The following is a 137287-nucleotide window of genomic DNA, read 5'->3' on the forward strand; positions in this document are numbered from 1 at the left end:
AGAACGGGCGATATGCAGTTTTCTAAACAATATAGGATATAGTCGAGTACTTTTTTAAACCCAGCAGTTTTCTTAAAATAACTCAGTTTGTGAACAACGTGGTTCTACCACAGGTTCTACTCACTAGGTTCTAGGTAAACTCTCAGTAGCACTAAGTTCAGAATATGATTCTTTTAATGCTTTCTTGACGCTAAGTAATATATAATTATAATTTCGTGCAAAGCAAAGTCCAGTCGGGCATAGGAGCCCTTATCGGCGGCAGATCATTAATCGGCCTCAACTATCCCTTAGCGGCGGATTAAATACTTCGGATTGTTCCCGTCCTTCGGCGGACGCGCGTTCCTTTTTCGTTTTTTCTTCGATCGGACAAAAAATGTAGAGGTATGTTCCGGTAATATGCTGGCTCTCTCCTTACTGGCGTGGTTTATTCATTACATTTGGTCAGTGGTGTGTTGTGATTAGGAAGACTCGAAACAGTTTTACATCTATAGAACAAAAATAGCATGTTTCTGAGATCACGTAGGAATCTAAGCTGTTGTTTATCACTGATGCGGATGCGCTTACCTGCGTAATCTCTGGGCTAGATAGGCAGTGGCTACAGCAGCACTCGCCAGTCTGGCGTGCATCAGGAGGAAAGAGTTATCGGCAATAACTCGTGGGTGTTTATTTGGCAATATTGTGAAATATTTTGCTCTAGTGATACACTTGAACAAAACAAAAGTCGCATGTTGGCATTTACTCGTATGTGTATCTACTATGAAATGGAGTCTTAGTTATCTCTGTATTCATATCTCACCATAAATATATTGACGTAAAATATTGCCAAGACGAGACTATAATAATATACTCGTAGTTGTGCGCGTCGCTCGGAACCGGTCCGCGAGCAGCACCAATTTCTAGTTCCACGCTCGAGCTCTTGGTAATTGACAATTGACAATAACATCGAGTCGACTTAAGCAACTTGCTTAATTGTTATCGGCCCGCACCTCTTAACTACTTCGCAGCTCGGAATGCCGTTTTATAGGTATGCTATAATAGATGTGATACGAAATAGCATCGGATTTCAACGGATTCGTGGGCCGTATTCTGGAACTAGTCATTGATGGAAATTCTTATACCTGCGTCAGCGCTGATTTCACATTGCAGATTGGTGATGAAAGACTGTGTAATTAAGTAATAACTAGTAGACATTTAAAATGCGTATGTTGGAAATGTAGTACTTACCTACAAAAGCAAAGCATTTTTAGGGTTCCGTAGCCAAAATGGCAAAAACGGAACCCTTATAGTTTCGTCATGTCCGTCTGTCCGTCTGTCCGTCTGTCCGTCTGTCCGTCTGTCCGTCTGTCACAGCCGATTTACTCGGAAACTATAAGTACTACAGTGATGAAATTTGATGGGAATATGTGTTGTATGAACCGCTACAAAATTATGACACTAAATAGTAAAAAAAAGAATTGGGGGTGGGGCCCCCCATACATGTAACTGAGGGATGAAAATTTTTTTTTCGATGTACATACCCGTGTGGGGTATCAATGGAAAGGTCTTTTAAAATGATATAAAGTTTTCTAAAAAACATTTTTCTTAAAGTGAACGGTTTTTGAGATATCAGCTCTCAAAGTCGTAAAAAGTATGTCCCCCCCCCTCTATTTTTATAACTACGGGGTATAAAATTCTAAAAAAAATAGAGGTGATGCATGCTAATTAACTCTTTCAACGATTTTTGGTTTGATCAAAGTATCTCTTATAGTTTTTGAGATAGGTTGATTTAACTGTAATTTTGGTTAAGTTATTGTGCTTACACTGAAAACGATGGCTGAACCTTATAAGATAGATCAAAAAATATACTACAGTATTGTACACCTTTTAAAATCCGCGATGATATAAAATCTTTATAATGTAGGTACTTTTTACGAGAAATATTAGCTTATTCAAGCAATACGCCATTAATCCTTATCCAGTAATGTACCTTAAATACATTGTGCATTTGATAAAGTTTAATATTACAAATGTGATTGTTGAGTAATAATAGGTTAAACATATCCATCGAACCAATATTTTTAAAACGCGTTAATCCTATAGATTATTATTACATCGATTCAAGAAGATCGGTCGCTCGCTGCGCTGCAGCGCGTGAGTTGCGGGGCGTGGTCTCGCGCGGGAGCGGGGATAAGATAGCTAACCGCGTCGACCCGAACGGGCAGACACGTGAGGGCAGACGTCGTTGTCACTTGTGCGCGCTAAGAGAATTTCATCGTTCCCATTTACTTCTTTCGCAAGTCGAATTTGGCGTTGAGACTTTTTAATATTGAATTGTACCTATTATAAAAAATAAGTAAGTAGGTATACTGGTTTAATAGGTGCTATTAAACCGGTCACGTACTAATAAATCCCCCAATAATATAAATTCCTTTGTTTTTGGTGCAAATTTTAGTGTTTCGTAGCAGGTTTTTAAAATTTCTAAAGCTTATTGTATATCATCTAACAATGGATACTTTAGATAATACGTTTTCCTACATTCTGAATTATAATAACTATATCGAAGATGATGTGGTTCGCGCATTTCATGAAAAGTTACTTCGGTGCACATCATTTAGACCGCGTGAGCTAGAATTATTTCAACACCCTGAACTGATTGAACCTGTACCTAAAAATGAGACGCACCTTCAAGTAATTTATGACGGTGACGTGGGATTAGTGGGGCACTGGAGTTGTATTTATTACATTAATGGAATACTGCGTGTGTACGATAGTCTTGTTGGTGTTCTAGGAAAATCGCAAAAAATATATGTAAAAGCCTTGTTTCCGTATCTATCGGAGTCATGTATTCAGTTTCCAAGTGTTCAGCGACAACCGAATACTATTGATTGTGGTTTGTTTGCCATTGCTTTTGCCACCTCTTTAGCTCGGAATATTTATAAATACATATATAAAATTAATATTCATACATAAAAGTACAAGGCAAAATATCGGGAGAGTTTAGGCTCCATTCACCAGGTGTATAAATTGACATAATAAGTTTATTATATTTGCTGCTACGGAACCCTTTGTGCGCGAGCCCGACTCGCACTTGGCCGGTTTTTATTAGGTAAAATATCAGCATGAGTGTGCGTCAACAATAATATGAATATTCGCATAGTCTGTTCAAGTTAAAGTAAGGCATGTACTTAAGTTGATGTAAGTTGAGCGCCCAACCACGGATCGAGCAGATCCGTACGTTGAGGGATATTTGTTCGCCTCTCAGCGACCCATGAACTGGCGCGGCCCAACGAGAACAGGCTTCATCATGGTAAAAAAGAGATCCTTCGCTAGTAGTTCTTAATTAACTTTAAAAAAAGGAGGTGGCTCTACATTCGGTTTCAAAAATTTTTTTAGTCATCTATTGGGGGACATTAATCCAGAATTTATTGTCACGTTGTTATGTTGCAACTATACGTAATGTGTGTGTGTTAAAATTATTTGCAAACAAACGATTTATCTATCTAATCAAAGACACCTTCCATCCATTTGATCGTTCCAACTTTAATGCGTCTATTTAGTTTTAGTTTCTGAATTGAGATTTTAAGCGTGCTCATTCTCTATGTCATGTAACTGTGAATTTTTCACAATATGATATGAATAAGCACGCTTAAAATAAGCTAAAGATTTTAATTCGGGTATATCTTTAAGAGCTGTAGGTATGTAAAACTGTTACTGTTTATTATAATTCTGAAAAATATCGAGCAAAATCCTGACTTTTGATGTTACTAGCTGGAAAATAATAATGTCATCCAGGTAAACGAAATATCTAGTAGTACTTACCGAAAGTAGAAATACCGAAGTATGTAGGTACCTACTTACTTTTTACTTGATTGATTGTTCCATTATACTTTAGGTTGATTGTTCCAGCACTGTGCTCCCTGTGCTTGGCGCGCTGCAGCAGCGGATGCTGGCCGACCTGGCGCGGCTGCGGCAGGCGCGGGATCAGACCGGCAATAACCGTAATGGCGGCTCTTCGACGCGCCTTAAGTAAATACTTGCGTGGAATTCTGCCTTCACGCCGGGATTTATTTAATAGGGTCTGCTAGTGGCGAAAAAGTTCGCGCGTTTCACTTGTTTCACGCTTTGTCTTTGTTTAGGTTTGACACAAATTGTCTGATCGTCTGAAATCATACGATACGAATAGGCTAAGCACTTGCATTTAAAATGCATTTTTTTATATACCACACATAAACACCTTATGTGTATAGTCCTGGCACTGCCCTGGGCCAGATATAGCCGCGCTAGATGCCTGCATTGTGCGCGGGCGGCGCCGCGACTCGCGCGTCTCTCACAGACCTCCCTAATTGCATTCCCGCGGACAATGGGTCCGTCCACCCTACTTTTATGTTTAGCTTCATTTTTGCTAAACCCTTGCTAGTTGGAAAAATGTTTTACTTCACTTATTGCTTTCCCATGTTTAAAAGTCAAAAAGTCAAATAGGTATATCACTATTTAACATCTTATGGTCTTAAAGAATTGTGCGCTGTATCTCAACGCCGAGTCAAAAGAAATAGCTTCACGTCTGGCCTTTCAGACACTGTTAAATAAAACATGATCGAGTAATTTTAACAAATCCTTCAGCTATAAATAAACGTAGTATTCGGCAGGTCGCGCCGATGCCGCTCGTTAACTATTCAGGCGATGTGTCGCGCTAAAAGGTTTCGTCGTTAAATCGCGAGACCAAAATAGGTACGCCTCCGAATTTAATCCATTCCAGAATGCTCTTTCTAAAGCCTATTAAATTTTTGGAATCCTTTTGTTTGTGAGCTTTTTACTCAACTGCCACACAATAATTAACAAGTCTTTGATGTTCTCTGTAACAAAATCTTTTACTGTCGACATCACAATTTGTTATTCGCTGTTGTGTCGAAATGTAATAACATTTGTGCTGATCCATCCCGCGCTGCGCATGGACGCGTGACGCGGATTGAGGTTAGGCGAGGGAATGCGCGCTGAGGGCAGCACATTTCGCGCTTGGGCAACATCGCGCCACCGCAGCACTCGTGTGTCGTGGCTAAACCTACGTAAATAGTATGTTACGGATAAGTCCAATGTGATAAATAAAATGGTAATTAAACCTCAGCCATAAAGTAAGTTGCAAAGATGTTTATCACGCAGGCTCTGATTTCTATTTCAATCATCAACAACCATTACAACCTGTCAACGACACTGAAATTTTTGTCATTTTGTGGTCATTTCAATGTGAATGACGACATTTTGCTTCCTTAAAATGGTCGATTGTGGCTAAAAAAAGAATGAGATAGGTAGTCCGAGTGTCACCTGAGGTAGTCACATGCCACATAGCCACATACGGCATACTAAAAAAGGTATTTGCGATAACTGGTTTTTTGTATTAAGAATGATCATACATAACATATTGACATGGAAATAACTAAAATAAGCAACATGTTAATCATACCCTTCAAACCGGAGAAATGCGTTTAGTGTGTATGTGTTGGAAAGCACTTGAGCTGGAGAGTTCACACGTCGGGCGCGGCGGCCGCCACATGGCGCGAGGAGCCCGCCATACACGCCTCACTTATGATAACCCAGGGTTCGTTATTTGTCTTTCATTATAAATGGTATACCTACAATAAAATAACTTACAAAATTACAAACTTTTAGTTTATATTAAAAGCTGTTGAAGTTCTGGAAAGTAAACAGATTTCATTGTGACTTCTCGTGTCAAAGGCACTGAGAATCGGAAAATCAAATCCGAAAAGTTAAAAACGTAGGTAATAGTATACATAAAGTACAAGAAGAAACATTTTGTGCGGTGTAACAGACTGTCGACACCAGTATTGTGCCACTAGCCATTCGCACACTGACATTTATAGAGCTGTAAAACGCAATTCTCCTACAGATTTTTTCAAAGAAGACTTGGTAACATTTAACTTTTTCACAATCTCAATTGACTAACCATTTAATTTTACTTACATGATACGACTTACGAGAACCAATTGAATTTTCAGGAATTTCAGGGCTGTCTTTGAGGTAGGTAAATGATTAACTTATTGTTGTGTTTCTCGATATGTAAGAAGACGAAATAATGTTTTTGTTTTGAAAAAAAAAAAAAAAAAACAAATCTGAATGTACGCGAACCTGCGCGAAAACATAGGCTGGGTTTATTAGAATCTAGAGCTTTATGTCGGCGCGTGCGCCGGTCAACGGCCGCGGCGCGTGCTTGTTATTTGCGAAACAGTGATTAAAGGTTTAGTTTAGGACATCATACATTTTGTATACTTTCGGTGGCATTGATTTAGAGTAGATAATTGATTTACCTTAAAAATGTAGTCGGTAATCATATTTTGTGTCATTAGTGGTCAATGAGCTTTGAAGCGGAGGCTGCATTCCAGCAAGCTCGGCATGGGATGTCCTCCAGCAAGTTGAAGCGATGATAGATAATATTGCTGCTTTACCCAAGAAAGTTAGGCTTATTATGTCCGGCAGTGTCAGCAGGCTATCCGTTAGTGATCATAGGTTTCTATAGCTACAAAGAAATTGGTGGCCATCCAAGCATCCACACAAACTTTCGCATTTATAATACTGGTAATCTTATCAATACTTCCCAATAGGAAAGGATACCTACTAAGTAAAGGTGGCTATTTATTTTGTAGATTGTCTATTCCATAAATATGAGGAAAAATGATTGTTACATTCTTTTATAATATTAATTCGTGACTAATAAGTATTATTGTAAGCACTTACGACGGCAGTAAAGGACATGGATGTTTGTGTATAACTGTGAACCGCTAAAAATAGCAAACAATAGCAAACAATAAATAGCCGTGGGCGCAGGTGGATGCTCCCGCGCCGGCGCATGCGGTTATGCAACTCGATACGCAGCTGCTCTATAAAATATATAACACTCCTAGACATTTAGAACGAAGGTACATACTAGAGTTAAAACTGAGAACAACGGTTATCAAACACGAAGAAGACCAAAAGGTACTGAAAATGCGTCTCTTGCAATAAAATTGTAATACTCCTATGTTCCTATTCCTATCCTACCTACTGCTACGAATTTATGGCATTTAGGTTGCATGCCGGTCGCATTAAAGAATAAAACACCTCGAGAAATGAAAAGCTTTATTGCTTTAAGTTCTAAGTTTAAGACAGCAAATAGGAAGACATTTAAAGTAAACCTTTTTTTTCATGAATGGGATGTAAAAATCTCGTTGTCTAATCACGTTTAAAGAAAAGAATTCATAATTATTTGAAATATTATGAAGTTGATTGAAGTGATTTTAATTCGTCAGCAATATAATTTTCCTGTTGACGTGTTGGTTGGGCGTTGCGTAAACACACCCAAGCCGGCGGCCGCTTGCGCGAGCAGATATTAACACGCACTGATACCAATATAAACATGATTTTCCGGAGAAAACTGTTCGCAGTGAACAAGCAGCTGACCTTATTTAACAAAAACTTCCGCGGCCTTATTTAAAAAATACAACTATTTTCCTTGTCCGTAATGTAGTCGTATTATAAAAGCAATCATATTTATACTAAATGTGAGTATATGCAACGTCCATAATATCTGAATCCTTAACAAATTGTCCAGAGTTGAACAATAAATGAATAATGACGTTGTTCTAACAAAGACGATCAATCAGCATAGCCTGTATTTAAGTTTCAGAAATTCAGGGAAGCGTGAACTTCGGCCCTTGATTCTGTCTATAATTTGTAAGTGGTGCGCAGTGTAGTGTGCTATTAATCCCTAATTGGGTATCCGGTGATCAAGCGCGGAGCAATTTATTCGCCACCTCTGTAGTTAAACTTCGCCTTATAAGGAATCAAGAAGTTACGCGTATAATGTAGTCCTTCAATATCACGTTTCGAATCCAGTTGGTATTAGAATTAGAATACATGTTAATGTACCGCGTTAATAGTGTTTAGCTCTTGTAAATCTTAACACTAATAAGTACTAAAAAAAAACATAAAAATTCACTGACTCTTTCAACAACTAGCCTAAATCCTTTGACCTAGAAAGCTGTATTTTACAGGTGTTGTTTTATGACGTCATTCGACGAGGAATAACAAAGGATTTTTTTAAAATTCAACCGAAAAAGAAGTCCGTCCTTTTTGAAGATAGAAGCATAATATTGTGAGTAAGTCCTAGGTAAGGCAAATGTGATTAAACGCTCATTCGTACAATAACACACACAGTCCCTAACTTGTGTTACTTATGATCGAAAGTTTAAAATTCACGATGAGTTAATGCCATTAGAGTTTAAGCAGAACGTTTCAATGTTCATGATAGCAAATTCAGTAAGAGTTTTCGCAGGCAAGAGGCAGCTGCGTTGCGCGAGTGCGATCCTGCGCGTGAGTTGATTTTATGAGCGCTCCGCACGTCCACTTTAAGTGCGTAAGCACACTCTCGCAATGTTTGTGGTTAGCACAGAATTTATGGCAACACTCTTCTTTTCAATGGAAACCCCCGATCAAAGCAACATTCTTCGAAAGCGTGTTTTGTTAGGTACTCGTAATACCTATGTACGTAAACCTCGGACGGACAGACAGATAGACGGACATGACGAAACTACGGAACCCTAAAAAACAATAATAGGATTTATAAATCGTAAAAAATATAAAGATATAAGCAACTTCTCGGTCTCGGTCTCACTCGTACCTATTACCTTAAATAGCCGCTACAATACCTCAGGTACATTATTATGTCAAAGCTCTGGTCAAATTTTAATGAAGCAATTTGCATGTTAGAGGTAAAGATGATTTATTTAGCCGCGCACGACTACCCTGGGAGGCGACCCTTCGCGCAGAAGTTTGTCTTGTCTGAGTTTATTTGGTAAAACGGGTAATATAATGTATATTTCATATTTATGGTCATACAACCAAAAATATTGTATTATTTAGTTGTATTAATTTCGTTTTTTCGTTCGCTTTACGAGAAACCTTAAATCAACCTCTAACCACATAACAATCTCTTAAATAATATGGACCAAAACAGTTTCACATGGAGTCCCTGGGACCTACCATGCAAATTGAGGGTTAAAATAAATTTGCCTATCTTCTGTTATATTGTTATGGAAGAGCGGTGCTTCCTAGCACAAGTAACATTCCAACAACTTGTAACTGAACCAGGCTAAGTTAAAGAAGTAAACGAATTTGAATCTTTAGGAAAATATTAACAAAAGTATTTAGAATGTGAAATATTGCAGTATTTTTTGTTTTTGGGAAGCAGATCTATTAAATAATTTTATATTAATAATATTGAAAACACTTTAAAATTTGAAAAGCATTGAATATTGACGCGGCCGCAGCTCAGTTCCATGACGGTAGGCGCCGCGAGCCCCGCGAGAGCGCTGCAATTTAACTTTGCGCAAAAACACTGAGTGCGCGCGCTCTGCCATAACAGCTGTTTTAGGTTGTTTGTCCCTTTGGGGGACGGTTTTTATGCGAATGAGGAAAAAGCCAATGTTGTTGTGTTCATTATTACCGTTAGTTGGATTCAGAGTTAAAGCAGTCGATGTGAAGATAGCATTAGATAAATTTAAACTGTATAAAGTGACTCCACCTACGAGTACCTACTTCTTATTTATAAGTTTGTATTTTTATACCGCGGTTGTTGTTGCTGAGAATGGGCATTTGCGCGACGGCTGTTGAGGACGATTGCACCCATATATCGAACATGACTCAAGCGATTATGGATATATTTCTTTATACATATTTTTAGCTTTTCCTTTTCGTCTTAGCAAACAGATGCTACTTTGACGTGCGCGTCGTCCGTCGCTGATAAGCGCGACACTTGTCTTGTTATTTATGAGGAGACAACGTTATTTATTTGCCTTATCAATTTGCTTTGAGTTATGTCCAACAACAGTTAATTCTATTGTATCTGACAGTCGGACATGCCACCACTATAACCGGCACTGTTGGCACTTTGCTGGTTAGTAATGATCTGTGTTAAATTTAGTAAGTACCAAACTTTCCATTTAGTATTATTAGGTTCCCGGTTGGTTGGGACAATAATAAGATATGTAATAAGTATTAGCGATTCGTACAAGATGAAAGGAACTGTTTAACAATGCAATTAATTTAAAATCTTGATCTCAATGATAGTGTTCATTTGTTACACTGAAGTTAAAGCACACTCAGGTACTGTGCAGGAGTCAACTCAATACTTTTAATGGAAAAGGCACAAGTCGTACTCAGCGCCCCGCTGCGTCTTTGTGGTCAGAGGTGAAACTGCGTGCCCGGAAAAAATAAACCTCAAAGGGTCTGTTGAAAATCAACAAGAGTTTTTATACTTTTTATTTTTCTTCTGTCATAAACAAAATAAATCTATTTTAAATAGATTGAAAAAAGTCGTTTTATTTTATACATTAACCATATTATTTTTAATTAAATTAAATTCATACATAATTTAATAATTAATTTATATTGTACGTAAGGTCTACCCCGAAGTTTTTCTTTCATACTTATTTGCAATCAAAAACGCCATACTTACCATTGCATCGGAGTTAACGCTTGAGATACTTGAATTACTTGATCATAAAGTTCACGCAAGGGTTCGTAGGAATATAAGATGAGTTTTTAGCAACCCCAAAGTTGTATGTTCTTGTGATATTAAAATGTTTTAATACTTTCCTGATCATAAGTTATTCAAAGCACGTCATAAATTAGCGAGTCTGCGTTGGCACTCGCAGTCGCTGAGATGTTTGAAATAAAATGTCAAAACAACAACGATTGAGGGAGCGCTCTGAAGTGCGGCCGCACACTAATGCTATGCTACTAGTATTAGCAGTCGTCCCATATTCGAGCCAATTTGTAGCCGACCATTGGGATTACTATTAACTTCTGGGATTTTGATAAAAATAATATAAGTGTTAAGAGCACATTTTAGGCGCCGCATTTTTTTTAATATGTAAATATTATGTGGTTTTAGTCACAGACTGGCCAAAACTAGAATATTAATCTATATCTATCCCTTTAAATTTTTATTGAATGAATTTTTATTTTTATTGTTTGTAGTTATCATTATAAAAATGGCATTATGAAGATGTGAATTTGTAGCCTCCACTAGAGCTAGTGTGCGGCCGCACTGTATTCTAAAGTTCACTGGCCGACATTATCTGTTCACAAATAAACAATCTCATTCTGTTAACACAGGCTGATAACACATTCATTTAGAGGGTGGTCTGAGTGGGATTGACATATTATGCAATTAACAGATTAATACACATTATTTAGTAAAAAATGCAAGCACATGCACACATAGCATGCAACTGATGCAACGCTACTACTACTGTAGTAGCGTTATTATATTACCTATTGGCTATGTTGCCCCCAAACCCGTTAATAACGAGAAATGGACGACTATTAGAAATAAGTAAAACCTATCTATTCGTCAAGAGCGACACTGTTTTAGATGATAACATTCACTGCTAATTAAGGTGCTAGGAATATTATATGGAATGCGATCCTGTCATGTTACACTGAGTTGCGCGCAGGCACGCGTTGCGGCGGCGCGTGCGGTGCGGAGCGGACGATGCTCACGTTGTTGCGGTTAAAATGGACCGTCCTCATGCGGTTCACATGTCACCTAGTCCACCTGGTCAATGTATAGAGTACTCGTATAAATGTAATGTAGCAAATACCTTTTTATACTAGCTTATTGTTGTTGAAAATAAGGCCTACATATTACTTACTTTCTGTAGAGACGTAATAGTAAAAATGAATGAATTGCGTTAGATATGTTTTTATTTAAAAAAATGTTCACAAAATGCCTGGAAGCAATAAAATCCCCTGTGCCGGCTTTCAGTGCCGGTAGATGAAAGATAAATCTCTGCGCCGACACGAGGAGGTGTCTCGTAGCGGCCATTACCGGCAGTACGCGGCCTGAAGCGCCTCGCAGGCACCATAGAGCAACTTGGCAGGCACCGCGCCCGCGCGCAGCACGAGGGCGGGCGGCCAAGACTACGACGGAAAGTTCACGCGCCTCGATCTCATGATCGGATGGTCAGTGTTGATAGAGCAACTGATTTAAATTGAATGGACCTTATATGGACTGGACTAAAAATTTACTTAAAATTACATATCATTTTGTTAGAGATAATCCCGCCTGGTGACATTTTTTAACCTCTGCCAATGTCGTTGATGTCTATTTTTGACTCTATAACTGCAGCAGTTATGTCGTCATTACTATTTTTATTTATTTTTATTTTATTTTTTTATTTATTTAATAGGACAACCAACAAGACATACACTGGAAGACAATCAATATTTACAACGTATTTAACTTAATCTAAGTGCTGCCTTAATTATAGGTTGCCACGGCATGCAAAAGTGGACTTATACATAAACAGTGTCTACACTTAAAGAAAAGAGTTTCTTCAGCGAGTATTATTTAGCTGGAATAACATTTCGCCAGCGACTCGATGCGAAGCTGTTTAGGATTTTGCGCTTAAATGAAGATAGCTTGTCCCGAAAGATATCTAGATCAAGATCGAGGTTCCTTGATATACTGTTAAACTGTCTTTGGAGTCTGTTCATGGTGGCGTAGTGACCTAAATTGCTTTTGCAGCCTTTAATATAAAACGGAACATACCTAGCGCGACGTGCCAATTTAAAGGGAACATTGAGATTTATTAATTCTAACAAAAATGGGCAGTCCGCAATACTATTAATGATTTTATAAAGGAATACCAGGTCAAGCAAAAGCCTGCGGTCCTTTAGACTATCTAGTTTAAAGTGGGCTAGTCTCTCCTCATATGAAGGAAGCTGTTTCACTTTATGTGTTTGGAACGAGAGGTGCCACAGGAATCTCTTTTGAATACGTTCAATGCGTTTAATATGCACATCGTAGTGGGGAGACCAAACCTGAGTGCAATATTCAAGATTTGAACGAACCAATGATCGAAACAACAGAATCTTTGTGTTAGGCCTCTTAAACTCCTTGGTGTTTCTGAGGACAAATCCTAGCATTTGGAAACCTTTGGCGACAATATGGTCTATGTGCTTATGGTAACGTAATTTCTTGTCCAGGATAACTCCCAAATCACGGATAGTGTCCACTTCCTCCAGAATATGACCATCAATATTGTACTTTGGCATTGAGACATCTTTGCACCTGGAAAACCGGATATGCTTGCATTTTTCAGAATTTAAAAATAATTGGTTTTTTACGCACCACTGAGCGAGTCGATCTAAATCGTCTTGAAGTAAGAGTACGTCTCTATGCTCTTTAATTTCCATAGATAATTTCATATCGTCGGCGTATAGAAAACATTTAGCATGTCTGAAAATTGACACAATGTCATTAATAAAAATATTAAAAAGAACCGGCCCAAGATGAGAACCCTGAGGAACCCCTGATGTAGCCAGAAAAGCCTCCGACGANTATTGCATATTGTATTGATTTATCACATTACATTCACTACTCTAGGGCTAATTAATTTAGATCAGTCATCATTTTGATAATATTATTTCTACTAAATTAATTATTTGTTCAGATTTAAAAAAAAACAAGTTGTCATTCATTTAATTATTTGCAGCTATATTATCTATCCCAGAGAGGAATGTTTGTGTCGTTGGAGAAATGAAGAAATTGTTATGTAAAGTGAAGATAAAGCGGCTGACCGCTGCAGGAGCGGCACAAATCGCATTGTGCGCGGGGCGCGGCTTGGAACGTGCCGACGAACACAACCATAACAATGCGTCGGAGCTGCAGCAACTAATATAAATGCTTCTTGCATTGTGCAAGTGAACTTAATGGTTGTTATCAGTTAAACAGGCATTTCGCAGTTCTGCGGAATTTTTGAACAGACAAATCATTTTAAAATTAAATAATGGACAACACGCATCAGTTGTAATATTAAGTTAAATTATGACTTAATTTAAAGTTTAGATCACACACATTACACTAGTTTTTATTTCACCTCAATCCATCCAGTATTACCGAAGATAGAGCCTCGAGAAGTTTACGGACTTTTTAAAATTTTCAAAAATTTCCAATATTCGCGCGTGACGTCACAACATGATTTTGCAGCCCCCGCACGTTAACCCATTTACCACTTTTTGTCTTTTTCCAACTAAAATAAAATTTTACCTAACTGACAACTGTTGTTAGTTGTCATCGTTCAATCACATTTCAAACTAAGCGCTAAAAAGTAACCATTATTATGCCACCTAGTGCCAATTTTTGTGCACTACGAAGCCATTTTTACATTTATGCACTTAAATATAAATTTTCTGGAAAAATAACCAAGTTTGTGTCTCTGTGCTCAATAACGAGTAAATAGTCCAGTTATTTGTTACTTTTACTTGGAAAGTTTTCCGGAATTTTTGAAAATTGGTGAATAAATAGATTTCGCTATGTTCTTTCCGAATTTTGTGACCTCGTTTATAGCCGCGCGCGCGCCCGCTTTATTGAAAAAAATCCGCCTTAGAAAAGGTTTTTGACAACTACTTTTTATAATTTTTGGGACATAGACAAGCTAAGAAGCTTTGATAAATGTGATAAATTTCATGTTATACCTACGGGGAACATATGGTCCTTCGAGCCGGATCGTATGTTTCCCGTAGGTGCTCCCTCTGTTGTCATCACTACACTTATGGTCCACATACCATGGGTAGGGCTCGCAGTAGGCTTAACTTAGACCTACGGGGAACATATGGTCCTTCGAGCCGGATCATATGTTCCCGTAAGTGCGCTGTTGTTACCCTTATGGTGCACATACCATGGTGTACCGCACGTCGGCCAGCCGCTGGTGTGCCAGATGGTTGTGCGGCTGGTGCAGCAGGATCTCCTCGCAGCAGAAGGCGGCGCGCGAGTACTCTTGAGCTTGCAGGTACAGCTCTGATAGCTCCTGCCACGCCTCCACGTCTGACATGAACCTGGAGTGGAAAAACTCCTTTTAAACTAGTGACAAGACTAATTGTCTNAGAAAAGGTTTTTGACAACTACTTTTTATAATTTTTGGGACATAGACAAGCTAAGAAGCTTTGATAAATGTGATAAATTTCATGTTATATAAGTTGTGAAACAGTAAAATTAATGTACCTGCTAAATTGCGAGTTCTTTTTTCTTTGATCATGGCAGGACACGCTGCCGGGAAGCCACTGCCACTAGGAAGATTCCTGTGTCTCAGGTTTGTTACTCTTTCACGCAAAAAGTACTCAACGGATTTTGTTGAAACTGTACAATATTATTGTTTGTAACCCAGATTAACATATAGGCTATAATTTATGCCGATCTGTGACACTAAATTTCATGCGGGTGAAGCCGCAGGCAAAAGCTAGTCGTGAAATAAATAGGAGAGTTTAAGGTTCTTAAACGTGGTCGCTTACTATGGGCCTCATAAGAAGGCTCAAGGTCACCCAAAGGGTAATGGAGCAGGCTATGATCGGGGTTTCCCTGCGTGATCGAATCAGAAATGAGGAGATCCGCAGGAGAACCAAAGTGACCGACATAGCACGCAGAATTGCTAAAATCAAGTGGCAGTGGGCGGGACACATAGCTCGTAGAAAAGTTACTTGAAAATGAAATACAAAATGATAAGGTATGGTAAATGATAAGTATTTATCAATGAAGAAGCAGAAGTTCAATTTCATATGTCCTCCATCTAGGCTAGTTTCCGTCGTCACTCAAGGTTTAACTGCATGTCTCAAATTTTGGCTTAATTGAGGTATTTTTTGGGTAAGAGGCATAAGAACTAATGCCGTTTTATATCAAAAATTCATACTTAGAGGTACCTACTCAACCAGGTACAAAGTATTTCCTTGTATGTTAGTCTGCCAAGTCCCGAAATCCCCGCTTCGGCTCCCCTACTAACCATTCTAACCATTGTACACAGATAATATCTTGCATGCTGCTTTTCATATTACTACGTCACATTTTCAAAATCCGCGCGGAAAATCGCTCCGAGCGGAAGAGCGCACTTTGAGCTTGAATATTTCAGTCATTTTTAAAGATATCAAAAAAGTAAAAATACAGTATTCATTCTAATTTTTTGTAGTTTTTTTTTGCATCTTCAACAAAAATTGTGCGCCATGTCCATTGTAGTAGTCTATGTAATTTTTTTAAAAATAAAATAAGTATAATTTTATTACATTCGTTTGAAATATTATATAATTCTATGGTCTAATTATGAAAATATTGTAATGTCAAGCTCTATTTATAAAAATGAAATTTATTATTAGGTGCAATGAGTAAGTAGTCTTCTTATGACAACGAATTGTTTTGAAGTCGCGGTCGACGTAGCAAGAATAAAGCAGCAGGTTAGAATATTTTTACGCGCGACATTGGGCGGCTGTCGCTGCGGAATGCGCGCCCGCGGGGTCACGCGCGTCCACGCTAATAGACGAAAATGGCTGCAAAACCACTAGGCAAATGCTTTCAATACGTGAGAACACAATTTTAATACTATTAGCAACTTTGATTCATTAGCGACAGGTGACATGTTCAGAGGAATCCGGTTGTTTACAGGTGTAATAAATAAATCTTTATAAATACAATTCCTTGATTTCATCCCTTATAAAACATTTTCTAAATTAACAAAGCATAGTCACAGCAGCTAGCACAGTTCCTCGGAGCGGAGTGAGGTCACGGGCACGCATAGCAGGTGTCGCGCCGGGAGCGGTCACGCGCCGCCGGACACAAATCGCCCGTAAAATGTTACGACTGTATGTGACCACCTCAATAATTTGTCGCTAACGGTTCTTTCCGACATTCGTGTCGTATTTTACAGCTCTTTCATCTTTACGAGATAATTAACAATATTGACCTTAAGACCCGTAATCATGACACGAATGAATCGCCGTATTTTGCTTTTACCTTGGTGCGTGTGCAGGATACGTAATGATTATGAAACACAGCACAGTGTTCCGCAATAATACTGATTTTTCGTTAAGGTCCGCAAAAAATTGCCATCTTTATCCGATACTACACTCGTTTCACTATGTAGAGTCACTTTCTAAATTACCCATTAGAGATCATGATCATCAATTTGTACATGACAACTTGTAAAACCCTGAACCGATGAACCTGACTGGAGCCAAAAAAATATTCATAAATGTTCCATATTTTCATTTGAGTGGTAGTTTTCCTGTTGTGGACAGTTATGTCTCTAATGGTGATGATGATGATGACGATGTTTGGGCGAGTGCCCACTCGTGACCATGGTTAGTAAATGCAAACCATATAATACTTTCCGAGTAGAGTCCGTCACAGAAAATATTATTAAGTTTGCCATCGATACTTTATGAACTTATGAAACGTATTAAATTTAACTTTGAGGAAATTGAGTGATGCTGGCGAGCAGCGGCGAATAAAGTTACCGCCCGGGCGCCCCCGCTGCATGGGGGGGGCTCGCTTTGTCGAGGAAGTGGTTAAAAGCCACTTTCCTACGACCTGCAAAGGAAAGGTGGGAATTATAGTTATTCCCGGATGTTGCAAGGTATCTAAGAGTGTTAATAAATCTTCATTTGAGCACAGACTTTGAGTAAAACTGGTATTGGTGTTTTATTAGTAGGTAAGCTAGGTAGTTTCAGCATTGTTATCAGCTGTTGCTTTGTGAGATAATCAGTTACGTGCGCCGCGGGCGCGTCGCCGTCCTAGCGCGTCGCGTCGCGTGCCGCACGACGCACCGCAAATAACGCTCGCTGACATTGTTCCGCCATGTTAATAGTCACAAAAATAAACGCGCTACATTAAAAATAAACCGTCACGAACTTGTATCCGGCTATAACGCATGTCCTCGCGTTGTATTTTATTAATAAAAGTACAATAAATCACAGTCCTGACAAGTGGCGCGCAATACTGAAATTATTGGAGTAATGTTAGGTCCACCCGCTGAATGGCGATGGCTCATTCAATTTGAAGTGATAATTATGTCGTGGGCGGACTACAAAGTCGTTGGTCGTTGCCGTGGAATGCGACAAATTAGTCGGTCGCCGTGTGCTGTGCCGGTGGGCGATGCGACGTCCACTACCTACGGATATGTTTAAATGACTCGTATTCAACGTCTAGACACGCCAGCGTGTACGGTTGACGCGTTAAAAAATACCTCATTCGTTTCTTAAGTAATGAAATCGAAAGTTTTGACGTGTATGTATGATGCAACCCATGTGGAGTAATTTGAAAATAGATGACCTGCTTTCTTCGTTTGGTCGTTTCGCGAGAGAGGAGCGTGCGCTGGCGTCGCCACGTAGGGCGACCCGACGTCAGGAAAAAATCGTGAGTCGTGACGATTACATTGAAGTGCTCTTCAAGTGAATTCATATTTTAAACTCCAATTTCAGACTTTAAAATACTACTTGAATTATATTCCCAGCCTGTGGCAACTGGCAATGCTGTGATCTACTGCGCCGCTCGAAGGCAATACCAATCACCAATACTCCAACTACGCACATCAAACATAACAGATGCCATATTTTCGCAACGCATGGAGATTTCATTTTAAAAATACATGCGCTAGTTACACAAGTGTTTGCTGTAAAACGTTCAAACTGGGACAATGACGGCTTTGATCATGATATGGAACAGAAAATGAAAAATAAACGGTGGTTGCTATTCTAAGTAATAGATTAATAACATTAGTGAAACCAAGGCAAAGTTAAGGATTTGGAAGAATAGTGTACTATTTGATAGAATCACTTCTATCAAAAAAGGTAAAGAAAGATGTGGTTTAAGATCTCAGACAGGTCATACCGTAAATGGTCACTAGGGCGCTGAATTTGCTTTTCTTTCAACATGTTCTAAGTAGATATGTAATATGTTTCTGGGATAATATGGTACGTTTTACAGGGAGATCGGCAATGAAGACCAGACGGGATGCTGTTGGGGTAATCTCTCGCGGCACTTAGTGTCGCCAGATCACTGCGGCGTGGGGTCCAGTCCAAGTGCCAAGCGCCACGAGCGAGAACTGATTTATTGATTAGAGAACGGCGTTAGAAGGAGAAATGCCTTTTTAACCCACAGCTAAGAAATGGTGTACGTAGGTAAATGCATTCACAATTATTAGATAAGTATTTTTCTCATCAAGTGGAATGTTTGACTAATAAAGAGATGAGCACTCATTTGTGACGAATATGGCAAACACCGTAACATTTGTACGGTTATACCCGCTCGTCACCCCTAGCTTTGTCCCCTGCGGTGACAAGTGGGAAATTTTCTGAAAAAAAAAATCTTAGTTTTCGCGAAAGCTGTCGCTTGATCTCCTGGCTGAAGCCGGGCACTCGCGGCCGCTCGTAAAGTTTAACGGCGCGGGCGCTGCACTCCGCGCGCATCGCTCGTCTCATGCGGGAGACGCTCGCCGTGGCATTATTGAAAACATACTCCAACCAGACAACCTAGTTTGCTTGTTTATAATTGTGTTAATGGTAACGCTGTTGTAACTTCTGGAGTGCTATGGGTTATTTTTATTTCACTAGATACTGTAACCGGCACGAGAAATAATATTCTGGTAGAGCTAATATAGCCGCAAAAAATCTCTCTCTCTCTCTCGAAATAACAAACCTAGCAAGCCCAATATGTATTTTACTTATGTTTTATGTGCCTAAGAGCAGGAAATTTAATTTAAGGTGTCCGCTTTGATGGGCCCCCTTCCTCTCTATAAAATTGTCAACAAAGCAACGGGCAACGATTGGATGGTACAGAATAATATCTGCGTTTAAATTCTATAAAACTAAATTCGATCTTTTTAGCTGCTTTTCACATTTTTTTTGCATTTTATCCGAATGGAAGAATCGAGCGATTATCGAATAAGCACTCCGTCCGAGTTTACGGTGCTCGATAGGGAAACGATTTGATCGATCCAATAAACCTTGGTGGTTTATTCCGCGCTCGTTCTCGTAAAGCTGCTGAAGTACGCGCTCCCGTCCGCCTCGCCTTGACTGCAGCGTGACCGTACCATTCATAATAAATACTTGAAATGAAATTCTGTAGTGTTCTCTCGCATTTAATTTAAAAAGTGCTTTTTAAAAACTATTTGCAGAAATAAATGAGTTTTATGAATTTTTAATTTTATACCAATTTGGCGAGTTCGAACTTCGAAGTCGTTACTATCATCAACCCATATTAACTTTTTAGTTCTACCTCCCTACTTTAGGTACTTGAGTATATTAATCATAAAGTTTATAATTTTGTACATGGCTTGACAAAATATAAATTATAATGATGTAAAATTGTATTAAATATAAAATAAGTAATATAATAAAACCGTTGGTGGTCTGGCCGCTCGGACTGCTCGGAAGTGCAGAAAGCACTTGCGCCAGCGCACAAGGAGCGCAATTTATTCATTACATACATTAATAGCTGTTTGTTTATACGCTTTGCTTGTGTTGTGACCTATCAATATTTACTTTCGGGTTCCAGAAAACAGAAGTTCTTTTGTCCTTGTAAACTGAGTCACACTAAACTTGTCAACAAATCGAAATGGGAGCTTAAACACTGTATAATCTTATAACAATTACAGTTTTTGTATTTGAAAGAAAGAAATTATTTATTTGAAAACTACTAAAACAGTAGATCTTCTAATATTATTTAGATTTTAGACAATAACTTTGAAGATAGAATCTTTTATTAGCGTGGCCGATTCTAAGACTATTTTACCTTCCAACATATAGCCTATCATAAAATTTGTGAAATGAATGTTTGTTTTTGTGTTCACATTCAATTTCCGGTCAATTTACTTCCATTGTGTTCGTGAAATTAACGTTGCATACTTTCTGCTACCTCTGCCATTAACGTTAAGTGCACAAAAGATTTTACGATAATGTTCTATCAACTCGCAGTTGGTTTTTACGCTTATTGAATGCAGCATGAACTGACTGAATCTAGGAAAGATTCAGTCAGTTATGTAGAGACGTACTTAGTCTGACCTGTTTTAACATATTTTTTCTTCACGATGCAAATTTTACATTTCTAACAGAGATAGAGAATAGGACCTATTTCGTAATCATTTCTTGTGTCACTTTAATCATCGGCAAGTAAGTAGGTAACTCAAAAAGAATCGTCTACAAAAATACCACGTTCTGATATTGACAGGGCGCATTTATCAGGTCCGACCCGGAGCCGCCATTATACCTGCATAATGGACCGGAGCTTTGTTGTGGATTGTGAATAAGCTCATAGTGGAAACAGTGCTGAGGATGTACAAAACCTATTCGCAAAAGGATTTCTATTGGCATACCTAATAGTAAATATTTTATCTTGAAAAGATTTTATTAATCGATTTCATCATTAAAGATAAACCTATAAAAAGTGCCTCTCACAACTCAGTTTTAAAATGTCTGTCGTTTACGTGTATGTAACATAATGACTCTATTGCTTTTATCTCTCCTTTAGCGTATAACGTAACACTATACGCGAGTAATAAAATACGACACGGCTTTATCATTTAAAAGCTTCACGGTACAAGTTTTATTAAGTTTGTACGACTTATTTTACACGCCATAAACCGTGGTGGGTGAGAAAGCGCCCACATGATCGCCGCGCGGTGAGTCACCGATGATGCCCGTGCAGAGCGGTGGGCTGACTTGTATTGTGCACAACGAATAATAATCCGTTAATTGCTTGCTTGTGTAATGACATTTTGTACTATCACTTTTTTAGGGCTATCAAAAATTACAAATCCTCATATGTAGGTAATTGGTCATCCCACATCTCTACATTATTTTTTGTTATCTTTTGGATTCGAATCAAAGAACCAAGTAGCAATTTTATTTACTGTCATAATATTTTGTGATGGATTATCTTTAAGAGTATTGTTTGTTCAGTTTGATCTCCCCAGTAGGTACGTTCACTCAAATGATGGTCTCAATAAAACATTGAATATACTCATTGTAAACTCGCTCGAAACTTTGTGAATTCTGCTGACAAACCTCTTATAGGTTAAGTGAAAAGTAAAATAAATAAAATACAAGCAACCCTGACAGGCTTATCTAAAATGCCGCCGCGGGATGCGCGGGCGTCGCGCGCTGCCTACGCCCGGCTTGACTGATCCACGCACTACAAGGCCTAGTCGATGCTTTGATCCATCAAATGTGTGTTAAAGCTCCAGCTTAAACACATGTGTTTAGACTTTTAAGTTTCTTTTCTAGATTTGTAATACATTCATAGAAAGACATTTATATCAAATCGACTTAATAGGTAACTAACGAAATTAATATTTCATTTCTTCAAATACATATTTAGCATTATACGAGTAAATAAGAGATCAGCCAGAAGATATTTTGTGCCTTTATTACCCGCATTCGTTCACAGGTACTTTTACCTCTATACTGTAATCGATTACATGAAATTGGAATTCCAAGGTGGGTGTGAAAAGCTCTAAGTGGTGGGTCGTAATAGACGTGCCTATACAGGCAAGTTATCAGACAGGGAGAGATAGTGGAATTCCTGCGGCGGGCGGGGGTTCGGAGAAAGCGCCGATTTCTCGCGGCCCTGAGCAGCCAGCTGCGGGGAAAGTGGGCCAGAGCCGCCAGGTGGTAGCACTTAGGGATGCCAGAATCAATCTAGTAAGGGAAACTTCTTAATTGAAGTGATGTAATGATTATGACTTTGATTTATAAACATACGCTGCTGTTTAAGATTCAGTGCGAATTAAGTCTAGCACTGAGAGACAAGAAGATACGACTAATTAATAAATTACTTGGGTCATGCAGATGCTTGGAGTCCATAGTGAGTGAGGTGAGTTTTATAAGTAATGAATTACATGAAATTACAAACTGAAAAATACACTGACTCTAGAATATACTGGGATTGTTAATTAAATCATGTCCCTAATTGGAAAGAAAGTGTAATGCTTGTGCTTTCCCTGGCGTGTAAAGCTTTAATTATAAAATATTGTCTGGCGTTGGCTGCCATAATTTTACTGGTGGTTCCTGGTTCGCCGACAGCTGGGCCCGGACTGCCCGCGGCCGCCAGTCCGCGCGCGCCAGCTGTCCGCAGTCTCCGCGCCTCTGTACCAGCATTACTTTGTGTATCACCTTTATAATCCAGTAGAGCTGTAAATTTATAACTTGAGACAGTTTATTCACTCGAGTATTACGTTGGTTTAGGACGGTTAAGACCCTTTGTATATTTGAATATTGTTGTCGTAAAGTTTCCAATAAAACTAATATTGTTGTTGCAGAATTACAGAATATAAACAGTAAAGTAGGTTTATACCTCAAATTACAAAATTAATGCGTGCGCATGTATGGGTAGTGTAATGTCCTATTTAGTTTCAGAGGCAACCTAAATTAAATCAATTAAGGTAGGAACTTTATGATTAATTTTGCTTTGAACTTGTATATTATTATGGCTTCAGTCCGAAACTTGTTTAGCTGACTGTAGAAAACAGGTTACTATTCGATAATTTCACCTTCCGACTCTGCGTCGGGACTCTGGAGATAAGGGATATCTAGATCACTGAACTCGAGGGCATTTTCCACGTTAGTAAATCTAATTACAGTAACTAAAGCTATTAATGAGATTCATGCTAAAATATTTCATAATAATACGGCGCCTTTAGAACCTGGTACTGTTGACAATTCATTACGGGAACAAAATCGGCAATAACAATATTATGTGGCCCACCCTTGCGCTCCCGCGCGGCAACTGCAATGTGAATCAATTAATAATTCAAGAGCCGGCAGCGGGACACCCAATAAGCGACCCCTAACATCGAGTCGAGGGTCCTAAATCTTAAATCATGCCTCTCCACTTTATATGCAGATGTTGCATTGTTCCTGCTGAGCGCATTGACCTTAAGCCGGTGCCGTTTTGCACTTTTATTCAACCCTATCTGAAATTATTAATTAAAGTTAATCGGGAGCTTAGTATTATTAGCTTCTCAGTATTATTAGAAGTGTTATACTACGATCCTACGACGTGCCATAAACTACAGGCATTTAATTGTAACAGTAACAGAGTTGCAGCTTGCAAGTCACGATCTCGTGAGGCAAGTAATAGTACGAGAGCCCACGACCAAAATTTTTGTCTCATAGCAATACGGCCAAAACCGCATCAAATCGATAGATACGATTATCCTGAACTCGAAAATACCAATATCAGACATTTTCCGCGTAGCGTTTGATCTGACCGAATTTTCAAAATTGTCAAAGAATTTTACCGAACTGCATCATAGCAATATGTCTGATTTGCAGACTGTAGTTGAATGATAGTTCTGAGATACCGGAAACATTATTTTCAGACGTTAGTGGTGTAGCGCAAACCCGTAAAATCACTTAAAAAAATTAAAAATGAGACAAAAAAAATGTCTCATAGCAATACGTCTGAAAATTTTTTTTATTAGTAAATTTTGGTTATTTGATGCGAACAAAACAATTTTCAGACGGAAATGTGAACGCATTAAATTTTGAGACCGTTTTGAAAATGTTAACAAATTTTACCGATCGGTATCATAGCAATATGTCTGAAAATTGTTGGACATGATAAAATAAGTTGTCCACATGTGCAAAAAATTTATATCAGACAAATTAAGTGTAGCACCTTCTCTATCATACAACTTTTTGATACACTTAAAGTGTCTGAAAACAGGTTTTTGGTAATCATGGCAGCAATACGAAAAGTTAAAAAAAATAATTATCCGTATTGCTATGATACAGGTCGGCTAAATTTGTTGACATTTTCAAAAATGCGCACAGGCTATATGCTACGCGCAAAATGTCTGAAAACAAACTTTTTCGTAATACAATTATAAAATCTATGTACATTTTCACTATCAGACGTATTGCTATAATACCGACTGTCTTTTTTTTTTTGACACAGCAGAAATGGCCTCCCACTCAGTTGCTACACTTTCGACCGTTACTACACACCTAGTCGGGTTCAGAATCATACAATCTAACGATTTTATAGGGTTTTTGCCGTATTGCTATGACACATGGTTTTGGTCGTGGGCTCTCGTACTATAAGACATTGGAGCAAGTTTACTGTACATACTTGTAATCGATTGTTATGAACCGTTACTTACAATCACATGTGTTCAATAAAATCGATACCGATTATTGTCAAACTGTCTGAGCTCATGCGATGATTGATAGTTGATAGTAGTAATTACAACTTCAATTACTACACCGCGAGAAGCGTTGTAAGTAGATACACGCACGCAATATCTATAGTATTAATACTTTTTAAAGCTACCTAAATAATAATATAAATAAACGCTATTGCTGCTAGTGCTGGAGGTTTACTGTTAATCAACCATGCTTTACAATCTAATCCAAATGAAAACTAAATTAGAAATGCTGTTTCATGTTTGCTTGGAAATTTCAGCACACATTTATGCAAAGAAACAAAAAGAGCAGCAGAGCTTTTAAAGAAGGTGCTTTATTCGTCATTAAGCTTTTTATTAGCTTCATTAGCTTTTAACAAAAACTAAAACTAGTGCAAATCATAGATAGTAGTGGCATCGTGCGGCCGCGCTGGGGTGCACACGCGTCCCCGGCACGTCCCCGTCGCGTCCCCGTTGCTTCCCCGTCGCGTCGCCGCGGTGAGCTCGCGGATTAGTTTAATCGGGCGCGGACACGTGCCGGCTCCGCGGCGTGCGCGCAGGGGAGATGCGATTTAATTAAACCATTTCGATGCCTATGTCACCCTCGCTTTAAGCCGACCCGTCTGGTCATAAAGGAAATTTATAATCACTGTCGAGTATGTGAGAACTAAAAACTCTACTAGAATAGAAAAGCGTACCTATCTGACTGACACTAAAGCTGAGTTGCACCACATAACTTTAACCCTAACTATAACGATAACCAGTGATTTTTGTATGGAGTTTGTTAAAGCTAAAGTAAGATGGTGCAACCCAGCCTAAGAAAGATAGTTTAACCACAGTAGATAAATCAAACAGTACGGAAGCTTCATACAAACGCTCGAAATCAGACTCACGCACACAGACGCACGCTTTACACGAGCTCTAAGCGAACCTCGCAGTCCATCCGTCGCGAGTGTCGCGCGCGTTGTGTTTTTAATAATAATTTTATTGCATGCACTGTCCGCTGTATTTTTAAAAACATGCCACGAGTGAATTGCGTAGTATACGGCTGCTTAAACTCGGCATCTTCAAAACCAGAACTTTCATTTTTTTAACTTCGTAATAATTTTGAATTGTAAAAATTATTAAATATTACTTTTTAAATAAAGTGCTTACATCTGATTTTGTAATAGTCTTTTTAAATTACGTAATTACGCTTTTTAACAATGTATGTGTTCTATTTGATAAAGTAATTTGCTCCGCACGCTTTTGTACTAAGTGATGAACTGTATTTAAAATGAGGCAATAGGTATGTGAAAGTAAGTATCCGGTATTTTATGTATGAGAATAGATCTTCTACCGGCCTCTAATAGTACTTAATCGATTTATTCGATTATGTATTCGATCATTATAGAACCTAATTAACGTTTTATTTTTTTGTTAACTACTTAGTCAATTAATTTATTTCATTATGTATTTGATAATTAAAAAACCTAAGTAAACGTTTTAATAAATAAGTAAGTCAGAACCTTATTAATTTTATAAAGATTAAGAGTGCCAACCCTAACACTCAGTTGAAGTGTAGGTATTTAACTCGCCGAAAGGGCTAAGTTTCCGTACTGCTTTAGCTCATATATCTACTGTGGTTTAACTGTACTTTCGATGCATTTTATCCAACCTCAGTTAAGTAATTGATTTTTTTTTCTAACAGATACGAACTGGGATACCAATGATAACAATCCATACATTCATAATACAGAGTAATTTGTAAGTAGGTAGTATCTATACCTACGCCTAATATCAAGTGCTAAAATAACGAATATAAAATGTAACATCTATCATGATAGCGGTTATGATTTGCGCGCATCTACGGTTCCCATCAATTACCATCAAACCTTTCTCACCTAAGAGCTGTACAGCTGCCAGCATGGTATATCTTTACTGAAGTCCTGCCGTAACATTAGCTTTATGTTCATTGTTCTAAGGCGTAATTTAGAACGCCGACGTGAACTACCGCCATATCTCTTAGATATCGGATAAAGGTATACTCGTGCGTGGCTGAGATCTATTTTCTTGATTTACGAGGGACAATTACCTACGCTAATATGTGGTGGTTGAGTTACGGCACAATACTGATATTTTGTAACAGCTAACGGTGAGGATTGATATAAAGGTTAAAGGTTTAAAGCTGTGTTAGGCTAGACCGAATTTGAGGACTATAATTTCAACAGGATAGGTGTTTTTTTACAATTAAATGCTGTGAAGTAAAATTACAAGAGATGTTAACAAGCAAATAATAATCTACGATAAGGTAAGTAAGGAAAATTTGTCTTCTAATTTAAGAAAGTTGAGATGAAAAGTCAATATTTTCATAAATACCTAGACTACCCACTTACAGAGTAATTTTAAAACAACCTGTAACCAAAGACAGAAAAATAATTTATCATTAGGCTAGCTCTCCGTCATCAAACAGGTGAAAAAAAATGCCAAATCCCCTCAATGCACTCACAACAACCACAAACCATTAAATTAAAAACACAAGACGGTATAGGTAATACATACAGTGTGAGTCACGTTAAAGTGTACATATGAAAATAGATGAAACTAGACCTATTTTTATCGACAAAAAAGAGGTTCAAAAAATTTTTGAGATTTTTTTTATTTTTTTATAGAATTTTTTTTCTTCAAATTACTTATTGTAAAGAAAACGTAATAACTTTTAAACTAAGCTGTATATCCTGATAAAATAAAAACAGTAATAATGCTAAATAACAGGCGATACTAAAAAAATACATAAAATACACAAAAAATGCCAACAAATAACAAAAAATGATACTTTTTGAAAAAAATCTGCCTAAAAATTCGTGTTTTTTTGGTTATTTTATAAATTTCTCCAAAAAATGCCCCTATAACCGGTAGTTTTTATTACTTTGTATTATTTTCTATCGTATTATCTTTGTAAAACCAAAAATGGCATGTCTCTATCCCTATCACAACATTTGCTATGATCGTTTGAACTAAGCCTCTCCGGGCGCGCCATTCAACGCTTCGTTAACAACAAAACTGAAAATGGCTCTAGATTTGTAATTTTGATAAAGACAAGTTAGATTTCAAATAAAAACAAAAGATTTCGAAGTAAAATAAGCATTTTAGTTAAAATTAAAATTGTCTCTACCTGTAGCGGAGAATAATGTTGTGGCAGGCCTTTGTTCAAACGATCATAGCAAATGTTGTGATAGGGATAGAGACATGCGATTTTTGGTTTTAAAAAGATAATACGATAGAAAATAATACAAAGTAATAAAAACCACCGGTTATAGGGGCATTTTTTGGAGATATTTATAAAATAACCAAAAAAACACGAATTTTTAGGCAGATTTTTTTCAAAAAGTATCATTTTTTGTTATTTGTTGGCATTTTTTGTGTATTTTATGTATTTTTTTAGTATCGCCTGTTATTTAGCATTATTACTGTTTTTATTTTATCAGGATATACAGCTTAGTTTAAAAGTTATTACGTTTTCTTTACAATAAGTAATTTGAAGAAAAAAAAATCTATAAAAAAATAAAAAAAAATCTCAAAAATTTTTTGACCTCTTTTTTGTCGATAAAAATAGGTCTAGTTTCATCTATTTTCATATGTACACTTTAACGTGACTCACACTGTATATTATGTATTTTAAACAGATGATAGTGGCAAGATAAAAGATTGTATTGATTTATCAACAGTCGTGTGTTCAGATCCATAATCCACTGTTAAAAATCATTAGTACTACGAAAATATAATTTTCACAATATGATGTTTTCAATTTTCTATTTTCAATTAAAGATGACGTCAAGTCTTAAAATACACGAACCAAATTAGCTTTCCAGGTAGACTCGGTAAATTAGCTGTCTGTTAAACGCATTTATTCAAGTTTCTAGATTTTGTTTGTTTAGTCTTGTCTAGCCGGAGCTAGCGGCGAGAGAAACGCTTTGCTAACGATAGCGTCTGCTTAGCGTCAGGCGGGAAGCCCGACAGGCGGGAGTCACTCAACAAAACACGATTTATGTAGCACGAGTATTTACATAGAGGTGTGAGAGGATGGTAAACAATTAATAACAAAAAACAATATAAATGTTTGAGTCAATAAGACTATGAAGCTTTTATAGCTTAATTAATCCCAAAAAATAAGTTTACGGAAGATAAAGCATAAATCCTACAGTTCGGGGAATAAGAAGGTAATCCCATAAATACTCTAAACATTAGTAGACCAGTTAGGTTGAATGATTTGACTAACTTAATTCGCATGCCTTACCAAATTAAGTGAGTCATAAGGAGAGCAAAGCTCCTAACTCTTATCATAGCGTTCTGCGTGAGTCCTAGTCTTAAGTTCCCTACAAACTTAGTTTGAGACTAGGTAGAGTTGCGTAAAATGTCCAAAAGTATTTATTTGTTTGTGTTAATAGTATCGCTACGTCTAAATCTTCTGCATGTTTATTGCCAATCGACTCTACCGTTCCGCTTGGAGCTTAAATTGTCGCTGTCGCTCCGCATGCGAATGGTCGCGATTGAGTCCGCACTCCGCACTCCAAGGCCGCGGGGACAATCTTCAACCAGTAAAACTAACTTTGGGACGCTCAGATAAAACAAAACGAATTTATACGTGAACTTTATGATGATTTGATTTTTATACCATTGATATTATCATTAAATACATTATATTCTCTTTATAAGGATAAACTCATTACTTATTCATTTAAACATCTATAAAATATTACATTACTGTTTTATTATTTCATTTCATGTTTCTACGTAGATAAATTGCCAAGTAATACTAGCGAGTATAATCAGGAAATAAATAATAATAATAGGCTTTCCCTCGCCGGTGAGCTAGCTTGACTAGAGCCATGCTGTGATAAAGATTAAGTTATTTTCTTCATGACAGTAACCACGTTTTCTCGTCAAGGTCCGTTTGACCGTAAAAATTGTTCTTAGAACTCCACTCACCAAATTATCACTGCACTAATAGGCGAGATAGAGCCACCTAAGTATCTGTTTTTGAATTGGGTGATTTTTATAACTGAGCTGTGTAAGGTAATGTATAGAGTTCTTCGACTCACAGTACAGCATACAACTTGATACTCGGTAAATTAATTAATCCTGTTAGGATTGCCACCTTAATCAACGAATGCCAAATGACTGATGGATTCTCGTGCATGCGCTATTTCAGCCAATGACGCTCCTCGGCAGACATGACTCAACTGCTATCGAACCATTACCCGCACCTTTGAAATGCGCGGGATCCGATTAGGAAGTGATCGTATGACCAAACGGATCAGTAATGATCATGACTGGCAATGCTCATTTGCTTTTGATCTTCTATTTAAGCTGTTTGGCTGAGATTGCCCAATGTAATCCTTTAAAGGTAGTTATAATCTAACTTGTTTAACGTAGGTACTATGTAAATTAGTTTTTTTCATTAACCAAATATTTCCACTCTTTATTTAAACTATAGCAGGCTAATAGGTAATGATGATATAACTTACCATCAGGTGATCCGTCTGCTCGTTTGCCTCCTATCACATAAAAAAAAACTCTAATCCAGGATTAGAGCCTATGAACGTACGACTATTAAAGCTACGGCTATAAAAATACGAAGGCCAAAAAAATCCATTCACTAAATTACAAGATTGTCAATTGTCAGATGTAATAAAGTTAATCTATGGATAGTTTTTGTTTTAGTTTTTTACAGCAGAGTAGATTAAGCCGAAAGGTCACTCGGACAATTCTGTAAAGTTAAATTAATATGAATAGAAATAACTTTAATGTTACGCAGTCACGAAATGCTAGTAGCGCTTGGCAAAGGTGACATGAAAATAATACGTCGTCGCCCTTTGAATATACAACTTTTTTTCACGCAGGGTGAGAGACGTGGCTGTAAGTGACTAGAAAATTACAATCGTTTGTTGTCACGTTTCGCCTTTCACATTTTTATAAATAAATACCCAATTTAGACAAAAATATACCTATATTTTTTGATTTTAACAAAATAAATGGTTACAACAAAATATTAGGGCTCGGTAAAATTTAAGTATTTAGGGAATGTAAAGTAGTTATTATTCAAGTTTTTAACTACTCTACTATTATTACTCACTTGTAATAGACAAAGATGAGCCTATTTATACCAAGGTACTAGTACTTATTCTGTGATAGTACTAAGTTGTCAGACTTTTCATAAAATCATAAAAATAATAATGAATGGTGCAGAATTTATTTGAGGACCAGCGAGCAGAAAGCTGCAATATTTGCGATACAAAATTAAATGTTATGCAATGCACTGAGCTTCTCGGTTCATTACAGACTGCGGTTTCGCTTTCACCGAGAAAGGGGCTGGTTATTGCCGCGACTAAGCATTCACTGTACATCCGCCTACTCTACAATCTGAGAGGAATAAAAGCTCTGCAGAACTACTCTACTTATTTCAGAGTATGACGTTATTGGTTTATTTATTTTGTAATTATTTTACTTACCGTTTATTCTTGGCAATTTAGACCAGCCTCTACCTACTTTGAAAATAGGAAATCTACTTAGTCATACGACTTGCAGAAGTTGCAGTGCAATGCGTGCAATTACTGACATGACACACTCAGTATGTGCAAAGCTCTAACTAGTCTACAACACTCAATTAGTGACGTAGAGACTTTGCAAGTCGCGACTCAGCCTACTGCTGGCGCCAGCAGTTCAGGTGGCCCCTGCGTGGGCCATCCATCACCGACGCTAATAGCTACGCCTGCGGTGCAATCAACTTCACAGAGCAAGGACTTCCGGTTAATAGAAGCTAAAAATTGCTCAGATAGACGATAAGAGAACCAATTAAATACGATTCACAACCCTATTGGCATTCTGTCAATCGTTGGATCAAGAAAATATTAATTAAACCTTTTTTAAAGTGTAGACTAGTGGCAGGAAGCTACATCGCTATTGAACTCTCTCTACTGTCTCCGGTTTGGTTTGGATTCCCTAGGCGATATAGCTACACTTAGCACGTGTGACCTTAGTAATTATAATTCAATAGCGTCACCATGGGACTTCACGGAGTGGTTTGGGACGTTTTCCATATTTGTTAGGTTCATGAAAAAAATTCAGTTAAATGTAAGTAGCTACCAATATTGTTGTAATGAATAACCGACATGTGTTTCCTCGAAAGAATATTTTTGTATTACAGTAATATGAAATGGCAAATTAAACATAACAGCCGCGTAAACGTATCTGAAGGGATCGGCTTTAGCATCGCGCGCGCCATATGCCGCCGCGAGGAGCCGCCGGAGCCGCCTGGAACCCCGCGCCGCGCATACTGATGGCGGCTCCGGCGGCCAGTCCAGGCTAGCTTGAGACAGATAAGCATCTTTGGCTCTTCATCGACAAACATTAAGAATTAATTAAAAACGTGCAGAGGTTGCAGCTGATCATTTTCAACAGGCAATTATAATTATTTTTATGTGACAGGAGGCAAACGAGCAGACGGATCACCTGATGGTAAGTGATTACCGTCGCCCATAGACACCCGTAGTCCCAGGGGCGTTACAGGTGACCTTTACCCCTTACCTATTAGTTTATCTATTTGAACTCAAATTCATATCGAACAATTGAAACGCATCACAAAGGCAATAGGTACACGCCTGCTCTAATGATAAATCTAAAACGTCTGATTCTGAACTAAAACAATATGTTTTGCTCTATTGTCTTAGAAAACCGACGAAGCGGATAAAAGATAATGAAAGTGATAGAGTCATGAATAGATTGTGTCGGGTCATGGTTTCGTGTTTCAAGCTCAACCCTATTGTTTAAAGCTCGCTCGTCGTTGGTCCCCGCGTCACGGCGCCGTCACGGCCGCGGCGGCGGCTGCTGCAAGGCCGAAGGAGCCTATAGCCCTCGCTAATCAACAAACAATCCTTGCTCTAATTGAGACTAACTAAAGTCTTGGAGGATAGTCCAAGACTGTATTATGTAGTAAAAATACAATGTGATGTTTGTTTGTTGTTTAATTGTTTTAATTCATCAAACGAGTTTAATTAATCAAGAATAATCTAAAAATAATGGCCAGAGCAAAGCAAATATCCAGGAAGAGGCAGATTAGAGTATCCAAAGTGAATAATAGCTGGATAATAGGTAATTTCGAGATAAGGAAAACAATAGGCAGTTTGCTTTTATGGCGTCCATTTACGATTCCCAGCCGAGTGAATCATGTATCGAAAGTATAGCAAGGATGAACTAACGTTGCTGCGAGCGTTAACGAATGAATCAAATGGCGCGGCGAGGATGCGTGCGGAATGCGCCGATTGGCGTGAACTGCGCGATGGCAAAATTGCGCAATTGGGAATGAAACTCAAACCGTCATGGACCTGAGTGATGTAGGAATCGCTCGCGATATCTCTATTAACTCGATGAAAAGTGGGAGTGGGCGGATTCATGATAAATTAAAACCAAAAAAGATGGCGCCAAGATGGAGCACATCAGAGCAATTAATTTTTATTTTAAGTGAATGATTGTCGGCAATTTTAATCAAACCAATAAAACGTTAAGTAGGATAAGCACGGTTACCATAAAACTTTCATGACGTTGAAGTTGTCTTGATTCTTTAGACACTAAAATCATCATAGTTGAAATTACTGATCTAAGATTTTAAGCTTTCGCATTCCACCATTACAATTAATTAATGTAGCAACATAGCATAAAAGTCCAACTGTAAGTACTGTACCTACTCATGTAGAGTCTCGAACTCTCGACGATTATTTATATCATGATGGATCATCGGTCCATTTAGACAATTTGCGTACTTTTGTACTAGCCTTTTTTCAACACTTTTCTAGTCGGATTTAATGTTATTTTCAAATAGGCGGGCGGTTAACGCGTGCGAGTTATAATAGCGGCTGCGCGTGCGCCCTTAATGACTTAGTAACGGGTTAGTTTATTTACCGCGAGTTGTGAATGTACTGCTACTCTGTGTCTAAATTATGATCTGTAAAATTGTGTTTAATGTAGCATAAATCGCGTAAAAGTACGAGCAAGTATATTGAGCGCTATTGCTATTATTTAAAAGAAAAAATTGCATAATTTTATTTGGCATAGCTGAAGCAATTTGATATAAATTTTAACAATTTCACCCAGTAGCTAGACATTAACAGGCCATTAGGTTTATCGCTACATCTCTGGTCGGCACCACGACAGCAGCCACCGGCGAGTCGGCAATCATACGAACACGAACTAGTTTAAATTCTTCACCTCGCTAGCGAAAGTTGTGGAATGGCGAGTCGCTAATGAAATAATAAGGAAGTTCTTACAAGTTTTTAAGTAAGTATAATATTTACGAGTATTTGTCCTTCCGTAAATTAAACAAGGCGAACGTGTGACCAGCGCATCATACGACACAAAAACTAACATTATTTTTATAAAATAGTTAAAATTAAAATTTGACGTCGTCTTATTTGACAATTTGTATGAAAGACGAAATGATTTATACTGATACTACATACCTACACTTGATTGACTCCATGAGGGTATCCAGGAGGTAGCTATACAGTCTGGATTACTAATAAATCCCACGTCCGTTTCTCTCTCTTAATCGAGTACATCCTAATTTCATAATCTCTGTTGTTAAATTAACTACATCTGCGAGGACGACCAAGACCATTCATTACTACAGTCTTGTAGAATATCAACAAATGTTAACTGCATTCTGATTCATATGTCAACGTGAACCACTTCAGTTTCAAAACGTATTTAATTATTAAAAGCGTGGCGACATCTGATCAAAAACTTTAAAATTAAAACGAAAACATTTCGCTGGCAATGTACTGAAATTTTTCAAGATGATTAATGAGTCGAGCTGAAAAACTGGCCACTCGAAATAGAATCATTTCATACATATTTATAGTTTGTTTGATTTGGATATGGGTGTACCAAATTTCTGTGGAATTATTAAACTCCAACATTGATGAAAATTCTGGACTTTTATGAATTAAAATTAATACAGTCAATTTGTGCCGTGTGGGGACGGCCATAAAGAATACTCTTCCCCACCGCCAACAGGAGGCGTGTCGTAAGAGGCGACAAAATCCCTGCAGCACCGGACGGGCAGCAGCGTCTGCGTGCGAAACCTTATAAAAAACTGCGATCGCCAACCCGCCTGCCAAGCGTGGCGATTAAGGCAAATCCCCCCCATGGAGAGGAACAAAAAAACACGGCCCCTAGTCCCCGGCGGCCCCACTATCCCGGGCCACGGTAGCGGTCACGGTAACGGTGGGGCGAGGGGTGCTAAGAATCACCGGGTACCGACAGGCTACCAACCCCGACGACCTCTGGCCCTGGCAACATTTAACACTCGCACGCTGCGGACTGACGTGAGGCTCGCCGAACTCGAGGAAGAACTGAGCAGGTTGCGGTGGGATATCGTAGGATTATGCGAAGTCCGAAGAGAGGGGGAGGACACCATAATCCTGAAATCCGGAAACCTGCTCTATTTCCGGGAGGGCGACCAGCAGTCCCAGGGTGGTGTCGGGTTTATCGTCCACAAGTCCCTTGTCAACAACGTGGTCCAGATCGAGAGTGTTTCGGCGAGGGTAGCGTACCTTATACTCAGAATCACCAAACGGTATTCGCTGAAGGTCATACAGGTATACGCACCGACCACGGAACACCCCGACGACGAAGTGGAGACTATGTATGAGGATATTTCCAGAGCCATACATAGCTCCCGGTCCCATTTTACCGTTGTGATGGGGGACTTCAACGCGAAGCTGGGTAGACGAAGCGATAATGAGCTGAAAGTGGGGCAATTTGGGTATGGAGAGAGGAACGCACGTGGCCAACTGCTGGCTGGCTTTATGGAGAGGGAGGGCCTCTTTATGATGAACTCCTTCTTCAGGAAGCCAAAACAGCGAAAGTGGACATGGCTGCATCCCAATGGCGCTATAAAAAATGAGATCGACTTCATCTTGTCGACGAAGAAGCATATATTCAATGATGTCTCTGTGATCAACTCGGTCAAAACAGGAAGCGATCACCGAATGGTAAGAGGCACATTGAATATCAGACCCAAGCTCGAGAGGCGTCGACTGATGAAGTCTACGCTCCGCCCAGCGCCCATCCAACTCCAAAACCCCGAAAGCTTTCAGCTCGAGTTGCAAAATCGTTTCGAATGCCTAGGAGACTGCGAAAATGTGGACGAATACAATGACAGGTTCGTGGAAATTGTCCAAACGACTGGGTCTAAGTTCTTTAAAACCCGTCGTCCAAAAGGAACCAAAAAGATCTCTGACCTCACCAATAAACTTATGGAAGAGAGACGAAACTTGGTTCTGCAGTCCTCTGAAGATGCTGCTCAGTATCGGCATCTTAACAGACAGATCTCCAAGTCTTTGACTCGCGATCTACGCCAATTTAATACAGATCGTATTAAAGAGGCGATTGAGCGTAACAAAGGCTCTAAAGTGTTCGCTAGGGATCTGTCTGTTGGCCAAAGTCAACTGACCAAGCTGAAGACCGAGGATGGCAGAGACATCTCGTCGGGGCCTGAGTTATTGGAAGAGGTTGAGAAGTTCTACGGACAATTATACACGAGTGTACGTACACCTGTCACAAATCTAGCCGAAGACCCAAGAGCTAGACTGACCCGACACTACACCGAAGATATCCCGGACGTCAGCCTGTACGAGATTAGAATGGCTCTCAAACAGCTGAAAAACAACAAGGCACCGGGTGATGATGGAATCACGGCTGAGCTTCTGAAAGCAGGCGGAACGCCGGTACTAAAGGCTCTTCAGAGGCTGTTCGATTCCGTCATACTTGAGGGAAAAACGCCTACGGCATGGCACAGAAGTGTGGTGATACTTTTTTTCAAAAAAGGCGACAAAACCTTGTTGAAAAATTATAGACCCATCTCACTTCTGAGCCATGTCTACAAGCTCTTTTCGAGAGTCATTACGAATCGTCTCGCTCGCAGGCTCGACGACTTCCAGCCTCCCGAACAAGCCGGTTTCCGAAAAGGCTTTAGTACCATAGACCACATACATACGCTACGGCAGATTATACAGAAGACCGAGGAGTATAATCAGCCACTTTGTCTGGCGTTTGTGGACTATGAAAAAGCCTTCGACTCGATCGAGACCTGGGCAGTGCTACAGTCTCTCCAACGGTGCCAAATTGACTATAGATACATCGAAGCGCTGAAGGGCTTGTACGAAAACGCCACAATGTCGGTCCGCCTCCAGGATCAGAACTCGAAACCTATCCAGTTGCAGCGAGGGGTGAGACAGGGAGATGTCATATCTCCGAAACTGTTCACCACCGCCCTGGAAGATGTTTTCAAGCTTCTGGACTGGAGCGGATTCGGCATAAATATCAACGGCGAGTATATCACCCACCTTCGTTTCGCGGACGATATCGTAGTCATGGCTGAGACCGTGGAGGACCTAAACACAATGCTCGATGGCCTCAGTAGAGCCTCTCAACAAGTGGGTCTTAAAATGAACATGGACAAGACAAAAATTATGTCAAATGCCCGTGTTGTACCCACTCCTCTGAAGGTTGGAGACACTACACTCGAAGTTGTTGACAATTATGTATACCTGGGACAAACAGTCCAGTTAGGTAGGTCCAACTTCGAGAAAGAGGTTAATCGTCGAATCCAACTCGGCTGGGCAGCGTTCGGGAAGCTTCGCGAAATTCTCACGTCCGAAATACCGCAGTGTCTCAAGTCAAAAGTATTTGACCAGTGTGTGTTGCCAGTGATGGTGTATGGCTCTGAGACGTGGTCGCTTACTATGGGCCTCATAAGAAGGCTCAAGGTCACCCAAAGAGCGATGGAGCGTGCTATGCTCGGAGTTTCCCTGCGTGATCGAATCAGAAATGAGGAGATCCGTAGGAGAACCAGAGTGACTGACATAGCCCGCAGAATCGCTAAAATCAAGTGGCAGGGGGCGGGGCACATAGCTCGAAGAGATGATGGCCGCTGGGGCAGAAAAGTTCTTGAGTGGCGACCACGAGCTGGAAGACGTAGCGTGGGCAGGCCTCCCACTAGGTGGACCGACGATCTGGTGAAGGTCGCGGGAAGTACCTGGATGCAAGCGGCGCAGGACCGGTCTTTGTGGAAATCCTTGGGGGAGGCCTTTGTCCAGCAGTGGACGTCTTTCGGCTGAAACGAACGACAGTCAATTTATGTTCATTGAGGCGTGTTCGGGTTCCACTCGGGTAGAAATACAAAATAACCCGAGAGAATAATCGACAAGCTCTTTGCGGACCAACTACCTTTTGGCTGCTTAATTTTGAATAGGTAGCGATATTAATTTATTTATAGAAATTTCATGCTGGATTATTTTTTTAATTGAAAATGTTCCACAACTAAATTCAGTAAGTAGGCCTACACTGTAGTCCAGATTGTACGTAAGTAAAGTACGAGCAAAATATTTTATGAGCTTTTTCAGAGCCTCTAAGATAATGTGTTGTATTTATTTAAAAATTATCCTGCTTTCGCCTCCGAGATTTATTTTACCATGTAGTACCCCTGTACGACAACCCAATCCGCACACAATATTCAGCGTAGTAGTAGTAAAAAACAAAAGAGCGGGCAACCCCACCCCTACCACGCTGTGGGCTCGGTGTCCGAGCGGTCTCATTCCTTTGTGCGCACGCGCAACGACCGCACGCAGTATAAGAAAAATGCTTAAGTGACGTCACCAGGACGTTTTTACCGACAAAAAACGTAATTATTTTAAGTTGTGCAGTGTAGTGACGAGAATTAGACCCAACACAAGGTTGGTTTTAACAACTATTTTGTGCAAGTGCTCGTACATTTTTATTATAAGCGTTGTGACACGACGCGTAACTTTGACCCATTTTTAGCTCCAAGTTAACGCGCGATGTTAACCAGTAGCCATTTTTTGCTCCGAGGTAATGCGAGATGTTACCCAGTAGCCATTCTTTTGCTCCGAGGTAATGCGAGATGTTACCCAGTAGCCATTTTTTATTGAATGATCAAACGAACTTACCAAGTGAAGTTCGATCTAAATTATCCTGTTTTCGCCGAAGAGATTTAAGGTCCCTCCCAACCCGAAGATTTCTATATCTTCTTCCCTGGAGGTAAACGTCAATGTCATCTCTTCTCTAAATATAATGAGACCGCTCGGACACCGAGCCCACAGCGTGGTAGGGGTGGGGTTGCCCGCTCTTTTGTTTTTTACTACTACTACGCTGAATATTGTGTGCGGATTGGGTTGTCGTACAGGGGTACTACATGGTAACTTAAATCTCTTCGGCGAAAACAGGATAATTTAGATCGAACTTCACTTGGTAAGTTCGTTTGATCATTCAAAAAATACCTATTACTTTAAACCAAAATAAATTACTGACTTTTTTTCTTACTTTTTGTAAGAGATCCACACTTATATCTTGCTGGTTTTCGTTTGTTGCCGTTTTATCATCATGATTATATTCTACATGTGATGTTAAATCTATAAAATTCCTTCGAAAATATATCAACGATCAGTGATTAATTATTTGCCATTCACATATTATTGAATGCGGAAGATTGGCCAATTTCTAAAGAACCTATAAGTAAAAATGCAGCAAGTGATCTAGGTGTTTTACCCTGCAGCAGCGCCGGCGCCGGAATGCGGAGAAAGTCAGTGCTTCGGGCACGTCTGCTGCACGCGGCGCGGGCGCACCTGCCACCAGCACTCCTCGTTCTGGTAATGGTTGGGAAAATTCGCAATCTCCTGAGTCCATTTCCTATTGTCCTGGTTGTAATTCGTATTATATTATATTAACTACAGCTATTTAGAATCACCTCAATATTGCATTAAATATTATGTTAGTGGTAAAGGCATGCCATTTAACAAGCTGGGCCTGATATGTACTGTTTATGAGAGATATTTAGGTACTAGGTATGATTGTACACATCATTGAACACAATGCTCAATCTTTTTGCTTTTACTGTAGGTAATCTACATTGTGAAGCAAGTGAGTAAGAAAAGAAATGTATCTAATCTCAACATATTAATTGACTGCAATGCTGCAATTAGTTCCGAACAGTTGGCGTTACGTCGGGCAGCCTGATCAGCACCTGCGATGTCAGTCACCTTGCTCTGTGTCAGTCACCCCGCCGCCACTGGGCCACTGGGTGAGGGCGTGTGAGCGTCGCGGCGCTTGAGCATCTTCGAGAGTTGTCATGGACCCATTGTGCTTGCAACGATGCTATTTTTATGGAATAAAAAACATCGTCAAGCAACCGCTACTCATAGGCCAACAGAGAATGTTATGACAGCCTGAGTATGCAGGCATTAACGTTGTTGGCACAAAAGCATATTTTGTAATATAATAAAATCATGTTCTGCTGTTCAAAGCCACACAAGAACATAGGAATGGTATGATCTTAGCATCGGTAATTTTATCACTGTACATAAGTAACGTGCTGTGCGTGTTATCTCACACGGCGCAGGCGCGTACTGCACCATTATGCATTATTAGCATAGCGAGCCACAATTACGCTGCACCGAGCCACAGTCCAAGGCCGCCGTCAGGACAACGCAGTAAGTAAACCTACGCTACGCTACAATAACACAATTTAGCCACTTTTATAAGAGCCAGAACTGGTTGGCATAGATACTCGTTCACATATCAATGTATTTGAATCATTTTATAGAAAAGGTAGGTCTTCGCGACCTCGTGGAGCATACTCTGCCTGTGCGATGACTAAGAAGTACCTACTGTGTGCACGTGCTTTTAAGGAGGAAGCATGAACGCAATAGCAAATAATTATTTTGAATAACAGATTATTTTGTTTAGCATCTTTAAGGGTAAACACGCTTATTGCGTCCGTATTTACACTATTAACACAACATGTAGTAGTTTCCTTTGTGTTATTATTATTTTATAAGTTTGAAAGCTACTATTTTTAAGTGCCTCGTAACGTGATTTACTGAATTCCTTATGGTTAGGTAGAGTTCAGAAATTCTGTAATACAGGTTAATCTGTTAGGACTTAGGAAACTAATCTTCTTGGTAAAGTTTAAGTGTAAATCCTCTTAGAATTCGATAAAAGTTACATAATTTTACATCAAATTAATTGAAATATGTTTTAATGTAAAACAGACGGATTACTAAGCAATCACCGAGCGAACAATCAATCGCTGTCCCAGCGACAACTTAATGGCACAGACGCGTCAGTACACCACACCATCAGTGGTGTCATTCGCGGGTGTCGTCGGGTTTGTGATTCATTCGTCAGCGGCCTCTGGCGGGGCGCTCGACCCAATACAAAGACATCGTTCAATAATGAGAATCGAGTTCATTTGTCAAAGATAGGCCTAAATAAATATTTTTACACCTTTAAGCCCAAAAACTCATTTTTTCCAACAGTCAACGAAAATTTTGGCAATAGGTAGGTAGGACGTAAATTTTCCTGAAGAAGTTTACTTATAATTTCAAGTGTCTTACTTATAATTTTACTGATTATAGTTTTTTTTTAATTAGAGCGTAAAAATAATTGAAAAGTATCGATATATAGGTAATTGATAAAAAAGTAAAAACAACAATTAACTGGACGGCGAAGAGGCTATAAATAATATATTAATTGCCGATAAAGTGGAAGAGATAGTAATGTATTGGGTGTGCTCTCCTCGCTACACAAGCGCATTCGTTCTCTAAAGGTACATTCACTCAGTAACTTTTTCCTCCGATATAATGATTATGAAGAATCGATCACTTTCACTTAAAAGTTAAATCATTAAGATATCGACAAAATGCTGTAAACGGTGCAGCGGTTATATTCAATAATAGCCTTACGTCAGTGCAACATCTGATCATCGGACCGATTTTTATGCAATAAGCTTAAAGGGCAGGCTTGAAGTGGATACATACTTGGTTATTGAGCGCTAAATCGATTAAATATAAAGTTGAAGTCGAACAAAGGCTACGGAGATAAAGGAAAGTGGCGGCTGCTCGTGAAAGCCCTATTACTAGCACGGGGAGGTAGCGCGGGGAACTAGGGCTGAACTGTGTGTAATATGAAACTTAAATGAATTCTAAACTCTATGTTACATCGACATATTAAGTAAGATTATCGATTGTAACACTTTGATTGCCAATACAAGGTTGTAACTTATTCGTTTCACTTGAACGGGTAGCTAGAGCTCAGTAAATAGTTATAAAATAACTGATAATTAATCTTTAAATATTTATTTATATGCATTCGTTTCTATGACGCCAATTAAAACTGAATAAAGAAACTTGGACGTAATATTTGAAGCTATATGAACTATTAATAAAATGATTACTAATAGAAGTGTGAGATTATGGAATGCGGAGAGTTTAATATCCCCGGGAGAGTTGAGGCGGCCGAGTGTGAAGATACGAGGCCTTACGGGCGACGCTGTTCATGTTCATGGGTAATTTACCTTTATGTACCATCACTGTACCATTCAAAAATAAGTAAAACGACTTCACATTTTTGCTGTTGCTTTATATTATCGAACATAATTATGTAGATACCAACGATATGAGTCAGTAGACCACTTACTGGTTCGTAATAGAAAACAGGAGAGTTCGATTTTCAGATTGGACAATTTGAACAAATCGCTGTAGGTAATCTACGAGTTCCTATCTATCGTCTTGTGGAACTCCGTTGTAACAATGTCGGCATAAAAAGCTTATAAAAGAGAATCCGACAAGGAAAAACATTGACTGCATTATTCAAAACAACGACGCGGCGCAATCATTTCCTAGTTAATCTGAAATAACATCTCAAGAATTCTAGAAATTATAGGAGCTATAAATAATAGCAGGAATGCAGTCCACCGCGCCCCGGGCGGGGCCGGCGCTGCAAGGACGGCAAGCGAAGGATTTACTAGAGATTTCCCTACATTACGCGGCATAATAATATAATAATTTATTGTAACTGAGCTCAAGTAATGTGTTTTTAATGCAGCGTAATTCTTTGGAGTAGAACTTGTCTTCTGTAGAATTAGATACCGGTATAAAATGTAAAAGAATTTAAATGAGGATTAGACAGACTCTACCTATCTAGTTAGAAACATTATTTTATAAACCTGTTGGCTGAATGACTTCCCTGATCGATTCCGGATAGGTGAGACATTTAAATAACAAGATTTATACAGCCATGGGGCTAAATTAGTACTAGCTTAGCATAATATTTCCATAATTCATGGCGCCGCGGCCGTCGCCTCGTGTAAAGCCTCTCATCGCTACGAACTGGCGGCGTCGTGTGCGGCGCAGCTGAGTCGCGCCATGTAACGGCTCACGTTGATGACCATTGACCATGTCGTATAAATATTAATTAACAGTCATAATATTAATGCACGCTATGCAGATAATTCATTACCAGTGCGAATTAAAAGATAGAATTAAAATTATTTTTGTCCCCGAGAGTTCCTTCAGATAACGTTCGAAAAAAATATTGTTGTAGCGCTGGACGCAGACCGCTGCCAATCGATCAACATGGAAAGCATTGGGGGAGGCCTATGTTCAGCAGTGGACGTCCTATGGCTGAAATGATGATGATGATGATGTAGCAACGTTCCTGTAAGCAACTAATAGCAATAAAACATGCTTAAAACATGAATAAAACATAGCAAGAGCAGGTTGAAATAAACTTGAAATTGAGAAAAAAATGTCTTTAATATAACAAAGAAGGCTGTTGATCTTTTTAGACGGGCGGGACTGTAATGTCTCTCTACTCAAGGCATCGGGGCTGTATGAATTGTTGTAACCGCTATCGCACGCAGGTATGACGACACCAATAAAGGAATGAAAGCGAAAGTTGTAACACTCGCCGATATGTCGCGTGACATGGAACGCTGCTTGACCTGCTTCCGAGTCATAACACGATTCGCTCGGACAATAGCGTGAGAAGACTCGACGGTATGCTTCACTGGGTTTTTCACATTGACACCGAATGTGTTCACACAAAGAGTACAATGGCGCATCTAACTTCTGCACAATTCGATACGGGTTTTATTTTTATCAAATACTCATACCTGCCAGAATTTTTTGTGTTAACAATTACAAAACTAAGGGTGTGTTCTGAAATACTTACAGGGCAGATATGTATCATCCTAGACTGCATCTCACATAACACCAGGTGCGATTGCGGTCAAATACCTACCTGCCTTGTCTTGCATAAAAAAAAGATTACTCTCACTGGTACTGGTGCTCGCAGTGCTATAACGGAATACACCATCAATATTATATTTAATTCATATGACAATAATAGCATCTACTCGCAGCTTCGCCCGTGTTCATTTATGTAGGATATTTATTTAGGATAAACGTTGTAAACAATCTTAATCTAAAGCAATTAAGTAGCTACGCACAATGGATAATGTTTAATGTATTAAGAGCATCGCTGTGCAAATTGGCGATGTTTTAAATGAACGTCTCTCGCCGCTCCTCTACCGCGCTCGCGAGCAATCCGGCGCGCGGCGGTGTCGTGAACTTTGATCCCGCACAGGTTGATGTGATGAAACCCATCGGAATGTGCAAATTGTTTTTGCATTCAGTGCGTACCTAACTTACCTTTCTAAATACCCACTAAAAGACAATTTCGAAGAAATGAGCAGCCATAAAACCTAAAACGAATATTAGGACTGCTTAATTCATGCACATTTTTCACACTCACGACCTACTGATAAGCTTCTGAAATCCATTGATAAAACTATCCTTAAAGTGCTCTTAAATGTTGTAATAAAGAACAGAATTAATAAAAGTAGTAAAATAAGCACAATGTTTCTGTAATTAATAGCAGGAAGTACATAAACGCTTTACATAAAAGATAAGGGCTACCGTAATAAAGTCCGCTTATTGGGCGCCGCGTCGCGTCGCCGATGTGTCAGCGTCAGGGGTAAACAACATTACACTGCCATGAATACTTGATTCGGTTTATGCCTTAGTTATAATCACTGATCTATCTTTATGTACACGGACGTTTTACAACATCGCGCATTAACAGGGTTGATATTCATTTAAAGAAAAAAGAAACTATAATTTCTTTAGGTATCGTTTTAATACGAAATTTTTTATTTTCATAATATTTGAGTGAAGATAAGCTGCAAAAGTAATAAGGACAAAGAGAAAAACCGATTAGATGTTGGCGGAGTCGGGCATGCCTGCTGGAGCCGGGCAAAGGGCATCCGCCCCCATAATTTCTTCGTTTCCCGTCTCTAATCTGTTTTCCCGGTCAGGCGACACCGAGCTTTTGCTGTGACGTCACGCGTATACGTCATTTCCGTTGCTTTCATTTGATATCGTCAAAGGTCATTATACTTACAAATTTTTAATTGTTTTCAAATGTCATGAACATTGGTTGCACAGTTGCACTTGAAGTAAGTTGAGAACCCTCTTACTCTTTGCCCGGGGAATCTGTGGATTGTGGAAGCCGCCTATGATAAACAACCAACTGGTCAGTGCAAGTGTGACAGACAATGATAAAGAAGGGACAGGACAGAAAAAGAGTAATCAGTGAACTCAGCAGCTTATTGCAGTCGCGATGCACATTGCAACTCAGAAGATTTTAATTATGTCATGACTCAAGTTGACGAAAATTATCTAGTTATGATATAGCTCACAAACGTAGGGACGTGCTAAGTTGTCAGGGAAGTATAAATGATCCATTTATTGTGGCCAGTAGTTGCTACAGTCCGTGATTTAAGTTTGCGCAGTCAACCCGCGGCCGCCCAACACGCGGAAAGGGCAGCCGCCCGCCCACGCCCGCTCCATCCAGCCCGCCCCGCCCGCGCTCACTGTCACACGTCACTCAGCAGTCGTCCCAAACCTGTTGCTTCATCGAAGGTCATTTATCACCGACTCACTTACGTCACTTGCGAAGTTGCGGCCTTAGCGTGACCAAAGACCTAACCAAACGAAAATTCCCTATGACAATCACGTAGCCTGAATATAATACGTTGGGGAAAGTACGGCGCGTGTGAAGGAGGATATTACTGGGAATGTAATGGATTTTATTTGATGACAACTGAGCGGAATGTATGAAATATGAGTACGGAAACGTACAATAAATAAGGCTCTCATCACTGCACAGGTTCTATCACCTAAACATATTTTCGGATTACTAATGTTTGGCCAAAAAACGTTTCCCAAATTATCACATCGCAAACAACGTTTCGCAAATTTTCATTTAGTAATTCTCATTTGACAAAACAACTTATTGCAAACTTTTAGTTCGCAAATGTCGTTTTTGGCATATTATTGTTTAGCAAATTATTGTTTGGCAAAGTATTTTTTGCCAAATGTTTCATTTGGCAAAAATATTTCACGATAAACTATTTAGAAAATAATTTGATTGGTGCATAGAATGAAATACAAATTAGCTTGTGGCTATTATTTTGTTTAGTGGATAGTTAATATAAAATTTGTTCGAAATTAATTTTCTTATTTCATTCTTTTTATCGAAATTTTCAAATGATTCATTAACAACGAGGTGATTCTAGCGCTCGGCGGCCGCTGCCGCGGCACGCTTCGCCTTCGCGCATTAAGGGTCACTGTTCTAACCTAACCTAACCTACTATTTTCTGTAATACCTACTTTTGCAACCATACTATTTTCTGCAATCTCTTTGTTTTACATAAAATTCTTGTGAAAACCATGATACATGATCATCAGCTACAGCCTTATGCTTTGATTTGTGGGTAACGGTGGGTAAGTATGTGAAGTGTCAATTTGGCCGAACAAATTATTTGGGATATAATATTTGGCAAATAAAACATTTGCTATATAAACATTTGCCAAGTAAAATTTTACCAAATGATAATTTGGCCAAATGAATTAGTTGCAAAAAGTACAGTTGCTAAAAGTTCATTTGGGAAATGAAACTTTGGCGATAAGTTGTTTGCGAAGTGAAATTTGGCGAAAAGTAATTTGGCCAAACGGAAGGATACCCATATTTTCGCATCTGTCGCACACGCAGCCTTGAACGGTTGGACGCCTAGTCCAATTAACTGGCTATGACTTGAAGTTTTTAAAGTTTCAAATTTCAGCTTTTTTGAGCTACATACTCGTAGGGAGCATAATAATAAAAAAGAACTAAATTTCATATGGGCAGTTCATTACACCAGCGTAAGCTGCGTTGGCCAAGCGGTAAAAGCTTAATATTGTTGAGTATACGATTTGGAAGCTCTTAGCTAGCTTGCGCCCATTGGGTTACGAACAAGGGTTCTCCGAGTCCGAGACAGACTAAATACCACCTACCTCACAGCCACAACAATCAGGGTGGTCCTGCAAGGATTACCAGCTTTGGTTTATCGCTTTATTGCGGGAACACGGGATAAGACAGGATTAGTACCCGTGGCTTTATCAGTTAGCATAGCATAGTGAACACGAGCTCGTTAGTCTCACTTGTTGAATTATTTATAATAAGCGTTTAAAGAACTACTAAAATATTATGCTATAATTTAAAAATAATATATTGAACTGTAGATAGGTAATGTAATTTTATTTCTTATTTATATTATTAGATGGAACTTTTTGTCTGAACACTTCAAGATGGCTTTTAATAAAATTGTTAATAATAACACTCCATATAAATAAATTAGATATTGAATCTGTTAGTCCTGGTCCGTAACAATATAAGGCCTAAAAACGATATTTCCCTACCTACGAGTATTTACTTCAAACTTTTATAAAGTAAGCACTTGTCATATAATGAAGCGCGTTTCCATGTTAAGATAATCCTAAACGAAATACCTACTTTAACAAAAAGGCCGTTAATCTACTTAATTACTTTAATTAATATATTACAAACGGTTTGACAAGGTAGACATAGCATTAATTCATCACGTAACAGGATAAACTCCGTTTTATAGGGTTAACACTGGGTAAAAGGGCAATATTTACCCACCATGATTCCATGTAAAGCGAGCGTGACCCAGTGTGTATGTATCACAATAAAATTGTGCACGTTTGGGGAGTCCCGTGGAAGGGTCAACATCACATAGTGATACTAAAGGCCCCATCATTCGATTACGAGTAGTCGGCAACTCAGTGAGAACAGCTGATGACATTTAAAGCTACCTCGCCTTAAAGGATGTAAGTACAAACACTAGGTGCGCCTGAAAAGTATATTTTCCAGGAAGATTCCTAGCCCAACGCCATTATAAAGGTGCACAATATTTAAGTTACGGTAATTATGTAACTTATATTTTCCGAGCACGATTTTTCTACTGTTGTTTTCAAATTGTAGCGTATCTTTCACGGCTCGTACACACAAATAACACACATCCTACATACGGGAGGAGCTGTGCTCTGTAATTTCATTTCCTCAATCACTCCACATTTGTCATAGAGCCACTACATTTGTCATGACAGCAACGACCTCGCGATGAAAAACTAGAGGGAAACGTTACGCGTGTATCATTTTATCCACGGAGCGTCGTATTTCGCGTAAAAATTTGGGTTTTTGGGGTAGATATAGCTTGAGTGTAAAATAAAGGTAACAAAATTCTTACAAACTCTGAACTATAATGAAACTGAAAAGTTCCTTCATGCTGATAGATAAGTACACAACTCTCATTCCAGCACTTCTCCCATTCACATACACACTTACACATATACACACACAGGTCAGGTTTTAGTCGGTCACGTCGAGAGCGGAGAGTCCTGGTGTTCTGTAATACAGGCTCGCAGCCTAGCTCAGACACCAGTCTCCCGCAATCTAAGTGTCTGTCCACTACATTTAATTGTAATTTAAGATAATCACCTTACATTGTAAACCTTTAGATTTAGATTGTGGAGAAAATAAAGAATTTATTATTATTATTATTCATCTTTTTCACTAATACCAACTTCCACGAGTAGGTAATATAAAGTGTTTTAAAATAGTTTCTTTTGTTATCTCTTCTCATATAAAAGTTGTTACTGGTAAGGTCGAGAATTACCTCCTGATAGGAAAAATATAGGTAACCCGATTTATTTCAAGGGTGATGTATTTTTCCGCCCTCGCCTGTAGCAGTGTGCGCCTGCACGCCCCCGCGGGGTCGCCGGCCTCTACACGCGCTGCACATCCACGCACATCCAAATGAAGTTTAAAATAATACCTATTCTTTAGTAAATCAATTGGTATAGATTTAGCACATCTCAATTAAATTACTCAAAAAATAGGTTAGAACCCTTTTTATTTGACGTCATAAAGGTAAGCCAGCAAATACAAGGGTAGATACACACTATTAAAGAGATGAACATAAAGACTCGGAGATCCAAAAACACACACAGAGACGATCCCTTTCAGATGCTTCTTAAGGCTCTAAATCTCTCTAGTTCAAGCTGCGAAGTTTTCTTGAAAACCCATAGTAACGTATTACATTATGATATTTTTCCAAGAATAATTGGGCTACAAAGTAAAGGAAACTAGAGGAATAACAAACATGTTCCTTTTCCGATACATCTGGAATTTTCCAGTGACTGCAAATTGTCGGCAGACTTTGTCGTTTTAATGACTTACGACTGTTAAAGCGATAAGAGGATGAAACGAATCCGATCGTGTTTGAGTTCTTCTGAAAGCAGTCAACTTGACTAATGTTGTTTTGATTGCTTCAACTTTTAGAGGGTCATACGAAGTTTTAGAGGACATGATAGGACTGTTTGCCAAACAGATACATCACACTGATTGTTAGAGACCCCTTGGACAGAAAAGTTTGAAATTAAGTAGGTCAATACATAGTTATACAGTAATTCAAAAACCCTTTAGTTTTGAAATGCGAAATTAGGTACCATTAAGTAGGATCTAAGAGTAACTTGTCATTTTTAAACTCAATTTTAATGTTTAATACGACGGACGAAATATGTAGTTGTAATAAGCTAAGTTTTTATTTATTTATTTATTTATTTATTTAATTAACATGCAAGTGAGCTTACAGATTTATATCCAAAGCGCTCACATTGCCAATTTGAAATTACATTTAATGTTAGTAAGTACTTATATCTATTTATGGTTAGTAGACAAATACAATCTTAATTTTTTTACAAAACACTCTAAGGAGTTGGCAAAGATGTCGACGTCTTGGACGGTTTGCGTAAACATGTTCAAAAGACAGAGTGCCCTGGGAGTCGGTGTGTTGTTAGCATGCAGTGTGCGCAAGCCATCGGGNGTGTTGTTAGCATGCAGTGTGCGCAGGCCATCGGGGGCACAGAACAGGCGGTGCTGGCGACGACCCGAACGTGTGTAATTATTTGGAACAAATAAACTAATACTACGAAGCACGACAGGATTTTCTACTTTGCTACGTAGCAATAAGTAGTAGTGAATTGCTACCGACACTTTTTGGTCTAAAACTTTTTAAGGACACCAACATAATATTAGAGGCGTGAGACAGCGCTGCAGTGCACTACTTCTAGTTGTCTTAAAGTTTCTAGAAGCGTAGTTGGCTGCAAGCCTGATACGCCTCAACAACAGAGACTTCAGCACTTCCTCACGCCTCATATTAGTTTGGTTTTATTAATTTCGCAAATAAACTTCCATAAAATTTTTCAACATTTTCAAATAAATCGAACGGTACATCCAACCATTACCTATCAAAATGTGGAACGTGTTAGAATATTACCAACGTCCGACTCTACGTCACACATAAAACATTCGGGACCTCGTTAGCGGCTAAAATAAAAGACCAAAAAGTGCCTTTTTTATAAAAAGCATTGAGGCAACTGTATTTCGTAGAACCGAGGACGGTGGTCAAATTAAAGGGGTTTGGCATCGAGACATGTCCCGGCAAGCGTAAACAACAACAAAGTCGACGCTTCCCTCTAACAAAATAGAAAATCTTTTTTTTTCTAGGAAACCCCCGACTCTGAAGTACGTATCTTCGACCGTTTAATTATCGTCTTAAAATAGCGCTAAATCAGTTGGAAGTTTTTGCCGACTCCAACAATTATGGCAAAGAAACGTACGAGTATTATAATGAGCTCATTCCCCTTTGTACAAAAATATTTAAAAAAACATCCAAATGGAAAAAGCCAGGTAGATATTTCCCAAAAAATACAGCTTTAATACACTCGAGTTATAACATTTTATCCAACATAATCATATTATCAGGGCTTACATAAACTGAGCTTGTAACAAAATAACATGCAGATAGGAAAACTAAAATTAAATACACATCTGTGATTTAGTTTTAAATGCCATCCAGGTTTATCCGACATACATACATGTACACTTTGTGTATTTGGGACTCGCCACTGAACTTTTGGGCCGAATGGCCTTGGCTATTATGAACTTTATACCTTAATTAATGCATTTTGTAAACAACAAGACTGCTATTTACTACAATGCTAGATTGGGCTACTTAAGTAAATAATAGTGTTTTCAGTTAAAGTGGTTATCTTATTATTATTTATTTAAACAATATTCTATATCTATAGTTAAAGTTAGTTTAGTACTGATTATAATTAATGCATGGAACCCACCTGCATAGCTCGCTCTATTTACCTTCACAGTACATACTTAGCTTATAAAATATAATATGGCTGTCTTTAAAAGACTTAACAATTAATGTAATCTCTAATAGCGTCTAAAATATATGCATAATTATTCATATTTAATAAGTATCCATATGGAAATATTGGTGATCTTTGTCCTATCTGTCCCATCTCAAATACAGCCAGTTCGTCGATCAAAGAAGCATTGACTCTGAGTAGCTACCTACAATATTGCTCACGCCAGTCACATCTCATAAATTCGTGTCTCGTTGCAATTTAGACACGTTTGAGTAAGGTAGGGGAGACCGAGGTGAGTTGTATCAGAGGAAAGTTGTGATTTTGTCGATTATGAAACTTGTTAACTATCAGCGAGCTCGCAGCAGCGCGCAACTTAAGACTTATTGAACTAAAAAACGCGCACTGTTACGAGCTCTCTAGTAATAATAAAAACGAATTGATGTTCGTTAGTCTCGCTAAAACTCAAGAATGGCTGGACTGATTTTGGGTTTGAAATTATTGTTGTAGTCCATAGAAGGTTTAGACGGTGAGATAATATGTGAAAATTACGATTTGTTTTCCATGCGTACGAAGTCGCGGGCACATCTAGTAATAAACAATCAACAATGCCACAACTTTACTCTCCTCTGATACAATTTACCTCGGTCTCCCCTACACGTACAGTCGCTGCACGACAGTGAAGACCTTCTGTCGAATATTGAAACTTATTTGCTTGCAGCAAAGTTTAAAGTCATTTAGATGCCTCTGACTGTACTTACTGGTTACAGGAAGCTAGCAGAGGCTCGGGATAGACCTCTAATATTCTTGTCTATGATAAATGATCAAACATGGAGGATGAATGAAGGCTGTGATGGTTCCTATTACTCTACAATGTTCGAGAAAATTCGATGCCTCCTTTCCAACTCAAAGGAAATAAATAATAGGTAAATACATTTTTGTTAATGTTTCAATTTTGTGTTGATGTTTAATTTTAGTAAAAACTAATTCGGATTGATTTTAGAATGGAAAGTTTGAGGCTCTTTAATCAATTGATTATTCAAGAGACCAAGATATCTATTTAATAAACAATTGAAAACATACAAGATGAACTGATGTTAAAGTTATAATAAAAATAAATATAATGGAATATTCAATTAATAGTAAATATAAAATTGTATACCAAATTATTCTTTTTTTTTTTAAATTAATTAAAGTCATGAACTTAAGTGTATCCACGAGTATTCTTTTTAGATAACATTGGAACAGTTTACCTCTTTCGGTAAATATTTGCTTAATATGATTTAATACTTTTCATGAAAAGATACAAAGCTCATCTGAATTTTATAATATTATTTTTTAATAGAAAAGGGACCCTTTGTTATAAGAACAGTATTTACGTTTCAAGCTTGTCAGATGAATAAGCTTAGTAGGTATTACATTACTATCTTTTAGGATTTCTGAAATAATTATGCTTATTAAAATATACTACATAACTTTTACACTTGACAACGAAAACTTTTTGTGAATTACTCTTATTACTTCTATTTTAATGAGCTTGTTTATTTAATTTTCTTCTTTAGAGAAAATACCAAGGCTTAGGTAAAGAATCTTTTCACGTATCTTCTTTACCGCAAAGTATCTGTAAGTGTATTTAAATTTTCTCAGTAAAATGTTATTTAGCAAATGGGAACGTTAATTTTCAGTAAAATATTTCTTATATCTGTAAGGTATTTTACTTGTCTTTATTTAAAAGTACCTACGTATTAGTAAGTTTTTTAGAAGTTATTTATTTAATAACTCTTCGCATCGCACAAAGCCTTTTTAGAAGAACTTCAACAGTTTGTGGAATCTCACAATACAATATTTATTAAGACTAATTAGATAAGTTACTTTGAAAGTGCTTAAACCTGCACAAACCAAAATAATCTTATTTTTAACGTGTCAAACCACAGAAGTACCTTAGTACTAACGATTGGAAGTTTTAAATGCAGTAACAAACAAGGTGATAAAAAATAATATAAAAAATAAATTCAAAAGGTTGAAAAGGTTCTAAGGTACATAATAGGTACCTACCTACTATAAACCATCATTATTTATTGCAAAGCACATGAATATATTTTCCTCTACCTACAAAATTGTCGTATGAACATATTATGAGCTTGTAAAAACATGCTATGGGTGAAATATAGGGGACATAATTTGAGCTCCCAAGGCTCCACATTTCCATAAACACCATATTATAAATGTCACGTACGTGGTCCACTGGAACTCACGTAGGGGTTAATTTGATATGATGGACATGCATTGGGTACTAATATTATTAACATTAGGTCAGATGAATGAAAGATGAATGAAACTTATCCATAATGTAAGATTCCTGTACGTCGGTCACAGATTGATATGAATACTAAATCGTATGGACAAATAAGAAGCAACCTTAGGGTGTAGAGTGTAAATACACAAAATTTACGCCTTCTGAAATTGTGAGGTGTTTTCACTGAGCTCTATGATGCCCCAGAAAGTTTATTATACAGCCCGTGCACTTCAGACGGAGGGTTAAAATAATTTAATAAGCAAGACCTGGCTTACTGTTTTTAAAACAAAGTTAAAAGCGAGTACAGCTAGCATAATTATGTTAAAGTCTTTGATAAATGCGAGAATCATTCCTAAGAAATTGCGAGGAACTATTCTATTCTCTGCCTGACTATCATCTAGCTAAAGCGAAGACCAAATGTAAATAATGACCCTTAGTAACAAAACACCGGTTCGAAATAAACTATCGGTGCATTCAACCGTTAAAGTGAAATAAAAACCTGCATGTACCTAATCTAACTACAATAGAATTTGGTACATTCTGTAAGAGCCTCATCAAGACAAAACGAATGAGCCCTAACACTATATTTATGGTTTTTGTAAGTTATGGAACCTAGTTTTGGGTGACTTATAGGTAGCCCTGGTAGCAACATTAGATACATCTCAACTTAACAATTTACTGTCATCAGGTTAAAAATTAAGTTACAAAAGACCTATATAAACTTAACTACGACTTAAGTAAAAGCACCAAACTCACCAATAAACAAGGCGTAAGGCAGGTACATGCTGAGGTCCTTAGCATTGACCGCGTTGATGTCGAGCAGCAATTGCATGGTGTTGTACGGCATCCAGCACAGCGCAAACAGCACCGCTAGTAGAAGCAGGATCCACGCCACACGCTTCCGCTCCTTCATCAGACGCAGGCCCTGCTGGAAACATACTAATTACAGAAGTCTGTTCTTGTAATCTCAAACAACCTACAGCATAAAGAGAATAGAACCGCTCGCAAAAGCGGTATTCAGGCTACTCTTTCATCAACTGGGAACATGTTAATTACAGAAGTCTTGTTCTATTTTATAGGACTTGACTTGTCAAACTTTAGAAGTTGCTATTCTTCTTCTTCGTCGCAACACTCTTGCCAGAGTGGTCGTGGTCGTCACACCAGGTCCGGTGGCAAGCCCCACAATCCGTCGCCACTCCTCCCGCACTTCAGATTTTCTTGTGCACTCGTGGAGTGGACCATTGAGTGTGGTTTTGACCTGGTCACTCCAGCGCATGGGCAGAAGTCGCTATATTATATGTTTATAATATGGTCCCGTCAACTGCTGGACAAAGGCCTTCCCCAAAGATTTTCACAAAGATTGGTTATCAGATGGTTTAGTGGACTATGATCTAGTGAAGATCGCGGGAAGAACCTGTATGAAGTCAGCGCAGGGCCAAATCGTTGTGAAAATATTTGGAGGAGACTTTTTTCTAGCAGCGGACGTCCTTTAGTTGGTATTTTTATAACAAAATATTCAGAAAAGTTCACAATAATATGCAAAAAAAAGGTTTTCGTAACGATTCCCATTTTCTTCATGTAAAAATTCGTCCCCTTGGATTATTCTGAACAGTCGACTGACGAGTCACGGCCTTAATTTATCTGGTTATCAATGGAGCCAGTAGAGTAGAAACAATTGAGAACGTTTTTACGATCTCGCTACAGTAAATACCTTTATCCGCACAGTGACTCGAATTTTGTATTATTTCCAGTCTGCTATTGTGAGCAGATGTTATTAGTTTGTGATTGTAATTTTATTATAATTATTCGAATAATCATTATACTTTATGAAGTCATCCTACTAATATTATAAATTCACGCAAAAACTACACAACGGATTTTGTTGAAACTTTACAGTATTATCGTCATTGGTTAAAATGTAAATGTAAATGTAAATTCTAGCGCTGGAAAAACTACTGTTTTTGACGTTCGTAAATATTCATGCGGGGGAAGCCGTGAAACGCCATCTATAAACATGATATCTAACGGGGGTAAAACGAGGTCACGCGTACGAAGTCGCGGGCGGCCGCTAGTTATTGATATTTAACGAGATCTAAACGGATGAACCATGTGACAGTAATCATTCGAATAAAACTCTGTTTTCGTGAAAGGACGAGATAAGGAGAAATCTGACAGCCTATTGTCGCCTCACGCCGTGGTACGCTTCACACATTTACTGTCAATCTGCATGGCAACGCCAAGCCACGAATTCGCGCCAAACTCTCTAATGCCACAAGCTTTAATGAGCGTGAGATATAGTTTAATCAAACAATTACCAATCACACTACATCCAAGGTAATTGCTACTAATCAACATGTTTACACGCTTTTGAATATTGAAGACATTAATTTGTCTTTAATTACTATACGATGAGCGTATGCGTTAACGAAGCCTTCTCCGATTAATATTGATAATTGAAACTATTCAATTTGAATATTCTGTGCTTTAAATTCACAGAAAGTTTATCAATGGTCTGTGCTGTGCTATTCGGCGAAATCAAAATTACATTAAGTTTATTGAGTATAATATTTCAGTAATCATTATAACATTATTATTGATAATTAACATCTAAAAGGCAAAAGCAGACAGGAGGTTTTAGGTTTGCTGTTTTGTGGTTTTGCTAATGAAGCTTAATTTAACGAATGTATAAATAAGTTGTATGTAGCTACATATCGGTGAGGGGTCAACTGCAATGAGACCTGATAGTTTTTTGTGTAAAGAACTTGTACTCAGTCAAAGTTTATGTTATAAAAGCTCTAGATACTTAAAATCCCTGAGCAAGAGAAAGACATAGTACAACGAAGATAAGTCACAAACATTTCATGTCATTTAAACTGTTTTAGAGAATAATGTTAAAACGTTTAACATTTTGTAAAAGCCAGCGGTCATCACGTCAACCCAATCAAAATGTAAAAAGCTTAAATTGTTTATCATTTTGTCGGGTCTTGTTTACTATGCCAACACAACTTGGCTTAATAAACAATGCCACAATGGCTTAGTAATCAGATTTTTGGGGGAAATATGTCTGCACAAAGCGTTTGAGTCGGCCACTCATTGTTTTGTAGGCCTTTGTTTTTAATTGATTAATTAATTTTATAAAAAATCTATCATTATTTTATATTCTTAGTTAATCGCTTAAATTGCTAGCGAAACAGCGAATTAACTACGAATGCCATTTCAAACTGTAATATACGAATGTGCCATCGTAACACGTCACCCATCCCATTTTATGGCTAGCCAGGAAAGCGTGGCAATGCTCACAGTGTCCGCCTGAGTAGTTTTACGATAGCATAGTAAGCATAGGTCACCACGCACTACATGACGCAATATTTATCCCTCACGTTTCCACTACTGCACCTTTTTAGGGGACTATTCCCACCTCTCGTTCCCAGGATTTACAGCGTGCCCGCTAATAAAAAGTCACCCAGTGAAAGCCAAGTTTATTCTAAGAGATAAACTGCCACATGATTCTTGTCTAGTTGAGATCTACACGACAAATTGTCCCTGTTACGATTCTAATGAAATAATTGTACCTTGCACAAATAAATCAGAGCCAAGGCGTTTTTCTAAGACTCCGACTGCAGGTCGTATCTGAAGAAAGGAATGCAGTCCGACTGTAACTTAAAGAAAATAAACTGCGAGGAATCCAGTTTACTTTGAGAGAAAACATTTATTTGTAGCGGACGGCCATCTACTGAAATATGCGGAAATAAATGGGGCTCTTAATAGTTCCTGTCCCATTTTGCGGAATAAAATAAGTGGGAATTCGTTTCAATCCATTTCACTTAAAGAACATGATATTTTATGTTTGTGTTTTGTCGTTTTTCAGATCTTCTAAATCGTACAAGTCCAATAATCAACTTGTATTATTATTTAATCATAATACATAATCGACACCACATCGTGTTGGCCAACGCGTTGTGTAAGTTCAATTTGTAATTAAAGAAAACACCGTTTGGTTTGTGTGTTTTGAGTTTAGACCGACCTTAATGTTTATTTTATAGCGGTGGTTAAATTACAAAAATGTTTGGTGCTTTTTAACATTTGCACTGCACAAAGTTTTAAGAGTAACATAAAAGTACTAAAATAACGTTGCTAAATATACTTTGTACCTAATTTCGTTACAATATTAGCAAGTAAAACTTTACATTATGAATGTTCATACAGAATGCACGGAGTTAATAATAAAACACTCATTTTACTTTCTGTCTTGGGGGAAACATTGCCTGTACTCGTTCTAGCTACCTACCAGAGTATACTCGTATTCATTTTTCAACGTTGACAACTCATATGTTACTTCGTCTGAAGGGTTATTAAGCCATTCAGGGTACAAGCTTAGTTTATGTTAGGTTGTGTTATTCTTGTGAAATGATACAAAACTCAGTTTTTCATGAAGCGCATGAAAAAAATACTGTACTCCATAAAAATCATCACGACCTAACATGCAAATGGACGAATGTCGAAAAAAATAAACGTATAATTCACTGTTAGTTAATAGAATATTATATCGTCAGCCCCTTTTTTCAAGTTATTCAATATTTGGATCATGCGAGACAGACAATTATGAAATTCTAAACATTTTTACTTTATTAAATACCAAAAACTTTTCATAACTGGGATGAGAAAAAATCCCAATGATTTATGCCGCTAGCACACACCGCCGCGAAGTTTCACAGCAAATCCTTTTCAATACACATTTCTGCGTTCCCTATGCCATATTGATAATACAGGAGAGCAAAACGCAGTGATGTGTGTGTTCATTCGTTTCCCTTCATAGTTTTGTGGTAGAGGTAAGCTACCGGCTTCAGGCATCGGATTTCGATACGATATCGACCCCTGTCGACCATTGGATTACTGCGGTGAGCCAACGTGCAATAGTTATGTTGTTCCAAAGAGCCAGTAGAGTTTAATTCTAGAACGTTATTGGAACACCCCTGTAAAGAATGTTTTCCCAAACCGTGTCGAAATTAAATGTCACCGATGCTTAGCCGCGAACCCATGTCAGAGGGTTCGTGGTTTCGGTTCGAAGACAATACATAGAAAATTAAGAAAATGTCTTAAGCTGTTACGAATAAATTATTGTCTAAAGGTTTAATCATGATATTCATGATACTTGTTTATCATTATTCATATATATGTATTAATTAACATAGGCCTAACATTGGATTTCCATTACATGTTAGTATGCAAATAATTGTCTTTGATCCGCTTTAATTGTGTTTATTTTAGAGTTTATTGATCTGTGTGACCTTTTATTGCTGTTGGTGTTCTTCAAGAGCTTGTTCCCACGGAGACATTCCGTTTTTTGCAGGATCCCGTTTAGTAGTAGGTATATGCAGTATTTTAATTAACGTTCACACGAACGTCCCGTTTGCAGTGTTTCGTATAAAACCGATTCTTTAGATTTTGTGTCGTCTGTGATTCGAATTTAAAACACACAGTCATAACTAATATTATAATCAGTACGAGTAGTTTTTGTATTTACAATTTGCCAGACAACGATAGCGTCGTTGATTCTGTACCTCTAGCATGAACAACTTTCGTCTTCGAATCGTTTGCGTATTCGATAAAATTCGATACTCAATCTTCGAATTATATAAATCTTCTAATTCGAAGGTTGAGTATCGAATTTTGTCGAATACGCAAACGATTCGAAGACGAAAGTTGTTCATACTAGAGGTACTGTGTTCCCACAACAGTCTTGCGAGATCCTGTATTACTGATTCCCGCAAAACTGGATAGCCGTGGGAACAAGCCCTAACTCTCACAATTACATACGGGCATATTCCTGAGCTCAGCAATAATTTGTTTTAAACTAAATTGGCAAATTGCTCATTCGGTTGGACTTCAAAAAGCAAATTGGAATTTAGATTATCGGGCTTTGTGTGAGCAATTAAAATTTTGATGACTGTGACTTTTAAAACACGTTTCATATTGAAAATAATCTACCTGGACCGATATATCTCGTACCAGGTCATATAAATGTTCACATAGAAATCTATTAGATAAAGGAACGCCCATTTTTCTGAAATTTGAAATGTATCCGGAAAACTTTTCAAATTTTTTCTTCACAAGAATCTTCCTCGCACTTCAACGAATATTTGAAAACTTAGTATATTGTCCAGCCTTTTATAAGTTTTGTGCTTATCATCATCACATTTTGCGATTTTTATTTAAACTGATTTCTTTTTGGCCACTCTTACAAGTCTGATACAAGAATATGAATAGGAAATTAATACTACTCTAGAAGTCTACGTATAACTGTAAGTTGTAATAAAATCTGACCAAAATTAAAATATACCGCATAATATTAGTCCGAAACTTTTCACTTAACAAAATACACACAAAGCAAGCTCTATTACACCCGTATTCACAAACAATACTTACCTATGTGGAGCAGCAACGCTATGCGAAATGTGACATTTCTCAATGCGTTCCATATGGCAAGCCTTTCAATTCATAAACAATACTTAAACGACCCTTGACTATGCAAAATCAAAGTGTTGAATAGAGCTCTGTGATTGGTTCGCTTATGTTACGCACTTCACTCCGCTAACTGACATTCCTGTCATTCAAACGGTGCAACGGCTTTATGTGATAATATTTTGTGGATTTGTGAATTTAATAAATATGAATTAAACTACAACTATCAGGTTAGTATGAATACTTTCATTGTTTATTTTCAATCAATAATAAAAATAAAAATAGTGAAAATCATTATTTTTCAGATCAATAAAGCTGCCGTTTTTTTTTCCGAAAGAGAGCTGATTGTAGCTATAATAAGAGAACGACCTATTATTGAAGACAAGCATATTATTATCCTCTCTAAAATATCGAGTTGAAGAAGCAGGCCTGGGAAAATCTAACAGTGGCTTACAATCCTCAATCATATTTTATGTTTCACAAAGGCTCACACATCAACTGAAAAGCTGCTGGAATAATTTAAAGACCCAAAGTAAAAAGAACTTTCTCAGAAATCAATCAAACGTTCTCAACACCCACTAGTAAGTAATGTTTATAAAATATAATAGGTAGATTTATGACGAATAACCAAGCAGAGTATACTCATAGAAGTTAAATTCATAATTTGCTTTTCAGGTAGCAAGAAATTAAGATTAGTAGTAGCAAGAATTAAGATTAAGACAGAAACAAGAATCAAACGCGCCACTTTTAATATACAACAAGACCAGGCTTTGCACGAGTTGGGGCTACAAGCTACAAAGAGAAAAAAAAATGATAGCAAGAGAAAATATTTTGTAAGACAGTTAGAACATGAAAATGAGATTAATGATTTCCAAATACATTAATTTAAATTAGACATTGAAAATTGATGAAAATAAAACTTCATAAATAATTTTATGTTTTATTTGCCACTAGCAACTGATACAGAGGCACTGGTAGGCCTCTCGCAGTTAATATCCTCAGGTCTTCTTTTATCAGTGGTAAAAGTATGAAATACTTTTCATACTTTTACCACTAATTTATTTCGTAATTCGTTTGAATTGTAATAATAAAAGGGATTTTGGGAATCCCGTATCACTTTTCTGGTACTTATTCCACTTTGCTCATTGATATAATTATCAAATTAGTCTTCACTACTGTTTATCCATTGTAAGATGATGTTAATCGAATACAACCATAAATAAAGCAAACAAACCTCAAAAACGAGAATAACCAAAAAATTTTGACATAAATAGACACTATGCGTTGCGTAATACAGCTCCCTGGCTACCTTAGCTTTGCGTTTATTCTAAGGGACACATAGTGCTTGTCACCACTGAAGTATCGTCTATGAATAGGTTTTTGGGACCCTGTGCGTCCACGCGCACTATGAGGCCTCAAAGTAATGTTTGTGAATACGCGTGTAAATTAGTTCCCGAGAGAGCTATATGTCCAAGCGTGAATAATCTCTTTTAAAAAGCTTTAAACTCTTTTCACGTTCTTCGCTTGTTTGTCGGATCGGATCTAGTGGAAAGTTTGCAGATTCAATCAATCTGTTCCCTTGTTTGTCTACTACGCTTGCAAGTTTTTAGATGGCTTAAGTTACGAATCTTTTGTGTGAAAATTTCCATTTTTATCACTTTTTTTTTATTATACTAATTCTCTTTCGCAGTCTAAAATTAATTTAGTTATCAAGCTGAGTCAGTCAGATGATATTCGATTATACGATGTATCTGAGCAATTAAATTGATCACGCCGCCTTAATTTCATATGATTTCATTGCATTAATTTATTAATATTTTTAAATTAGTGCCGTTTTCACTAGTCTACAATCATAATAAAACATTCCGAAGCACTTCAATCGATTGTTTGCTTTCCAGGATTAGAGCCGACGCGGCGGACCCTGACCGAGTAAACACAAACAGTATTAAGTTTACTGACCAGTCTGCTCGGTTCCGATTTGAGACTGTAAGCAAACAGTTGCTGGAAGCTTTGCAGCGAATAGAGTGGCGGCGGGAGACCTTAGCGTGGCAGTTTAACTTGGCGTGGCAACCTAGGGTGGCGGGAGACCTTAGCGTGGCAGTTTAACTTGGCGTGGCAACCTAGGGTGGCGGGAGACCTTAGCGTGGCAGTTTAACTTGGCGTGGCAACCTAGGGTGGCGGGAGACCTTAGCGTGGCAGTTTAGCTTGGCATGGCAACCTAAGGTGGCGTGAGAGTTCATTATGTAGAGGGAGAGATCTTAGCGTGACATCTTAACATGATCATAGTGCATGCAACAATGCCGAAATATTGGAAACTAGAAATTAAGGTACATCGTAGCAATCCCGTCAATAATAATTTTTAAGCTTAACATGGCGTTCAGTAGCTAAGAGTGGCATTAAAGCTAAGCGTGGCATAAGAGCTGAGCGTGGAACGTGGAATTAATATTTGAATGATTAGAATTAGCTTGTTAATTGAACGAGTAGCCCATTTTTAAATTATGCACATTAAGTTGACTGCGTCAGACACATCGTTGCCACATTTGAAGATGGCTAAGCAAGCTTACTAATGAAGTCATAATTGTTTTAAACATAAAACGACGAAACGTGCGCGGGAGAGACGTGTCTCAGTTGCTCACTCCACGCACGTACTACACTGTCTTTTAGGACTTCTCGCGTAGTTGTTAAGGAATGGTTCCTAAATTTCTCAACATGTCCCATTTGTCACCTAATGTATTCAACTCTAGCTATTTGACACTAGCAATTTTTCCGGCGATTTGCCAGCATTTGCCAGCATCGTTAACTGGAGTGACTGATAAATGCATTAGTGTAACCTTATACTCGTACTTTTAAAATGTGTAAAGAGGAAATAGGTAACGTAAAGAAAATGGCTATCTGACCTCACGGATGTCGTATATTTCTTTCTAGAAATAAAAAGTCTGAAGACGCGACAGCTTGGATTTTAAAGTTTAAAATAAATTCGACTGATCCAATGCATTTGTATACAGTTTAAAAGTTTGAAAACAAACTGCCCAATCAAACTGTCGACTTCGCTGCAAAGCGTTGATTTGAATAAATATTTTTCTTTTCTCTCTGATTAAACACTGTTTGACTGTGAATACTGAGTTTTGTGCAATCGTAGAATAATTCAGAATGTTATTTTATTTGCTTATTTATAGACGAATAGGTAAAACAGATTTTTCGGTGTCTTTCTTTCGTTCTAAATAAATGGAAAGTACTTATTAAAATTTAATATTCAAGTAGCCAGACCCTTAAGATAATATTAAGAATAAATAAGATAATAAGATTATGTGGCATATATGTTATTTTAACAAGGTGGCTACGAGAACAAAGTATTTGTTATTAAAATAATAACACCATTACACTATCACCTAAAATATTACTCTCAGTTTACTGTCTAGTTACAGCCTATAAATAGAGCCACTATGAATGTCCAAGGTACCTGAATTATTGCCTAGGTATAACGTTTGCTTATTGCGTTATAAAAATATAAGAAGCAATATCCCACGATTAAAGTTCAATGCTGTCACTTGCGGCTATAACCGCATGCCACATAAACTTGGCCGCACCGTCAGCACAATAACTGTAAAGTTTATGGCACGTTATAACTAATGACTCACCTGTTGCATGCTGACGTTTCCCTCGTCAATGTCGAAGGGCGGCCGCACGGAACACAGGGTCCGACCCATACACGCGTACGACAGGATCGTGATGGAGCCTGCGAACAAAGAACCGGTTATCTACGCCATTTTTATTGGTTTAGTGACGACATGGGAACAAATAGGGTCGTTTCCAGAACGCAGCGTCGGACGTCCACTCACACGGTGAATCGACGATCTGATAAAGGTAGCAGGAAGACGTTGGATGCATGCCGCTACCAACCGTGCGATGTGGAAGTCATTAGGGGAGGCCTATGTTTAGCAGTGGCCGTCCTGTGGCTGAAATGATGATGATGATGATGAGGGTCGTTTCCTACATTGTAAAAATTCTAAAAATCATTGACGATATTCCATGGAAAAAGATGATAGTAAATTTTAATACTTAGAATTAACCCATTTAGTTCGAGCATATCTGCATTAAAGTGACACAGTGACTCACGTCTCACGCACCCTAAAGACTCAAGATAAAAATACACATAATAGACAATACCGAAAAATAAGTATTCTGGTGGAGTAAATAAGTTTATCTGATTCAGACGTGGCTTCAGATAAAAATTGATCATTTTCCAAGAAATGTACTCCGTATGTTGAAAGAAAATGTTCACGCACGAATTGCACAGACAGAATCTAAACCTTTGTGTATTGTATCAGAGTAATTGTAGACACGCGTAGGTATTGTTTATTTTTCCTAGATTTCACTCATATTATCACATTAAATTACCAGTAGCAAGTACAAGCAATTTTGGACTATATTTTGTAGAGCATTATCTACCTGTTAAGAACTGGATTGGTCGTCGCACAGATTCTACTAATTAAGATTCTATTTTCTTTGGCTTAATGGTCAGAGTTTATACACCATCAGGGATCTGGCATAGTTCCAACGACAGCGTCTCTTAGCACTTAATTTCTCACTGCAAAACTTGTAATAGAGCAAAGCTTTGGAAAACTACCTGAACTAATTTACAATGCTCCACTAACCCTAAAATCCCACCTAGGTAAATTAAGTGACTTTAGCCTTCCTTCATTTCCTGTCGATATAGTGAAGTTCCATGTCAGAGACAGCAAATATAAAAGTTTTTTTTTGTAAAGTTATTAATTCTATGTCACTTTGACAGAAAAAACAATAATGATTGAAACGTATTGAGTATTGAGTATTGATTTTAATATCATAAGGTCAGAGTTCGTGCATTAATAATGCCTAAACTTCGCGAGCCTGTCTCTTCCGCCCATGTCTGAAACTATTTCAAGTACATAGTAGAAGTTAGAACCAACAGAACTATCATTGAATTATAACGAGTTGGTGTCTGAATATGCAAATTAAGCCGCGGTCTCACGAGGGCTGAGCCCTGGATCTGAAGAATGATCGGTGATAAGGCCGCTGTGTGCATAATAAAAAGCATCACAAAAATCTCGTGAAGGCCGCACCTTATTGTGGCATTTGATTTAAATATTTGCCACATGTATAATATGAAATGCGGCGTAAATTCTTCAAGTGCAAGGTAAAATGAATAATGAAAACAAGCGAACGAGCGAGAAATAGTTGAATAAAGGATTTTCAGGGCTTACTAACATAAACATGACTTTTGTAAGATAGTGTCACGTCATCTGATTCACTTATCAGCATCAAGTTATAGGCAAACAGGATTCTAAAAAATACGACACTTCATAGTAAACTCGCCTTGCATTTACAATTTAACAGCGCCAGTCTGACCACTGACATCACTGAAATATTAATTTTCTATTAATATTTTCCAATATTCAATTTTCCATTCAAGTTCGATCGCAGCCGATAGTTAACTATAGTTTTCCACCGCCTTCTAATTACAACTTGAGGTAATTGGCGAAGAAGGGAGGCGGTCCGAAACTTCAAACGATAACAGACACTTCACAGTCGAGTTTTGACAGAGTAAAATTAGTTTGAACATTAAATCGGATATCGGGTTACAATTCTGCTAGGTACCTATTTGAAAAGGTAAAGTTAATTGAAATAATTTGGATAGTAACTGAAAATAAAAATAAAACTTTCGTTGAGAAGACTACGGTGTGAGTAACCCATGTTCCCTTTTGGACTAATTAGGAACTCTCTAACCAAAAAGCCTATACGACTGTATAATAATAATAATATGTATGGCACATCGCAAAATATTCTTGTCATCATAACACCATCTAACTAACACCCTCCATAATGAGTACATAATGGATGGCTAACAAAAGAGTATTCATACATTGATAGCATTTGTAGATCTGTATTATGTATGGTCATGGCTTATTCATTCCCATTTCCGACGAAATCCAATCGAGGGATCAAATAATATGTTCTTCCTTCAAGTGTGTATGTAGTAGAAAGTATATTATGACGTACTTAGGTATGTCCATACTATATTTCTAGGAATAAATAAAATACATTTCCTCATGATGAAATCTTATCAGGAGACCGAACAATAAGTCCCCTCTAGAGGGCACTTAGTCGTGATGTGCCGGATTGTCGAAACTCCGCTGATATGGGTATAATCTGATTTTATTAAGACGTAAGTAATTCATTATTTGATAATCAGGTTACAAAGATTGAAAGTTATAAGATCTCTAGAATGGGGTCTCATGACAAATTAATTGTATTTTAATACAAAAATGACAGATCCAGATACATATTTCTTTTGTCCGAAAAAACACGTAGGTGACGTAGGGTAGTGTGGTATAATATAATCTGCTACGAAATAAATATGCAAGCACTGTCCAGACTCCAGACCGAATCCATAATAGTGCAAATTACGAAATGCTTCGAGAAAAGGTAGGTAGAGCTCTGCGCTTCTTTAGTCACGTCTTGGTGGGCCAAGACTACCGTGTGCCAGATTTACATAATGTAATACAAAATTCAGTGGCGTAGCTTGGGGGGGGCAGGGGGGCCATGGCCCCGGGCGGCATATGAAAGGGGGCGGCGGATAAGAAAAAAAACATTAGCACGAAAAAAACATTAACAACAGCACGAAGAGTACATTTTTAATCTATTTTTTTAAGTAATAGTAACAAAAATATTTAAGGAACTTACTTACCCCTCTAAAACTTACCACACAGATAATCTTTCGTGATTTCTCTTGTTACAAACCGAAATAAAAAAGTGGTTTGTAAATAGTTAAAGCCATATCTAAGCTACTTTTAAAATTATATTCTGCAACTTCGAAATTCAAAATTAGCTAAAATGGTAACTTTTAGCAGTAATTAAATCTGTAACTTGCTGCAAATATCTAATGAATTCAAACAATTATTTAAAATAATAGCTTTGATACATATTATACATTTTTCAAACCTCTTTTTTAATTTCGGTCTATAACAAAAGTAATCAAGAAAAAATATGGTGGCGCTGGTTAGCTAGGGTACAACCCTTAATAATATTAAGCACATATTTTATGTTATTCCTTCTAAGTTCAATGAGCACTATACAGTGTGTCCGGGCATGTAGTGATCAAACTTTAAGGGCGTAATCTATAGACAATTTTATCGACGAAAATACTTGGGGCTTGACCCATTTATCGTAAAATTACAAGGATTTAAGTTTTTAATTTTTAGTTTTCACCTCTTCCTTCAAAAATAAGTGAAAGCGTGGGTAGCTTAACATTAATAAGCAAATATTTTATATCATGCGATAGCCAATAAAATTATGTATTAGTAGAAATAGAAAACAGACACAAGCTTTGTACATTTTATGGGAGTAAGAATGGATTTAATTAGAAAAATACATGACTTTTTTCACTTCTTTTTTAGTTATTTTCCAACACAAGAAAAACCAGGTCGTTAAAGTATGTTTTATTTGCATGTATGTAAAAATTATATCTGATGGTTACTTGTTGGTCCTCAAAAATAAAAGAAATGAGCACCAAATATTCAATATTGTGATACTTTTTTAAATAATTCGATTTGTATAAATTATTTTTTGTCTATGTTACTGTAAAAGCTCGAACTACGGTTAATCTTAAGATTTAAGTGTAAGTCTTATGATTTACCGACATGAGTTGGTAAATGTAAGTATTTCTGAAAATACGACGATTTTATCGAGCTTTTACCATTTGAATTCAGTATATGCTAGGTTTTACCTCTGTCAGCTGGTACATGTTAGTTTTAGGAATAAAATTCTTAATGGGGAATTAAAAAACGATCGAAAAAAATAACTTAGCGACTGATGATGGCATACTTACTGTTTTATTAACTTGAGCGGTATGAATTTGAGTAAGCGAAAAATTAACTTAACTAACGACGAATATTGATTAATCATCAAATGCAGAACGAGCTTACAAAAAGTGGGTTATGTTTAATCCATTTTAGATATTAAAATTCTGTCCGTGCGACTACATTACTAAGTGAGCGACTAGAAATACAAAGAGGGCAACTTCAATATTAAGATAGATTCGATTTTTTCCAATTTAAGTAATTTCTGATGATGATGATGATGATGAGATGCGCTGAGCACGTTATGACATGTTTTGTTTTTCAACATTTACCGTGCCATTAATGTAAATCCTAAGATTTACCAACGAAATGGTTAGATCTTAGGTTTTACTGGAACCTATAAGCATAAAAGTAAGGTAAATTCGTTCGACAGCTAAAAGAATAGGCAATAATTGACATCAAAAAGTCTATCAAAAACTCCCATTGAAATCTTTATGAAACACTTGAAACATAAAAATGATGGTTGTTTTAAATTTTTCAATGGTATAAACAATAGACCGTGAACATACCTTTTTTTTCCACTTTTTAGATGCACGAAGTCATTGCCTAGTTTAAAATTTTAAGGGCTTGAAATTTGAATTTGGCTATTTAACTAACAATTTATCACGAATCCTTTAACTAAGAACAGATTGTTAAATCTCACTATAGATTGGGCGAGTTATACCTACCCTAGTGATTTTACAGGTATTATCTGGCCCGGACCTTCGGACGAGATGAAGACTAGTATTTTAAAAAGTTATTAACTGGTCCGCGGACCAGATTTTCGGTGGGCCAGATAATACCTAACCCGTATTTATTAGGTGATCAATATTAAAAGGCGAACTTGATATAAAAATCATCAAATTAATAAAATTAAAGATCAATAACTAAAAAAGAGGATCAAATATTATTTTTGTTTACCAAATATTAAAAGAGTATGATAAACATAAATATTATGTTACCTTTAATGAAGATCATTCATAATTTATCCGTAGATCAACTAATATAGACCCAATAATTAATATAAAGATAAAACATAATAAAAAACATCATTTAAGTATTTTTAAAAGTGCACATATAAAAAAGATCAATTAGTTTTTAGAGGATCAAATAATATTGTCCCTTAAAATAATATTTACTCTCAATTGACAAATAAATACTTTAATACTTGTTATTATTGTTTATTGTTGTACAGTGTGAGTCACGTTAAAGTGTACATATGAAAATAGATGAAACTAGACCTATTTTTATCGACAAAAAAGAGGTCCAAAAATTTTTGAGATTTTTTTTAATTTTTTTATAAAAAATTTTTTCTTCCAATTACTTATTGTAAAGAAAACGTAATAACTTTTAAACTAAGCGTTATATCCTGATAAAATAAAAACAGTAATAATGCTAAATAACAGGCGATACTAAAAAAATACACAAAAAAGGCCAACAAATAATAAAAAATTATACATTTTGAAAAAAAATTTGCTTAAAAATTCGTGTTTTTTTGGTTATTTGATAAATTTCTCCAAAAAATTCCCCTATAACCGGGAGTTTTTATTACTTTGTATTATTCTCTATCGTATTACCTTCGTAAAAACCAAAAATCGCATGTCTCTATCCCTATCACAACGTTTGCAATGATCGCTTGAACTAAGCCTCTCCGGGCGCGCCAATCAACGCTTCGTTAACAACGAAACTGAAAATGGCTCTAGATTTGTAATTTTGATAAAGACAAGTTAGATTTCAAATAAAAACAAAAGATTTCGAAGTAAAATAAGCATTTTAGTTACAATTAAAATTGTCTCTACCTGTAGCGGAGAATAATGTTGTGGCAGGCCTTTGTTCAAATGATCATAGCAAATGTTGTGATAGGGATAGAGACATGCGATTTTTGGTTTTACAAAGATAATACGATAGAAAATAATACAAAGTAATAAAAACCACCTGTTATAGGAGCATTTTTTTGAGAAATTTATCAAATAACCAAAAAAACACGAATTTTTAAGCACATTTTTTTCAAAAACTATCATTTTTTATTATTTGTTGGCATTTTCTGGGTATTTTATGTATTTTTTCAGTATCGTCTGTTATTTAGCATTATTACTGTTTTTATTTTATCAGGATATACCGCTCAGTTTAAAAGTTATTAGGTTTTTTTTACAATAAGTAATTGGAAGAAAAAAAATTCTATAAAAAATTCAAAAAAAGTCTCAAAAAATTTTTGACCTCTTTTTTGTCTATAAAATAGGTCTATTTTAATCTATTTTCATATGTACACTTTAACGTGACTCACACTGTATACATAGTGTTACATAATAAAGCTGAGCTATTTAAGAAAATCAAACTTCCTGTGGGTTTCAAGCCATTGCTTCTCTTCTCTTTAATGTATTTTCCTTCTGAAGCAGTGCGTGGTAGTTTATTTTGACTTTCAACAAATAAGGTGAATAGTGTACCTACCTGAAGTCCATTCAATATAATATTTAAACTTTAAAATATTTATAATTAAATTATAGGGCGGCGGATTTCCGGACGGCCCCGGGCGGCGAAAAGCCACGCTACGCCACTGACAAAATTGTTGGTATTTTTTAGTTTTGGTACCTAATAGGTACATAAAAACAATTGGAAGTAGTTTTGTACACTTACCTGGTATTGCGTATACAATGGTAAAACTAAAGGTCCCGAACTGCTTCCTGGTGTCGTGACCAGGCCACTCTTCTGTACAAAAGTGCACATCTCGGGTTTCTATCTGGAAAAAAATATATTTTTCAGAATATTTCTTAATAAAACTTTAAAGTTAACCACCCCATATGGATATAGGTAAAGGACACAACATAATGGACACAGATGGATTATATCATTGATTTATCATTTACAAAGCATTTCCGAAGGGTCGACGATCATGAAATTGCCTATTATGTAAAATAAAATACCTAACCTGACCTAACCTAACCTAATGTTACAAAACAACTATTATACAACAGCAAAGAAACGGCAGCCGTTCAAATACTGTTTTTTACAAAAGCCCTAAAAGCACATAGTAAAAGTGTTATGTTATAAATAGAACATTATAGTTTTTCCCAGATCCAGTTGCTAACGCTTCTAACATTTCGTAAGGTTGACTTTAGTGTTTATGAATATCCAGTTTGAGAGTGACGTAAAATTGCTTTTGTTTTGGTCCTAAATCGTTGCTAAGTCCTAAGCCATATTTAGATGACGAGGGTTGACGCATGTTTTCCCGTCTTTTTATGTTGCCTGATCAAAATATTTACAGACTACAGCACTGCAATATGTAGATTTTGGTTGTAAATAGCACCTAGCTCATAACTGGATAGAGAAGAATTATTATTAACGGGTTTACTTGATTGAAATACCGGAGGCTTGTAAATAAAAAGGTACATGGTAGCAAACCCGTATGTACAAAGTACAGTTTATTGCAAGCAAGCATAAAACCAAATGTTATTTACGCTTTGCTAGTTGACATTATTTATTGTGTTAAATCTACGAATAGTTCACTGCTACCTTTATTAGTGTGCACACATATTACATCATTGTATCAAGTCGAAACAGTAAATCAAGTATTTCAAGTCTTCGAGTGTTGTTATTATCAAGATCACCCAAGATACATCAATTTAATGTATGGACCAGTCAAGGGCTCATACACCGTAAATAATAATAATTGTAATGTTAGTGACCATGAAAGTTTAAAACAATATGGATAGAGAAGATACCAAAGTAGACATAACTTGGTCCACTTTCCTACACGACAACCAGATGCGATGTAAACGCATTTATTTACTTCCTTTAATTTACTGCCTCAGGCTTCCTTCAACCCATGACCTTTATTTCTCGGCCGACTGCTCTGAGCAACACACAATTTTTACACTGAGCCAATTAAAATTTGCTTCACGTTTTATATTACAACCTACGCGCAGTTACTTATTGTGTAACGTAAAGATGAAACAGTCACTTTTATAGTTATTAGAATTTTGCATTTATAGACCTACGTGAAGATTTTCGCAAAAATTAAACATGCCACTATTAAAATTTACTGAGTAATACAGATATTAGTGTTTCATAAGTTTTAACTAAAATAGAGAAACACGAAACGTTGAGACCCTTGCTACTCTATTTTAGTTGAAATGGAACGCGAAAGTTTGAAATCTTATACATAAGTTTTATCCAGCAAGCGCGTTCTTCTTAGAACATGGTCGCAAATTTTGTAAATCCAGTTTTAATTAAAAGTAAAGCTAGCAATGATAAAGACAACCCCGGAGCTCGCTTAAATCCGGTTGAAATCTTTTAAAACAACAACTTCAGGTTTACTAAATACATTTGTGTTGCGCAAAGTTTCAACAGGAAGTTGGTAAATTCTTGCCAAGTCAAGCGAACCTTTATTAGATATCCTTGTTGGACTTAACCGACTTAGAAAAAAGTTGGCTGGTTTGGAAAGGCAATAAATCATTATTACTTAATATAAACTTTTGGTTATCCTGTGTGTAAGGCAGCGTAGGCAGGAAGACAAAAACTTTAGCCGTAAATTCGGACCACAGCCATGGTCCTTTGCTGAAAACCACTGGATTATTGTATTCGCACTTATGAAGCTGCTTCGATTTCACCTATACTTAAAAACTAAATATATAACAACTCAAAGGTGACCTACTGCCTGACTGACTGACATAGTGATCTTTCAACGCACAGCCCAAACCACTGGATGGATCGGGCTGAAATTTGGCATGCAGGTAGATGCTATGACGTAGGCATCCGCTAAGAAAGGATTTTACGAAACTCCACCTGTAAGGGGGTAAAACGGGATCCACGCTTACGAAGTCGCGAGGGGCCGCTAGAAAATAATAATACTGCAGGATGATATACCATCCATGAACGGTTGAAATACTCATATTATCTCATATTATTTTGCTCACACTTGAATGGTATTTTGTGATAACGTCATTCTTTCCCAATACATAAAACCTAAGTAACATATTATGCATAGGTAATTTCTGGGAAGAAAACTCGCTCCATCATGATCGCATCACCTTTGTAATATGAGATGAAAAATTTATAAATGTTCAGCAAGAACGGGTAACACCTGTCTATTTTGTATGTATTTATAGTAAAGTATTGCGCCGAAAATCTTTGGAAACTATAAATAGAATATTCTGAAGCGCTTACTTGAGACAGAACATTAATTTTGAAACCCAAACTTTTAATTAGTTTTGTTACTAAGAAAGTAACAAAAACATTTGCGGATAATATAACTTTGGTTAAGACAATATATTATGTACATAAACTGCTACTTTTTACTTAACTGGGTAAAGTTTTTTGAGTTTATAGAGTAGATAGTTAAAGACGATAACTAAATATACCTCTAGGCGAGAATCTCAAAAAGATAAACAAATAAGTAACATATATAATTAAAGTCTAGTCTCAAGACTGTCCTTACCTGTTCGCCATTCGTCTGGCTTTTATGTTATCTAAGCGCCCCATAACGATTGCGGTCAAATACCTGCCTTGTCTAGCATAAAAAAATAAAAAAACGTAGGTACATAGTAAATAAGATAAATGATTATAGTTAATAGTTTATAACATCGTTTTAAAAACACTTAAAGCGAACAAACTCCCATTATCGATTGAGAGTTTATTGATATACCTACTCGTAGATTTCACCCTCAGATAAATGAAAGTAGCGTTTATAATACAAACTAAAATATTATTTATAAATCATTACAAAATGAAGGGTTAAATACAAGCTGTAATAAAGCAATTAAAATGTACCATTATAGCATCTCACCCCCTTTGCCATTTCACGTCTTGTTCATTAATTAATCCATCAATGGTTTGTACCGCAATTATCTGTATTAATTAATTGAGAAAGGGTTAGACCAATTTGTCTGATTTCTTTTTGTTATTGGACAATGTTTGACCGGGAAAAAATAAGGTACACATCCTAATTATAGAGTCGGCTAATTTTAAACAAAGTTATTTGCAAAAAACATTACAGGTTGATTGTTCTATTTATGGACTAAAATAAAAATATTATGTTTAAATCGGTCGGTGCTTACGTACGTACTAGACAAATCTACTAAAGTAATTATTTCCATAGATAGATTCAAAGGGATTCCACGAAACCAGTAACGTTGGAGCTAAAACAACAGCGCCTTACCGTGAAATTTATCGAGGCCTACATAAACAGGCTTTGTAACTGAAATTTATCGTAAAAGTGCCAAAGAAATGGCTAATACCGAGTTGTTTAGATACGAGTATCTATATCGAGTATAAAGCTACGTTAAGTTGCAGGATAAGATAACAGCTTTAGCAATTTTTTTAGGGCTTTTTCTTTAGTGAAAAAGAAAGTTTTCTTGGAACTTTTAAGTGATATTGAGTAAGGTTTTAATGGATGAGTAGGGTTTCTGTGTAGTGTAGAGCGGCCTTGGATGGTGCGGTAAATATTGGATTACTTTTAAAGTAAAAATATTTGGCAAAATATATTTCGAGCTTTATTGTGCTATAAAACACTTTTAGGTGCTCACTCAATGAGAAATTAATCACGGAACAGAGTAAAACTAAATTGTCCATTACTGTCTAAGTGGCTTGTTTTTGAGTTACTTTGCTAAAAATAAAGAGAGCTTCATAATAGTTTAGACTTTTTTACTACAATTAAAAATTAGTTTTTTAAACAACCACGGCAAAAATCTTGGCCTGCATCTCTCTTGATATCACGAAGCGTAAAGCAAAGATAACTTCAAATAGACAAAAAAATCATACCGAAATATTCTTATAAGCCTTCGAGATGATCGGCACGGTCTCCCTCCGAACCACAGCCACCATCAGCAAGGGTATGAAGATGAGCAGCGCCGCGAACCACAGCAGGCCGAGCAGCATGACGGCCTGTCGCCTGCCGGGCGGCCGCATCCTCGGCTCGGGCGAGATGGACAGCCAGCGGTCTACCGACATCGCGGTGAGCGTGAACACACTCGCTGCTACTGCTACACCTGGAAAAAGGAGTCTTTAGTTCATTTGTTCGTTTTAGCCTTAGATTAATAAAACCTAGATGGATAGTCTTCATACAAACGCTTCGTCAAGAGTGAGGCAAAAATCTTATGTCATTAGTGTCATCTTTTTTGGGGAGTGTGGACAATGAAGGCGATTTACCTGAAAGTAGGGAGATTTTTAATAAGTTTTAAATTATTTACAACAACAAAACGTATCATGTACTAACTTATTAATTAAATTCACAGTAAATAACAAAACTAAAACTTCAGTATAAAAATTATGTTGTAAAACTTGAAATTAGCGTTTTGTATGGAGAATTCCACGAAAAATGTTTTTTCCATAGTAAAATTTTTGCGATTTTTAAGAAACTACTGATTCAAATTTTGTTTTGAAAATTATATGAAGGAAATTATTTAGGTACTTATGAATATTGAAGAAAATACAAGAAAAATAATTTCATGGGTAAGGACCTTATTTAATAAACAACAACATAATAAACAGTTTATAAAAAGGAAGTGTATTTTTACGGCGAACAATTGGGAAATTTATTTTCTTGTTACTGGTATCATTGCCGTATTTAATTTTTGAAAACCAAATTCAAGTAAAATACGCGTCGAATTGTAGTACTTACTTGTGAAATGTAACACTGGTCACTTTCTTTCTTTAATCTGAAGTATTCGTTCTTTAAGTAGTATATGAAATATTCACTGCACAAACCGTCATAATTAATTAAAATTTGTCGGACGTGTTTACCTATTTTTCACTTTGACAGTTCAAGTGACGTTTACGGGTGAGCCATTCTGGCTCCCTAAAAATTAAATCTTCCTCACCTTTCGTGTACTGACTATCTATGTTTTATTAATCTAAGGTTTCAGCCAAATGACGTATACTTCTGGACAAAGGCTCCCCCATGAGTTTTCATAACGACCGGTCCTCCGCTGCCCGCATCCAGGCTCTTCCTGCGACCTTTACCAGATCGTCGGTCCACCTAGTGGGAGGCCACGCTACGTCTTCCAGCCCGCGATCGCCACTCGCGAGTCTTTAGTACTTTACACGTGATTTAAGAATTAGTTTAGTCGCTCAATGTGCTAAACAGCGCAAGGCGTCAGAGCAGACAGCTTATACAGATAAGTACTTCTTTACTTGTGTTGATGTCCTCAAATCATTGCGCTATAATACCCGTTATGTGATGAAAAAGTTTTAATACTACATCATAATTATTAAGAATTATTATTTACAAAATAAGAGACGTGGAAATTGTACTGCGTGAAAATGAAACAGTCGAGAGCGCGAAATAAAAACAAAAGAACATCGTTATTGGTCGTCGAAAAAAAGAAAGCAGTTTTCTTGGTGGCCAGTGTCGCGCGGGTTAGAAGGAGGCCGTGTTTGAAATAAAAATTACATTGGAAAATAGATTAAAACCTATTTAAACATTTATATTAAAGAAGTAAGTACCTACCTCATAGCAATTTACTACTTCAGTAAGTACGGTAGTTAACACAGCGCTTTAGCGTTTTGGTTCGCGCTGCGAATTCTTTTATAAACAATGATATTTTGATCACCGATGTCAAAACAAACAATTGTTATCAAAATATTTATTACTAACGGCCGCCCGCGAGTTCGTACATATGGATCCCGTTTTACCCCCTTCATCTATCTTACGCGGTTAAGATTTTTTCATACAAATGTTTTTTCCCGCTATCTCCCGTTCCCGTGGGAATTTTGCTATATCCTGTTGTAACTAAGCTTCAAGTTTACTAAGGTACCTGCATGCCAAATGGCAATGCCAGATTTTGTATGGAAGGTGGCGTCTTTTTTTTTCGCGCGGCCATCGACCAAACTTTGTTTTTTGATTACAAAATAGTGTAATAAACCAAACTTACTATGACATGTATATCTCTAAACTCAGTCTGAACTGAGTTAAGAGCGTTAGAAGTTTGATGATTTATATACTAGATTTGCTTTTTGCGCACAAGTTTTGTAAGAAATTGCAACAAAATATTGCGCTATTTTTTTATTGCGCTGATTCTGCTCCACACTGATGTCTGGAGCCTTTTATGGATGGTATTGTTTGTTTACACACACAATGTCACAATTTTGTTGCAATTTCTTACAAAACTTGCGCGCCAAAAGCAAATCTAGTATGAAAATCATCAAACTTCTAATGGTGGCCATACACGTTAGGGTTTGCATGATGGTTTTGACCATACATGCTTAACCGACATGCAAACCCTAGCGTGTATGTTATAAAACTGTACAGTTATTGGTGCGTGTACATGCAACCTAACGAATATCAAAAAAGATATTTTTGCCGCTCGGTTATGTTTGCGCACATGCATAACCGAGCGTGTGTGCGCCCGCTCATGCTTGCATGCACAGTTTTCTCTCAGTCTCCTATAGTCTGTGGCAGTGAATGGTGGTGAATATTTAAGACACTCATGTGTTCTTCCTGTTGCTAGAAATCTTAATGTTACTGCTAGGTTTGAGCTGTGCGTTGATAGATCACTATGTCAGTCAGCCAGTCACCTTTGAGTTAAATTTAGATTGTATATGCAAACCCTAACGTGTATGTGCTATAGATAACTCGGTTATACCTGTTGGTTAAGCATGTACGGTCGTAACCATCATGCAAACCCTAACGTGTATGGCCACCATAACGCTCGTAACTCAGTTCAGACTGAGTTTAGAGGTATACATGTCATAGTAAGTTTGGTTTATTACACTATTTTGTAATAAAAAAACAACCAAAAAAAAAACAACATATTGTTACCNCTGGCAACACGCATTGGTCAAATACTTTCGACTTAAGACACTGCGGTATTTCGGACGTGAGTATATGGCGAAGCTTCCCGAACGCTGCCCATCCGAGTTGGATTCGACGATTGACCTCTTTCTCGAAGTTGGACCTACCTAACTGGACTGTTTGTCCCAGGTATACATAATTGTCAACAACTTCGAGTGTAGAGTCTCCAACCTTCAGAGGAGAGGGTGCAACACGGACATTAGACATGATTTTTGTCTTGTCCATGTTCATTCTGAGGCCCACTTGTTGAGATGCTCTACTGAGGCCATCGAGCATTGTGCCTAGATCCTCCAAGGTCTCAGCCATGACTACGATATCGTCCGCGAATCGAAGGTGGGTGATGTACTCGCCGTTGATATTTATGCCAAATCCGTTCCAGTCCAGAAGCTTGAAGACATCTTCCAGGGCGGTGGTAAACAGTTTTGGAGATATGACGTTTCCCTGTCTTACCCCTCGCTGCAACTGGATAGGTTTCGAGTCCCGATCCTGCAGGCGGACCGACATTGTGGCGTTTTTGTACAAACCCCTCAACCCTCAACACAACACTGGAGCCTTTAATGGATGGTATTGTTTGTTTACACACACAATATCACTATTTTGTTGCAATTTCTTACAAAACTTGCGCGCAAAAAGCAAATCTAGTATGAAAATCATCAAACTTCTAACGCTCGTAACTCAGTTCAGACTGAGTTTAGAGGTATACATGTCATAGTAAGTTTGGTTTATTACACTATTTTGTAATAAAAAAACAAATCTTTTCAAGCGTCTAACTTAAGCGGTTTAGATTTTTCATACAAAAGAATTTTTCCGCTAATTCCCGTTCCCGTGGGAATTCCTAAGTATACTATAACCTGCCCAGGAGTATGAAGAATAATTGTACCAAGTTTTGTTAAAATCCGTCGAGTAGTTTTTGTTTCTATAAGGAACATACAGACAGACAGACAGAAAGACAAACATTTTACTGATTGCATTTTTAGCATCAGTATCGATCACTAATCACCCCCTGATAGTTATTTTGAAAATATATTTCATGTACAGAATTGACCTCGCTACAGGTTTATTATAAGTATAGATTAATTTAATTAACTAAAACCTGCAATTTGTTACCTATCTATAGTAGGTACAAGTGAAAAGTAAATTAATCATAGAAGTTCAGATTTCATTTCCAAAATTAACCTGAAATCTATTTGTGGTCTCCAATCCAGTAAAGTGGTTACAGTTCAAATAAATGATTTCGTGGAACATGAAGTTAATATTTGAATAATTTTCCTTCCGGTGCGCTCCAATAATTATTACGAGTAAAATTTTATGTATGTTTTCCATGAATGAGTGAGACCCTGTGTTAATTTTACGCAAACCAAAATCTTGATCGCCAGAGCCTCAGGCGAGGATTATTCAGGTAAATAGAACTCATAAAATCTATTTATAGACGGAAACGTAATTTTGTCCGTCAATAATACAATTTCTTACATTACAGACTTAAGCAAACATTGAATTTGATTTGCCCCTCCTACGTTACTTACGTTATTAGTATTGAAATGTCTTCACTTTACTCCATTAACTGTAATTTTGTAACGAAAAATTATAATAATAAGTACCTAATATACCGAGGGGGAAAAGTCCGTTAATGTATTTCTTATAAAATAAGTTTTGAGATACAGGATGGCGATTACGATCAGAATTTATTTATAGACTTTTAATAGATTTAGACACAAACGCTACCAACCGGGCAACATGGAAAGCATTGGGGGAGGCCTATGTTCAGCAGTGGACGTCCTATGGCTGAGATGATGATGATGATGATGGTGATTTAGATATTTTTATCTTAACTAATAACTTTTACTTCGTATATTTATAATAATGGGTGATTTGTGACGACTTGTTGTTGATATACTTAGGCTGAGTTGCACCACCTAACTTTGATCGTAACTATAACGATAACCGATATTTTTGTATGGTGTTTGACAGATTTTTGATGTTTGTCAAAGTCAAAGTAAGATGGTGCAACCCAGCCTTAAAAACACCTTATAAATAAACTATAAGGGTGAGTTCCATCACCTAACTTTAACGGTAACTATAACGATAACCAGTGCTTTCTGTATGGAGTTTGACAGATTTTTGACGTTTGTTAAAGCTAAAGTAAGTTGGTGCAATTCAGCCTAAATCTGTTCTTAAACATCCACAATCCCCATGAATAACCCGTCATGTCAACAAGTAAACAAAATATTATTGTGTTTTGAGAAATGATAGCTTTTCGCGCCCAACCGAGTGCCTTGAAAGGGGTGGATGATGAATGCTCGGCGCGTACTCTGACAAATGACGAACGATAAACGGAGATGAGTATCTACATTTCGCAGCAGAAATCTGTTTGCTAAAAAATAAATCGCAAAGAAATACAAATGGCATACCTGGGTAACCTGTTATTTTTATGAAATTCTTTTGATCTTCTTCAATTGAGCAAAATTGTGATTATTTCTGAATTAATCGCGTCCGCGACCTCGTATAGTCAACGTTAAATCCAAATTAAATTTTGTTACAAAACTGCATTAATACCATAGCGTTTACCTTAATGACTTTTCATTTGTCATTGTAGATTTATTTTATACCATCGTGTAAAAATGCGGGCCTTCGGTTTTGTAAGTGCCTGTAATTTGTACGGACGACGGCACATTAGGCTAAAACTATATGATATCTTTTATGTAATGGATGCTATTTTTTTAACGTAAATCTTGGACTCTACAACCAAAACGACAATGCTCATGCATGCAGCCAAAACTTCGCGCTAGAATGAAGCAAATCTAAATAAAAAGCAATGATTGCTTCAGAGATAAATTATTTTTCATGCTTGTTTTTACTCTCTTTGTAAATGTTTTGTAAATAACTTTGTCACCAGCTTTTAGTTAGCGATTACTAGCACTATTGGTAAGCTTCTCATTCCACGTGTTCGTAAATTATGCACGCGAAAAGCAACTTTGCGTCCTGTTTTAGCTCAGTGCGGTCTCCGCGTCCACGTGTATGTGGCCTAAATCATCAGTAATAGTATCTATTTTTAGTAACTAATCACAAAAATGCCCGAGGCTACAAATAAAGAGAGCTTTTTACGTATTCAGTTACTCCCAACCTGTTTTTTATTCCGATATGCATGTGCGAGACAGATATTGAATTGAAAAGTTATCGGCAAAATTATTTTGCAGAGGTATATTTTATAAAGCTAGTGTTAGACTGGAACCAACAAGTACTGAAATAATATAATTTGTTCAATACATTCAACCAAAAAACATCCTGTGCGAATCCTGCCTGCATCCAGATACTTCCCGCGACCTTCACCAGGACATCGCGTCGTGTTCCACTGAGTGAAAGTTCTGTCTACAGAAATTTCGAAATATCGTACCTATAGGTAAAATAATGTCATTTTATATGAAAGCGCTTTCACATTTAGCATCCATATCACCTGATAGAAATGATAATCAAAAGTTATTTGTTTTTTCCTGCAAAGATGGCGAAAAAAGAAAACAAATCTAGTAGTAACCTTGAATGTAATTGACGATCTTGCACACCGTCTCCCCGTAGAACCAGACGAGCGTGATGGCCTTGCTGAGCTGGATGGGCATGCACACGCCGGTCACCAGCAGGTCTGCAGCCGACAGGTTCACCAGGAATATGTTCGTGACACTGCGAAAGAAGGACACTTTCAATGTTTCGATTTTCTTGATAACATTATGAAGAAATGTCAAAGAGATAAGCTCGCCAATACTTCTATAAAAATGTCTTCTTAATGTGTATGTTAAATAATTAAATATACAAATGCTTTTTACGAGCTTCTGAAAATAATCATAGGGTATAATCGTACTTATAAATTAGTTTAAGGTGACTATGTTTGCTAAACGTTTAATTTTAATAGTAGCTAAATATCCACTTCAGTATCAGTTTTGTGTTCTTTTCATAACATGGCAACTCACTTGTTGCAAAAATATTTTAAACCTGTTATTTCTCCACAAAACTCATTGCATGCAGCACCAAACCAATAGGAAAAATGTCAATATTATCATAATAGAAAAATGTCATACGCGTCACATCTACGGAGGTATTCTTCAGATTTTTCATTCTAACACTGTTATTACCTATACATCAGATAAATAAGACGAATCATCAAATTGACTTGTAATCTTTAAATTCTAAATAAACAAAAACAAAAGTTGCTTGCACGAGAAATGTATTTTACATACATATTGTCATGTCACTTCGCCGCATACCCAGTGTAATCGAGTTTCAAAAACGTATAGCTCAAATCGATTTGCCGCAGTTCGACACCCCGCTGATTTCATCAACGCAAATGGTAATTTTTCATTGAAATTGTAAACGGGATATCGGAATACGTGCCAATTTTAATAAATGAGGGAAACAACCGGATAAAGAGATGCAGTGATTTCATGATTAATTTGTGATATCGATGATTCATATTAGAATATCTTATTAAGCCCAATCAATATTTAATTTCCTTCTACGAAGAGAAATATGTGTCAGATTTAATAACCAAGCGTCCGAAAATATATTTACCAAACTAGGAAAATTCGTTTGATCAAACTCAATAGACTCTCAAAACTCCAAGCTGGCGTTACGCAAAAAAGAAAACCATTAATTTTATTATAATAAGCCATTTTGCGGCAGCTGGAAAGGAATAATTTGTATGTCTATGTTATCTGTTTAGAGGACTTTCTAATGTCGACAAATAATAGTATTTTATCATAAAACTAGCGACCCACCTCTGCTTCGCACAGGTACATCTATTATACTTAAAAATCTTCCGCTTGAACCACTCTATCTAATAGAAAAAAACCGTATCAAAATCCGTTGCGTAGGTATAGGTAAAACAGAGGAACATAGGAACAGAGAGGAAAGCAACTTTGTTTTACAATAATATGTAGACTTATAAATAGCCAATTTTCAGTTCCTTTTCACACTCGTATATCCAGCTCTTCACTAGAGAACGATCTCATGCTTCGCTTGCAGACATTTTCCATTTGCCTCGTCGGACACCTTTGGCGATGCCACTGCCACCTTCCTGAAGTGGAGCACAGACACGCCGTGTTTATAAAGTGTGCGCCGTTAACATAAATTAAATCCGTCGTTTGAGCGCTAACAGCTGCTTTATTTTATTACCCATCCCGTTGTTTACAGGATGAATAATTGTACAGAAAATATTTTGTCGGTCTTTTTGTACGCGGGCCGCATTTTTGCAGTACTTTTGGGGCGTTTTGATTGCGTTGTGTTACAGATATGACAAAAAGAACATTTGACACGAGCTTGACACATGCACGAATTTTATATGGTTGTGATACTTTTTTTTTCAACTGAAGGTAGGTATTGAACGCAGTCCCATAAAGGCCGTCTTTATCTAGATAATAATAAATCTGTATATAACTGAACAAANGTTGCTTCGTACCAAATTTCAACATTCTGAGTTCACGGGAAGCACCCTGTAGGTTTTGATTCCCTTGCAAGTGTCGAAAATTTGCGGCATAAACGGCTGTATCTTTTGATTGCGTTGGCTTAGAAGTTTGATTTTTTCACAGCTTCAAGGGACAGTAGACTTGAGTAATTGATATAAAGGACAATGACCAAAAGTGGTCCAAATGTCCACCACTAATGAGACCTATATTGGCTTATAGTCCATTAAATAGAGATCAACTTTCAGTATGGGACGAAAAAAAAATAAGCTGTCAGTAAAAAGTTATGACCGTATGAAAAATTGTAGTAGTTTACGCGCTAATCTCAGGAACTACTGGTCCGATTTGAAAAATTATTTTTGTTATGGATAGCCCATTTATCAAGGATGGTTTTAGGTTATATAACATCACCCTACAACCAATAGGGGCGGAGCAGCGGCCACCCGACCATAATTCCAATATTGTTGTCTTTCTTCTGAGCTTATTTTTTTTCTTTTAGCGAGTATCTAACACGGCACACTAAGCGACATGACATAATATGCATAGATTCATCCAAAATGTGCGATGGATAGAATGATATCAAGAACATTTTTCGGATGAAAAGGTAAAAAACATGACTTTTCATTCAGTCATAACTTTTTACTGACAGCATATTTTTGATTGCGGTTTGGTTATAATGAATCAGTATTTAGTAGACTATTTTACTACATAGTTCTCGTTAGTGGTGGACATTTGGACCACACTCCATACATTTTTGGTCATTGTCCTTTCAGCTTCATACCTCCACGCGTTCCTGAGAAAAAGGGTCTTGACAGACGGACGGACAGACGGACAACAAAGTGATCCTATAAGGGTTCCGTTTTTTCCTTTTGAGGTACGGAACCCTAAAAAGGAAATCTAGTAGTAACCTTGAATATAATTGACAATCTTGCACACCGTCTAGTCTCCCCGTAGAACCAGACGAGGGTTATGACCTTGCTGAGCTGGATAGGCGTCCACACGCCGGTCGCCAGCAGGTCTGCTTATGTTTAGATGGTATGGCATTATTTACTGCATAGGGGTCGCGTAGGAAAACAGTATACCTAAGCTTGAATGTAATTGACAATCTTGCATACCTTCGCCTCGTAGAACCAGACCAACGTGATGACCTTGCTGAGCTAGATACGCATGCTTATACATGTCACCAGCAGGTCTGCTTTTTTTACGTCTGGAAATGCTTTGCGCATACCCACTGGTCGATGGGGACGGCCAGTGGCTTATATGGGACTCTCCCCGCCTACCCACTAAAAGCGGGGCCTACGCACTAAAACCCGGCGGTTTCCACCAGAACCCAAAGGAACGAAGCCGCGAGTTATTGTCCTATTTGGACATTTGTCCGCAGTTCCGCCTCAGGCTAGGCTTCGAGGGAACCCCCAATCCCCTCCTCCAGTTGTTTTTATAGAGGTTTTCTCCTCGCGGCCCTGGTTCAACAGGACCCCCGGCCCGCCGTAGCGGGTTACGGTCTGCTTATAATTAGGTGGAATAACATGCAAAGGGGACGTAAAATAGTAATAATAACCTTGAATATAATTGACGATCTTGCACACCGTCTCCCCGTAGAACCAGACGAGCGTGATGGCCTTGCTGAGCTGGATGGGCATGCACACGCCGGTCACCAGCAGGTCTGCAGCTGACAGGTTCACCAGGAATATGTTCGTGACACTGCGAAAGAAGGACACTTTGAATGTTTCGATTTTCTTGATAACATTATGTAGAACGTTCGTGATACTGCGAAATAAGAACACATTGAATGTTTTGATTTACTTGATGAAGAAATGTCTTTATGGAGATAAACTTGACAATACTTTTTATAAAAATGTCTTGACTCTATCTTATTGTGTATGTTAAATAAATAAATAAAAATACAAATGCTTTTTACGAGCTTCTCAAAATAATCATAGGGTATAATCGTACTAATAAATTAGTTTAAGGTGACTCTATGTTTGCTAAACGTTTAATTTGAATAGCAGGTAAATATCCTCTTCAGTATCAGTTTTGTGTTCTTTTCATAACATGGCAACTCACTTGTTCCAAAAATATTTTAAACCTGTTATTTCTCCACAAAACTCATTGCATGCAGCAGCAAACCAATAGGAAAAATGTCAATATTATCATAATAGAAAAATGTCATACGCGTCACATCTACGGAGGTATTCTTCAGATTTTTCATTCTAACACTGTTATTACCTATACATCAGATAAATAAGACGAATCATCAAATTGACTTGTAATCTTTAAATTTAAACAAACAAAAACAAAAGTTGCTTGCACGAGAAATGTATTTTACATACATATTGTCATGTCACTTCGCCACATACCAAGTATAATCGAGTTTCAAAAACGTACAGCTCAAATCGATTTGCCGCAGTTCGACACCCCGCTGATTTCATCAAAGCAAATGGTAATTTTTCATTGAAATTGTAAATTCATCAGAATACGTGACAATTTTAATAAATGAGGGATACAACCGGATAAAGAGATGCGGTGATTTCATGATTAATTTGTGATATTGATGATTCATATCAGAATATCTTAGTATGCCCAAACAATATTAAAATTTAATTTTCTTCTACGAAGAGAAATACGTGTCAAATATAATAACCAAGCGTCCGATAACGTCTTTACCAAACTAGGAAAATTCGTTTAATCAAACTCAATAGACTCTCAAAACTCCAAGCTGGCGTTACGCAAAAAAGAAAACCATTTATTTTAATATAATAAGCCATTTTGCGGCAGCTGAAATCGAATAATTTGTATGTCTATGTTATCTGGTTAGAGGTCTCTCTTTAAATAGCATTTTATCATAAAAATAGCGACCCGCCCCTGCTTCGCACAGGTACATAATTAAAAATCTTCCTTTTGAATCACTCTGACTAATAAAAAAAAACGAATCAAAATTCGTTGCGTAGTTTAAAAGAATTAAGCATACATAGGGACAGAGAGATAACCAACTTTGTTTTACAATATGTAGTGAAACTTATAAATAGCCAATTTTCAGTTCTTTTTCATACTCGTATTTCCAACTCTTCAGTAGAGAACGATCTCATGCTTCGCTTGCACACATTTTCCATTTGCCTCGTCGGACACCTTTGCCTCCAAGTGGCGATGCCACTGCCACCTTTCTGAAGTGGTACAGACACGCCGTGTTTATAAAGTGTGCGCTGTTAACATAAATTAAATCCGTCGTTTGAGCGCTAACAGCTGCTTTATTTTATTACCCATCCCAGGATGAATAATATTGTACCGAAAATATTTTGTCGGTCTTTTTGTACGCGGGCCGCATTTTTGCAGAACTTTTGGGGCGTTTTGATTGCGTTGTGTTACAGATATGACAAAAAGAACATTTGACACGAGCTTGACACATGCACGAATTTTATATGGTTGTGATACTTTTTTTTTCAACTGAAGGTAGTTATTGAACGCAGTCCCATAAAGGCCGTCTTTATCTCGATAATAATAAATCTGTATATAACTGAACAAAGTCCACATAAACAAACATACCTAAAACAGCACTACAAATTACCCTTAATGCACATCTCATTAGAACCTTATCAGAAGTTATCAGTTGATACAACTACATGGGATTAAGTTCTATATTAATGCTGCAAATTAACAAGCCATGAGTTTCCCAAAGTTTATGTACTCTAACCCCCAAATGTTCGAAGATTTCAGCTTTCTGCAGATCTGCCGCTTGCGGAAAGGATGCTATTTTACTTTGCTCTAACTTATTTACATACGTGCCTAGAGTCCTAAAGTTAAGTTCAAGAACGCCGCGTGCCTATGCCTAATATGAGAGTGTTTATTATTACATGTTTATTATGCATGAACATATTATTTGTTTGTATTGGACTGGGTGTTTTATTTACAAAAAAAAGTATTGAGGTAAGTATGTTTATATCCGTTGTCTAGTACCCATAGTACAAGCTTTGCTTAGTTTGGGACTAGAAGCGCAGTGTAAAATGTCCAAGGAGGATATAATATAATAAAGTAATAATATATAATATAACATAATAATATAATGTTATTCTGAAATTTGTTATGTTTATTTCAATAGTGCAATTGGTACTACCGTTCTATTCATAAATAAATAAATTGTTTCGGCAGCTACGTTTGCCAATTACAAAATAACATGAGTAAGGGATCTAGCCCAGCTCATTAAGTATTTATTGTCTTCTGCATCAAATGTGGTACAGTTTTGGAAAAACGAGGTATGCAATAGAGGGAAAAGTTTGTATGCCATTTGTTTTTTAACAATAGGTGAGCTCGAAAATAAACGAATAAAAAAATAAACGTAAATCCATGTCAACTGTTCTAATCATTTCAACATATCGCAGATATCCTAACTTTGTCGTGAAAATAAAGTTTGACAATCCTAGAGAGATCATTCAATCGGCTTACCGCAGACAATAGTGATGACAATTAGTAATAAATTGCATTCCGTATCTACAATATAGCTTAATCGGATAATTTACTCCCTCGACTTTAATTAGCAAGAATTCACCCAGAAAAAGAAAAAAACGATAACTCGGAAGAAATTCGTCCAGAGGTCAAACAAATAAATAACCCTATACAAAGAACCTCAATATTACCTTTTTTCTTCCGCCCGGCACTCCAATCTATTGCTATCCAGTCACCCGGCACGGTACCCTTGGATCAACGGCCGATGGGTCTACTTGTACAGTCCTACCTTTACCTTCACTCTCCAAACACTAGATAATCAAAGACAGCTATAATTACAGGGTAAAAGACGGGTAAAAGCTTTTACTCTTGTAACACTGCCTCGGGGTACGAATTAATAGCGAGGCTAAATTATTAGGACGCCGGATGAAAGGCGTTTTTGGGAATATACTGTTGGAAATTCGTGGAAGTAAATATTGAGTCCTTCTGCCAATCATTTATGTTTTGAAACCATTAAAGGTTGTATTGACGGCATAAGTTTGCTATGTAAAAGAAATTAAACTTGTCCAATAAAGTGTAACATATCAGTCTTCTGGTGACGAAGCTGCAACTATTCCCCCTTAACGTTGATTAACAATAGCACGACCCAAGCGTGGGGTGAACACGTGCTCCATACGTGTGTATTTTGTATTAACCACGGGGAAGCCCACCTACCCAGCGCAATGTGTACCTATTGCATACTTGATATCGCAGGTAATGGGCACGGCCCATGCATGCCGAGTATAACGCAGACCGTTCCATTTGCATTTAAACGTCACGAATTCAAAAAAGGTCGTTCATTTTTTTCCATTCGCAAAGTGGTCATCATCATCGTCATCATTTCAGTCACAGGACGTTCACTACTGCTACTACAAAACATATGTATTTAATAACAATATTTTCAGCCTACATGTTGAGTTACGATATATTGTTTTAAAAATAGTAAGCTTTATCTGAGTGTTTTGCGAATGGGACGGTCTGCATCAAACCCTGCATGTCAAATACTGTGAACACACCCTTTTACCAATCTGGTCCGCAATTTTGGTTGAAAATTCCGAGTCATCGTTTACTCCTGTTAGCAGCGTGTGGAAACTGAAACCGGAGGCAAACGTGTTTAAATATTCCTTTGATAACAACTTTCCATTAAAATTAAATCTGTTATTTTTAAATTAAAACTCTGTACAGCTCGGTTGAAATATTATTTTATGTGAGCGTTAATAAGACACACGTCATTGCTATTGTTTAAAATGGAAAATACAAAGTATCATTTTGAAATACTGCACATGCTTCTGCATTTAGAATATCACTGAGCTTTGTTTTGTTAGAATGTCGTATCGAATAATATTCACGAAGAAAACTGGAATTATATTTTTATCATTTTTATGATGGAATACGCTTTTCATTAAAAAGTACTCTTTTATTAGGTCCAAATTAAGTAGGATGATAATGTCCGTCATACTGAGGACGTTCTAGATTAATATTAATGAATAGAAATCTAGTACCACTTCTGGCAATTAAAATGATCCAGATATTGAAAATACCTACCTACTACCTAATGAAGATCACTAGATATTATATTACGTCTTTTTACTACTAAATAAAATAAAATATACTCGTAATTTCTTCCTTCATCTTGACGCTGTTGAATATTTCGCTACGTTCTTATAATTTCGATATGATTTATAATGATATAAACGTAAAATACACCTAATAAATATATTTTATGTAAGATAGATATCCGCCTTATGTACAATGTTTTATGTGCATTTAAGTTTAAAATAAAATAAATAAATAAATAGGGTTAGGTTCGTTCGTTCGTTCGTTCGTTCGTTCGTTTCAGCCAAATGACGTCCACTGCTGGACAAAGGCCTCCCCCAAGGTTTTCCACAATGAACGGTCCTGCGCTGCCCGCATCCAGACGTAGGGTTAGGTACTTCTCAGGAACTGTCAGAAAGCGATTTCCTAATAGCAATCGGACCTTTGATGTTACCTACTCGCTACCTGAATTGACTGTTTACGATACGATTTCGAAGAAACTGAAACCCTCATTTTCCAGTTAAGGCTTGGTATTTCTGCTAAAGTAGGTAGGTAATTAGTACTTCAAAAATGAATAATGAAAACCTCATTTTCGCCATTTTCTCTGCTACCCGGCCTTAATTGAACACTGATTGGTTTTGCAGTATTATAATAAGTTCGAAGAAGTTGTGCATTTAACCTAACCTAACGTAAACTAACTTAAGTACTTACTAAAAAACTTAAAATGTATTAGATAAAATGATACAATATCTAATCTTGTTTGGAAGTTGATACAATAGAGTTGTTTGCTTGCTATGAAAGCTAATTACCTATCAAGTTTTCTCATAACTCTCCACGTTCAGTACCTCTAGTAGGAAAAAGGGCGGCTATAATATAGGGGGCGCTGTTTAATTTTTCATACAAAATTAAATTATAGAGGTACTGATGGGAACTATCAAGATCTCGCAGTAATCTTACCTCACAACAGAGTATTAAATAAACCTTGTTATAGTTTTATAGATCTCTACTATTTTTGTTTATAACTGTAAACAAAACAATACTTATGAAAGAATTGGCGCGGGTGTCTTTTACCGTTCAACACCTTTTTGAATCATCAATCAAACATTGTTTAAGCCAAACATTTTAGACTATTTACAACGCGAATATGTAATAATATCATAATTATGACAATCAATATTAACTACCTATGCTCTACTATTGTACGAATATGAAGCTACGTAGGTACTATGGCTACTACGGCATCATACCTAGTTGTAATGAGAAAGGCTTTGAAAAAATATTGTGTAGTCTGTATGTAGTCAACAGCACATCAGTTATCAGACCGTCAAGCGTTTCTATTACAAATAAATACATAAGAACATAATTACAGCGTAAGCCTTGATAAGCCGTCGTCTGAACAATATCTTCAATATTTCTTAAGCTAGACCGACCATCGAAAAAGCGATCTTATACCGACACAGAAAATATTTACGAGTAGCACTTGAATCAGAAAAGATTAGAACGGGCTCATCATTGTTTTGGTTGAAAACATTTTTATAAGAATGGTATGTTTATTGTAATGTTGCCAGCGGAAGAATTTGAGTGTGTGCCAATACAATTTATGAATGGGAGTAGACCTTCTTGACCTTCGTTACGTTACTAATAGAAAGATGTGACAAATAAATTCTTTCGCCACTTTTTCTCAACATTAGCCGATATTATGTTGTCCAGAGCCACAAACCTACAATGTATTTATGCTGGTGAGTGTATTTTAATAGTTATCTCTAGTTAGTGCTAATTTATTGTCTAACAAAAATGACTTGATGACCCAATGATTATAATNATTATGATAATGGTTTAAGAAAAAAGCAAACTTAATTCAAAGTTGGTTCTTTTTAGATTTCAAACATAGAAATCTAATAAATATTTATAAAGATTGCGAACTTAACTTATATTCACAAAATAAATAAAAAAAGAAACGTTGACACCGCGTCGTCCCAAACTTGAGACAAATGAACAAAATATGAGTAACTTTCTGCATGCAATTTGAATATTTTACGCGACCTGTCTCCACTCTCGATTTGATTGTGATTAATGACCAAAAGGGGAATACTTATCAAGAAAATATTATTTATCAAGATTAAAAGTGTAGGAAAGTAATTTACATTTTATTGTAGATACTTTCAATAGAAGCAGGTGACTGAAGTTTAAGAAACCTCATTATCATTGATCAAACCTGAAGTCTAAATCTTAGACGAATGTAATACAAAAGAAAAACTGCAATGTTATAAAATACAATCTAAACATTTCCCATCTTTCAAATGTTAGTCCGATTTTTCATGACACATTTCACGGAGTAATTTTTCTTTCACAGGCTACAGATCTCAGAAATGTATTTGAGATTCATCTACTTTCTGGCATGAAAAAGGATCCGAAAATTTTATGCAGCAAAAACTAGTTGGGTTTTATATTTTTCTTTACAAAATATCATACAGAAAACACAAATTAAAAAGAACGAAGGCGTAAGATTTTAACCTAGGTAATATCATAAATAAAGTTAGGTACCCAAGAGCGACGCGAAAGAGGATAAAGTTTTTATTTACTAACAATATTTATTCAAAGTTGCTTAAGTACCTATTCGGGTTTCCCTGTTAAAATATTTATTAATACGCAGAAGGAAATGACTAATAGTTTATCCGCTTTGGGGCGATTAAAGCACTATCCCTTAATTATATCTATACGATGTTTGAACAATATCTGAGTCTTATTACGAGGAAAATAAGGAAAAAATTAGTGATTTCTGACCGTATATTTTGTGACTTATCGCCACGAGTACATTTTCCTCACGTAGAATATTCTGCGTCGTGTGTATTGGATAAGGCGAGGGATACTACGTGGGTCATTAGTACTTATTTCATCTTCAGCGCGAAATGAATGCGGATAGAGAAAGACAATAAGATTATAGATCCAGAATAATTTGTTTCCGGACCAGTAAGCAAGTGCTAATGTGTGCCTTGTGGCTGTTAGATTAACGATCAAATAATAGCACTTCTATTTGCGATTAGTATAAGACACAATAATATTAAGAATAATAATACTTTATTCAGCATATTGTAAAGAATACAGTACCTACATAATAACATTAACCAAACTTAAAGACTGATTATTGTACGATTGATTGTATTGATCTAATCTTGACTCTGACTTTGACTGTAAAGTATTATTCTACTTTGAATTTATTTGTTATAAAGCGTGGGCGGAGATTTTATTTCTAAATATGGTTAGTGTATGAAATGTGAGTGAATTTAACTTTTGACAAGGTAAAGTTAATATCTGATACTATTACAGCAATTCGTAATCCGATTGATAATACCTAATATATTTGCACGTTTGCTTGCAGGCTGAATACATAATTATGTAATAATTTAAATAGCTTTAAGATCTGCATTGTAAAACTTGCATGTGATAATTTATGTATTCTCTAGCAAATAAATGATTGAATTTGAATTTTTATTTATAGTATTCCAATATCTCGATGATTTATTTTATATTTTTTCATTAACTATCTAATCTCTTTTTCTTAAAGAGAAACTGCCCCATCGGCCGTCAGTTCTGCGTACTATGTGCCCTGCCCATTGCCAATTCAGCTTGCTAATCCGTCGGGCTAGGTTCTGGAATGGAGGCCGCGTACCGGAAAACGCAGCGTGGGACGTCCACCTACAAGGTGGACCGACGACATCGTAAAGGTAGCAGGGAAGCGCTGGACGCAGGCCGCTACCAATCGATCAACGTGGAAAGCATTGGGGGAGGCCTATGTTCTACGACGTTCAGTAAATAATGAACGCATTGAACTGATAAACTCTACTGTCTTTCTAGGTATTACCCTAGACTGTAAATTACAATGGGGCCCCCATATTGCTGCCTTGGCGGGAAGACTTAGTTCAGCTGCCTTTGCGGTGAGAAAGATCAGAAACTTGACTGATGTTGAAACAGCAAGGCTTGTATATTTTAGTTATTTTCATAGTATTATGTCTTATGGTCTTTTACTGTGGGGCTCAGCAGCAGACATAGAATCAATTTTCATTTTACAGAAAAGAGCTGTTCGGGCAATATACGGTCTTAAACCACGTGACTCGCTTAGAGAAGTTTTTAAAGAAATCAATATATTGACTGTGGCTTCGCAATACATATTTGATAACATTATGTATGTCCGTAAACATATACATTTATTTACTAAGAAAAGTGACGTCCACTCATTTAACACGAGACATAAGAATAAACTTGCTGTTCCATCATTTAGGTTGCATAAGATAGGTAATTCATTCTTGGGGAAATGTATTACCATATTTAACAAAATACCACACAACCTTGTCGAATTGCCAATAAACAAATTTAAGATACATATAAAAAATACCCTTATGTCCAAAGGGTACTACAAGGTTCGAGACTATATTGATGACAAGGATGCGTGGTCAGTTCAGTCTGCACATATTTGATGTACTTAAATTTGACTATTCTTACCGTTAGATAATTCCTGGCAATAAGTGGTGACTGAGTTTGTTCCGGCGTTTCTTCTCAGCACTTGCCATATGTTTGTCTCGAAGCGCTGGTAGGCCCCAAAAGATAAGGAGACATGTAAAGTGCCCCATAAGGGCTACCTTTTCTTTTTTTTTTATTATTTTCTATTGACGTTCATTAGTGCCACTTGTGGTCTAAACTGAATAAATATTTTTTGATTTTGATTTTTGATTTTGTTCAGCAGTGGACGTCCTATGGCTGAAATGATGATGATGATGATGATGATGAAAGAGAAACTAGACCACGAAGCTGATAAGCATTATCTAGATACGTAGTAGCGTGAACGTGACGATCCGCTCAAATGAAATTTCCTCTTACTTATTTGCCGAGTCATCCAGCATTGTCTTGCCCGAGGGTAAAAACACGCTGTGTTCATTATTAATCAATTTTCCATTTCAGTTTTGTTAACAGAAACAAAAGACAGCTGTAATTTGTTCAATAAATCAATTAATGAAAGGGACTTTGTCGTCGTTATTTGTGCGACCAATAAATCAATTGTGAAATGTATTGGATTTTGATTATGAATTCAAATGAGTAATAATTAAAACGATTTTCGTTTTTGTTCGTTCGTTAATTTCAACCAAAAGACCTCCACTGTTGATCAAAGGCCTCCTCCAAGAATTTCTATTAAGACCGGTCCTGCGTTGCCCCCATCCAGGTATACCTCGCGCGAGACCATCACCAGATCGTCGGTCCACCTTGTGGGTGTTCCCACTACGTCTCCCGGTCCGTGGTCGTCAATCGATGGTATTTTATTTCAGGATTATTCGTTTTGAAACAGAAGTTAAGTACTTCAATTCCCTTGCTCTATATTTCATCAACTTTTAAGTTTTTCTTTATTTTCTCGTTCAACCTCATTATTTCTACTGATTAATGGCTGATGTTTACCAAACTGTGACTAATTTTCGGAATTAGGACGCAGGAGCGGCCGTTTGTCAGTCATAATGTGCTTTGGGTGTGTTACGATTTCATGTCTCAGTTACGAGCGATTCGGAATTCATAGCCGCCTTTGTTAAGGCGATTACATGGCCGAACGACCTTGAGCATTAGAGCGAGACAACGAGCCACTCGCCGCGCGCCCGCGCTTCTTGCCCGATACCAAAGTGCGCTCAGAATACAGATGCGAAGCGCTGCCAATTCTAACATAACTGCCTACGGGAATGTTAACTTGATTTTAATTTACGCATATCGAAAAAAATTGCGATGCTTATTTTGTGTTTCAAAACAGAATTTTAAAAAAGAAAATAAATCATTATACAGAATAATAATAATTATCGTCAGCATATTTTCAAACTGAAACAAAATTGAAATAAATGATTATATTATTTCAATTAGACATCATTATACTTTAATTAGTACCATAACTATGAAAAATAAACAGTTATTTCCTCCTGTAAAGTTTGCAAAAAGGGACATACCTAAGCAGTTTGAAAGTTGAGCTGACGATATTCGTGTGTCTAAGTGAGCTTCTAAACAGTTTTTAAGTGTGTGTACGAGTACCTACCTAAATGTAAATGTCTGTCTGTGCAGGTATTCAAAATATTGGTCAAATATCGGTCAACATTGAATAAAATATGTTTGATCATCGAATACAATTTAAGACTTTACTTTTTCCGTTATTATTTTTTGGTAAAATCGAGAGAAAAATAAGATTTTAGATTTTTGCGTTCCATTTCAACTAAAATAGATAAACACGGATTGAGCGACATTTTTATTTACATGTCAAGTACGAATACGAATACTGTGTGTCGAGGTAACGCCACTACAATGTAACATTATGACAATATGAGGGTAAATCAAACCACATACAAAAACAGACTTCTTTTTCTTTGATTATTTTCGTTTTTATTTTTGATTTGATTTTGAAATAAATCATATAAAAAAGCTATGAAAAACAGTATATCAGAAAAGATGGAGATGTTTGAAGAAACTTTTGATGGATATTTTTTTGTATTATTTTCACATTTTCATCCTGAAATCCAATATCTAATTACTACAAGTGATATTTAGTTATTATCGTTGGAAAGAAGAGATAATTAGATGTTTTTAATGATCTTAAAAACAATCTACTAACACACATATTTTCATTTTTTTAATCAATTTCAAGTTATGTTTTTTATCGTGTTTTATACTTTTGTTAAACTTTGACTGCTCGTAATTAGCTATCCAATCATTATCTGGATATAAAATGTTTTTATTAGAGTAAAGACATATTGGATCTTCATACCAAATAAAAAAAATCGGTTGAAAACGCGACAAAAAAAGAAGCAGTTTTAGGTAAAATTTCGGATTTTTTTTTTAAGTATATAATAAATCTAGAATAAATAGATAATCAGACAAATAAATCTAGAAAAAATAGATAATCAGCATCTTGTATACCTATGTATTTAAATTATCTTAAACATTTTATAATACCTATACATATTTAAAATGACGTAGTAAATACTTAGATCACTTTCATTCAGCCGCCGAACTACTATGAGTACCGAGTGTACCATCTGCGCTATAAATTCTTTATAGAAAAACAAAGAAGCGGAGCGTGCCGATGTGCGACACAGCCTCCCCGTGCGAACGCTAGTGAAAGACTGAGCTCCCGCTATCGCGCGGCCCGCGCGTGGAAATTACAGGGTATTTTGAATGTATGACACGTAATACATTATTTTTGAAAAAAAATGAACAACAATTTTTTAGATAATTAAATTTTCTATCATTTGGTGAAAGAATCATTAAAATCGCTTCAGCCGTTTAGGAGTAGTAGGAAATTTCTTTGGTGAAATTAGAAGAAAGTTAAGATTTTTTTCTGTCAAAACTAAAAGTTGTAACAAAAAAAACGAACAACAATTTTTTAGTTTAAGATATTATACATCTCACACATATTTTTTTTTCTTGTTTGGATCATCCATTTAGGAGGAGTAGGGATTCAAAGAGAGGTCTATTTTGCAGTTTTGCCTCACCTATCGCCTTAAGGGGCTAACGTATACCAATATTTGTCAATCTCAAAAAACCTATTAGTTATAGATTTTTATAGGCAGATATGTACCATCCTAGACTGCATCTCACTTAATACCAGGTGCAATTGCGGTCAAATACCTGCCTTGTCTAGCATAAAAAAAAAGTTGAAAAAATTACTAAAACTGTCGTTTTGAAAGTCGCTAGTTTGATCCCTGGTGATCCGGTTCCTAACACCAAAAAAGTTTACTGTAGACAGACCACACTGCGCTCGTAGCAGCCTATGACTACCCACGCAACTCAGGCGTGTTGAGAAAATGTCTGATACACATAAGCCCGTACTCACAGTGCGCGAGAATGCACAGGGTGACACAAACCAATCACAGAGCTCTATGCAACGCTGTGCGTTCGATTTTCTGGTTCACTAAAGCAAACATCGTTTGTGAATACGGGTGATGAACATTTTAAAAGACATATCAACAGCGTAAAATAAATATGGTAGGAGGTAACATTAATAACTTGCAACAAACTCCTAACGGGAATATTAGTAATTTGAGCAGTAATGACATTATTAATGACTTCTCTTAAAAATATTCTAGACATTTTTTTTTTGTTTTTCATTACAAATGTCACATGGTACTCCGTTCGACTCTTAACGGCCCATGGCCTTAGCTTGACCCAGATTGCGTGCGGGTAGTGATAAATACCAGCGTTTATTTCAATTTTATTAGCTTGATTCATTTCAGTTAGAACTAAACCGTATTTATGTCTTGCACTTGTTAAACGGATCACTAAATAGTAATATAGTAATAAAGGTCATAATGAAAAATTTAAGAAGTTGTTTACGAACTGTTAAATCGCTATTCTTTGATATGAAAGAAGACTTTTGATATGAAAATCCTTTCTTTCAAAAACGTCTTTTAAGAGCTTAGATTCTACTGTTCAAGTGAATAGTAGCAATAATAAATTACACTCTCAGGGAATTAATTACCTCTAATTACTAATATTTAAACAGTTAAGTTTCTGATAATTTACAAGCACTCGTTTATTAGCATTCCTTATGCTTAAGGCTAGGATTTACCGCCTCGATGCTGAGGCTGAGGTAACGAATGCACGGGCATTCGTTACCTCAGCCCCCGCACACCTCGCACTGACACTCGCGCTGACACTCGCGCTTCGCGATGACGCCACAGTGTAAAAACAAGCCGTAAGTTGGATTAAACCGTAACCTTCAAATAGTGAATAAATAAATAATAAAATTAAATATCCTTCGACATAATATTTTAACACTGCGCCTCTAGTCTCAAACTAAGCAAAGCTTGTACTATAGGATATGAACATATTACTTAAATAACATAACATAAATAAATACATTCATATTATGGTTAGAAAACACCCAGCCCGAAACAAACATTATTATAATGTTCATGCACACAAATGTTTGTCAATCAATAATGTCAAATAAAGATGATAATATTAAGTCAAACAAATACTTTTTACCGACAAAAATAGTAAGCAAATGATCACAAAAATGTAAACTTCATTTTAATATGAAATACTAATGTTCTTTTACGTATTGCTATTCTATTTAAGCAAATGACTCTAAATTAATCATTGTAAACCCAGAAATAGTAAACAATCCTCAAAACAACTTGCCTAGAGGTCCTCTTCTGCCCTTTTATAATTTTTAACTCAGATTCAAGCAGTAAACTTCTAAAATAATTATTTATTGTATCAATTAAATAACTGTATCGCCATCTAGTTATATAATTCAGCATCTTTAAAAAATTGTGAAACATCGGAATTGATGACTCGCCTTATATTCTTTCATCATCAAAAAGTACCTAATATTATCATCTAATTGTAAATTACGGCAACTATTTCCTCATAATTATTTGAAAATATAAGGCAAAAATGTTTAAGTTTTACAAAACTATGAAGAGCAGATATCTCGAAAACCATACAAGATATTATCGAAAAACTTGACTGAAAAAAGTAGTAAATGAAATGAGATTTCATTTTGTTGCAATAGTCATATCGCCAGGACGCATAGTTATTTATTTAGACAGTTTCTGAGATATAAGCGAAAAACCCAAAAATGGGACCTTCAAAGGCTGCGATCGAGAACTTTTGTCATTCACTTAAGTTACACGTGTTTTATAAGTTAGGCGATTTTTGTTTGTTAGGAAAAATGGATCAAAAAATCAAAATCAAAAATATTTATTCAGTTTAGACCACAAGTGGCACTTATGAACGTCAAAATATAGTAAATAATAAAAAAAAAGGTAGCCCCTATGGGGCACTTTACATGTCTCCTTACCTTTTGGGCCCTACCAGCACTTCGAGACAAACATATGGCAAGTGCTGAGAAGAAACGCCGGAACAAACTCCTTACGATCAAAGAATTTAAATCAAGTTTTACTTATAAAATGAAATGAAAAGTGTTTGAAATGTTAAAAATGGTCTTTGGTGAGTCTGCGGTGAGTGAATCAAGGGTTTACGAGTGGTAAAATCGTATCTAAGAAGACCATGAATGCATAGAAGATGACGAGCGCTCTGGACGCACCAGCATATCAACAACCGATGAAAATGTGAAAAAAACAGAAAGAAGTGGTTATGAAACACCGTCGAATCACAATTAGGGAAGATGCTGATGATGTTAGCATATCGTTTGACTCATGCTATGAATATTTTTTGGATTTTTGTCGGTATGAAAAATTAATTTGTTAGAAAATTGCTGAATTTTGAGCGAAAGTGGCGGCGAATTTTTGCTAAAACAAAACTGTAACAATGTTCCAATCTCCAAATTTACCGGAAATGGCTGTGTATGACTAGTTTCTATTTCCGTGAATAAAAATAACTTTAAAGGGTCATCGTTTTACAGACATAAGTGACATTAAACACGCGTCGCCGATCGATGTAAAGGCTATCTCAAAGATCGACTTTGAGAAGTATTTTGAGAATTGGAAGAAGCGCTAACACACGTGTATAATGTATAATAGGGACTATTTTAAAAGTTTAAATACTAATGTAGATCAATAAATAAATACTTTTCTGAAAAAACGAAAATTCCCGTTATTTTTTAACAGACTATGTATACATACATAGGGTTGCCAGGTCCAGAAACACAAAAGCCGGACTCTGTGCTTCATTTGGCCGGACATTTTACTTTAAAATTAGTGTCATAGCTCACGAAGTACTATCATCATCGGTTGCCCAGCGCTTGATATTATTCCGTAGCTCGGCTTTCTTTCGCATAAAAAGCCTAACAAAAGCCAGACAGGCTGGACAAGACAATATTTGGCCAGACAAGACCGTAAAAAGCCAAACATGTCCGGATAAAACCGGACACCTGGCAACCCGATACATATATGTATAAATGATCTCATATTAATCACATTTACCAAATCATAATTATTTCATAATAACCGGTAATTATTCATAATTTTTATCACATTTACCGTAACATATAAATCAGGAGGACAAGTCATAATAAATATTGTTCTTTATAATTTGACGCTTTCTTTGGAATAGTTAGGTGGCATTTAAAAGAAGGCGAATTAGTATATTAGAACTTTAGAAGCCTCTTAATATTCCCGTGGCTTAGTTTTAAAATCAAAGGTTGGATACCGTGGAAAAATAATAATAATAAACTTTATTTCTGTATAAAAACAGCCTAAAATATTATTATAAATTATCTGCGGCTTGACTCATAATTTCCCATAAATAAATTAATTTTAACTCATTGGTTTTATCTGATATTTGGAAAATGTACTATGTATCATGCATGATTGAAAATTCTTAGCTTTCTCCAGTAATACTGATATTATTATACTGTGACTCGCCACCCGCCAGACAGAGGCGATTTTGTCAAAAATATTGACAAATCGCGAACTGTCACAGGAATAAAACTGACACGCGTCCGTCCTCCGTAAGCGCCACCGCGCGACTGATTGAGATTGTTCAAGCCGTCATGGCCGATTTTTTCACATTTTTTCATCATAGTAACTAAATAAGACGCAATAACAAAATTTTGAAAAGTTGTCGACCTAGAAAATACAAAGTCCTATCTATTAGTATATATTTTAAGTGTAAAATGTTAAAAATGAATATATGAGAGTAAAACAAAAAAGCCGTCGACGTACTTCTTTGGAATTTTTTTTTATCGGACAAACTATGCAATATCGTGTTTTGGAAAAGTTGTCGCCCTAGTTAAAGACATTAACTTACTCCTACAATTTTTTGTTTGCTAAAATATCTTTTCATTTAGAAACTATCTGCAAACAAAATCGGTCAAATATCGACAATTTGGGAAATCATGGCCTTAAAAGTAGTTAACTTACTCAAAGCGTTCGAGAATTTATTACCTATTAAAGTAGCTTTATTTATTAAGCAATAATACGTTTATCCTTTTGAAAGGGTAGTTCTGTGATGTTAATAACTTACTATTGGATGTTATTACGCTGAAACGAAGCGGTACGAAAGAACGTACTTTATTCTGATGTTTCACCGTCTAAATCGTCGTCATTTTTTAGATAGTAGTAACAGTCTTTTAACGAGTGTCGCAGTGAAAGGAACATCGTTTTTCAGTAATAGAAAGTTATATTTTATGTCTACAGCCGAGCCGCATAACAATTTAAGAAAAATAAAACTGTGTTTTATCGTTCGCTATAAAAATATTAGAAAACATTTACTTGATAAATGGTTACCTAATAGTTGTCTGATACTATATTCTATTTTAATGTAAAGTTTACTTATTAATAACTATGATTATATGGCAGTAATCTGTGCTTGAAGGAATTTCGCGATTTGATATTTATATATACATAATTTGTTACTTACGATTGTAACTCTCGTCATAAAACAACACTTTTCAAGATATAGGTAAGGGTTTTATTTGTACATTCATAAGGGTCCTGATATTGATCCCAAGTAAACCAACAAAACGACAACGGCCAGGCCTAAAGTTAGCAATACCAGGATATAAATATCAGGATAAGGCAATACATTTCCATAAAATTCTTTGATAACTGATTCTAGAAAGCAATGAATATAAGATACAAAACTAATACAAACATTATCTCAACACAAAAAGAATTGCTCAATAAGTTTGAGGTAAATATTGGTGTACCTTTAACCGATATTTTGGGTCGGACCTTCTTAAAACCTTTTAGTGATATTGTATAACAAACGTTACAGAACGGAAATAAATACTGAACAATTCTAGATTTGCTTCTTTTATACATTTGGTTCAATCATTTAAAATATTTGAATATTTGAAGTTTATTGTTTTGCTGAAAAATACTATTCATATTTTCAAGTGTTTATTTGTAAAATTCTCATCTGTAAAAGTTTATTGAAAAACATTTTATTGTTATAAATGTTGATAAAGCAGGCTACTAAATGAACACCAATATAAATTCAAACGAAGTTATTATCTAAATAACAACTTTGTTCGAATTCGCACAATTCTCAACTCCGACCTGTTAAACTTTCCATGACCTGTTAAAGTTCTTTGCGAATTCTTTGCTAATATAATTGTTGGCGTTAATGAACAGGAGCTTTTAATTAGCGAACTGTTTACGAAGCTCCAATAATTTGCGCTTTTGACATCCTGAGCGGTTACGTCTTTCAGCAAAAACCTAAATATACGAAACATGAGAACATAAATTATGTTTTTGCTTTTTATGGTAAATAACGCCTTTACGTTTCGCTTTCGTGTCTTTTTCAAAGCGTCAGATAAAATTACACAAAAGCTGTGCCTCAAAAGCGGAAGCCTACACGATAGAAAATAAAGGCTTACAATTTGCCTTAAATCAAATCAAATCGCCACCTGCAAAAGCGGCAATTCAGTGAAACGAATCAACTTACTCGATATTCGATGGCTTCAATGTAATTAATGTTATAAATTTAATGAAATCTCGCTTCTCGAGTGAACACATTTATCAGCGCGTTCCTCCGAACGCGAAGGGTGCCGAAGTGAAAGGAAAAGATTACTGGATTAGAAAACAATTGAATTGTGAAACACCTGCGTATTTTATTGTACAGACAGTTTCAATGGAATGAATGATGATGATCAATAATGACTTTAAGGTTAGGTAAGAAATAAATATTTTATATTTGTAAGATGTACCACACCTAATTTATATGATAAAATTGTATGAACTTATCACTTAATAATGCAAAATCGATACCAACTAAATGTTTAGCTTACCATGAGGGATTTAATGGGTTAAAAAAAGTGCTAAGTTTCAACTTCCTGTGATATCTAACAAGTAGTATTTTATAACATTAGTGGTGGGAAGAGCTTTTTCAGTAGGGTTATCGTTCCACGTTCGTACCACGCAAGCGTTTTAAAGTAGGCGTTTCATGCACGGTAATTTGGGGTAATTAATCTTAATTATCAAAGTAAAACCGCTCGGAATCCCCGCTAAGTGGTTCAGGTAGACTCAGGTGAAAGGCCTAGTTTTATCACGGCTAATAGAGTCATCATGATGTAGGTGTTCTAAAATAAAATGTTGTAAATAGAAACCCAAAAAATATACTCAAAGTATTTATTACTTTACTAAGAATCTTAACTACTAATCTACTAGTGACATGCACAACAGGTAAGTTAGTTATTATCATTTGTAAAAGATTTTACTCCAGCTAAAAACGTAATTCGAAGTTAGAATGTTTCCATCCTTCCCACACAAAGCGAGTTACCAGCATGAGCAACAGTGACAGAATTATCCGAAACCAGGTAAAGGGCGTTTTGGAGTGGCTGTGCAGACCCAAATTAAGCTGAACAGCTTGTACTGTGTGACACAACTTTAAACATTAAAAACCAAGAACTGGCAATTATTATTTTGAATAAAGTTGTTTGTTTTTTACAGGATCAGGGATACGATTCTCATGCAATAGATTTTTTTCCGTATACGAACTCGTGTTTCGGTCCGTTGCGAAGTTTTTAAAAACGCTGTAACTTCCGTATGATTAAATTATCTTTTCTTAGTGAAATTTTATTATAAAGCCCATTTATTTTCATAATTTGATACATAATGTTGTAAAATTTATACGCAATGTCACAAAACATAAAGTTTTAAAGGTTAAATTTCAAATATTTAATAACGTGTACTGAATGTTTCGGAACATGTTAAAAAGATTAATGCCAATGTCGTCATTTATTTATTTTTATTTTATTTATTTTTATTTTATTGAGAAAATATAACAAATAATTTAGTTTTTTTCATACGAGTTATAATGAAGGCTATATTATATTTTATAATCAATTTTATAAGAAATTATCCTTGCATAGTACAAATTTTCTTGGTTTTATTTCACAGTTCATATTAATTATGATTAAGGCTGGGTTGCACCATCTTACTTTAACTTTGACAAACGTCAGAAATCTGCCAAACACCATACAAAAAGCAACGGTTTTGACGTTATAGTAACGGTCAAAGTTAGGTGGTGCAACTCAGCCAAGAGTTGGAGTATTTTGACAGGTAAATTCGTGTAAGAATTTCAAGTTTGACTGTTACTTAGCACTCGTAGCGTTCGAGTAGTTTTCGATCGAACTTTTTCGATTATGAACTTCTGAGAATGCACAAACGGTGTAAATAGTCGAAAAAACCTAAGAAAACCCTCTAAACGATCTTCGAATTATTTGTTGAATGTGAACTTTTTTCGATAGCATGAGAATCGTATCCCAGAGCCTGCATCGTTCGTTCGTTTCAGCCATATGACGTCCACTGCTGGACAAAGGCCTCCCCCAAGGTTTTCCACAATGAACAGAGCTTTAAAACTACATGTTAATATGTGCAATAAACTGAAAACTAAAGCAAGTAACGCTTAAATCTTAGTTAAACAGACTAATTAATTTACTAACCAAGTTTGTTGTGAACCTTAGCAGTAAATTCAATGTTATTTCTACAATCGAGTTACGAGACGAAACAATTGAACCCAAACTTGCTTGGTCCATTGAATTAATATACAATACGATCAAATCCGAGAGCCAATCCTCGTTCATTTCGCTTTTCTTTGTGGTAACCTGAATTACCTCTTGTCCTAACCCTTTCAGCACAGAATAAAACGAAAGTGCGTTCGACTTTGAAAAAATCTAGTGAATTGGTAAATCAATTTTACCGCGCCAAGACGCTTCCGATCGATCGTACGGTTCGATATATTTGCTATTTTTCATACAAAAACTTTCAATGGCGTTCAGTCGGTGCTGTGTTGAGTGACAAAGATGGACGTGTACCTGACTACGGGAGGCGTGAAAAGTATTAATTTATTTAAATTACTTCTTTTGTGGATTTCAATGAATTTTGTGCGTATTAATTTAAATTATATCCTTAAAAAATATAATTCGCTTTAATTTTATAAAAAGTTAGATGAAGCCGAGTACCAGGTACTCCTAAAGTTCTACAGCACGAGCGTGCATGTCGGGACGATGTTTGAATTTTTGGTAACGTAAGTAATGGAAACCTTTCGAATCTTTTAAAGGCCTGAAAATCAGATTTACTCTAGAATAAACTCAAGAATGTCTCCACGACACATCATAACCACCAAATAGTACAAATCCGCTGTAGAAAATACAGCCACCAGTGAAAATATCGAGAGGATACCAGGATTCTAGTACCAATAGATGAACCAAAATGATCCCTTTTATGAAAATATCTAACCCCATGTGTTATTGAATAATTGACTACGGGAGGCGTGAAAAGTATTAATTTATTTAAATTACTTCTTTTGTGGATTTCAATGAATTTTGTGCGTATTAATTTAAATTATATCCTTAAAAAATATAATTCGCTTTAATTTTATAAAAAGTTAGATGAAGCCGAGTACCAGGTACTCCTAAAGTTCTACAGCACGAGCGTGCATGTCGGGACGATGTTTGAATTTTTGGTAACGTAAGTAATGGAAACCTTTCGAATCTTTTAAAGGCCTGAAAATCAGATTTACTCTAGAATAAACTCAAGAATGTCTCCACGACACATCATAACCACCAAATAGTACAAATCCGCTGTAGAAAATACAGCCACCAGTGAAAATATCGAGAGGATACCAGGATTCTAGTACCAATAGATGAACCAAAATGATCCCTTTTATGAAAATATCTAACCCCATGTGTTATTGAATAATGGCCTCGACATTTGGGATTCAAAAAAAAATAAGTTATTACTAAAAACGAAAGCTCATGTTCAATTTTAAGATGCTACTACCCCCACAATTCAGGTTTTGACAGAGTTCTAGGTTAGGGCCATGAGCTATTTTTGAATTTTTTTGCAGAAATTAGTATCTAATTACGATATCATGTCTTTATGAAAAACAATAAAGCTCCTTATTTCTAAAATGTCTTTTTTAGGGTTCCGTACCTCAAAAGGAAAAAACGGAACCCTTATAGGATCTCTTTGTTGTCCGTCCGTCCTTCTGTCAAGACCCTTTATCTCAAGAACGCGTGAACGTATCAAGCTGAAATTCACATGAAATACTCAGGTCTATTGTCCCTTTAAGCTGTGAAAATATCAAACTTCTAAGCCAAGCCAATCAAAAGATACAGCCGATTATGTCGATATTTTCAACAAATTTTCGACACTCGCAAAGGAATCAAAACCTACAGGATACTTCCCGTAAACTCAGAATCTTGAAATTTGGCATAAAGCATTGTCATATAATGCAAATATAGGAAAAATTGCGAAAATTACATTTTTTTAGTTATATAATATAATAAAAATATTTTAATAAAATGAAACTTACTACCTTATTTCTCACGAACGAATAAAGGTATCAAATTGAAATTTATACCAAATACCTAGATCTATTGTCCCTTTAAGAAGTAAAAAAATCAAACTTCTAAGTTAACGCGATCAAAAGATACAGCAGTTTATACCGACACCTTAGACGAATTTCCGTCACACGCTAGGGAATCAAAACCTACAAGGTACTTCCTGTGAACTCAGAATCTTGAAATTCGGCACGAAGCAACGTTATATAGTACAGATAAAGGAAAAATTGCGAAAATGATAAATTTGAAGTTATATAAAATTTAAAATATTATTTTTGCTTACATGACATAAAATATTTTTTTAATAATTATAAACTTACTACCTACCCTTTTTCACATGAACGCGTAGAGATATTAAAGTTGAAATTCATATCAAACACTTCTTAAATCTAATTGCCTCTAAACTGTGAGAAATTCTAAATCAACGCAAAAATTCAAAACGCTGAGGTAGGTACCTACCTATAATGCAAATATAGGAAAAATAAATAAATAAAAAATAATCATACCGCATATTTTTTTTTTATAAAACTCCGGACTTTGACGTAATTTTGGTTTAAGTGAAATGAATGGTGTCCATTGGCATAGCTACAGGTTTTACCTTAGAATACTTGTTTTATATTTGTAGATAGTTACCCTGCCTAAAAAAAAACCCTAGCTACGCCAAAGCTAGCGTTATTTGATAAGGATCAGATATAAACACAAAATAATCTTGCGTGCATACCAATGTTATTTATACCATTTTGCAAGGGGAAAGGTATTTGTGGTTAGCCCTGACTACTTAAGGACAGGAAAAAATCAAATGATACCGCGAGCTAACTACGAACAGCGCCATCTATTGACAACCGTGCGAACTACGTAGTGTCGTTGCTCGGTGATAGGTGTTGCTGATTGCAGCTCATTGTTACAATACTTTTTATTAAAATCGGATTTTATTCCGGAGGTTTTACAATTTCTTACTACTTTCGCAAATCATTACAAATGAAGAAAGGAATTTACAGTGTGGTACCCTCAATGTACAATTAGATTTCGAGCGATACCACTTTTGGGCATTCTCCTTTTAAGTAGTTACTTTCCCCATTGTAATGTTATGAATTTCATTTTGCAATAAAAATACCATAGTTTATGACTCGATTGTCGTAATGAACGAACTTTGTAAACCTTGCAGGTTTGTACGGAACCCTCGGTGCGCGAGTCCGACTCGCACTTGGCCGGTTTTTTTAATTAGTTTAAATTGTAATTGTAATGAAATAGCTATTCATAGGTTCATGACGGATTGATACGATCGTGCGGGGGGGTTTAGGGGGGTTAAAGTCACCCCATTTTTTCGCTATTTTTCTCTATTTACTAAGATCCTAAAGACCCCAGAAACTAACGCGATTTTTTAGAAATCGTCAAATTTTTCTCTCGTGCTGAAAGGGCTAAGGAGTGGTGGCCCAAAGCAAATATTGGGACAAAGTTACAGGTCCAGTTAAGAAAATAAAGATCCCGATAATAGATCTATCAGAAAATAAATGAAATGTAATTGTAACAAATTACTAGTATTTTTATAATAAGTTGTAATAATTTCTTTTTGTTTTCTCTTATGCAGCAAAAATCAGGTATTTGACCGCAATTTCACCATGTTAAAAAGTATAAAATTAAATGTAGTAGATACCTGCTCAGTTGCTCAGTCAATGCCTATTCACTCTTGCCTTGAAGAGGCCCAGATTATAAGAGTTCGGGTTCACATATCTGTAGATATAAGTCCTACCTATACCATCAATTGTCATCGATGTCGGATAGACACAATTTTTCCTCCTTTCCATTTCGTTGTCCTAACGAAATTAAGAACAAACAAAGTAAGTGTTATAATTTGTGTCCTGTTTGCATTCCACAAATCTCGAAACCAAGCAACTAAGAATAATTTGGGGTCAATACTCGTTTTAAAATATGTACATTGATCACTCAAACTCAGCCTGCGTGAAGGTCTTATCAAAGGAATAACTATTTCTAAGACGATAAACTTATCGTCCTTTGTGAAGCCCTTAACTGACTGTTTTCATCGCAATAATAAACAGGTGCCAATTCAACTTCACTTCAGATTTGACTAGTCTTTTGTTACGACAGACAGACAGTGGTAACTGAGTTTGTTGCGGCGCTTCTTCTCAGCACTTGCCAAATGTTTGTCTCGAAGCGCTGGTAGGGCAAAAAAGAATGAGACATGTATAGGCTCCTTAAGAGCATTTGACGATTTGGAAGTACCAATTTAATTAGACTACACAGATGAAGATAATTTTGATTTTTATTTACGGCTAACGCCACAGAATAATAATAATAAGTACTCTAACGCTTAGAATTAGTTGGTTTGACGCAAAATGTCAACGTCTCATGGAAACTAAAGCGAGGTTTAGACTAGCACTAAACTTGCAGAAGTTGACTTCTGCAGAGTGTTTACCATTATGCAAATAGCTGTGGCAAGCTAACTTCTGCAAGATTTACACAGTGGTAACAGATGGTGAAAGTCAACTTCTGCAAATTTCATTGCTAGTCTAAACCTCGCTTAAGACATTACGAGTAGGTACAGCCAGCTTCAAAAGTTTGCGACACTCAAAGTGAACAAAAAGTGATAACACAATCATATTCCAAATATTACAAACATATAGGTATCGCACTTTTTGGCTACTTTCGGTGTCACGAACTATTTAACGCTGACAGTAGGTACCTATGAAAGTGAAGTAATTCTTAAATCGGTTTAATCTAACTAGTTGAATTGTCTAAATTTAATTTTGTCAATCTGCTCGTACTATACATAAGCATTTCATATCATAAAAGTTTTAGAAACGGTAAGGTTTGATTCTTTTCGAGGAAATATGAATATCAGAATTATTTTCCTCTGTTTATCGATATGTTACAGGAAATGTATGAATTTTAGGAATTGTATACTATTCCTAGGAAATGTATACAATTTCGAAGCTATTTAGGAAATGTATAAAATATTGCTTCAGAGATTTTTGAATACACACATATTCTAGGAAATGTATACTTTTCCTAGGAAATTTATAGAATTCCAATATTATATTAGGAAATGTATAAAACTAAGCGGCACTAGCGCGGTCGCGGGATCGGGTGCCCCTCGGTAAGCCTAAAATTTCATTTAGCCAAACCACATTGGCCGATAGGTATGTACTTTTACCTCACAATTATTATTGTTTAGCCTGACAGTTGCTTCCGCACTATTATACTTTGACCGAAAAAAATATTTGCCTAAAGTTTATTGGCCTACCTTTCTTTCGGCATCACGCATATTACGCTGAAGTATTGGAAATCCCTAATTTTAACATCTCTTTTTAAACTACATTATTGGCATGAATGTATTAGTAATCCTATAGCTGGATAATAAAGTTTCGGTTAGGTTAGGTTAGACTTGCGACCTTACACATACACAGCTGCCGCGGTACCGGCCGCCGAGCGCTATTTAAGTTTCGGAGAAAAAAAAGTGGTGTAATAAAAATATTTTTGTGTAAAAAAAATTTAGGCTTAAAATTTGTGTGCCATAGAAAATTAGGCGTACAAAAAATTTAGCGATTCTATAGAGACCCTGCGTAATCGGATGATGTAATACCCTCCCCTCGCACCGCATGTCCACGCGTATTAATTGAAATCTTATACGTTTCCGATTGCTATTTAGGAAATGTGTAAATTTCCTAGGAAATGTGTCTATATTTATAATTTACATCACACATTTCCGGGTGATTTTAGGAATTATATACAATTCCTAGGAACTGTATACAATGACGGATTTCATACATTTCCTGTAACAGATACACATTTACACAATAAGCCGGGAAGGAAGTCGCTCAGAAAATATTGTAGGTAATCATAACCATATAAACGTAACAAAAGATCCCAGCGTTAGGTATATACACCTACGTCACTGCGTCTGAGCGAACAAGCTTTAAGACAACATGTGATAGGTTTTGTCTGGTGACCTACATATAATATCAAAAGGTGAATATTGTCAGGTAATAACGTAGGCAAAAGCTTATTCACGTGACGACACGGATATCAGTACCAGTGATATATCAACTAAACTTTCCCCCGCTCGGGACAAACTTGACCTTCATTGGTTGGGATTTTATGGCGGTCAAGCTGTAGATCCTGGCTACACAGGAGTTGCAGTGGTGGGAACGAGAGGTGGGAATAGTCCCGTATATATCGACTAACAGTCAATCCTTACCCTGGGAATATAAGATTGGAAATTAAGAGGATTGTCGTGGGATTAATTTCCTGTCTCTGAATAAAAAATAAGGATTAAATAAGTTGCCATTCTTAAGGTAATCATACTTTTAAAGGCTCTTCACCTTTATATAAATAGCCGACACAAAAAATATTGTTAATGTCAGTAGCCTTCATTGTTACTACGAATCAGCTTTGTAAAAATAGCCATTTGAATTTTACATTTACATAAATTGTATTCCTGTCTTATTTAAACTTACTGTGTGGACTATGAAGTAGGTAAACCGTAAACCCGGGAAAAAATATTTGCTTTTAGAGATCCTACCTCTATTTAACCAACACTGATAATATTAGTTAGGTAGATTTATTAAAAGGATAACCACTTTAAAACAATTTAAAGTTTGGTTCTCGTAAACTGCTCGCTTTGTAGGTTTCATCAATTTAACGCCGAAGGAAATTTAATGAAAGCTTTCGTTTAAAGCTCGAAGACATAAATTAAAATTACAATTTCGAAGCTCTACTTAATTCGAATTCGTAATTCTAATTGTGTTATAATTTAATCGTAATTAATTACGTTTGTATTATGTCTAAGGTTTGGAATTTTATAATATCGGTAGTTTACTTGGCATAGTTAATAAAAAATAGGTAATTACTAGACTAGTTTTTACCAACTTGTTTAAGCATGACATAATTAGGTAATAATAAAATCCAGTTATTGTAACTCAAAGGTGACTGACTGACTGACATAGTGATCTATCAACGCACAGCCCAAACCACTGGACGGATCAGGCTGAAATTTGGCATGCAGGTAGATGTTATGACGTAGGCATCCGTTAAGAAAGGATTTTACGAAACTCCACCCCTAAGGGGGTAAAACGGGATCCACGTGTACGAAGTCGCGGGCGGCCGCTAGTTTAAAAATAAATTTAGAGACTACCTACCTACATTATGTATACTTTGTGTTGTTTATCCTACTAATACAAAGGCGAAAGTTGGTATGGATGTTTGGATCATAACATGTTTGTTACTCTTTCACACAAAAACTACAGAACGGATTTTGATCAAACCTTACAGTATTATTGTTTACTAGCGGCCTTCGTACGCGTGGTTCCAGTTTTACCCCCTTAGGGGTGGAGTTTCGTAAAATCCTTTCTTAGCGAATGCCTATCCATCCAGTGTTTAGGGCTGTGCGTTGATAGATCACTATGTCAGTCAGTCACCTTTATTTAGATAACCCAGAATAACATATTATAGTCTATAATTTATGGCAATCTGTGACAAACTAAATCTCACGCGGGTGAAATCGCGGGCAAAAGCTAGTGTATTATAACTACAGTTAAGTTGCCGCCATATTGACTTGTCCCAAAAATAAGCAGAAAATAATTTTCTTCCTATTTCCTGTTAGTTTCCTAGAAGTACGTGGTACGTGGAAAAGCTTGCTCAGGTAATTTGTGAGGCGTCGTCAGCACTTCATACTAAGAGTATAATATTAGTGGAAAAACAGGCTCTATTCATCTTAAATAAGGTGTCACTACGTGTCTCTCATAAGGTTTGACAGTTTTAGGTGGCGAGTCTTATGTTATCAAGGGGTAAAAATATATTATTATATACCCATATAATAAATATACCGGCCATTGATCAATGGTCACGTGTATCTCTCTAACTACTTTACATTGGCAGAATTACTGCGTGGCGCCCTGCGCGCTTCAAACGCAATGTGTGCGGTGCTACCTGCCAAACTTTGCATTATAAAACTAAAACAAATAAATAACTTTGGAGAATTTTACACAGCGCCATCTAGCCCCAAAGTAAGCAATTAATATGCTTGTGTTATACGGATGTACCTACTACTTATATGTATACTTTTTAAATACATACATTTTTTAAGTACCTAACTCCCAGACCCGTCACGAAATTAATAAATTTCAATTTCTGCCCGGCTGGGGATCAAACCCGGGACCTCTTCCGTGGTATCCCGGCATGTTGACCTCTATACCACTTAGTACTCGTATAATTCGGAGTCAATGACTCCTGTCTTAAGTACCTACGTGTTTAACCCTTACGAATCTACGAGACAAACCTCAATCGCTCATGCATGAGTCTTGCAGACTAATCAGCTCTTCAAATATTGATGTTGACGTTAACGTAACCACCAAACCGCACTATCGTGCTCTGCAATATTGTGTCCCCACAAACACATAGGTACACACAAGATGCTGTGGATGAGACAAAATAATATTTGCTCGAAGATTATTTCATCATCCTTTACTAGGTCTAACTGAGTTGTATATAGGATGTGAGGGATTGGTTAGCAGAAACAAATAGTGTAGGTAAGGTTACTACGAGTTGGTGCTCATTAATAGATCCTACTATTAGATTTTGTCTAATCCCGATTTTCTACATAGATAATCAGGGAATCCTGTGGGTAGTCGGCTAACTGCTGGACAAATAATAGAGTACCTTTGGTCACCCGCTAGGGGAAAACAAAACTAGTTCTGCCCGCGACGCTTTAGGCCATATTCGGTTTTGTTCTTAGAAATTACTTTCTTTAATTAATAGAATAGAAAGGTCAAAATAAGTAAAGGTGTTATTTTCTGATGTTCTGGTTACTATACAATTTTATAAGTCCTAGTGCAGTATAAGATTTTAAGCTTTCGCGTTTCATCTATACTTATAATAAATCTGTAGAGAGGTCAATTCTGTACATGAAATATATTTTCAAAATAACTATCAGGGGGTGATTAGTGATCGATACTGATGCCAAAAATGAAATCAGTAAAATTTTTGTCTGTCTGTCTGTCTGTCTGTCTGTCCGTCTGTCTGTCTGTCTGTATGTTCCTTATAGAAACAAAAACTACTCGACGGATTTTAACGAAACTTGGTACAATTATTCTTCATACTCCTGGGCAGGTTATAGGATACTTAGGAATTCCCACGGGAACGGGCATTAGCGGGAAAATCCTTTTGCATGAAAAATCTAAACCGCTTAAGTTAGACGCTTGAAATTTGGCATGCAGGTCCCTTAGTAAACTTAAAGCTTAGTTAAACAGGATATTGCGAAATTCCAACGGGAACGGGAGTTAGCGGGAAAAAACATTTGTATGAAAAAATCTAAACCGCGTAAGATAGATGAAGGGGGTAAAACGGGATCCACGCGTACGAAGTCGCGGGCGGCCGCTAGTTTTAACTAAAATAGTAAGACACGGGTTAACTCTATCTACTTCTTCTTAACGCGACGTTTATTAATGAGTTACTTTATACTCACGGCTTGACGTTTCGGATGCTATTAAACGTCGCGTTAAGACCTGTGTCTTACTATTTTAGTGCAATATAGTTGCAATATGACTGCAAAGTGGTTGAAATGTCGTTATTATCTACTTAATGTGTATGATTTAGATTAGTAATAGGTATTTCTTGAGATGCTCCAAGAAAAACATGTGTTTGTAAAATCTTTTTCGCCAGCAATTTACCGTAGCCTTAATAAAACACTTTAAGCTAAATTAATAATACCGAGAAGTAGGAGGTTAAATAATAGAATTCTACTCTCCCGATAGTTTTCTAAAACCGTCTATTTGAGAATTCCGTACAGAAACATTAAATAAAAATAAACGATAAGAATTCTACGAAACATAAAACCAGGATAGAGGGTGACCAAATAAAAGAAATGGAAAAACTGATCTCCTGATTTGACCTTCCTACCCATTTCAATCAAACTGGGTGTTCGATGAAATTGAATGTTATTGCATTAAAATCAATATACGGAGAAGGACCGACAATCTGGTGAGGGTCGCGGGAAGAACCTGGATGTAGGCAACGCAGGACCGGTCTTTATGGGGGTCGTAATATCCTTGTGGGAGGCTTTTGTCCAGCAGTGGGTGACATTTGGCTGAAACGAACGAACGATATTATTATCGTTCGTTCTGTCCGTCCGTCACTAGATTTTATTTCCGGAATAGTGTGTTTCCCTTAAATTATATTCTGTTAAAAAATGAAAAATGAAATATTTTATTCAGCGACACAAAACCAGGCGCGGATCCAGTCCTCAAAAAAGGTTGTGGGCACAGCCACCAAAAATTAGTAAAGTGAGAGTTGGATCACTACATGCCCGGACATACATACATGCCTATCAATCTTATCAACAGTTCATAATTAAAACAAACAAATTAGGGTTGTGGGCATGCCCACAGTGCCCACAACGGTGGATCCGCGCTTGCACAAAACAGCATCAAATACACGTAATTGTTTAAATGACACCTTACACCCTGTATGCAGCTTTTTAAGACTCGCGTAGAGATACGAGTATCTAAAGTGCAAATCACTAGAAAACCTGTCCCGATATTGCTTTTAGCTTCCAGGCTTAGCCGTAGAGACTCCGGTAAGGTACTTATATACAGGGTGGAAACGTTAAGTGATCTCACTCGATTATTTCTAAACTATACAAGATATCGAAAAACTGATTACTGATTCTGAAAGTGCTTCACAAGCTCTTTCAAACGGTATCAATAATAGGTTACATAATAAACTGGATCTATCCAAAAATTAAATGTTTTCAGCCTCCATACTAAATGTATGCCAGTCAAACAAAATTAGAAGTATTAATTTTTTTTATTAAACAATAAACACTTAAAATGAACTCGTAAATTGCATTCTTATTTAAAATTATTCATGGAAAACATTGGTTTTAGGCTTTACTTGCTATAATATTATCAAGACATGAGTGCCATGACTGTGGCTGTACTAAATGTGTGGAAGCTGGAAACATTGAATTTTAGATTGGATCCAGTTAATTTTGTAACCTATTATTGGTATTGTTGGATAGAGCTCATGAAGCACTTTCAGGATCAGTAACCAGTTTTTGAGTATCTTGTATAGTTTTTAATATTATGTGGTTTTACTAAATGTATGGAAGCTAAAAACAATTAATTTTCGGATAGATCCAGTTGATTCTGTAACCTATTATTGGTACCGTTGGATAGAGCTCGTGAAGCACTTTCAGGATCAGTAACCAGTTTTTCGATATCTTGTATAGTTTAGAAATAATCGAATGAGATCACTTATCGTTTCCACCCTGTATAGATTCCTGATCACAATAAATGTTTTCTTCCCAGTAATTGGTAATACTAGTATTAGAATACCGTGGATGAAACAAAGATCTCAAAAAACAATTACCTAGACTTAAAGGAGGATAATTAGATGGCTTTAATACGTTACATAGAGCCGATTATCTCACAAATAATATGGTACTTATTTGTTATTTTTTTAATTCTGCTACGGAGTACAGTCAGCGTCAAATACTTCATGACACCCAAAGAACCAAAAACTCTGCAACATGTCATTGTTACATTTGGAATAAGGTTGTGTTGACAACTTTTTGACCACTTTGGGTGTCACGAACTATTTGACGCTGACTGCACATTCACACGCACTTAGGATGTGTGATAAAATGTACCAGTCTTAAAACGTAATTAATTATACGGGTATAATAATCGACATTTAATAAAATCCACAAGCGTAGGAGGCAATAATCAGTCTCCTATTAAAGGTTACAAAAATAGGTAATACTATTTTTAGTACCTACTCCCTAATAACATTGCTTTTTTAACTTCAAGCAGTACCTAATTAAGTCACGCTTTTGAAGCCAATACCTGGATGATTCTTGTAATTTAATTATAATTATCTACTTGTACAGAAGAATTAATTAAGAAGACTAGAAGTTACATTTATTTGGATTTTAAACAGATTTTACTAAGTTAGAAATAAAACAAAATAATCAGTCAGTCACTGAAAACTGTTTTAGTTGTGAAAATAATTAGTTCACAAAAAATATGCTTTTGTGTTGAGATATTTTAATTTTCGAATTTGATGCATTTTAAAATAGGTTTAGATTCACCGTAATTAATCTATTAAGGCAGCTGGTTTTCGGCTCTACGAAATTCTGTTAAAGTTTCTAATAAGCTAATAAAATCCCCCATGGGCACAAAGAAAATAGACAATTACTGAAGAAATATAAGTTCAATAAAAAGTACAAATAAAGTGTGATGACTGTCTGTTTCTTATCGCAAATGGAGTAAATTTTACGAGTAATTTTGGAAAATTTCAAGCTTAATTCAGCCACTATTCCGTAAAACTTTGTCGCGAACCCCCTGGCGTCGAACGACAAACCCCTAGGGGTTCGCGTATCCCACTTTGAGAAACCCCGTATTAAAGGATTAATAATTATTATAATACCATTTTCAAAATAATAATTATTTTTACTTTCCATTGTAGTGCTTCCAGAGAATTTGCTAAATTGAGCCGTCCCAGAAAAAAAATCCGTTCCCACGCGTCCACGCCACGTGCCCAGAGTACGCAAGTAAGAAACCTAGAAATTTTACCAAACATATTGTTATATTATTGTGAATACTGGTCTAAAGGTACGGCCGACAGCATAATAATATCAAGCTTAACGCAGTGGCTTCTTATCTCTTTGTAATACGGGTTATTATGCATCAAAAGCATATTATCTGACGTGTTGTTGTCTGTTTTTTTTGTATGTACATGATTTTCAATAATGTCGACATACACGTGTATTGGCACTGCGTAACATTTACGTAACTACAGGATAAGCTTCCCTGGAGGAAAATATTCCGTGTGATAAGGCATTACGTACACCATTTCACCAGAATAACGAACTGAAGTCATTGACTGTAATAAAGCTTGCAAACGATCCATTATCATTACATTTAGCGACACGACATCTATGTGTCTATGTAGCGAAAGGTCAAGCTGACTCACTTATAACGAAATCTCAGAAACACCTACAAACTTGAAATTTGGTATCTAGGTTCCATAGGATGTTATGTAGACATCCGCTAAGAACGAATTTTACGAAACTCCACCCTTATGGGGGTAAAACGTGGTCCACGCGTATGAGATGGAGGGCGGCCGCTCTAGTTAAATTATATCTTTAAATGTATATTAACCAGGTAAAATTAAATTGTTATACAATATTTTAAACGTCAATTACCATACTATGAGTACACGTCAATTACATACTCCGAGTAAACTAAGTTTAAGCTTGACTAGACAACTAATAAACACTTAATACTATTAATTTATTTTCGTTGATCAAATATTCGATTTCTAGTTTAATAATATTGTAAGGTTTGTACCAAAGAACATCCTTTGCTGTCGTAAGCATTTTATGTTACACAAACCGTTGGGTTTTATTTCAAAGAAAATGAATCCTTTCTACTAGAAATCCGTCCAATGCATTCGGATTTTACATATACTCGTATTTTCTTGTATGTTACATGTTCATGTGATGGGTAACATATTGTGGCATTACGTCGAAGTGGTCGAAGCATCAGCTAGTGTTAAATAATATTATTGCTTAAGAAAATATTTTTCTCAATTATCTACGTCATCCAATATTACAAAATTACTTTATGACATTTATATTAATAAGATCTTTTAAACTTATTCTTGTTCCAGGACACGGTTAGGAAACTTTTTGTAAAGAGCGAGTTCCCACCCAACTTGAAGGAACTATTCAAGAGTTTTTTAATATAAAATCGAGAAAGGCCACGAGAGTTTAATATAATAATAATAATATAATAAATAATAAAATAATAAAATCTTTATTTAAGCAAGACAGATTTACAAAAAACGGAATGACAGTCTTAAGCTAATTACATGCTATGGTGGATTGTGAAGAAGTGTTGGTAGCGGTTCTCGCACTAGGTATGCACCTGTATCGCGAGAAACCAAGTAACATTTTGCCAAGAAATTTTTATGCGGGTGGACTGAATTGGCGACTGCTTTTGGGTAATTTACTTACACAATACAAATTTACAACAACAAGCAAATTATACAAGAGTGGAGATAGATTGTATGAGTGTGTGTGAGCGTATGTGAGTACCTGCAGTGCATGTTGTCTTTATTGTGGTATTTTGAGTAGGTTTTCCGTTTCCATGTACGAGAGGGAAAGTAGCCATTTGGTGACGTCTCTGGCAGCCTGCCGAACTGAGGAGAGTCTGGTGTCACAAAAGCGTGTTATTTTGTTGTATATAAAAGGGAGCCTGAAGTTAAGGTGGTTCCTAGCTTCTTTCAAATATCGAGCACTGTCAGAAACATGCAGAGTTCTGACGTGTTGCGAGTAGCGTGGCGCAGCGCGGCAGCGGTAGGATGTTGCGCTATAGCGCGATCTAAGTGATCAAGGCCATCGGTATTCATATCTATTATGCATCGTACCTCTTTGATTGTGCGATACCTTGCTTTTGTTATTTGGCGTCATATATTGCGTTCGTCAAGCCGCGGCCTTTGTAACCTTTTCCCTACGGGAGGCAAAGTCAAAAGTCACTTCTCAAAATAAGGGTGGCATCTATTGTACGACAAAAAAACAAAAATTACATTAGTTGCAGAATATTATTCCAAACTAGCTGACCCGGCGAACTCTGTTCCGCCTTAAAGGCAATAAATAAGCCATCGCAATTTTTCCTTATTTGCTCACCGACCGTTTAGACCAGTATTTCCCAAAGTGGGCGATAACGCCCCCTTGTGGGCGCTGCAGGCTTAAAGGGGGCGGTAAGAGACCCAGAAAAAAAATCGGGACGTTGTGTAGAGGCTTGGGAGGCGTCATCTACTAGGAGGACTCTTAGACATCGACTGAGCTCGACTCTTGACTACAAAAATGGGGGGCGCTAAAAATAATTAACTCCCAAAGTGGGCAGTAGACTAAATAAGTTTGGGAACCACTGGTTTAGACCTACCCTGGACTACGACAAACATTTTAAAACCAAAATCAGCTCAATCGGCCCAGCCGTTCTCGAGTTTTAATCAGACTGACGAACAGCAATTCATTTTTATTTATATAGATAGATATAGATTTCAATTCCGTAATGTTCATACATACATACATACATTTTTAAAATATCTGGATGTAAAGTGAAGCAAAAATTTTGAGAGGCGCACTTTGGTTTCCAAGAGCCCGTAGGGAAAGGGTTAATGTATTTAGCCTAGACCCAGAAGTGCGAGGCGCACAAGCTGTTACTGAAAAGCAACATAAGTACGAGTTGTTTCGACGGCAACATGTGCGAATAATGTCTTTGAATTTTCAGGAACTTTTTTCAGCATTATTTTATTGCCCTGTGTCCGGAGCCATCTGAGGATACTGTCAAAACTGTTTATCTACNTTTTTCAGCATTATTTTATTGCCCTGTGTCCGGAGCCATCTGAGGATACTGTCAAAACGGTTTATAAACAATATAAATAACACTTGTTTCAACTTCAGGCGTTATCTAAATATTTTCTGTATGAACTGAAAGATAGCTGTGCTATGTAGCGCTGATGTATTATCAACATCATAAAATATAAAGCATTTATAGCCAAACAATCTCAATTTATATTCCAAACAATCGTAACTCATCTACTTAATTGTTTGCAAAAACTTTCAAAGATAATTTATTCATCTATTAATTTATTCGCTTAACTGAAAATAGAATATTTTACTGCATTTTAAAAGGTCTAATAAAGATAATAATTGGCTCGGAAAATTCTTTGATTTTTAATATTCTCTCTGAAAACTAATAAAACTCTCTAACAATAACGTTTTTGTAAACGCAAACTTGAAAGTGTTTTTTTTTATCGTCGCATCATCATTATTCTAAAGTCGTTCACGGCAAAACTTTGTTGAGTTTAGTTATAAAATATTTTGACGTCAATCAGCTCGTCAGTTCTTTTTTCAGCACAAGTCTAGTCTAACAGGGAACATCAGTCTTGTAATTTCCGAAATATGTAAAAAGGAAATGAGACCGTGCATTATCTGGCAACGTTTTTTTAGTCTACGTCAATAAATGTAAAGTATTTGACAGCAAACATCTCTCATGAAGATGCATTGGAGGGTGGTGCATACTGATAATGACTTATAAAATCGGTGATTTGGTCGGCTATTTCATGAACAAATTATATGCACATCGGTCTCCTTAATAGCTCTACGTCAGCTAAACTTAAAAAATGTAAATTAAAGATGAAAATGTTGTTTTCGAAAGAGCTTTAATTTCATGGCCATGGTTTTACACACATTAGCCGTTTAAAGTTCTGACTTAAGAAATAACTAAAAAGTATTATAGGCTAACTAGTAGAGAGAATTTATTGAGCTATTTTCATACATAGTTGTGTGTTATCAGCAACTCCTAAAACTAAGTACTTAAAAAATAGAATTAAAAAAAATCATACTCACTTCTTAGTATAGTTGCATTTCACGGCAACTACTATCAATAGTATGTTTGCTACTAATGATAGCAATATTATAGGAACATATAGAGTGATCAGTATGTGTTCCGGTTGAAAGAATATGTCCAATTCTGTTCCGAACTGGAATGTTCCGTTTAAGCCGACACTTAAATTTAACCCTTCTAGAGGGTTAAAATCCTTCACTGTCATATTCGGGATCATTTTTATCCCTTTTGCACATCAAGGCTAATGAGAAATTGTTGGCGAAGTGACACTGGACCGGTAGAATATATCACTGAGATTTGTTTGCACATTTTATTACACAATATAATGAGTCACTTTTATAAAAAACTAAGTTAGTTTTAGTAGTCAAATGTATGATTTATCATTCTTTATTAACTTAACCACTTTCACGAAAGTTTTTGAATGGACCACTAAGTTCACAGTGCACTAAAGAAAACTTTCTCTCAAATTAATATTGAATACAAAACTCTATCAACATCGGTATAATTATTTCTAAACACACTCAACACAGTTAAAGTTTCACTTTTGCTTGCTACGAAAAACTTTCAAAAAGCTTTTCTCGAATAGTTTCCGCACTTTCGCCTGTCTTCGAGCTTTTGCCGAATTGCGTCCGCTGTATGGGGTGGCGCGAAAATGACTGAATGAAGGCATTTTCCCGCGGGAGCGAGAGGGCTGCTGTGCAAAAAAGAGGCAAGATTTCGAACTGAATGAAAAGGTGTATTGCTGCAGAAAATGGTCCCGTGAATTTTTTAAGTTCGTTTATGCAACGTGCCGTAGTTTATTGTAGCGCGATCGCTTTATTGAAGACAAACGTTGTACATTATTTGTTTATTTTATATAAACGTTGTATATTATTCGGATGGTATTTTCGGTACAGTGAATCGGCTTTTAGGGTGAACAATTGTGAGGATTCACGTAGTTCAGTAGTAATAAAGCAGGCTGTGATTGAGACCTACATAGGTACATCACACAAGACTTAGCCATAATATAGTTTGCCAAACTAACAACATCAACCCATTCAATTTTTGACAAATTATAACCAAGCAAGATTCCATAACAACATTTACCACCCACATTGATAACATAGTAAGTAACCTAAAATCTTTTAACAAATAAAATTCCAAACCACGTAGGCGAGAGCAACGCGTAAACCGATAGCGCCGCGCTTTCGCTGAATTTGAAAATGCCCAAAATAATTTAAAAAAAACGTATTTCCATGTCCAATTTCAAAAAATTATAATATTAATCTGAGCACGCAGACTGCTTATATTAATCTCATGAATTATCATGTAATTATATTTAATATGTTTTGATTAATATGATGATGTACGTCTAACATATTTCTAAGAACATTGTTACTAACTCTACAAATTAGTCTCTAAGTTCAAATTGTTACTAACCAAACTATTGACTGCTTTTGTCTGAAAATAAATGATTTTATGATTTAAGCCGTGTGGTGACGGCAGAGTAGAATACATTTGTCACCAACCCCTACTCTTCCCGCGGGTGTCGTAAGAGGCGACTTAGGGACTACACATCAAACAGAGAATGGGCAGCAGCGCTCTCTGAAAAACAACAATCTTTTAAACTGCGATCTCCAACCCGCCTGCCAAGCGTGGAGATTATGGCAAAACCCTCCACTATAGTGGAGGAGGCTCATAGTCCAGCAGTGGACTGTAAAGGGCTGTTGATGATGATGATGATGAAATGATTTTAATTTTTATTTTATTTATTTATTTAATATAAGTTTGCGATCACAAACTAGGTACACGTGGCGTCTGAAGCCGCAGCCTAAAATAGATCGATGATCGGGATTTTGATTGAGTTTCATAGCGCGCATAGAGGAAGCTGTCTGGCAGTGGATTGACGTATTGTTATGGTAAAATATGTAAACATCGCATCTTTTACACGCCGCGACGGCCTGGTGACCAACAAAGCTATGCTGGTGGATTAGAGACTGCTTTTTAGTTCCTTTGAATCCGGATTTTTGCAATGCTTTTTACTATACGGCTCTGTCAAAGTAATATCAGTCAACAAATCACTCTATTCCAAGTTTTAGTAAACAATTCCTGGAAAAAAATACGAACTGATATAATGTCACAATCCTGTATTATTTCAAAATCCACAGATGCTCAAACACACGTTTGAGAGAGAGACTTAAATATTGAATTGGGTACTAAAACAGAGAACATTAAAAATAAATACAACAGTAATAAACATTTTAGGCCAATCTTCAACAAACAATCATTATAAATACCTCGTAGATCACGGGAACAGATTCATAAACAACTCCTGGGCAGGCATCGATTGTATTGGCAGCGGAATAGATTTATCTAAATGAACAAAAAACCAATATTCTGCCTACACCTCTTCCATATCCAACTTTCAAGCTATTTTCTGCTGAGAATTACATTTATTATGTAACATTTTTTTTTGTTTTGATGGTCCTTTGAATTATTGATTCGAAAAATTATAAAAACAGAATATTGATGAGAATGAATAAAATAGTTTAGTTTGAAGAAAAGGTCGACCAGAAAAGATGCTACGTATTACTTAAGTCTATTTGAAAAATGAATGTTTTGTAAGGGTCGTAGGTATCCGGAATTGTTTATTTGACAAAAATAGGTTTCATCGGTGTAATGTGTTTTCGTCTTGGGACTATCATCCATCACTTCCGGAGTTAAGTATCTGCGGCAAAACTAACTTATTTCTGTTATAAAATTCGGGAAAGTTTCGTTAAGTTACAAAGAAAAGAACACAACAAATCGAATTTGGTTTGAAAATAGATGTAGCAGTACCACAAGCAGTACAGTGGTAGTGATAAAGGCGCGTAACTAAATAAAAATATTTAGGCCGATTGTGCTCATAAAAAATAAACAAGTTTCAGCACAAAAAAGAAAATCTTTTTAATACGTTTTCTTCGAAATGAAAAACACGAGTAACATTGTTACTTCATTATTTTGAAACATGTAGTCTGTAATAGACGAAACGATAAAATAATACAGAAGGAGTTAGTTAGCACAGTTACATCTTACGAAGTATGCTAAGCTAGGCCTGTCCTATAGACAATCTTTTGGCACAAGTTTTATGATTTACGCGACTTAGTTCAGTCAACATAATAACAGTCAGATAATGATAATAGTTATAATGTGATACAGAACTTTTATGAATAAATCGTTAGGAAAACTCAATAAGATAAACGATTAAAGCCAGACCAGTCTTGGCATAAAAGAAACCTTCCTAGCCGGTCCTAAACAAGCAAATGTCGATGGGCTCTCTTATACGACGTATTTAACGGAGCTGCCCCGTGCGTCAACGGTTTTACTGCGTAGTTAAAGCGCAACAAATAAAATGCTGGCTTATTAGCATACGCAAATGATAGCAGCCATTACATAATACATTCCATTAAAAAATCTTCAGATGCAACGTAAAAATACGAATAACAGACATTTATTGAGTTGTAAAGACGAACATTTACAGCGGGTCTGGGCGCTTGCATAGAATGCAAGATAGCGTTTAAAATGGAGCGCTAATAATTAAAAATAATTTGAAGAGAGTAAAAACGCATTTTTACTCTTTTGTTTTATCTGCTACCTCTCTATATTTTCAAATAACATTAATTGACATTATTACAATATGTATTTTTTTTCACATTACAATCTTATATTTTTCTAGTTATAAGAGACAAAATATCATAAGTTCGTTTTTAGTTGAAGAAATGTTATGAAGATTGCAGGAAGTATTAAAAAAACTGACTGTCTTCATTTAACTATGCAGGTAGTAAACTGTTATACTAGCAACGTGTGATGACGTAGGCAATAACTGGAATGACGTCATCATGAACTTCCAAATCGCAACAAGACGGATTGCTACAGAGATTACGATCTCGAGGGATTCCGGGGGCTATAATAAAAGAAAATCACGCATTTTTCGGCAAGAAACACAATACGAAATTATTTATAACAGCAATTTTCACCACACGTCCTTTGGTTGAAGGTTTAAGTGTACAACTACATAGATATCGTTCGTTCGTTTCAGCCAAATGACGTTCACTGCTGAACAAAGGCTTCCCCCTGAGATTTCCATAACGATCGGTTCTGCACTGTCCGCATCCAGATGTACACACGACAGCACAACAGGCCACCCATTTTTGTTGCAAACTCGCCCCTATTACAACTGCAAAAGAACCCACAGTGGTTACGTTGACGTGCCGTTGTCTGTACTTCCCGCGACCTTCACTAGATCATCGGTTCACCTGGATATACACCTCTTTATTTGATACCGTTATACTAACGTACAAAGCTGCGTGTTAGAATGCATTCCACTGCATTCCACACACATGCTTCTTCATCATCATCATTTCAGCCATAGGACGTCCACTGCTGCTGAACATAGGCCTCCCCCAATGACTTCCACATCGCACGGTTGATAGCGGCCTGCATCCAGCGCCTTCCTGCTACCTTTATCAGGTCATCGGTCCACCTTATTGGTGGACAACCACGCTGCGTTTTCCGGTACGTGTCCTTGACTCCAGAACCTTGTTGCCCCATCGGCCGTCAGTTCTGCGTGCTATGTGCCCTGCCCATTGCCACTTCAGCTTGCTAATCCGTCGGGCTGTGTCATAATATGCTTCTTACTTATAGAGAGAATAATAGGTTTAAAGGTGCCGAAAAGGGCAAGTTACATCTCTTCCTTTATCGTCACATATTACGAGAAGTATCAAATGAAATTGAGATCAAAGGCAGACTTATCTTAAATGAAAATCTAGTAAACCTAGTGATTTGTCACTTCAAACCTTTTTTCCTTTGATGGAGCTCCAATTGTCGTCGCTTGGTGTTAGGTTTGCGTGGGGCGTCACGTGTACAAATATATTTGTCAACATTTACCCATGTGACATGAAACAAAATAATTTGAATTTAAAGGAATAAACTTATTATGTCAATTTATACACCTGGTGAATGGAGCCTAAACTCTCCCGATATTTTGCCTTGTACTTTTATGTATGAATATTAATTTTATANAAGGTCAAGTTCGTCCCTGGGGAAAGTTAAACTTCTAACAATATTATGCTTACCGACCTCTATTTTTTAACAACATATAAATTGTATTGTGACATGCAAAAAACGTTTTGAATTTGAATTTGTATATCTAATGTTGCCAGCGCGACGATCGAATCGATCCTAACAAGAATCGAGCTGGATTTCTCTCGATCTGTCATTAGGATGCCGAGATCTAATTATGGATAGTCCGACTCGTTACGTATTACGGTGATTGCATATCGATGCTGGCGATTAAAACCACAAATCACGTTACTAATACCTTACTTACTACCCTTGTTAAGATTTCATTGTAACTCACGTTGTATGTCTAAAAGATAAATAAACTTTTATTATATAATAATAAGCATATGCTTAAACTGTAATTAAATTATCACAAATAATAGTTTGCTCTACAAATGTAGAGCTGCCTATTTGTAAAACAAACCATGTATTGAAAGTGGTACTGAGACGTCAAGGTTATAAATTTTATAAAAATGAGTTTTTTGTGCTGCTTTTTCTGTACACTGATTCAAAATATATTTCGCAAGCAATGGTAGTATTATATTACAGACACGTGTAAGTAATTAGTGTTATTTAATAGTGGCTATTTTTATGCAGGTTTCAACAAAAGCGACTGAAAACTGTTTTCATTTTCATTGTAATGAACCATTATATAATACTAGCGGCCGCCCGCGACTTCGTACGCGTGAATCCCGTTTTTCCCGCTAATTCCCGTTCCCGTGGGAATTTCGGGAATTCCTTTCTTAGTGCACCTCTGCGGTACCTAAACTACGTCCCTTCCAAATTTCAAGTGCCTACGTTTAGCCGTTTAGGCTGTGCGTTGATCTGTCAGTCAGTCAGTCAGTTTCTCCTTTTATATATTTAGATAAACTTTGTTACAAGCTTTATATTTTTATTATTTTTTGTAAATCAATTACTTATTGCAACTTGTTTAATTACAACTCAGAATTGTACTATGTTCAAAAAAGGTTAATTACTTTTCAGCAACTAATTGATTTTCTTTCCTGTCCCATTTCAAAGAGGTTGATCGTTACATTTATTCCAATATCATTTCATTAAAATTCTTTGTAATTTTTTCGGTTTTTTAAATGGAGGAAGTCAGGGAGTTTTGTCAAAACCTCTTCGTGTTAAAAAATAACGTTACCAAAGTTTGTCACTGAATTACTACAAAAGTACTTTCATTCTTCTAAACTATGATGTAATTTCTTGGCTGAGTAACCAGAACGGTGACTAGAACGGTCATCATTTATTAATGGACCAGCGCTTACTTCAGCATTTGCCTGCGTAAAATAGAATGACTACAGTCGACAACATGAGACTATATATTTTTATTGAAAACAGTACGGTTTACAACTGTTACTTAAAACACTACAGTATAACATCGCGCGATTAAAATTACTGATACTTCATGAATGCTTTTAAGCAGTGTAGATCAGTGAGCCTTTAATTAAAACGTTCTCTATTTATATTTTGATATCAATTTCTAGGGACCTGTACAGCGGGATAGAAATTCTTATCGTTATGTAATTTGACCAGATTCCAAGTGAAATTTTATATTCAGAAAATGTTTGCCGGTTTGTGAACTCTACTGTATTATAGCTTGGTCATATTAAAGAAAATTATGTTTGCCATTTTCAGAAAATTAAATAAGTTTGTGTACGAAATCTTTGAAACTTGCCGGTTGCTCTCGGACGGAGTTAATTTGGAACGAAGAAAGTCGTGCCACTTGTTACTTATTTACTTGTAGGAAACGAAAAATAAAATTTATTTATACAAATAATTTAAACAGGTCTTTGCGCTATTAAATATTGTTAACTACGTAAGTATAGTTACATGAAATTTTTTTTAGTTAGAGAAATTAATTCAATTTATTAGTGAACATGGCGTGGAATGGTAGATTCTAGAGTTGCAGATGACATGATTGTATCTAACGTCATAATAAATAATGTATAGGTATGTAGGCATGCCTGAATCTACAAGTCAAAACATCATTTAGTGATATGAAACATCTGTAATTTTATACATTCATCATTATCATCATTTCACCCACAGTACTTGCACTTCTGAACAAAGGCCTCTTTCAATGATTTCGATACTGCCTCGTTGGTAGAGGCCTGTATCCAGCGACTTTTTAATGGGTCAGGAGGCAAACGAGTAGACGGATCACATGATGGTAAATGATGATCGTCGCCTAAAGACACCAATAGTCCCGGGGGCGTTACACGTGCGTTGTTAGCCTTTGAGGTGAATATAAGCTCTCTTTTGAAAGTTTATAGGTCGTATCGGTCCGGAAATTCCGCAGACGACAGTCCATCCCACAGCCTTCCTNCTCGTATATGTAACGTGTGACTACGCCTTTCCAAACATGAAAATTACTATGCAACTATATTAGCAACTTTGTTCAGTTCAGTATTCTGAAAATCTTGTTTTATACTTTTTCAGCGTCGTTTTTTGTCGTAGTTGGGTTTTAGTATTTTTACTTTTTATTATTTGTACTATTTTGGTGATAAAGTGTATTTGTGGCGCATAATATTACCAAAAATTAAATTGATGAACTAATAAGTAGTAAAGAAGCTATGAACGCATAGATGTGAATTATAATTATGCAATCAGCCCATGAATACAGGTAAAGTCACAAGCAAATGCTAGTAATATATATATTATATATTCAAAATGTACAAGTAAAGCGCTTTCAAATGATACCAAACACGGCATATTTATCTTAACTTTATTTTTTTACTCTCTATGTTTTGTCCGCTAGAGGGCGCCACATTAGATTTTGTGAAACCCCATGTAGCCTATAACCAGCGGACAATTAAGATTCTTCTAATGATATGTCATTTGTCGAATTCTGATAAGTAGTTTAGAAGTTACGAGGGTACACATGAACATACATACATACATACATACATAGCCTGTCAAAATCATAACCCTCCTTTTGCTTTGCCGTAGTCGGGTAATTAAGATTTCTTTATAATTTAAACAGATCTTTGAGCTATTAAATATTGTTAACTACGTAGTTTTATGAACATTTTTTACTTAGAGAAATTAATTCAATTAATAAGTGAACATGGCGTAAACTGGTAGATTCTAGAGTTGCAGATGACATGTAAAGTCAATAATGTAGTCCTGAATCTACAAGACAAAACATCATTAAGTGATATGAAACATCTTTAATTTTATACATTCACATTCATCCTCATCATTTCAGTCACATGACTTCTACCAACAAAGGCCTCTTTCAATGATTTTGATACTGCCTCGTTGGTAGAGGCCTGTATCCAGCGACTTTTTAATGGGTCAGGAGGCAAACGAGTAGACGGATCACATGATGGTAAATGATTATCGTCGCCCAAAGACACCAATAGTCCCGGGGGCGTTACACGTGGGTTGTTAGCCTTTGAGGTGAAAATACGCTCTCTTTTGAAAGTTTATAGGTCGTATCGGTCCGGAAATATCGCAGACGACAGTCCATCCCACAGCCTTCCTGCTATTAGGTCGTCGGTCCATCTTCTGGGTGAACGTCTCACGCTATTTTTTCTATACATTTAAGTATTTCATAAAGAAATCTTCGAATAAGTTAATCACATAAACAAGGTTCAATGTTTACACAATTTTTGACTCAACTGTAGCAAATGACTTCCACCTGACTACAAAAAGTAATGCAAATCGCAAGTTCATAATAAGCCGCGGTGGAAACTCACATTCGGAAGTTTGTTTCAGACAAACATAAGGATATAAGAACAGTCACTACATTTTATTAATAGGGGTCAATTCTGTAGAATGAGTACCTACTGCAGTTTGATTAAGATCTACTGCAATTTAAATAAACATTTCGTTATTAATTAAAATAGAAAGACACGGTTCTTACCGCGACATTTATGAATGAGTTACATTATGTACTCACGGCTTGACGTTTCGGCTGCTATGCTGCAGCCGTCGTCAGAAGCAATTCGTTATTAATTATTATTTTCGATAGAGTAATTTTACACATAAAAATCCAGGGATAAAAAGTAGTAAAATAAAATTCAGCACTGGTGCATCCAAGACGTAGTTCTAAGAAGAAGAAAGTTCATCTTACAAAATAAATACCATAATTTCCTACATTATTTAAGATAGAGCTAAAATAAACCATGTTTTTGTTGTTATAAGGCTGTAGCTCGAATATAATGTGCTCATATATTTACCTACCCTACCCGGCACAAAGTTAAATGTTAAAACCTCGCCCTTTCCATTGAATCAGGGTTATTGTTAAATTACACGAGATGAAAATTCATTCTCATTATTTGAAAACTCAAAAGGGTCGAAGAGGCTCAGAACAAGAAGCATAATTTGGAAGATATTTTTCCCTCTCCATTAAAAAAACATAGATGTTACCCATACCGTGTATTTATGTAAGGAGAAGGACTTTTTCTTCTAATAATATTAAGTATTTTATAATATTATTTTATGGTGAGAGCGACATGTTAGCGCTGCATTTGTAAGATTCTATCTAATATTATAAAAAATAAATATTTTTAAAATGTTTTATATTTTGGAACAAGAAGGATTACTTTTTTTGTATTGCATACTTATTCATCTCGTTAACCAATCGTGATAAACTAAATAAAGATTCACCATAATAGCCTAGTAAAGACGGGGTTCGAACCCGCGGCCAGTCAGTCAGTCTGGCACCGACGCCGCGACGTTGCCGTTGTTGGGCAAAGTCGCCTCGAGCTTCGGGCTTTTTTTGTTTTGTTTTGCCTTTTGTTATTTGGACTATACCTATTTCTATTGTTTTCTTTTGTTGTTTCCTGCCCCGAAAATCTTAAATGTTTCTTCCTTTCAAATCGTCACACAATTACTGTCATTATATTTATAATGGCTCCCTTACTTACTCTCTTCTCTACTCTTCCCACTCGTTAATTTTCCTTACTCGCCATTGTATTCCTCACATACACAAGCTTTTGATATCGGATGTTTGAAAAAATGAATTCTTATTCAAATTAATTAAGGCTTCTCTCCTTTGTATAAAAAATATTGTGTAGCACGTGTGTTAATTTGAATTTATGAAGCTGAAATTTGAATGTATTTTTAGCTACCATATTTTTATGTAACGTATCTTTTATCCTTGTTACAAGTGCTATTATTGAACAACAAAAGCAAAATAATTAAATTTGATGCGGTGTTCACTGTACAAGTCATTATAAAAGCTGTCGTAACATTCCCAATACCGTTACCAAGAAATTCGATTAGCAACAACAGTTACTAGTCAAAAGAAAATATTTTTCTTTTTTCGAGTTATTACTCGAAACGCACAAAAAAGACTAGTTTTTTTCTCACAAAGTTAATCTCGTAGGAGGTAAGGTTAACTGGAAATCAAAAAGAAAATACAATACTCATGACAACAGTAAGCGAGATATTTATAAATGAAGTGTGATATTTATTTTATTTTACACTTTTTAGAAAACTTACAGCTCAGTATAGAATATACAAATAGCTACAGAAAGGCTCATTAAAAGTTTCTAATTATGGAAAAGTTGACATAAAAACTTGGCAATATTTTAATGGCATAAAATATCGCGTGAATTATAAAAGTGTGATGTCAGACTTCACGCTATCACAGGCTGTCACGACTCGTTGAGACAGGTGATAACGTGTCGCCAAGCACGGACTCATTTAAATATTAAAACAAGCCAAGTGCGTGTGATAGGCTTGATTAATATTAGATCTGTGTCAAATTAAATGTTTTTTTTACTAAGTAAAGCTTCTAAGTACAACTGTGAGCAGGTAAGCAACATATTAGTTTCTATGCAAGTTACTTACCTCTTAACTATCAACAGAAATAATATGAATTAATTAAAAAAACTTCTCAACAAGATCATTATAATGAGGCAACAATATTGCCCGATGTGTCAATGTCAGACTAACAATACGAGTTTCAAGCCACAGCCCCCCTAGACAAAACGCACTTTTTGATCGAATCGAAAATCGAATCCGTCAAAACTCCATACAAAAAAGGGGCTTTTCGACCACTTTTCGACTGCTTTGCGATTATAATTTGCACTTTGTCTAGACCCACAGGTCTAGCGCTTAAAACAGTCAGTGCCTGAGGTAATGGCAGCAGTGGAAGGGTGTTTTTGAGACGCGCCATATATCTGTCACGCCATAATATTATTATGTCACCTATAGTTCGTTCCCTGACGATCGCTGGACTAACTAAACTTAAGGCTTGGTATTTCTGCTAAAGTAGGTATTTCGCGCTGTCAAAATCTGCGCGCGCAATACTTCGCCGAAGACAGCGCGCCAAAGAGCTCTCGCGGCTACACAGTATAGAAATACCAGTTGGTTAGGTTAGGTTGACTTCCTTCCGNTAGAATAACAAATATCTACAGAAAGGCTCATTAAAAGTTTCTACTTATGGACAAGTTAATATAAAAACTTGGCAATATTTTAATGTCATAAATATCGCGTGAATTATAAAAGTGTGATGTCAGACTACACGCTATCACAGGCTGTCACGACTCATTCAGACAGGTGGTAACGTGTCGCCAAGCACGGACTCGTTAAGTTATTAAAACAAGCCAAGTGCGTGTGAGGGTAGGCTTGATTAATATTAGATTCATTAGTTTTTTTTCTAAGAGCTTCTAAGTAAAACTGTGAGCAGATAAGCAACATATTAGTTTCTTTGCAAGTTTCTTACCTCTTAACTATCAACAGAAATAATATGAATTAATTAAAAAACTTCTCAACAAGATCATTATAACGAGGCAACAATAGCCCGATGTGTCAATGTCAGATGTCAGACTAACAATACGAGTTTCAAGCCACAGGTCTATCGCTTAAAACATTCAGTGCCTGAGGTAATGGCAGCAGTGGAAGGGTGTTTTTGAGACGTCAAACGTCAACGAAACTTCAGATTTCTTTCAGATTTGTATGCTCTGTCACGCCATAATATGTCACCTATAGTTCGTTCCCTGACGATCGCTGGACTAACTAAACTTCAATATAAATAAGCCTTCGTCGTTTCAGCCGAAAGACGTCCACTGCTGGACAAAGGCCTCCCCAAGGATTTCCACAAAGACCGGTCCTGCGCCGCTTGCATCCAGGTACTTCCCGCGACCTTCACCAGATCGTCGGTCCGCCTAGTGGGAGGCCTGCCCACGCTACGTCTTCCAGCTCGTGGTCGCCACTCAAGAACTTTCCTGCCCCAGCGGCCATCAGCTCTTCGAGCTATGTGCCCCGCCCACTGCCAATTGATTTTAGCGATTCTGCGGGCTATGTCAGTCACTCTGGTTCTCCTACGGATCTCCTCATATATAAGCCTTACTTTGAGGTATTTACAGGTAGGTTAAACCTTCTTAAAAAGACGAAGTACTACCCACACAAATCGATTTAAAGTTCTCTTTACATTCGTAACTCGCGTTAAAAGGCCTAAAACCGTTAAGCCTTGGTCAGACCATTTTTGCCCGAGTTCCAGAATGTTCCCTAATTTGCGATCCAGTCGGTACCTAACTGTCTAAATTGAACCGAAACTGACGCAAACAGCATTCTTGGGCATACCTCCCGAATACCGCGTTCCAAACTTCCAAATCCATACTAGGCCCAAAAATTTTCAATTTGCCGCAAAATTACACAGTTCTTGTTTCATGAACCCTTTATAATACCTTAAGGTTATGTAGTTAACCTCTAATTTTCATAACCTAAGGGTGGGTTGCACCATCTTACTTTGACTGTAACGACGTCAAAAACGTCTGACGTCTGTGACGTTTGTCAAAAATCTGTCAAACTCCATACAAAATCCACCGGTTATCGTTATACCTAGTTACGGTGAAAGTTTGGTGGTGCAACTCAGCCTAAGTTATGAAGATTATAAGATGAGAGAATTCGAAGAAAACTCAACACTATCAGCCGGATAATATACTACTTATCTCTTTAGGATGACCCATTAAATTGTACACAAATAACTTGAAAATTAAGAACTATGATAAATAATGTTTCTATAATCATACTCCTTTTGGCGCAGTTGGGTAAAAAACCAATCCATCTGTGAAACAAAAGATCTTACAAAACATGACGTCAGCACCGGTAACAACATCTATTACAGAAAAGGTTACAAATTACAATGTCACTGAGAATGTTATTTTTGTAGCGATATCTGCGTGTGATGTTTAATCTTTTGTCATTTGTGTTTGACACTGACATATGTTTTNATGTTTTTGTATTATGTATGTAATCTGAGTCGAAGGTAAACCTTAAGGCCTATAACAAACTAGTGACAAAATATTTGTTGAGATTATCTTATTCAACAACTAGGTATTATTTGAGCGACATTTTTTAGGTAGAACATAAATAGGTACAAGTACTTAAAGCTGACGGTTCAATTACTATAGCGCGAGGAGTTACTTACACAAGTTAAAGTAGAAATTACTTTCTGATAAGTTTAAAAACTTCTTTCATTTATAACGAAAGTAATTATAAAAATAAACATGTTTCGATACCTTAAAATTGTAGGTCATATTATTATCTCCCATAAAAGAGCGAGTAAAGTATGATACCCCGAATATGAATTTCGAATGTTTTGCTAATGGCGAATTAAAACTTATAATGAATTCGCTGCTCTCATTTCCAACGGCAGGAACTGATTCTCAAGTAGGAAGTTGCGAATGGGAGCCATTTAAGGTTATTAAACTTGACAAAGCTGTTATGGACGAAATTAATTTATTTCTTGGAGTCTGTAACTGGTGTTATGGATACATTTCTGCAAAGATCTCATCCGATCTTCGTCTTAAAGTACGTGGCTAAAACACTCAAAGGAATCATTTTTTTCAGCAAAGACTGCATTTAGCGAAAACTGCCTAGATTGCGACATTCTAAGTTGTTTCTACCAAATTACCAGCTCTGTGTGTCATACTACATTTCTATCTATATCTTCAGAGATATCGAATACCAATTGTCTGGATATGTAATAATGCATATAACTATATTAATTCACCCAGAGATTGCAGCCAGGTCAGATGACATGAAACTACCTATATTCGTAGTCGAATAACTAAGTTGAGATTGTAAATAAACAAGCAAGCAAAGACTAGATCCCTTTAGTAAGGTGCGTTTATTGCAAATATTCCCAAATCGGCTAGCAACTATTGGGGAGCCAGAAAACAGAGTGGCAGATAACTGGTACATGAGGAAAACCTCACGCAGATCTCCACAGATGACGCTTCTGGCGACTAAATTAAAATTAGAAAGTCTTGAGATCTCATTTGCATGATAGAACTGCTGATTTGGCGAATAATAATTGAATTAATGAGAAAGTAGTTACTTGACATGCAAATTCATCTTCGGTGAAGTGCGAGAGGGCTTGGTCAAGTGTTTTCGTACTCGATTGACTTTTGTTTATAATAGTTAACAAAGATCTTTACTATAAAGCGATTGTATTTTGAATAGTCGGATGATTCTATTGAAAATAATCTTTTTATTGTTATAATAGTCTTAAAGTTTTTTTTATTCTCTGTGCTTGTTCTGTATGAGATGCTAAATATTTTATTCACTGTAATCCAAATTAACTTTGTCCAAAGTTTCAAAATTGTCAAGCTACTCGTACATTGCATTAAGCATAATACAGGGTGATATTGCAAGGTCTTGTCAAGATTCTGAGTCGCTCCCAAAAATTTGGCAACACCTTTCAAAGCGCAAGTCACCCTACGCATGATTTGGTCGAAATTTTAAAAACCCTCAAGGAGTTACAGTCGGTTCGACTCAGAAATGATTCACCGAAGACATTTTTTCCTTGTTATAAAAAGGTTACGCCTTTTGTTGAAGAATTTGGTAATGAGATTTTTAATTTTATTCTTTTTGTCTTCGTCAATCGAAGATACATTATTGCCGAAAAATAGGCTCGATTACACAACAATCCTAAAAGCTTTCGTTTATACAAAACTTCTCTTCTTGTCATGTCGATAACTAACCTACACGGTGTCAGCCCAACACTCAGTTACAAGAGTGGCGTTGTAATTGGCACTCAGTAAAACTTCCTGCGTGCAGTTGTTTGGGCACGTAGGGCACGACATCACCCGTGTTATCGCATTGGGATTAATGTCATTAGTTGAGATAATGGATGAATACACAATTATAAAGAAGCAATAACGATAAGACAAGTTTATATCCGAGTACTAAGGTTTCCTTCACTGAATGGATTGGATTTAATTTGCGGTCAATCTGATGATCCTCGCTACACAGAAGTGGCAGAGGGAAACTAAATTGATAACATACCTACGAGTATAGTAACTTCCAAAAGAAATGGAATATAGAAGCACTACACTAGTTTTCACTGAAATAAGCTTGTTCAGAATTTCTAAGGTGATATTGCGTCACCAAAACATAATAAGGTGAAGCCCCCAAAATACATATTTTTCACAAGAACGACGTGTCAACACTTCCTTTCCGTTTTCTTAGTAATTCCTAACACTTCTTATATTATTTTATTTGTTGTCCTGTTGACATTCTATTTACTAGGAAAGGAATGAAATTATTCCTAGTATATAATATACTAGCGGCCGCCCGCGACTTCGTACGCGTGGACCTTGTTTTACTCCATTAGGGGTGGAGTTTCGTAAAATCCTCTCTTAGCATCTATAGCGCATACATTTAAAATTTCAACTCTCTTACTTTAAACACATAGGACTTTCATAATATAAACTTCCAACCCTCCTTTTATCTCCTTAGCCCCCGTAGTTGATTTCTAATGATACATTTTCAGTATATGTACCACCACCACCACCACCAAATATCATTATCTACCATATCGAACGCCTTTCTGAAATCAAAGTAGGCTGCATCTACCTGATGACCAGCATCCATCTCAGCGTGCACATAATCGACATGCCTAACCAGGTTAGTAGTGGTCGATCGTGCTTTTCGAAAGCCGTGCTGATCATCATGCAGCAAGTGGTTGACTTGTTTGCCGATACGTAGATTCAAAATTGATTCCATAATTTTCGCAAACACTGAAAGCACGGCAATAGGCCTAAAACCAGAGACATCCATAGTGGACTCCCCCTTAGGAATAGGCGTAACCCGCGATGTCTTCCACTGCTTCGGGTACTTAGAGCGTCTGAGACAGAGGTTGAATATGTACAAAAGGGGCTCCTGAAGAGCAGATATGCAGTCCTTAGCAAGAAACACTGGAATACCATC

The 137287-nt window shown here is 36.6% G+C and overlaps 1 protein-coding gene across 1 annotated transcript; it reads right to left on the bottom strand.

The window, feature by feature from the left end:
• Positions 1–54471: 54471 nt before the first annotated feature.
• Positions 54472–121250, bottom strand: NGR-A12 (neuropeptide receptor A12). The gene is made up of 6 exons (XM_028308944.1): positions 121036–121250; positions 84870–85012; positions 74834–75060; positions 70712–70814; positions 63839–63936; positions 54472–54663 (listed from the first exon to the last, which is right to left on the bottom strand). The coding sequence occupies exons 1-6, from the start codon at positions 121248–121250 to the stop codon at positions 54472–54474; spliced, it is 978 nt and encodes a 325-aa protein (XP_028164745.1).
• Between the last annotated feature and the right edge of the window lie 16037 nt (positions 121251–137287).

Source organism: Ostrinia furnacalis, unplaced genomic scaffold, assembly GCF_004193835.3.
Source record: "Ostrinia furnacalis isolate ACB-3 unplaced genomic scaffold, ASM419383v2 OfSCF2569, whole genome shotgun sequence".
Taxonomy (NCBI): Eukaryota; Metazoa; Arthropoda; class Insecta; order Lepidoptera; family Crambidae; genus Ostrinia; species Ostrinia furnacalis.

Coding starts and splice junctions, on each gene's coding strand:
- NGR-A12 (XM_028308944.1), bottom strand. CDS start 121,250: ATGATCCCGAATATGACAGTGAAGGATTTTAACCCTCTAGAAGGGTTA. Junction 75,061..84,869: donor GATCGTCAATTATATTCAAG/GTTATTATTACT, acceptor TCCTTTTTCCAG/GTGTAGCAGTAGCAGCGAGT. Junction 70,815..74,833: donor AGGCTTATAAGAATATTTCG/GTATGATTTTTT, acceptor ATTTTTTTCCAG/ATAGAAACCCGAGATGTGCA.